At 48.2% G+C, this 143,566-nt stretch overlaps 1 protein-coding gene and 1 long non-coding RNA gene across 2 annotated transcripts; one reads left to right on the forward strand and one right to left on the reverse strand.

Moving 5' to 3' along the window:
* Window positions 1-19,308: 19,308 nt before the first annotated feature.
* On the reverse strand, window positions 19,309-120,107 carry LOC128814898 (uncharacterized). Its single transcript, XR_008439497.1, has 4 exons — window positions 120,018-120,107; window positions 117,022-117,161; window positions 113,437-113,509; window positions 19,309-19,509 (listed from the first exon to the last, which is right to left on the reverse strand). It is a non-coding gene; the product is annotated as an uncharacterized LOC128814898 (long non-coding RNA).
* BOD1 (biorientation of chromosomes in cell division 1) lies at window positions 85,821-91,134 on the forward strand. Its single transcript, XM_053991200.1, has 4 exons — window positions 85,821-86,012; window positions 87,075-87,199; window positions 88,920-89,120; window positions 90,292-91,134. The coding sequence occupies exons 1-3, from the start codon at window positions 85,821-85,823 to the stop codon at window positions 89,116-89,118; spliced, it is 516 nt and encodes a 171-aa protein (XP_053847175.1). The 3' UTR covers window positions 89,119-89,120; window positions 90,292-91,134.
* Window positions 120,108-143,566: the final 23,459 nt, after the last annotated feature.

Genomic DNA, 143,566 nt, shown 5'->3' on the forward strand with positions numbered 1-143,566 from the left:
AAAATCCCAGCCTGTGCATCCCTGGAGCGCTGTCCAAGCCCTCCTGGAGCTCTGGCAGCCTCGGGGCCGTGCCCATTCCCTGGGGAGCCTGGGCAGTGCCAGCACCCTCTGGGGGAAGAACCTTTCCCAAAATCCAACCTGAGCCTGCCCTGGCCCAGCTCCAGCCCCTCCCTGGGCCCTGTCCCTGTCCCAGGAGCAGAGATCTGTGCTGCCCCTGCTCTGCCCCTCGGGAAGAAGTTGCAGATTTGATGAAATTTGGAGGTAAATAAGAAATAGAAGGAAATATCCTGGACTTTGAAAGCACAGATAAGCAGCACGTAGTTTCTGACTCGTACAGATCACTGTATCAGCTCCTGGGCTGCTGCAGGAGTAGAAGGAGTTTGCTGGAAAGAGGAACAAGCCCTCCTCTGTGCTGCCCCTTCCCCCTGTGTTACAATTCACCAAGGCTTGTGATGTTTGGCCAAAGAATGGTGAAACCCAGGAGTGACTCTGGACAACACTTGCTGGTGATCCTGAGTCACTGGCTCATGCTGAAATCAGACCCGCAGTCAGATGTGGGGTGTGCAATGGGGACTTTGCCATCAGGGCTTTATGCCTGAATTTTGCATCACAAATGCTCCTGAAGGCATTAAAATACATTTCAGTGAACGTCCAGTGAGGGGAATCGACCCCTGCAGAGCCAGGCTCAATTTTGAATGGCTTGGCTTTTTTGGCTTGTCACATCTTCCCAGTCTCCAAACCTTTGTATTGTAACGTGGTGTGCCGTAAATATCGGTAATGGAAGGGATTACATCAGCCACCCTCGTGCTGCCAACCTCAATATTAAACTCTGCAGCAGCAAGGAGCCCTGCCCAGAGGACTATGACAACTATTCAGCTCCATTTATATTAGAATACAAAGTACAGAATAAACCCACAGCGTTTCTGGCAACTGATACTACGTGTCAGATAAGAATGGCACAGGGGAGAACAATGCCAGAGCACTGAAGTTCCTTCTTAGATTAAGAGCTGAGGATATTCGATATGTGCCCTTCCAGAATGTGCTGTAGGTCAGGCTTTTTTTTTTTTTTTAATTTTGATTTTTTAAATAGTAAACCCCCACTACCTAAGCAAAAGCAAAATGTAGTTTCCTATTTCTACACCCACTGACTCTATTCAGGGTTGGCTGCAGCAAGGGAGAGAGAGGGATCTGGTTGGATTTTAATGTATTTTCACCTCATTTCAGATACTCAAAAGACACTGGTTTAAATGCTTAAAAATATGTTTGATATTTCCTGGCAGTTTCTCTTCGCTCATTCAGCTGCACATTGACTGTACTGGCCTCAGTGCAATTTCAAGTTTGCTTGAGGTTGTTTGGGCCAAATAAAATCCCATTCTTATGAGCTAAGCCAACATTAATTTCCAGGGAGTTTGACCAGAACTACTGTCCCCCTATCAGACTGTTCATCAGAACTTTTTCTTTTCCAACCCTCATTGAGAATATTCTTGGGAGAGACTGCTCAAAGATTTAGGTAGCAAGTGTGAAATAATTAGACTCAGTGGAACATAGGGTTCTAAAGAGTGGAAGGCATGATTCAGCATTTCATCTTTTCAGTTTTAATGATTTGTTGTTTGTTTTCTGCAGCTCTTCAAGAGAAAAACTGGACTGACTTCTCTGCGTGGGACTTAAGAGATCCTGGAACTGGAAAGATAAAGGAGTTGGCAAGAACTTGCTTTATCCACCATGCTGCTCTCTGACTGCTGCTGGCCCCACAGAGATGGCTTCATTCCATCAGTATTTATTGTGTATAATTTGCAAACAGCTCGTTGAGATGCTCTGAAAGACGCAAAAAAAACCCAGAAAATATAAATGCTCAAAAAATGGCGTTGTCTGCTGTAGGAACATGGAACCAGATCCCCGGGTCCTGTGCCTTTATTTCAGTGAAGGAGCTGGGCTATTGTTTCTATTTAAAATTGGTTGCCATGGTGGTTTCATCCGGGCTTTTGCCCTGATGAAAATTGTTTGCATCAGTGACGCAGCAGTGCTGGCAACCCAATGTTTGCATCTACCTCCAAGAGAGCAGCAGCTGTGGAGCTGGAACCTGGCACGTCACCTGTGCACCCCAAACAGGTTCCTTAAGCACCCAGGGACCCCTGGCTGTCACACCTGAGGGGAAGTGGGAGACCAGCCACCATGCAGGTTGAGGAGCCTGCAGCTCCTGAGGCTGCAGAGACCTCAGACAAAATGGAAATTCTGCAGTGAAAGCCAGGGGGATCTTTCCCCAGGTGTGACCCTGGAGTGCTGTTTGGATATTGCAGCACCACCTGGAATTTCTGGGAAGTTTCAGCTCTCACGTTTTGAAAGTGATGGGAAGCCCTGCCTGACATTCAGATCTGCTGATACAAGAGTCTTTCCCATTTTCTAATGAGCCTCAGTTATTAGCCTCCTTATGTCACAGGCAGCCAGTGATCCCATGAATTAGGTGAATGGCAGCCACCAGGACACTCAGAAATGTTTATGAACAATACAGGTTAAAAAAAGGAACTCTTCATATGCATTTATTTCAGGTGACAGTTCAACTTTGGGCCCAAACTCAAGGGTCCTCCAAAACTTCACTCTGCTTCCCACTTGGTGCTGATTCCACAGGGCACATTCACAGGGACAAACCCAAGACAGTCTGAGATGTCAAAGAGATTTTTAGGCTTAAAGCTTTCTCTTTAATGACAGAAGGTCTTTTGGAATACTAAACCTCCTGCAAGGGACAGAGGGGGTTAATGCTCCTCCCTGCAATGTCTGTCAGCACTATACCATGCACAAACCAGCAGCAGATTTCCTAGCTGGGGCAGTGCTGGCTAAATTGGTTTAGATCTGGAACGTGAGTACCAGTCCCTTCTCTTCACCTTTATTGGGAAATCCTCCTTTCCAGCAGATGTGGTGAGTGGGGGAGGAGGAAGCCCAGAGCAGCTGTGAACAATGAACAAGGACCCAACATTCTCAGCAGGAAGGAGAAGCTGGCAGTGCCAAGAGCACGATGGCAGCTCCGCTGTGCAGAGCAGAGTGCCCGGGGTGCCAGCTCTGTATTCCTTCCTAGCCTGCAAATGGAACAGCCTGGCTGTCTGTCTGTCCAGCACGGAGATTGTATTTCAGCTGATGTGCCTGCAGTGCCCACTCTGCTGAGCTGGAAGTGAATGATCTGCTGAGTAAGAAATTATTAAAGGCCAGCAAGATCCTCGTTGGCTTTTGGTGCTATCGGTGCAAACTTTATTGATAATGGAGCAGCTTTTTCCAGGAACACAATCAGGAGAGAGCAGGCTGTGTTAGCACCTGGCTGCTCCACTCAGCTGTTCCAGGAAGGGAGCTCTCCACAGGGGCAATGCTGTGCTGGTCCTTTATTCCAGAGGCTCGGGATGTCAGAGCTGAGGCACTGCTCTGTGTGATGCATCACCTTCCCCCAACATGCTTGCAGGCTTAAAAGCATCACAGGCTCAAAATTGGGGCTGTTTTAAAGGGATTGGTCTGTCTGCAGCAGCCCAGGGGGATCTCTGGGGGGAGAGCTGAGAGTCTTGCACTGTTCTGTGAACCTGCAGTGCTGACTTTTCCATTGGAAAGAGGAGAGCTGCAGGTTGGAGCTTCACCCCATCACTACGACCAGGATTTGGTAACAGTCAGATCAGAGCACCTGGATACTCCAACCAGGAGCTTAGGATAAAACTGAGACACAGAAAGCTCCCTGTTAAAAGCTGGCACCCCGAGGATGGGAGAAGCCAGGTGACTTTGTGTTCATAACCCTGCTGCAGAAGACATCTTTCTCTTAAACCCTTTAAATCAATACACCACTCTTAAAAAGGCCAGCCTGTAATAAATACAGAAAAAATCAGCATACGAGAGGAAAATATCAGAGGTTGCACTTGGTTAGGCCTCTCCTGGATGTACACTCTGAATGATAAAAGCTGAGAGCTGTGCTCTCCTGGCAGCAGTTTTTGTGGGACAGATTTCATCGCTTACCATGGATCTTGTGGGTTACTCTGAAGGCATAAAGGGGGTAGGAACTGTGCCCTGCAAGGCTCTGCTGCCCTGGCACACTTTGGGCAAGGCCCTGGCCCCTTCTCAAGCTCAGCCTTATCATTAGACTGCAATCAGGAGAGGCAAGAGAGATTTCTGCAGTAAATATTGTATCAGGCAGTCTGGGCTGCTTCAAATGAGAGCAGCTCATAAGGAGCTGCTAAATATAAAATCGTCCTCAGGGCAGCTCCAGTTTAAGCCAGGGCATGTCAGCCCTCAGAGAAGCACAGAATCTCTGGGATGTAAATAAGAGAAAGGCAGGGTGAGGGGGAAAATTAGAAGCTTACAATTGAAATTCTGAAAAATAAATGGAAGGTGTGCCATGCAAAGGGAGAGGAGCAAAAAAAAACCCCAACCATCAGGAACATGAAATGTCCAATATCTGCAGTCCTAGTTTGGAATTTCAAGTGTCCTCTGCCACAGCTTCATGCATTGATGCCTTACACAAATCATCCTACATACCATGGTGGCTTCTCTACCTTAGAGGACCTTCCAGCTCATCCTAACCCCTCTGCTTTCTCCAGATCATTCCTTCCCTTGGGTTTGCACATAACCCACAACATATTGATGTCCCAAAAGCCTCTAACAATAAGCAGAAATGCAATAATTGAATGTTTGAGCAGCAGAACTGAGTTTCCCTGCAGACTAAACTCCACCTCCTAAAAAGGCAGAAGATGTTCCCTGTGGTTTTCCTGTTCTGTGGGTGGCAGATCTGGACCCAGTTTTACACTTGCTATGGGTGAAACGTGGTTTGATGGAGGTGCAAGGGAAGCAGATCCAAAACCTCCCAAGACAGACACAGAATCTGCTGGGGTCAGGTTCCTGCTGGATGTTATTGAACTAGTTCAGATCCAAAACTAGATCTGAACTTTGCTGCTCTGACCTATATCTGAGGGAGATAAAAGCTGCTATCTATATCCTTGGGGCTGTTTCTGAGCTGTAGTGTGTTTCCAGGTTATGTTACCCACAGCTGACTCTGCTGACTTCCTGCATCTGATTCATTCCTCACTTTTATCCACCTTTTCAGAATATAGCTAATTCCAAAACATATGGAAATCAACAATTATCAGTAAATTTAACGAGGTGGCAGCAGGACACGCTGACTGGCAGTTAGTCCTATGAGCCAGACCATGCTGACAGGTTTGCAAATACCTTTGCTAAGCTTCAGTATCAACACAATTCTATATTTTGGAGGCAGATCCTCTCTTGAAGGGCACTTGCATCATCCTCAGGGCTGGTGTCCTGGTGCTTTTTGAACACTCTCTATTCCAAAGGCACGTCTCTGAGATGTTTTCCAAGTTCTCACAATACCTGGGCCAAGTGCACTGCATGTGATTAATTTTCATTCTGACAATAATCTTTTAATCACAGCATTAAAAGCATCAGCTTAAAAGGAAGGGAAAAAAAAAAAAAAAGAAAAAAAACCCAAACATATTCTACAGTACAACACTAGAAAAGAAAAGTAGCCACATCCCAATCTGTTACAGGCCAGCCAAATTTGACCTGTGGTTTTATTATCTCCTGCTGTATCAATTTTGATCTATCAGACCTACTTTTGTACACACATCTTCTAAATGGCTGCTTACCCCTGCAGCAGGTGCCTCTCAGTCTCTTCTCCCTGGCACCCTATGAAGAACAAGCAAGGAAATTAAGCAGGACACATCTGACAAGCTGGAGTGGAGGGCGATTAGGTGAGCTCCTAAACAGGAACTGGGAATTTAATCTGTCTTGGTATCAACTGTACCAAGCCTCTAAACAACTTTTACTACCTTGACCCAATTGACTTGGACACAGTTCACCCAATAAATCTCTGGCAAAGCAATTCAAGTGTCCCCAGGTCATCTGCTGGCACCCAAAAGAACAAACTGAGGGTTTGGGATCCTAATAAATGTTCTTCAGGACAGTAGAGGTGTTACATTTGACCTGCTGGGCCAGCAAAAAACCACTTCTTGTGCAACCTTGACTTAATTCTGGCAGCTTTCCTGAGGCTTCTCCTGCTACTGTAGGCTGTGGGCTGAAATTCATCCAAGGCTCTGTAGCCAAACTCTTGCTCTTTGTGCAAAGTGTGTTGCAACAGTCAAACCCTGCCGAGCCCCAGCAACTGGGCTGGGAATTGCAGCACTGGGTGTTGGGATTGGTGATGGATTGTGCTCCCTGTGCTGAAAACAGGAGCACCAACCTGCAGAGCGTGGAGCAGTTGTTGCTGGGAGGATTCAGAGCTGCTTTCTGAAGTTCTCCTCCAATAATGGGTTGCTTTGTTTGGATTTTTAAGCAATTTTGGGAGCTAAATACAGCTGGATCAGAATCACCATAAAAGGGAATTGGATTTGGTGACCCTCCATCTCCTGAGAGCACTATTTTCTGGGCACAAAACAACTATTTGAATCTGTCTCTGAATGATTCAAGTATGAAAAACAGGGGGTTTGGCACAATTTATTTGCAGTAAAACTGGAGCTATGTCAGTCCAGAATGTATGGAGCACACACACACAATATACACTTCTATCATCATTAAAGCCACGGGTGTATATAAATATATTTACAGAGTATACAAACACACCTGGTTTTGCATTCAGGTGTGTGGTTTAGCTGTCAGAACTCTGAGAGAGAGCCAGGCACAACCTAATCTTTCACAGTCCCTGGTCACCAAAAACATCCCGTCCATTTACACTTTTGAATGTCTCAATCACAACTCAGATTGCTTGTCAACACGTTACCCTAATTTTAAATCTGAGTTCCTCAGAAAGTCCCTTTCTATCCTTCTGGTTGGGCAGTAGAACCTGAGGACATCTCTGTTTCACAGACAGATTAAAAATGGGTGAAAATAGATCCAGCAGATTGGTTTGCTCAGGACCTTTGCTGAAAGGAAGGCACAAACTTCTTTGCTGCAGTCCAAATCTGGGGCTTTTACCCAAACAGTTTCTATACAGTCTCATGGGAGAGAAGGCACTGCCCTTTTCCCCTTAAAACTCATTTGTTTCCTTATTGACAGCTTTTACAACTGAGTTATGAATGTTATGAGCATGATGGCAAAAGGAGGGAAGATTGGATTGACTTTGGAGAAATACATCAATTTTAATAAAGCCAAGACACCCAGTGACAAGAGAGAAATGAGAAAGGCCATAAAAGTATGCACACACACAAGCATTTAAATAATGCCACCAAAAGCAGAGTTATCACTTAAAGCCCATGCTCTGTGACTTTGCACAAAGTCCCTTAGCACTGTGAAGAGAAGTTGACATCTTTCCTAGAGTCCAGCCAGTCTGACAGCCTCTCATTTAAAGTAGATTTTTTAGCCCCATTGCCACAGTAAATCATCAAGATGAATGGAAAATGTGTTTAAACATGGTAAACAGTGATGAATCACCAAATCTGCTGCCTGGCTGAGATGGATCACCCCTCACGTGGGATCTGCTCCTCCTGCCTCTGGCTGAGGTGCTGCTGCTTCTCACTGAGAGTTCAATAAAACCACAGCTTTTCCCGAGTACCTTCAAGAGTAATTTGTATATTTGATTCATGTTTCAGGAGTGGAAAAATCATTAAGCCCATTAAAGGAATAATATTGAAAGGCACAGTGCAGGGAGGGGGAAAACTCAATGGCTGCAGCTGGGCTGGGGAGAGAGGGAGAAACCTGTGGGTTACCCTGCATAAAGCAGCACATTTTTAGTGTGGCTGAAGCATCTGCCTGTGACAGAGCTGCTCTCACTGAGGACAGAGAGAAACGTTCATCAACAGCAACAAAAGACCTTGGAGCATCCCTCCCCAGCCCTTTATTTGCTGAGAGTGTAAGCCATGAATGATGAGAGCGCCGAGGGTTAAAGTGAAAATAAAAAATCACTCTCCAGGAAAACACACGAGGAAAGGGCAGCTAAATCTCTGACAGATGAGAATGCTCTCGGGGTGTCAGCAACAGGAGTTCTGATTTACACTATCTGGAGGGAGAGATAAGGACTCCGCAGCACAGCAGCATCTAATAAATGATGCCTGCAGCACAATAACGAGAGTGAGCTCTTCATTTTATTTATTTATTTCGCAGTTAATTTAGTGTTCCTGAAAGCCAGGGCTTTTTTTATACCTCTGGTCACTGACAGTACAGCCAAGTCTTCCCTCACTCACAGCTCTGTCAAAAGACACTTTATAAATAACTGGAGATGAGGATCTCCCCCTGCCCCCCCCCGACCTGTGGGATCCAGCACTTGAAAAGAAAGATGAGCAGCAGTGGCAGGCACAGCCCAGCCCTGCCCTGCAGGGTCTCACAGCCCTGCCTGGCTCAGCCCTGGCTCCAAAGCAGCGAGCAGCAGGGCCACGTGGCTGTGGTGAGCACCTGATGCACAGAGCCAGCAGCTCCCGTTGTCCATCTGATCTCACTTCCACTTCTGGGGTCTGCTGAAATGAATGCACGGGACAAGACAATCAGATAAAAGTTAAGTTTAGAACAACAGCTCCTTCATTCTCGCCTCACACCCCGCTCAACGGGATAAAAACCTACTGCTAATTTGGGGGACAAGTTAAAAAACCACCCAAACACCTGATTTAGGGTCGTTTCCCCTGCTTTGCAGGAAGGATTGCTGCGTGGCAATGATTTCAGTGCACTTGTACAGAACAAGAGGTGTTGCAAACACCTACTTTGTTTTTGCTGCTGCTTCCATGTTCCTCATTCCCTGTAGTCTGTCCCTGGCTCATTAGTCATGTTGGGGCAATGATAAGGTGGAGAATGATTACATAGTTGGCTCAGACTTTTCCCTTCCCAGTACAGAGTGTGCTTGGATCCCTCCTGGGTGGAGACTGACCTGAATGCCTTCTTTAAGCCATGCACATGCAAGCCTGTAGTGTAATGATTTCCACTTTGGTTATGTACCTGTTCCTGTTCCCATTCCCAGGGCCCTGCTTTCCAAACAGGATGGTCCTGATTCAGGCCCTGTTGTTGGCTTTGCTGATTTGAGTGAAAAAGCTGCAGATCCACGTTGAAACAACTCGGCTTTTCTCAGCTGTCTTTAGAAAAAAAGCTTTATTCTGTGCATTCCTCACCTGTTACTACGTGTAGTGAATTCATGAGTGAGTGTGTTGTGACAGTCCCCTGAGGAAGATTGCCTCTGGGAATAACTTCCTGAGCTCTTCACAAAGTGTTTTTTGACTGCCTTAGGAGATGTTCACTGGGGAGGTTCTGGGTTTGTCTCTCTTTTATTAGGACAGGGGTGGGTTTTACCACCTCAATACAGGGAACTCCTACCCTGAGACAGGCCAGGGCTCACTTCACTGGGTGACAGCACAGGACAACTGTCCTCAGAGGCCAAGAATCCAAGGATGTGCTCAATCCTTCCCCCCCAAACCTTCTCTCCTTGTGTGTTTTTATTTTGCAGAAGGCACTAATGTCCCTTCTTCACCAGTCCGAGCCTCAGCCTCCTCCTTGTCTCAGTCTTTGACTCAGCATTACGCGGAATCTGCGTCATTTCTCCTGCCACGTGTTCCATCTCAGCCTTTCCTCTATTCCCACAGTGCCAGGAGGAGCCCAAACACAAACTGCCTGGTGACTTGCCTGTAGCCAACCCCTCCTTCGTGCCCCAATGCCAGAATTACCTGTTCAAAGCCACCCGGCCGTTCCTCCTGTTGCTCCACAACCTCCCACTGCTGACGCCCTCCCATCCAGGCATTTTGCATGCAGTGCTGATGGAGAAGCAGGTGGAAGATGCAGGGTGAGGAGAGGGGGTTGCAGAGGAAGCTCTGGGCAGTGAAACACAGCTCTGCTGGCAGCAGGGGCTGCCTCAGCCCTGCCGAGGCACCGCTGCTTCTGCCCCGAGCTCTGCACACCCTGCTCTGCCAGTTCCCAGCTCCCACAGCTGTCAAAACACTTCTGCCAGGGAAAGCAGCGCTCTCCCCCACCTGCCTCTGGCCCTGCCCACGTGGCTTTCATGCCTTAGTCCTTGCCTGAAACCTCTCCTGCTGCTTTGCACCTCTGTGTCCTGCCCTGCTGTGCCCCAGCCTGGCAAGCTCTGCCCCACTGGGGTCTGTGTCCACTTCTGACACCTCTGTGTCGTCTGTGGACGTGGCAGTGCCACAGAGAAGCAGCTCCACTTGGCCTGCTGTCCACCAGCTTTGTTTCTTTTCCACGTCAACTTCAGTGCCCCCAGACTCTCACACTGTTGCCCAAACACCAGAGAAGGTCTGAGCCCTGCAGGCTAAGTGGGGAACCCACTTGCTGCTGAGGCATCCATCCATTCCACTGAAATAGATAAAAAATGAGGAACATATTCTAGGCATTAAATCAGCCACCCAAAGTCATCATCAACTTATTCTGCTTTTAAGTCCCTTAGTGATAAAAGGAACCTCGACAAGAGACGCTTCAGAGTTGCTTTGGGATTTAGATTAATCTAATTTGGGGGTTTGGGCACCTACACATCTTAGGCTGAACTGAAAAATCCCAAGCTAAACTGATTTTTTATGTGGGAGAAGATGCTGCTTCCCAAAGCAAAGGGAACTGCTTGCCTTGAAGCCAGAATCCACAAAGTCAAAAAGACTGGAGGGGACTGGAGAAGGAGGGGAGGCACATTCCCAGTGGAAAATGCTATTGATCCTTTGCCCTAACAGCACTAGCCAGTAATGCTGCAACATGAACTAACCTGCCCACCAAAGCAAAGCGCTCAGCAATTTGTAAAAATCCCCTCCAGAATGTAAAGAACAAGACCACAAATGCTATTTAAGGTTTGCAGGTTTCCTTGGGCAATGAAAGAAGCAGAAGCCTGATTAATCTGTGATTTGTTCCCCTGCAGGAGAACAAACACATCCCCTGTGCTCACACACAGCTCGCTGCTGTTGGGTTTGTCAGTGCACAGGGAGAACGTGCAGAGAGAGGGGGAGAGGGAGGAAAACATTTTTCCTACCACGAGGAACATTCCCTCAGCTGAAGGCACAGTTCTCCCATCCTGGGCTCATCCCAGCAGGATGAGCTTGGGGGAGCATCCTGACTTGGATGCATTTTGTGAGAGGAAGGGATCATCTCTGATAAATAAAATAGAAACAAAACCCTGATAAAACTTCTTGTTTTCTTTTTCAGAGCTAGAACTCACTAGTTGTATTCTGAAATGCTGAAAAGGCAATTTCTGCTGGTGCAGAGGAGCCAGTAATAGGATTTGGGATTGTAATGTGCCAGATAGAGACTGAAATGAAACTGGAATTTCTGCCTGCTCCCAGAAAAACCCTCTGGAGAATGATTGGAAACCATTTCCATCTGACAGGCTGGCACTCAGCCTCTGCCCAGCCAGGAGCTCTGGGGCAGCAGCTGAGGAGCACTGGGCAGCACAGGGGGAAAAAAGCTCAGGAAAGTGAGAATTCCTCAGACCTTTAATGGTGTGGCTTGAAATGGGAAGAGACACAATGCTGGACATCTCCTGGCTTCCCAGGGAAGTGGATCAAATCACTAAATATTATTATTATTGTAATAAACAGAGCCCAGTGTGCCTTGGGAATGAAGGAGGCTGCATTGAGCTGTGGTGCATCAGCACTTCCCAACCAAAATGTGGCAAGGATGGATGAGAGGAATGGGTACAGACAGACCAGGCAGGGGAGTTTTCAGATGGCTGACAATTCTGTAAACACAAATGAGTAATTTTGTTTGATATTTTAGAAGTTATAAAGAGGCAGCTTGGCACTGGGCAAAAAAATGTTTCCCACTGGACTTCGTAATAACCAAACTCCAGAGCATTTTTAAATGAAGAGTCAGCCTGAATCAAAACAAGGTTTAAAAAACAAACCAAAGGGAAAATAAAAAGAAAAAAAGATGTGTTTTAAATGTCAATTGAAATGGTCTGGACATTTTTGTGCCTTTTTCAAAATTAAGCCAAAATGGTGTTTTGGAAAATCTTATCCTTCCAAATTTTATTTCCTTGCAGGAAGGAACAACTGGGCTGGAGGCAAAGCATCTTGTCCCACTCCCTGCAAAGATCTCATGGAAACAAGCCTTGCTATCCAGGTGACATGGCAGCTGCCAAAACACTGCCGAGGTTCTCAGTGCCCTGCTGGGCTGAGGAGGATTTTGAGGAAGAATGTGGAAAGGAAGAGGGAAGCCTTGAAAGTACAACCACCCTTCTGGCCTGTCACACATGGGCTGTGAGAAACCTGGGCAAGGGAAGCCTTTTTCTCCCTCCATTTGAAACAACTCCTGCATAAGCAGTGCTTTTGTCTATTATTCAAAACCATTTCACAAGCTATTTACTTTTCACCCACTAATTATTATTATTATTTGATACTCAGGTGTCGGCTGGAATTCATTCCTGCTCTGTAATGTGAGAAATAAAACTGCTGGGGAGTTTTTCCCTCTGTGAAAAACTCCCCAAACAAACAAAGTTTGTTCCTCTGCAAGCCCTTGCCTACGTGAGCTCAGTATTTCCACCTGTGCAAGCACAACGTGGCTGTGTGGGAATGCCTGGAGAAGGCCTTTGAAGAGGGGCAGATCCGACTGGAATTTCAGTTCTAATTAATTGCTGTAGAAAATGTCACTGCTATTATTCAGCCAGCTGTACTCTTATGTCATGTTTGCCTGAAACAAAGTTCTCCCGTGCTCTGTAGTGAATCATAATATTGAAGATGAATACTCAGCAGTGACATTCCCCAGCAGCTGGAGCTTGGGATGAGCTCCACAGGGCTGGATGTGCTTCGGTTTGAGCCTTTCCTGAGCTCCTTCCCTGCTCAGAGGCAGCTCCCACCCCAGCTTGGCAGGGATGAGGCTCTCTGCACCCTCTGTGCTGGGAATTGAGCTGCCCTGGTGGGACCCATGAGTCTGCCAGCTGAGGGAGGTGTTGGTAGGGCTGTAAATCACCTCTGCTTCCTGCTGATCTCCAGAGCTGACAGAGATCAGGCTGCTTCAAGCTGAAGAAGTTGAGCCGAGGTGGGAAGATGTGGCTGTTATGTATGATCAGCTTATGCTGCAATTAATGCTCTTTTTAAATTTTTTTAAAAAATTATTATTATTTTAATATCCCTTTGCAAAGCAGGTTCCTCTCTGCTCTTTCCTTTGAGTTAAACCTTCCACCACTCCCATGGCTGCCAACACCCACTGGTGAGGAGCACTGCAGAGAAATCTAATCAGAGAGATCAACTCATTACCCTGAGAAGTAAACGTGTCTCTCCAACAAAGCAGCAATTTTCTCTGAGTCATTGCAGCATCCCTGAGTGTATCCAAAACAATCAAAAGCTGGCTAAACCAGTCCATTTGTAGCACAGCCATCACCTTCTTTCCTCCTGCAAAGTCCCAAGGAGAAGCCATGCTCTGTTTTCCTTACTCGTGGCCAGAAAACCTTTGATAATTAATAATTCAGAGAAATCCCATACCCTGAGCGTTCCTGTTTCCTCCTCACTACAGGAATTGAGGAGAAGGGCTATTGCAAATGTAGGTGAAGCTGGTGGGAAGAAATGCTGATGTCTGACTCCAGTTCAGGAGGTTGAATGATTTCTTTATTAGAACTATGCTAAAATACATTAATATACTATTTAAAGGAGATACTAAAGCTACAAACCTACTTGTTCTAACTACCATATCTAACTCACAACTCTGACCCTCTCTGAGAGTCCAGCCACAGGTGGGTTGGATTGGATTGGATTGGATTGGATTGGATTGGATTGGATTGGATTGGATTGGGTTGGATTGGGTTGGATTGGGTTGGATTGGATTGGGTTGGATTGGCCACCAGGCTCAAACAATCCTCACCAGAATCCAACCAAGCAATCATCCCAGGGAAACAATTCCCCAAACACATTCCACATGGGAAAAACAAGGAGCAGAAATAGAAATTGTTTTCTCTTTCTTTCCTCTGTGCTGCTCTATGAAAAATCCTGAAAGAGAGAAGGATGTCCCTGCGACAAAGGGACATTTCTAAATCCTGGCCCGAGTGGTGAAGGGCTGGGACTGGTGCAATGCAAGGACTGGGAATGGTGGATGGGGCTGAGCAGCCCGGACTGTGCGTGCCCAGGGAGGAGCAGGAACAGGAGCAGGAACAGGAACAGGAACAGCGTTACCATAGAAATGAGGAGCTGCCTGCACAGACCTCGTTTGTCACAGCAGCATCCCTGCCTCAGCCCGGGCAGCCTCGGGGTGTGCAGGGCTCCAGCTGCTCCCTGCAGCTTCCTGGGGCACCTGGGAGAGCTGGCACTGAGCCCTGGAGGTGGCCCAGGAGGTTTGGGATGAGCAGAAGTGCTGGCTCTGGTGTCACCCAGGAAACAGGGTTTGGAGCTGCTGTCCCTCAGCAAGCTGGGGATGGAGGAGGATGGAAACCAACAGCTGAACACCTGAGCAGAGCAGGGCTGAGAGCTGTAAATTCCTGCCTTGGTAGCACAGAATCACTTGCTGCAGGTGGAGGAGGGGGGGAGATGCCATGAATTGGGATCATGGACGGGTTTGGGTTGGGAGGGACCTTAAAGCCCATCCAGTGCCACCCCCTGCCATGGGCAGGGACACCTGGCACTGTCCCAGATTGCTCCAAGCCCTGTCCAACCTGGCCTTGAAGGTTTTCCAGGGGATTTGCCAGCCTGTGATGCAGCTGGGAACCTCTGCTAGGATGGAATACATCAATAATTCAGCCTCCTTTACTCAACTCAACCAAGCTTTGGGGTGCACCACTGGCCTGGAGGTACAAACCCTTCCCCTTTGTTCCCCAAAAAGTTCCTCACTTGATAGAAGCCCAGCCAGTGTTTCCTCACGGCCCTCCCCAGGGCATGGCTGGGGTTCACACCCCCAGCAATTTTCCTGCAAGCCTTGTGGAATTTGGTATTTTTCATGAAGTCTAAACTTCTGGACTATTCTCATTAACTGAAAGTCTTAGCTTTCATTTTTTTCCCTAGATATCATGACTGCAAAGAGAAGCTTAAAAACATGACCCTTAAGCCTCATAAATCAGAAGTTAAATAATTTTCTTTTTTAAACTCAGCCCAAACATCCCTATTAAAGAAAATTAAAAAAAAAAAAAAGAAAAGAGAGAGAAGCTAAAGTTCATGGCATTTTTTAACCAGAAGGTTTTCATTTTTGCAGGAGAACCTGGGGGCTGCAGAGCTAAGTGTTGGTGTTTCAACATTCAGAATATATATATGTGTCACACACAAAAATAAACATAATGCAATCTACATAACAGATATTTCAGGTCTGACCTTGCAAGGGTTTCTGACAGAAAATTTATTGTCAAGACATGGTCTCCCCTTGGCCTTTGTGAACACTGCCAGCAGAATGGGACATTCTTGGAGAGAGCAGAGGAGCTGAAATCATAAACATCCATTCCACAGCCAGCACAAACAAGCCCATAAATAAATCTACCTGAATGCTAACAGCTTTCAGTCAAGAAAAATTGTAGTTGACCACTGGCCAGCAAAGGGCTGTGGAAAACAGCCCTGTGTGACCCCCCAGCCCCAGATGCCTCTCACACCACATGAGCAGGGACCAGGCTCCAGGACGTGGTTCTGTCCCTCTGGATGCTGCCCCAGTAAATGATCTTCCTTGATCAAGCCTTAATCCAATAAGGAAGACACAATAAGAATGGAAATGTCAATTGTAGTTGAGAAATTTGACCTGCTGGTCATAGAAGCAGCTTAATTTAATTAGAGCTACTCATTGGAGTCAAATGGATGCTGGTTGTAGTGAGACTGCAGGCAGCTGTGTGAGGGGAAGGTGAAGGGGAGGGAAAGAGGGCTCTGACCCAGAGGTGAGGAGCTGCAGGGGCAGGGGCAGGGGCAGGAGCAGGACAGACCCCTCTGTTTGCTGGTCCTGCTTTGGGGCCATGCCCAGCAGCTGCAGGAGCACCCCAAGATCAGGGAGCATTTTCCACAGAGAGCTCTGCTGGCATTGATTGAAGCTCAGGCCAGCAGAGTTTGGGTGGAAAAGCTGCAGCTCAAAGAGGTCATTTGGTCACTGGGGAGCCCTTGGAGCAGAACCCTCCTGACCTGGCACCTCTTTGCCCCAGCTGACACGTGCTGGCTTTGGGGGCAGTGTGGGAGCACAAGCACTCAGAAGTCAAATCCTCTCCTCTCCCAGTGCAAATTAAACTCGAGTTCTCCTGCTTTCAGCTCTGTGTGTAGAGTCTTTGGGGTTGGTTGTGCACATTTCCTGCTGCCTTAAAGGTGTGGTTAACACCCTGTGAAGGGCTTGGAGTGTTTAAGCCCTGACACGGCCCTGGCAGACCAAGTATTTCAGTGTATAAAACCCCAAAACCAGGGGGTGAACTCAAGGCCAAACTGATTTGGTCTTACACAATTGCCTAGAGGTACTAAGGCTTGGTCTCCATGCCAAAACCTTTAGTTTCTCTCAATCACTGAGACTTTTCAAAGTTTTAACTGTTCCTTGGCACGGCGACTCTTGTAACACTCAGTTTTCAAGTGTTTATAAACAGCCCTTCAAAACCACCTGCAATTAAGTAAGCAAGTTTTCACACTTACAGGTCCAGATCTCTGTTTTGCATTTTGATGTGGTCTCAACAAAACAGTCTCAGAAAATGTGAGTGCCAAGGACAAAGCAGAGTTTTGTCTCAGCCTGCTGCTCAGCACTCAGGTCTGCACTCCTGGTTCAGATGCAGCTCCAGAAAGCAGGATGTCCAACTATACATTTAATCAAGGGAGCTGGAGGAAAGCTGCTTTCTGATGCTAAAGGAAAAGGATGGAAAAAAAAAAAGGATAAAAATACTTATTTCAAAGCCAAGAAAATAATGGCAGCAGAGCACGGTAAGCAGTGAAAAACATGCCTGAGAAAGTTATGGGATTCCAAGACGTGGCTTCCACCCAAGAATCCTACAAGCATGGCACATGCAAACCCAGATAAAGACATTTTTAAACAGCCCCTCTAAACAAAAATTAACAGAAGGAGCTGAACTAGAAAATGTTCACATGTATCCCAGAGCAGATGGACTGTAAGTCTCTGAAACAGAAGGTCTCACCCACAGAAGTTTCTACCCTTCCTTGGAGTACGAGCGACAACAAAAGCAGCGTTTGTAGATCTGGATGTGCTCGTGTTCTCTTACCTCTGTGAGGCTGAGAGCCTCAGCACGCAGTGTGGGGGTTTAACCAGCTGGGCTGAGTGCTGCCAGGCCTGTGCCCGTGGCACAGAGTGGCACTTCAGCCTGCCTGGGGCTCGGGTCGAGGTGTTCTGTAGGACCAGTGCCCAAGGGGGGACCCTGCCCTGCCCAGGGTGGGGGACAGAGGGACTCTGCCAGCTGAGCTTAAATCACCCTGGCACATAAAGCTGCAGAGCAGGGGTTTAGATCCAATATTCATTGGTATCTGGAGCAGAAATCACACTTTAAACCATTGAGAGAGAGCTGGACCATTGCTGTGCAGCCCAGTTTGGGGAGGCACAGGCTGGGAGGGAGGCACAGCCACGTTCTGAACACTGTTGCTCAACGATGCTGCTCTGGGGCTCTTTTTGAATGAAAACATGTTTTTTTCATTCTAAAAGGCTCCCAATAACAGGATTCTGTTGACCTGGAGAGCAACCTTGTAAAGTGAAAGCTTACAGGTGATTAAACCAGTGTTATGTATCTTCCTGGGAGGACAGATGGGATGTGAAACATCCAAACTTCTCTGGGAAGCTGCCTGGATTTTTATCTTTCCATATAATTTAATTGCAAGAGATTAGGTAAGATGCAGACCTGTGGTTTGGAAACCCCAAAATCCTGCATGAATTCAGTCGGCTCTGGGCATCTCAACCTTGTAACCAACCAAGTTCTGAGCAGGTGAATGAAACATCAGGGCTGGGGTGTGAGCAGGCAGGACCCTCACTGTGGGTAGGAAAGGCTGGATTCCTGAAGGATGGAGGAGCTGGATTTGGGGATTGCAGGCAGAGCAGGAACTGGCAGATACAGATCTATTGAACTGGTTCTTCCAGCACAGCCTGAGTGCCCGGACAGCTGGCATTTTTGTGTGGAACAGCACATCCCTGAGTGACAAGGAGTGGCTGGATTAAATGCTGCAGCAGGAGCAATCATTTAGGAGCCCATTTAACACATGATGGCTTTCAGGGCTGTAAATACCTACAAAACTTCTGGTCATGGGGCCAGAGAGCCTCGGTGGGGCTGGGCCAGGCACTGCAGCAGCTCTGCTGCCCCAAAAAGGGCTGCAGAGGCACACGAGGCCGAGCACCCCAGAGTCACATCGGGGACCCTCACCCAGGTCACCCCCGTGAGCTCTTTACACCTCAGATCAGCAAAAGGCCCTGGGGGGGAAGGGAAATGCATTTTCCAGTATTCAGGGTACTCCAGAGGAGAAGTGATTGTCAAAAGAAATAATTTTGGTTTGGGTTGGAAGGGACCTTTAAGATCATCCCATCCCACCCCCTGCCATGGCCAGGGACACCTTCCACTGTCCCTGGTGTCTCCAAGGCCATCCAGCCTTGCCTTGGGCACTGCCAGGGATCCAGGGGCAGCCACAGCTGCTCTGGGCACCCTGTGCCAGGGCCTCCCCACCCTCACAGAGAAGAATTTCTTCCCCATATCCAATCCAAACCTGCTCTCTGTCGGTTTGAAGCCATTTCAGAATTGCACAGCTCAGCATGGGCTGGTAGGTTCACCTGGGAGCCTGATCCACCCTGCCTGTCCCTGGGGATGCTGGAGGCACCTTCCCACTGCCTCCCCAGCCCTCAGGGATTCCCAGTGCCATCCACCTCCAGAAATCAGGGATTCACTGCTGGGAGGCTGAGCACAACTGCTCGAGCTCCACACAGCAGGCCTGACTAGAACATGGCAGCAATTCTCCCCTCCAGGGACTTTTAAGCAACTGCCAATAATTTCCCAGGCTCCTGGTGCCAGTAATAAATAAATAAATAAATAAATAAATAAATAAATAAACAAACAAACGGGTGGGGGGGGGGTTGACATGCAAATGGAGAGGACACATCAAACTGCCAAACCAAATTCAGGACACAAATGAAAAAAAGGAGGAAGGAAAAAAAAAAATAAAAAAGGGAGGCACTGAGAAGAGCACAGTCTAGCCAGTAACACTTTCCACTTTCCAGTGTTTCCAGTGCCATCCATAGCTGAGCCCAGAACAGTAATTCCTTGTTTGCAGGCTCCTCTGTTAGAAGCCAAATGTGATTGCAACTGAAGTACATTGATTAACCCAAAATAACTTTCCCTCAATTTGCTGGCTGCTCAGGAGCACTCAGGAGAGTTGCTTTTGTTCTGAACTAGTCACTCAGGAGCTCTGGCTCTGCTCCTTGTGCATCTATTGAAACTGAGTGAACCAGAAAAACACCAGGAACTGCACAAGGACACATAGTACAGTTTAATTAGTTTAGAGAGAGGAATTTATTTTTTTTTTCCAAGCATCACTTGGGCAAATTGTTGTTGTTGTCACCATCCTTTTTTCTTCTTTTTTTTTTTTTTTCCCTCTTTTTCATGGTCTTGTTAAAATAATTTCATGGTTGCAGTTTTTGTTCCTGTGCTTAGCAAAGCAAACTGCAGCAGTCAGAGGCCTGAGGGGGAGGGCTGGGACAGGCTCCCTCTTCCTACAAAAAAAAAAAAAAAGAAAAAAAAAAAAAAAAAGTAGTGCAGCATTTTATCACGCTGCTTGCAAAATGATGCGTTTAAAGGGCAGAATTGTCAATGTCAGATGCGAGGCTGAGGTACCTATTAATAAACAGCCTCTGCATAGGAAATTCTTTGCAGACTTTAATCAGGAATTTTCCATAGTAACGCCGTGTTCCTGCAGTTAGCTCAGTGACAGCGGTTTAAATTCCACCCAGTGGACTTTGCATTCGCCTTTGAAAATAGAAATAATACATGGGAGATCACAGGTGCTTCGTTCTCTGATTAACAAACATTTCATGAGGGCTTTTTGTTCCCCCGCTTTCCTCCCTGTACATATATCTGAGCTGAAAGGGGGAGTTAATTTTAGAATGTCTGAAAGATCTGGAACCAAATCCAGCCTCAAATTCAAGTTCATCCTCAGAGCTGTTCTTATCACAAGAGTTGATTTGAAAGATCCTTCCAAAAACCAGTGGAAATCTCACCAGTCACTCCTGTAAGTCCCACAATATCATGTGCCAAATCTTGCAGGAGTGGCTGTTGTCGTGAGGTTTTGGCCACATCTAGACAAGGAAATAAGCAGCTTCTGCTTTGGGTTTGGAGTGAGAAAATCACATCTCAAGACTTTGCAGAACATGTCCCCCTTTGACCCCAACTCCAGCAGCTGCAGGGTTTTCTCCATCTCCAGTTCAACCCTTCTCCATGGATGGATGGATGGATGGATGGATGGAGGATGGATGATGGATGGAGGATGGATGGATGGATGGATGGAGGATGGATGATGGATGGATGATGGATGGATGGATGATGGATGGATGGATGGATGGATGATGGATGGATGGATGATGGATGGATGGATGGATGGATGGATGGATGGATGGAGGATGGATGATGGATGGATGATGGATGGATGGATGATGGATGGATGGATGGATGGATGATGGATGGATGGATGGATGGATGGATGGATGATGGATGGATGGATGGATGGATGATGGATGGATGGATGGATGGATGATGGATGGATGGATGGATGGATGGATGATGGATGGATGGATGATGGATGGATGATGGATGGATGGATGATGGATGGATGGATGGATGGATGGATGGATGATGGATGGATGGGTGATGGATGATGGGTGGATGGATGGATGGATGGATGGATGGATGGATGGATGGATGGATGATGATGGATGGATGATGGATGGATGATGGATGGATGGATGGATGGATGGATGGATGGATGGATGGATGATGGATGGATGATGGATGGATGGATGGATGGATGGATGGATGGATGGATGATGGATGGATGATGGATGGATGATGGATGGATGGATGGATGATGGATGATGGATGGATGGATGATGGATGATGGATGGATGATGGATAGATGGATGGATGGATGATGGATGGATGGATGGATGATGGATGGATGGATGGATGGATGGATGGATGATGGATGGATGATGGATGGATGATGGATGGATGATGGGTGGGCGATGGTGGATGGATGATGGATGGATGGATGGATGGATGATGGATGGATGGATGATGGATGGATGGATGGATGGATGGATGATGGATGGATGGATGGATGGATGGATGGATGGATGGATGGATGATGGATGGATGGATGATGGATGGATGGATGATGGATGGATGGATGATGGATGGATGATGGATGGATGATGGATGGATGGATGATGGATGGATGGATGGATGGATGATGGATGGATGGATGATGGATGGATGGATGGATGGATGATGGATGGATGATGGATGGATGGATGGATGGATGGATGGATGATGGATGGATGGATGGATGGATGGATGGATGGATGGATGGATGATGGATGATGGATGGATGGATGGATGGATGGATGGATGGATGATGGATGGATGATGGATGGAGAGATAGACAGACAGACACACAGACAGATAATAAATGGATCACCCTCCCTCGGTGCTGCGCTGCAGTCCCAGTTCATCACCCTGCAATTAGCAGCTGAAGCCTCTTCTGATATTACCTGTCAATCCCAATAATTACCTTCCCTGCCACCTACTGCATACTGAGTCCTAAAAATCATCACTCAGTGCCTCAGATCCAGCCCCTAAGTTACCCCCCTTATCCCAAAGGCATTTTGTGTGCTAGACAGGGTCCCTGACTTGTTTCCTGCTGAATTCTGTGTGTTATAAGCTATGCGTGCTGCAGGATAAATAAAAGATTTAATAGCCTGTTACTCCAAGGATAGATGTCTTTCCACTTTACTCTGTTTTTTCAAATTTATAGACCAAAACCAACTGCAGGGGATTTATACTTCAGCCACAATTTGCTTGAGGCTAAAAGAAGACACTAAGGAGATCTCACTGCCTGTTCAGCCCACTCATGTACTTTTCTCTGCATGTTACATCCACTTTTGAAGCACTGCTGAGGAGACGAACCTGGGCTGGTGAACACCTGGCCTGATCCAAACTGCACTCTGTTCTCAGGATTTTGCTGTCTGGCACAGCAAGAAAACCTGGAAAACCAAGCAATGTGGATAGCATGGAACTCTACCCAAAGTGCTGAAAAAAAAAAAGACATCTGTAGGAAATGTTATAATAAATAATCCCAAATCATGTGCCTTATCTCACATGACAGCATCAGTGCATTTCCAAACCAGGCTGGAAATAACAGCTATTGAGGCAGCCTAATGGAAGTGCAATGTGCTTCCCATGGCTTTTATTTCTTTTTTGGGAGCAAGGATTAACGAATTCAGCAGCACACCCAGACCCTGCGTTCAGCAAAACTTCCACGAGCAGCTTAAGGAGTGATTGATGGGTAATTTTCCAGATCTCAACAATAATAAGAACAGCAGCAAACATGAAAGGGTGCAGCAGGATTTTTGTGGAGCAGCGTTGGGCGGCTCAGCGTGCCATTGTGACGATTGTCTCTCATCAATGGAGCCCTTTGGAATCAAATGCAGGTATTTACTCGAAGCCAACACACAGCCCAGTGTTTGTCTAGCTCCCAGTCTGCCTGTGTCAGCTAATGCTGTGTTTGGAAGAGGTTTCTGACTCTGACAAAGAAATGGATAACCAGACATTTCCTCATCGTGCCATCTGAAAATCTGGGAGAGAGTGGCGGCCGTGAATGAGGGGAGAGGCTCTGTGCAATCAGTAAAATGGAGCTGGCCCCTGAATCCCAGCAAATCAACAGAGCTGGGATCCCAGGGCAGGCTCAGGTTTTCAGAGTGTAAAGAAGAGAAGACAGGCTGATGATTTTCAGTGCTTGGCTCTAGCTCTGCTTTCCACTCCTGGCGCCTGTGGGAACGGCTGCAGACGAGGAGGTCAGGACAGAGACCACCTCTTCAAATAACGACTGTGAGACTCTCAAGGCTCTTCTCTTCACAAAGAGGGATGAATGTCTCCTCTCTCCAAGCACACTGACGTGCCCAAGGTCAGATCCTAAGGGACAGAGCCACGGTTACAGAGCCACAGTCCTGAGGAAATGCCTGATCCAGCTTCATGTGACACACTGCACCAGTGCCCCTTGTCCCCTGCCCAGGGAACCAGAGATAAAGCCCAGCCACAGTTCCTGACATCGATTAGCCCGGCATTACCATGTAATGATGGTTATTATTGCCTGGAGCCTGATAGGATCAGGATCTCACTGCACTTGTGAGGCATTTTTGGACTCTGCTACGAGCAGACAATTTGTAAAATTAAAAAAAAAAAAAAAAATCTTTAAAAAATGAGCATCCCTTACACGTCCAAAGTGAAATCAAATTGTGGTGAAAGCCTGCCTCATTCCAACAGTTGTCACTTGATTTTTAAACTCTGCATTAAACCAGCATTTCAGCAAGTTGGGAGTGTGATATGAACCCGGAATCAGAGGCTATGGAATCCTTTGTATTTGTACAGCCTCTGCCAAAAGTGCTTTATTAGCAGGTCACAAAGTCTCATAGGCTGGAATTTCTGCAGTAAATTGTATTCAGGCTGAGCTCACAAATCATTAGCCATGCAATCTTGTTTATCCTGCTAGGACATGGAGTTTGTCCTGTTACAAAATCAAAGCAGCAAGGTTGAATGGTTCCGAGTGAAAAGCCTGATGAGTGAACAAGATTCTCTGAGGAGGGATGAGGGGGCTGGAGAGACAGTCCCTGAGTGCAAACACAGCCAGGAGGCAGCACATGAAGGGTCCTGTGGAGGAGAGATCCCCTGAGCAGCCAGAGATCACACCAGTGTTACTGGGGCCCTGTTGTTTATTCTGGGGAGTTTGCAGCAGCCCCTGGAAGAAGATAAGAGCAGTTTTTATTCTTCCACTAATGCACATGATTAGGACATGCACAAAAAGTTCCCTGGGAAATCACAGCAGGCTCCAGGTGGGTGCAAGCACAGAGAACTGGTTTAAGGGGAGGGTGACTGCATTAGCCAAAGCTCCTTAATGAATATTATTTAAAAGACAAAGAGATATTCTATATTTTCATTTCCATGTGACAAGTCACCAGACTTTGCTCTGCAGGGCTGAGGGGTGACCACAGCGAGCACAACTTGACCTGACCCTGCAGCTCCTGGGGTCTGCCCAGGGCCCTCTGGGGCCGTGGTGCTGCTCAAAGCAGCCCAAGGGCAGGATCCACACAAGGAGGGGTCTTTGGAATCAGGCAAGGCAGATTGAAAGAGCTGAGGACAAAAGGATAAGGTCCCAAAAAAGCTCTTTTCCCTCCTGATGGTCCCTGTGATGGGCAGTGGCCAGACAAAGCTTCTTTAGGTCTGGGTGAAACTTTAAAAAAAAAAAAAAGCTTTAGAGAAGCTTTTGCTCCTCCAAAACAGCTTCTGTCATTTACTGTCAAACACTTCATTGCCAGTTTTTTGGGGAAGTTGAAGGTACCACCTGGAGCACTTAATTCTCCATACCCTGCCCATACCCTCCACTTCACCCTCTGCAGCATGGGGCTGGACTTTGGCCACTGCTTCATTGAGTGCCAAAGTCCAGCCTCTGGGCTTGCTGAGAGCCAGCGTAGCACAAAACAAAACTCCAATAACTGTCAGAACCCAATACTCTTGGAGTGTGTGAGCCAGAGCTGCCCTCTGCCCCAGTCACCTGCTGATGTCCAATAACCTTCTCCAGTTCAAAGCTTTTTTTGTAGCTGCTTTTCCCGTGAGCAGCAACGAGATTCTGGCAGCCCATCAGGCACCACAAATCATCAAATCACCCAATTTGCAAACAATTCAGAGGCTAAAATGTCCTTGGTGCTATTCAGCAAACTCCTCTGCCTATCAGCTGAATCTGGAAAGCATCTTTGGCTCGGGAGAGAGCAATGTGGAGGACCAAAGGTTGATTTGGCACATGGTTTTAGTCACAAAATTAATTTTGCCTTCCAAGACAATGTTTTATAAGCTCAGGCTAACTTTGCAGAACCCAGAAAATCACCAAGGCGACGCTAAATGTCAAGCCTGGCTAAAAGCAACCGAGGCACTGCAGCGCTGCACACGTGAACGGGGCTGTGCCACCTCTGCAGCCTGGCAGCAGGCAAAGCTGTCCCTACTGCTCAGGATTCACACCCAACACACTCTGCCCTCAGCAATAAATAACCAGGAGTGCCATGGTGCTGTCTATGGATTCCCTACAGCTGGCAGAGGGTCAGCAACGGGGCTCAGTTGCAAAGTGTAATCAGAAAACTGTTCCATCTCCTATGAAAACTCAACATTTTTCAGTGTATATTGGCATTCCCAGGGTAAGAAAAGCCTTGTGCTTCTTCCCATTTGATAGAATATTGTTTATGTTACATTGGCATTCCCTTCTCTGAGTGCCTGGGAAAGGCTTTGCATTTATATGAGCTCCTTCAGGAACTTATTTTGTGGTACCCTCCAAGTTCAGTACACAAAATACATGGTCTGATTTTACAGCACTTGCACTAAAATGACAGATTTTATTTATTTTCTAATGGCAGACAGGACCCTTTGGATTCTGTCTGCTTGAGTGGCAAATATAGTGGAAATAAATGAATGCCATGAGCAAGTGTTGTCACGCTTCCCTCATGGGTCCCCAGGTGTATTTTCAGCTTTGCTGTATTGTGTTATATAAATACCCATTGAGGAAGGGGAGTTGCACATCACTTTTGAGGGTCATTACTAAAAATGGATTAGATTTCCCTTTTCATTTTTCCCCTTTCATTTCTCAAACCCGTCTGCCTCTCTGAGGGAGCCTGTGGAGGGGATAACCCTTTGCTGAGGGAAATTACAGTCAGAACCACTTTTAGAGGACTGTCAAAAGTGATCAGGCCTCACTTCTGCTGCTTGATATAATCAGCCCAAGGGCTGGCGTGGAAAGAGACAATCTCTGAATAAACACTTGTGAGGGCAAGGCTGACATTTTAGCCTAGCAGCTCCAAAAAAAAAAAAGTACAACCTCTCTTCTCTGCAGGCTCCTCTGGCAGTGGTGTCACAGCTCACCTGCCTCCCACGTGAGCCCAGCCCTGCACACATCCCATCAATCCTGCCATGAGGATCTGCACCACAGAGCAGGAGCGAGCCCTGAACCCACATAGAATCATATTCTGATACCAGAAAAAAATGAAAAAAAAGTAAAAAACCCAGTATAACAGGCCAGCTGGCATTAGACAGGATGGGAAAGCAGGAGCAATTGCCAGTTCTCTGATGCACTGCAGCACTGAATCGTGGCAGCCACTGCACAACCTGGTTTTCTGCTCCAGAAAGAACAAGCAGCACCAAGCATTGCAGGTAAAGGCACTTTCTAACTACTGTTTTCCAAGGAAATTACTCTCTGAGGTATTTTAAACACAAATACATTGCAAGGACACCCATGGGGAACAGCTCCAGTCAAAGGGAGATGGAGGCAGTGGATTTGCTGCTTCCATCCTGCCCCAGGGAGCAATGGGGGCATCTCAGGCAGCAGAAGGGGCTGGTGCAGAATTGGGGAAGAGGCACCCACGTGTGTCATAAACAGGAGCAATGGGGCCTGGTGAAAGAGCCAAAGGTTTCCATGAAATCCCACAGGGACGATTGGCTCCTGGCTGTGAGACAGGGAGCATCCCCAGATCCCAGAGCTGCTGGAGCTGTGGGCTCCAGCACAGCCAGGGAGGATCAGCCAAGTGATCTGTCACCAGCAGAAGGGCTGCAGCCTCACAGCTGGAGGAATAAACAACGGGGGACTCTTGAAACTCAGAAGTTCCTGGACGCTGGAGATGGGCTGGGATGGACCCTACACCCCAAACCAGGGCTAATTCAGCTTCATGGCTTTGCTCTCACACACAGAGGGGAAGCAGCAGAGCAGCAGCCAGGCTCCAGGTGGGCCCAGGGATGTGTGGTTGGCTCTGCCCACCCAGCACATCCCAATCCTGATCCTGATCCCGATCCTGATCCCGCAGGGCCAGCGCCACGCTGAGCCCCAGCTGCCAAGCCCCGCTGCCAGGGGCTATTCTGGGAGCTGGAACAAAAGAGAGTATCCTCTTGGCACCCAAATAAAGCCCCCTGCAGTTGTTCAGGAAGGTTTTCCAGCTGAGGAAAGGTTATGTTGTCCGTGCACCTGCTGCCGTGTCCCTGAGACATGGAAAGAATTTTTTGGGTGTCACCAGTGAATTCTGTACCTGGCAGAGCCACCACACAGGAATGAAATCCAAAGAAACTGAGTTTCACAGGCTGATCTACACAACAACAGTGCCTGTGCCACCTACCCCAAACCTGCTGCTTCCTGCAGGTTTGTGTGCTTAAAGCAGATTATTGTTAAATTATGGCTAAAATTCAGGACTGTTTGGTGAAGATGAGTGAGGAAAGGGCCTGGGAGCAAACGCTGCAGTGCCTTTGGCATGGTTGTGTGTTGAGTGTGTGTTTCTGGAAAAAAACAGCCAGAAAAGCCACCTCTTTCCTTGCATTTCCACAAATTCCACGTGTTTTGGCAGCTCACCTCTGGCCTGGGAACAGCCAGCCAGGAGAGGAAATATACTGGGCTGTTTTCTGCCCCCTCTGCCTTCAGAGGCTTTTGGGATTTTGGTTTTCAGACTTTTGCCCTGCCCTGCTGAGGTGCAGAAGCATTGTGTGCTGAAAGGTGGGTTCTTAACTGTCTGTTAAGGCAGTTTGTGGCCTTTGTGACAAAGTTAATGCCATGGCTGTTAAGAAGAATAAAGTATTGATTTGTCTGTGTTTTGAAAATGACTTGACACCATGATAGGGTTCTGCCTTAAAGCAAAAATCCTGCCTGCATTTCATCATTCCAGAAAGGGGGGGACAGAGAGATTCCTGCAGAGATTATTGTATTTGTGAGACTGTTTTTTTTTTCCTCTCTGCACATGAACAGCCCATGTGAGACTAAGTACTTTCCATGTGACTAACTCATTCCCATGCTTGCTGTGTAACAGGGCATTTAAAGCATCAACAGGCAAGGTCAGAGCCTGTTTGTTGATGCTAATGTGAGAACAAGCACTGCAGAAGAAATTAGGATTATAAAAGTACATGTGTGTTGCCCCCAAGACTTGTTCCCTCGTGAGGAACAGCTCGGGTTTGCTGGGGACTCTCTTCCCTCTGTCCCTCTGTGTCTCCAGGAGCCCCTCTGGAGCTGGGGGGAAGGAGAAGGATCTGGGGTCAGCTGCTGAGCTGCTGTGGGGTGCAGCCCACATCCTGCTGCCCTGGGCAGCTCTTATCTGTCCTGCCCTGTTAATGCAGCCCAGTATCTCCAGGAAGCAGGGAGATCCTCACTCTGGCACTCAGAATTTACTGGTGTGATCATTTAGATCTGGATTTTGTCAGGTCTTCCCTCTCTCCACCCAGCTCTGTGCTCAGGACAGCAGGAGCTGGGCAGTCCCTTGGTGATAAGGGCAGGGATGAACAGTTAATGTCCTGTCTCCAACCAAGATCTGAACATATCTTCATTTGGGGTTTTTGTTTTTTAAGATTCCTGTGTTCATAATGGTTGAAAAGAGTAGAGGGGGCAGATAAGTGTTTGTATTTCAGATGTATGAATCTTTTGAGGAGGCATTGCATTTTTAACTCAAACTGGGCCCATTTCAGTGCAAAATCTTATTTGACTACTGGAGGAAAAGTGGGAACAACGCCCCAGGGCTGTGTCCACCAGTAATTTTTGCAGGGTAGGAAGAGGTGTCAAAGCCTGGCTCAATCACCAACCCCTCCCACACCTCTCCCAGTGCTGCCTCACAGACCCAAGACAGTCTGGTCCATGCAGGGCTGGTCTCCAGCCTCTCCCTGCCTGCTGTGAGTGGCACCTCCCTGGCTGAGCTCTGTAACTTCAAGTGCTGCTGACAGATCTGAAGGATCAGCCCCAGTTCCCCACAGGGTCAGAGGAGTGAGGGCAGAGCCCAGCGTGGCCAACCTGGCCCCACTCAGTCCCTGGCTTTATGTCTAACACCCACATTTCTGCTACAACACCTTTAAACAAGTTTTTGTTGGGTTCTTTTTTTTTTTTTTTTTGCTTGGTTGGTTGGGTTTCTGTTTTTAATGACTGCTGGAACACCTTTCTGATCCTTTTTTCAACCTCAGAACTGTACAGAAAGTGACAGTGCAGTAACTATTTCAGGGTGTTTATCACTGACACAGCTTTGGGCTGCTGCAACTTGAGCAGCCCTGGGGTGAGGTCCTGACACCTCCAGATTTGGAGGACAAATGTGTGAATGGGCAGACAGCAGGGAGAGAACATTTATTGATCCACCACTGGAAGCATAAAAGGGCTTCTGCAGCATTGCTGCCAGTGCCAGGCTGATTGTGCTGATTAAAACAAAGTAAAAGGAAGAGGAACTGATCAAATATCCCCCAGCAAGAAGTGATGAAAGGCCTCAAAGCCCACATGATGGAGATTGTGGTCTGCAGCATTTCTAATGTTTGATTAATCACTGGCGTAAGCTTGCAATTAACACTAATGAGATGTAGCACCGAAATCCTTGCGAACTGTTCAAATCAACTTTCAGCTTCCTTCTGATCCATGATTTCCACTGCAAGCAAAATCCATTTTCTCTCCAGCTGCTGGTGGTGCACAGTCAGTCACTCCAGAGCACACTCAGGGGTGCCCAGCAGCAGCTGCATTTTGCTGCAGAGGCAGCGACTCCAGCCCTGGATATTGACATCCTAAGAGATGGGAACGGACAGAGACCCAGGCTTCAAAGGCACCAGGGCACCAGCACAGCTTCCAAACACTCCTTGGTTTTGCCAGCCAGTTTGATCACTGGGCTAAAAGGTCAGGAAGTCATTTTCCTCTGACTTTAGAATTCCTCAGCCACTTTCTTCCATCTCAGTGCATCTAAAATCCTGGGAAAGGAGAGCTGGCTCCCTTTAACCCCTTGTATGTTTGGCTCTGTGTAATTCCTACAAAAACACTTTAAACCTGAATGAGCCTCCCCAGCCTCAAATGGCACTGACAAGCCTGGCTGCCATCCCTTTTGCTTTTGTTCTGCTGGAGGATCAGCTCTGGAGCTGTGCAGATCTGTGGGCTCGGTTTATTCACAGAGTGTTGAGAGGGATTTGTCTCTTCTGGCTTGGGAAGTAAAACTCAGAACACTGAGGGGGTAAAGTACAGGAGAGAGAAGGAACTGGATGTGAAATTAAGAAATGCTGTCACCCTTGAACAGAGTGTCTGCAGCGAGGGGAAGGTGAGGTTACTTGGCAAGCAAAGAGCAAAATGAGTGGCAGTTGAAAGGCAATGTTTTGATAGGCACTAATTATTAAACTGTAATTAGCAGAAGGATGCAGTGATCTGTTCGAACCCCAGCTAAGCAAACAGGTAGAGGTTAAAGACAAAAGGAACTGCAGAGGCTGAGGAGGCAGACCACAGTGCCTTTAGGACACCACACTTTGGACCTGTGTCCTGTGATCTGATACCACAGAGGAAAAACACAGATAGGAGGGTTTGGAGAGCCACAGGACAGAGCTGGATCCATGGGAGACACCCAGAGGGACCAGGAGGAGCAGCCAGTGGGCAACTGGGGCTGCAGGACAGGCCTGGGTGGGCATCCAAGAGCTGCTGAGCACAGGGACCCCAAGCTGAGCTGGATGCAGACCCCAGAGGCTTTGGAGGCTGGGATGGGATGCAGGGCTGGGATGAGGTTGGGGTCAGGGGCCTCAGAGATGCTCAGCCCAGAGAGAACTGCAGCAGCAGAACAGCACCTACAGCCCAGGGACCACTGAAAATCAGCAGAAGAAGGTTTAAAACTGTTCCCTGCACTTTAATGGCAGCTTTAGTCATGTTTATCTGTTAGTGAGACACTTGAAAACCTGGGCCTGTTAGGAGCAAACTATTCTTAAAAATATTGTGCTGTTGGAAAGTCTCATTTTCTCTCTGCTACAAAAGTATTCTGAAAACTCACCAAGGGCTGAGAGGGACCTTGAAACTTTTCCTTCTGCCTTGAGGATGTAGCCAGCCTGTCACTGAATCTAAAAATAGCCTTCAGAGTATTGATCAACCTGTCTGAAGGAAGCAACAATGAATTAGAGAGGAAAAATGAAACCAAGCAAAGCCTTAGAGTGTATTTGACAGTAAAATCTGGGTTAGGAGTAGCAGAACATACTTTATTACCAGAGAGTGGCTGTTGCTTTGTAAAGATATTTTTAATTATTCTCAGCCAGCAGCACTGTACCCATAGAAATCCACTCAGCCTGGGAGGAAAATTTTCTTCTAAGAGGGTAATTTATCTCTTCAATTATTTGCTCCTGACTAATTTTTTATTTGTGTCCTTTTCAACTTTCTTAAACACAAGATGATTCTCCAGTCTGTGGCCTGGAAACTCTTGACTATTCATGCAGATTTAAGCATATGAAAATCATGAAGATTACTAAGAAGAGGAAGGATCCCTACCCCCCTTCTCTCTCACTGAGGGAACAGATCCAGCCACACACACAAATACTCCAACAAAAAAAAAATAAAAGAAAAAAAACCACTGCAAAATCCAACTGAGCACTCGGGGAGAAAAACTATGACAGTGCTTAAAAAATAGGAAAAATGAGATCTTATATTAGATCATCAATTCACCTTTTTTTAACCCTGAGAGAGCCAACAAAGGGCAAACCACCCCTCGTAATGTCACAGTTTCATTGGAGATCAAAGCAAACACAAGGCCACATGGAGCATGCAAAAATGCAGCACCAAGCGTGGATACCTCAGCAAACATTGCTGTGTGAGCAGGAGAAATCCACTTACAATGGGCAGATCCCACTGATCCCATCAGCTCTGGCATAACTCTTCCTCCTGTGCCCCAATATCTGCAATAACCCAACAATCAGGGTGTGCAAACAGCACGTGGTGCCTGAGCTCTGCTGGGATGACCTTCCCCTGGTGAGCCATCCCATCTGCCCTCACCAGGGAAGAGAATTGCTAGATTACATTAATGCTCCCATATTAGATTGCAAATCTCAGGGAGAGCTTTTCTCCCGTCCTGTGGCTGCAGGAGGATGGACTGGGAAAAGCCGAGGAGGGAGAGGAAAGGGGTGGATGGCTCCAAAGGCTGTTAAAGGGTAAATAATGTCATCATGGAGGTGCAGAGTCACCTCCTTATCTCAAAACACCTTCACAGGCTTGACTGCGCCAAGGACTCCGACTGGAGCCAGTTGACTGAAAGGTCAACAAGCAAAATGCAGAGTCTGGAGAAAGAAAAAGTTCACAAGGGGGAAACAATTCTGTGAAAGGTCTAAAAACAACCAAAAAAAAAATCTCCCTGAGCCAGGACAGACCTGTGACATGGGAACGTGGCAGTAACTGGAGGTCTTTGAAAGCCAGGCAGGAGCAGAAAGGAGCAAAGCTGCCTGTGCATGGACCCTGGGCACAGCGAGCACAGCCAGGGCACCAACTGCCTTCTCAGACAGCTTTTCTGGGAAAAATGCCTAACCTGGAGACTTCTTAAAAGCCAAACTTCACTTCTTTAGAGAATTTTTCGCCACTTTCTGGCTGCTGCCACAGCAGGTCAGGCTCCCTGGGTAGGTCTGTGAGGAGAAAAAGTGTTGGCAGCACAAGCCCAAGCCTCCCTCCCTCCAAATCTAAATTCAGCCTATCCAGAAAGTTGGGATGCGAGCTCCTGCTCAAGCAAATTGTTTTTTTTGAAATTGCACAAAGTCTGCCACCCCTCTGTGTGAATCCTTATGGGCACAGGGAGGTGTTCCAATATCCTCACTCCCACTCCCTCCCCACCAGCCCTTGCACTGGTGACACGAGACAGACACACCGACTGCCAGTCCTTCCTGAATCCCAAAATATTCCATCCTACCAATTTAGGCTGCCTGTGATCTTGGTGAAGGCTATTCTGGAGAAGCAGCTCGCCTTTCTGGGAAGCACAGCGTGTTTCTGCTGACAGAAATTGGAGCAGATGCTCCGTGGTTTCAGCTCTGAGGATGTTCTTATTTCCTCTCTGCCTGATGGATGCAGTACTTTAAATGTGCCCAGGTACTGAGAGACAAGCAGAGAGGGAAATGGAGCATTTCTGAGCTTGTTCTTTTCCCTTAGAAATTGTCCATGGTTTAATTCTGGAGGACAAGATGTTGGAGGCCCAGCAAATTTCTGAATGCAGCATCTCTAAAAGAACAAAATGCCACGAAGAGAGGGGCCCTGCAGGTGAAACATTTGCTGTGGAGGGATTGACACCATCAATTCCAGTGCAGTTCCAGTGCATTCCAGTGCAGTTCCAGTGAATTCCAGTTCGATTCCAGTGCATTCCAGTGCAGCTCCAGTGCAAGTGTCCTCTACAGTAACTGCAGCAGGAAGGCTACAAAAATGAGCACAGATTTGACACTGAATGGTAATTAATTTACACAAATTGTGCAATTACTTCTTTCCTATTTTTTGAGAACAGATCCTCAGGTGTCCCTTGTTCCAGCAACAAAGAGACCCGAACAGAATTCCAAGGAGTGTTTGTATTGAGGGGGAAACTGAGACAAGAAGACTTCAACTGGCTCTAATCACTGGCAGAAAGATCTCTGGATGTCACTACAGCCAAGATTTACCCTTAGGAGTTTAAAAAGATCTTCCCAAAGTCTTGACAGAGGGAACCAGTGGCCACGAGAAAGGTGCAGCCATAACATCAGCAGTGCCACCTCAGATCATCCAGGAGGAATTTCTGACTTATGGAAGGAATTCTCCCCTGTGAGGGTGGGCAGGCCCTGGCACAGGGTGCCCAGAGCAGCTGTGGCTGCCCCTGGATCCCTGGAATTGCCCACGGCCAGGTTGGCCAGGGCTTGGAGCAGCCTGGGAGAGTGGAAAAGCAGGAACTGGATGATCTTTAAGGTCCCTTCCAACCCAAACCATTCCATGATTCCATGACAACAGAGGGAGAAGGGAATTTGTTTTAAAACACTGATGCCTGCCTCATCTGATGGAACTTGGTGGCAAATTCAGTAAATCCATGTTTTACACTGCAGCTGGAGAGGTTGATCTCTGTCTGCAGGTGGGTGTGAGTTTTGCTCTGTGTGTTTAGGAAAGAGGGGTTAGCCAGCCTTTTTCTAAGTTTTTGTCAGGTTTGTTTTCTTCAAGATGAAGGGGAAAATGCACCTGCCAAAGAAATGAACCTGGGTTGTGAATAAATGAACTCACAGAGGAAGGAAATATTTGTTTAGCTCTTATTCTCATTATGCTACACCTGGCTGCCAGAGCCACTGCAAAATTTCTAACAATCTTACCAGGTTATTTGCATTTAAATCGCTTTTCCTGACATTATGTAAATCCCTCAGCAGAGCTGAAGTTTTCTTTTTCTCTCTCTCTGGGGCTGCACTCAGTGGTGTGCTCAGTCCTACCCCATTCTCCTCTCTCTGCTCCACTGGGTTACAACAGCACCAAATGAAACCTCAGCTCTCCCAGGTTCTGTCTGGAGCTGGCTCAGAGATGATGGTTTGCAGATTTCTGAGACTTCCATGACAGAATCACATTACAAATGAACTTGGGTCTAAAAGAGAACACGTGCTCGGGTCCAATGTTACCACAAGTCAGAGCTGTTCTCCTAAGGCTGTGCTTCCAAAGGGATTATCCAGTGGTATTTTCACTATTTAAGGATTCTGCTGCCTTGGTCTGCAGCAGGAGAGTCCTCTTACCCGTTGGGAGCTGTGGGGATAATTTCTTAATCCAAAAGTTTTCCTTTCCCCCCTCTGTGGGTTTCAGACAGCTGGAAAAGGGGGCTCGGGTTTGCAGCTTCAGCTCCAAAGCCACAACTCTGTCCAAGCTTGTGAAATAACCAACAGCAGAGCAGATACTTGATGCTGAAATTCTGCAAACTTGGGTTTGAATGGTGAATGAAATGAACAGCACAACAGCCACAGGAGCCTGGAAATTGCAAACAGGGACAATGCCAGCTCTGCCTTTCACAGGCTTCAACTCCACACAGGAGGAACTCGAGTAGGAACAACCAGGAAGACACAAGAAAATTGGCTCTGCTCTAATTCTGGACCCGGTTGGAGACTGCTCCAGTCCCTGCCAGAACTCCAGGGCTCTCCTGGTTAAGTTCCTCTGGTGCCTGTGGAGTGACAGGTCAGAGCACGGAGGGGCTGCAGCTCAAAGCCTTTTGAACGTGAGGCACTCACTGCTGACACTGCTCACCTCCTGGGTGAGGGGTTTGCAGCACAGCACCATTTGCCATCTCAGGTTACCCAGAGAATGCCCATGTGTCAGGGAAATTCCCAGCTGGTTGGTGGGATGGGCTGCTTTCCATGGGGAAAGGGGAACAAAGCCCTGGATGGGAGCCAGGCCTCCCAGACTGGAGTTGTCTGCTCTTTGGTGGGCACATGCACCTTAGCTTGGAAAAAAAAATCAATCAGTTAGAACCTCATTTTTACATTCTCTTAATGTTGCCAGAAATGTGAATAGAAATATCTGGACTTTAGCAGCAGACATCCCTTCAGAGGACATCCCCTGGTCTCTGCCAGCCACATCAGCTGAACGTTTTGCAGCCCTCTGGAGCACTGGCAGTGGACTTTTCACCTTGCTCTCTAGGTACTGGATATGCTGCAAGGCTTGGTCTCCCCCCAGCAAACCACTGATGTTTGCCAAGTGCTTGGAGATCATCTGATGAAAGGCTCCACAGAGCCCCAGTCTATTATTTCTCAGTCAGAAAAACACATTTGCTGAGCAGGAAGAACAAAAGAATGAGCTGTGGGCCCCCAGTAAGCATTCAACACAAGTTAATTTGCTCAGCAGCTGTATTTTGCTGAGACAGATTGCATATTTTCATTGTTAGAATAAAAATGTCCACTGGGCTCGTATCCTTCCCATCTCTGCCTGTTACACTCCCAGACTAGTCTAGAGAACAAATTCAATTTCTTTCATAAACAGGAGATCCACTCAAATAATTTTCCCTTTGTCCAGGCAGAAATTAATGGAGCCAGAAGAACACACAAAGAAGCAGAAGACACACAAGGCTGCAGAATCTTCCCCCTCATGGAAAAAAAAAAAAACGTGGAAGTCTAGAAATCTGGCCCCTGGCAGAGCAGGCAGTGTGTGTGAATCATGGCAGCCTGATTCAGAGCAGTAAGGACAATAATCCTGAGCTGCACCAACTAACCTTCAAGCTTAGTCACAGTTTCACACAGCTAATGAGCAGAGGGAGCAATGAATCCTGGATTTATGGCTCCCTGTTCCCATAGATTTTGCCTGGAGACAACAGCAGTGTTTCCTTGCATCTCTAATGACTTATCTTGTCTTGAGGTCTTTTTTTTTTTTTTCCCCTGTCCTTCCCTACACCAATGAGAGTTTGTTTTTGCTTTTTTTATTTTTTAATCATTATTGAATTTTTTAAAAGCCTGCTGGGTAAATTCTTATCATCAGCTCCTACAGTAAAAATACAGAGTAACACCCATGAATCTGCCAAATTCTGCTCCTTGTTGTTTTTCTCCAGATTCTGTTCACACAAAATTATCAGGGCTGGCTGTGCAAGAGAAGATGCTCTGACTCCAAACCCTGCTTCGCTTCCTTTGTAAATTACCCAAAGTGACTCCAGGTTTATTTTTAGCCCAGAGGTGAATCATTCAGGAAAATCTGATAAAATCCACTTAACCACAGTTAAACTCTCAAACCTGAGCAAGTTCTTGCTAACTTTTTATGAAGTTGACACCTGATAATTTGAGCTCACATGATTAAAGGGGGCGCACGTTTATTTTAACTGTCACAAAACGACTTTGGACTTGAAAAGCCTGGAGAATCAGGCCTGTAAATATATCTAGATTTACTTTATGGAGACAAAATGAAGGGAGAATTGGGGGGGGAAATGTCCCAGACATAGAAGTGGGGTTTATTTGGAGGCAGAAACAATGAGAAGGCAATGCCAATGCCCATACGTGAGGCACAGTTCCATCCCTGAGATTAAACATTCCTCATGATCCAGGTAAACCTTCTACCCAGAGGCTGATACAGATACAGACCCCACTTTTGTGATATTTAATGAAAGAAAAAAAGGGGGAAAAACAAGTTCCATGCTGTTGACAGCCAGCATCTGGAGAAGAAAGTTGAGCAAAGGGTGCTCTGCACCCTGGATGTGACCCATGAGACAACTCTGTGCAGCCTCCACCCACGTGTAGCATTTATATATAGCCCAGAATAAACTCTTTTTTATAATCCTGCCACAAGCTGTCAAGCAGGGCAGCCCCAGAGTAGATTTTGCTGCTGCTGTAAAAAAAAAGGAAGAGCGTGTCTCATTTTATTAAAATACTAGAACATATCATAAAAAATTAAAAATAGTGCAGAGTGCTACCTTACATAAAACACTGCCCTGAGCTGCCTCCTCTTCCCAGCATCCCAAATATGCTGAAATCCCAGAGCAAGCCACAGCCCAGCAAAGGGAGCTGAAGCTGCTGCTCCAGACACACAAATTGAGCCCTTCCACTCCAAGTCTACCTGAGAAACTTCAGCAAAATGCCCAATTTTGGTGCAATTTAACAGCACATCCTTCTACCCACAACAGTCTTTCATCCTCCTCAATTCTCAAGCAAGTCTAATTTAATTAACTCTGTTTCCCAAAGACGCTCAAGGGATTTATGTGCCCTACAAAAAAAAAAAAAAAAAAAAAAAAAAAAAAATCAGTGGGACTGGGCTTCACCCCCATCTGTGCTCTTGAAAAGCCTCTTCAAAACTCTCATGTGGGAAAAAGCAAGACCTGCAAATACCTGGGATGCATAAGAGCCCTCTCATGGCATTGCTGAAGCCTTCTTTTCCATATTTCAAAGGCAAAGGTTGGAGTTTTTCTTGCCTGCAGGTTTCTATCCCCAAGGCAGCTGCAGCCCCTTTGTCACCTTCCTATCTTTTCTCTGCCAGCAGCATCATCTCCTTCCCCTGCACTCCAAGTAACCACAAATATTTTGACAGAACTGAGATAAGAAGCAATTACACTTTCAGCTCTGCTGGCACGTCTGAGGGGATGGCAACCCCTTGGTCTGACACAGCAGCACAGTGTGCCTGACTTCAGCTTTGAGTTTTTGTTCCCATTTCTTCTCCACTGACTGATATCTCCACAATCTTCACAGGCACTGGAAGAAAGAAAGAAAGAAGGCACTGGAGAAAAATCTCCTGGCCTGAGCAGAGGATGTGACTGTCCCTGTGCCCCTTGGAGCTGAGCTCTCAAATGGGAATTTCCAAGGTATATTGGCCGTGCAGAGCTGAACCCAGGATCCCATCCCAGTCTGGCACTGGGAAAGGATCATTTCAGCAGGTTGGGGTCTGACTGTGGAACAGAGAAGAGGACCTGGCATCCTGATGGGTGTTGAGATAAACAGAAATTCGCTGTGTGTCCTCACAGCAGTGAAGAGTATCCTTTGGGGTTTTGTTAACAAGAGCATGGCCATCCAAAAGATGGGATTATCCTTCTCTCCTCAGCACTTGGGAGGTGCTTGGGGCATTTTGGGGTTCCTCAGGAGAGGGAAGAGCTTGGCAAGCAGGAGAGAGTGGAGCAGAGGAGCACCGAGGCATCAGGGAACGAGGACACACAGCCACGGGGAGGGACTGAGGGGTTTTAGCACTCATGAGAAACTCTGGAGGTGTTTAATTCAATCTTCCACCACCTAAGTAAAAAACCAGAGCTGTCTCCTCTCAGAGATGCACAGAAAGGAGAGGAGAGGCAACAGCCATGACCTATAGCAAGGAAAATTCAGATGAGATACAGGGTAAAAAAATCACGGGAGTGTTTGCACTGCTCAGAGACCCTGTTCAATCTCCATCTTTGGGGATATTCAAAACTCCACTGGGCAAGGCCCTGAGAAACCTGATCTAACTTTGAAGCTGACCTTGCTTTGAACAGGAGGTTGGACAAGGTGACCTCCAGACGTCCCTTCTAACATAAATTATTCCGTGATTTTCTGGAAAAAGTTCAGATGCAGAATTGATGTCAAAAGAACTTCTCTGAGAGATTCAGCTAAAAAATGCAGCAGCTCCTGGGGGGCTGTGGCAGTTCTGATAAGGTGTCTGGTATCCACAGCTGGATTCTCAGGGGAGCAGCTCGTGGGACTGGATGGCTGCAAAACAAGAGGCTGAGCCCCAGCTCAGCCCTGAATGCTGAATCCTATCACCCAGACTGATCCAACTCAATCCAAACAGTGCTCCCTCAGCTCTTCTCTAATGACAATAGGGTTTTTTTTTTCTTTCAGGAGTCCAGTCTACAGGCTGTCACAACAGCAGTGCTCCCCGCTGTCAAATTCACTTTTTAAAAGCCAGGAAAAACGGAGGGGAGAGATTATGGAGGGATATCTCTGCACAAAAGCAGGACCAGGGCAAATCTGTTCCTGGGGCTGGGAGGGGAGCTCAGGCTTTTAGGAGGGATAAAGAGATCCCAGTTCTTTGGAGAGAGCCGTGGGTTACCTGGAAGGACTGTTTGTCCTTTTCACCTGCCTGGGGACACGCTGGCTCTCGGCTCCTCGGGAGCTCTGCTCCCTTGGCACCAGGACAGCAGCAGATAAGCCAGCACAGGTCACACATTGCCCAAGGTGCCCCTGGCCTCTCCCTGTTCCCTGCCCTCCTTAACTGCCTTTCCTTGAGGCACAGGTCACGGGAGTGCGGCTCTCTGGCAGGTCCCTGCACACAGAGCCACATGTCCCACCCGGCAGGGGACAGCTCAGGTGGCTCCTCATGTGCCACGGGGGCAGCAGAACCACCCCACACCACTCCCCCCTCGTGCAGGAATTCTCCACCTGCCTTTACAGCCTTTTGCTGTAAATACTTTCTGCCTTAACGAGAATTCGCTGCTCCAAAAATAACTGTAATTACCCAAGAAGCAGAGGAGCCTATTTACAAGATTTAAAGGGGAAGAAGAAAGAAAAATCTCTCAGAAGAAAACTTGGGCCTCAGAATACAAAACTGAGATGAAAAGGGGCAGCTCCTTCCTCTGGGAGAAGCTCAGCCCCTCTGGAAGGGCAGGGGCATGGCCTTTCTTGGTACTTTGCCCATGCCAACCATCAGGAATTGCTCAAGTCAGGTGTGGACAAAATATTCCAAGAAAATCAATTACTTCCCAGGAGCAAAGTGTCAGAATGAGGAGGGGGGTGGGTTGGAAATGTGGCAAAACTCACGCCTGTGAAAGTTTATAACTCTTTACTGAATGTAAGGGGGGAAAAGAAAGATATAAGGCATTAAAAAGGCGTGAGTGTGCACAAGAGAGTAGCAGAAAATAATAATTTAAAATAATAAACTTGTTACAACAGCAGCAATGATTGCTGTCTATCCAGGCTCTGAATAATTCAAAAGGTTCCTGCTTCACTTAGGATCTCAGGGAATTTTCAGACCTGCCAGAATTTTCTGCTGGTAAATAATGCATCTCTGGTGTTCAAACACTCACAGTCCCCAATTAATACTATAGATTTAACACTGCTGATTTTGAAATAGGAGGGAATCTGAGGAAGGTAAATTCCTACTGAGGAAGGTAAATTCCTGCTGAGCTGCCTGAGCCTTCAGTCCTTCCCATTTCCACCTTGACCTTTGGGTGCTAAAATTGCTGGTGCCTCTCCCAGTTGCCACTTTCACACAGGCAACAAGGAGTTAATGCAGCTGAATCTTTCAGCATTAACCTACAAAATAATTCACAGTAGGATTCCAAAAAGGGGGGAAACATAAGGCAAAAACAGGTGCAGCAACGTGCAGCTTTCTGAGCTTTGTTCCGGCACTGGGGGTTGTCTGCTGGTGCTGACACAAGTGCCTGGAACACCCCAGGAGCTTTGGGCAGGGGTCACCAGGATTTTGCTGGTTTAGAGAAAATTCCTGGATGCAAATTTGGAATCCAGCTCCTGCTTTACCTGAACTCAAAGCTGAGTGAATTCATGTACAGCACAGCAATTGCAAGAGGGACTTGGAGAAAGCCTCTCCAAACATCCTCCTCCTGTTTTCCTGATAATTTCTATTCTACCCCATGAACACTGAAACAGAAGGACAAGCTGTTCCTCTGATTGATATGGCAATTTTAGGAACTTTCCTCTAGTGGAGATGCAACAACCTCCCTGGAAATAAAACCAAAGAATTGAGAAAGGAGGCAAGAGCCCAGCCTGAAAAAATCATCAGTGACCTGGGAAATGAATTAGTAAAGGCAAGGAGAGGCCTATTTTTATGCAGTATCAGGATTTTTCTGGGATACAGACTGTATTTCAGATGAATTTTCTTCTAAAAACACCTGAACTTTTCATTGCCTGTGTTCACCAGGGGGAGGGTGCACACAGCCTTGTACCAGCAGGACCCTACATTTTGGGAGCAGCCACATGGTTCTCATATCCCAGCTTTTCAAATCATCAGAATTTCAGGATCAGGAGATTCTGGTGCTGAAATTTAAGAGCTGCAGGAGAGCAAACAGCTCCTACCAGAGCTCACCCAGCTCTGCTCTGCTCTCCAGGTGCTGCTTCCCTCCCCAGCCCCTGCTGGGCTCAGGTGCTTGTCCTTGTGGTTGTCATTTTGGTGCTGGTCCCAGGACACCCCAGCATCTCTGATTTCAGGGCAATTGTCCAAACATTTTTAGCCCCAGACTTTTAAAATATTTTATCTTGCTGCTGTGGTTCCTATTGTTCCTAAGCTGTTTTTGTTATTAAATTACAGAGGTTTCCAGTTGGCATCAACCCTCCTTTCCCAATGTGCCCACTGTCAATTGGCTGCTGGGGAGAGAGAGAGAACCAGGGGGAGAGAGAGCAGAGGAGAATTACAAGGTTTCAGATTCCTGTAAACAGAGAAACATTTTTCCACTCATCAGTCTGAGCCCAGTGGAAATAGGGCTTCAGTTTCCTCTAGTTAAAGCTGGGGATCCAGTGGCAGAGCTGTTGACAAGCCTCCTTTTTCTCTGTTTATTCTGCAGCTGAGCAGCAATCCCATGTGCTGGCAGCCACTGCTGCTGCTTCCTTCTCCTTGCACACTCCGTGCCCTCCCTGCAGCCCTGAGCAGGTGTCTCTGCTCGAGGAAAATCCTGCTAAGGCTCCCCTTTTCCTCCACCTCTGGATCTGAAGAAGCAGCCCTGAAGTGCCTTTGGGGACTGAACTCCCCTAACCACAGAGAATCACAGAGAATCCCAGGGTGGGCCAGGCTGGAGGGGCCCACGGAGGGTCACTGGTGCCACCTCCCTGCTCCAGCAGGGCCACCCCCGGGCACAGGGCACTGCAGCGTGTCCAGACTGCTCTGGAATGGGACTCCACAGCCTCTCTGGGCTCTGCTCAGGGCTGGCACTGCCCAGGGCAGCAGTTCTGCCTCCTGGGCAGGGGAATTGCTGGGCTCAGGCCCTGCCCGGGGCTCTGGGGCCATCGCTGGGCCTGGGCAGAGCTGGGCCTGCTCTGAGCTCTGCACACAGGGACGGACAGGGACAGACAGGGGGACACAGGGACAGACAGGGATGGACAGGGACAGACAGGGGGACACAGGGGGACACAGGGACAGACAGGGATGGACAGGGACACACAGGGGGACACAGGGACACACAGGGGGACACAGGGACAGACAGGGACAGACAGAGACACACAGGGGGACACAGGGACAGACAGGGGGACACAGGGACAGACAGGGGGATACAGGGACAGACAGGGGGATACAGGGACACCCTGGGACCCCTAGGGACACCCAGCCCCTCTCACTGGGGCTCCTCTCCAGGCTGAGCAGCCCCAGCTCCCTCAGCCTTTCCTGGGCACCGAGATGCTCCAGGCCCTTGCTCGGCTCCAGGAGCTCCTGTCCCTGCTGTGCTGAGGAGCCAGAGCTGGACACAGCACCCAGAGGTGGGGAGAAGGGCAGGATCACCTCCCTGACCTGCTGGAAATGCTCTTCCTGATGCCTGCAGAATCCCAGCAGCCCTTCCCTCTGCCCGTGACTATCCCCTGGCTGAGCTGTGCCTGCAGCGGGGTCTGGGTGGGGAAGGGTCTTTGTGTTGTGTGGAATGACAGCCCCCAGTGCCCAGGTGGTGACACTCCACCCACTGCTGTGTCACTGAGCTGTGCAGTGCAAACACCCTGCTGTTGTAGCTGGGCCACCATCACCAGGCTCACCCATCCCTTCCCATCAGTCAGTGTCTGTATTTTCCCAGTGTGGCCACACAAACACAGCTCGTTGCAGAAGAATATCCTCTGACTGGCCAGTGCTGATGTCCTCAGTGGTTTCCCAACAAGCACTGAACCAGCTCAACTCAGATCTGCCTGCAAAAGTTGATCAACAGCCCGTGCACGGGCACGAGTTCTCCAAAAACATCGCTGAACACCTCTCCAGGAGGAACTGGGTATGAAAGAACTCTGTAAATGGCTGAAAGAGCAAAAATACAATGTGCAGACATTTGCTTGGACATGTACAGCAATAACATTAACTTAAACCTCCTGCATCTTGCTGCCACTGGGGTTTACAATTCCTGTGTGTGCCATCCATAAATCCTGCCTGAAAGAGCAGAGAGTTCCAGTGCTGCATTTGCAGCTGACACACTTAGCAGGAGGGAGTTCTGTGGTTAAAGCTCCCATCTGGGCATCAGGACTGGGCTCATCCTTGGCTCCCTACGTCACCTGAAGTCACTTTGCTCGGTTCCCTCAGCAGGATGCCACTGATGGTGGCTGAGGTGCAGCCCAGCAAAGGATGGGAGCTCTGGAAGTGGAAATTGTATATAAATATATATTTAGAAGCAGCACAAATGCCTTGCTAGAAGGCCATTCAAGCATGCCAGTCACTTCCTAGAAACCTCTGTTTGTTTGGTGGCTTTGCACTGTGTGTGACAACATTTCCCTGCTGTCGCTGTGGGCACAGATCTCCAGATGCACCCAGGGCAAACAGCAGCCTCTCCAAAAGTATTCCTGGTGCACCTGTCAAAGATTACAATTAATTCATGACTGTTTGATGGCTTATGCTAAATGAGCTTGGCTCCAGGCCAGTTTCCATTGGGCAAGTGTCTCCATCTCAGGAGCACCGTGACATTTGGCATTTATTGTCCTCGTGGCTGGCACTCCTTCCCAGGGCCACGGGTGGAATGTGTCAGGGGAACAGACTGGCTTTTCAGGCCCCAGTCTGCATCGAGGTGGGATGGCACAGAGGAGCCTTTTGTTGTTGCTCACATTTAACTTCTCCCTTAAAGGCAGATGGAAGAGTTTGTGTTTTGTAGCTGTTAACGCAGCACCTCTCACCACTGCAAAATCCTCCCCGTGCTCCGTGTGACAATCCCCAGCCCAGTCTCCTCCTGATGTGAGGTGTTTGTTCACAAAGACTGGCCCATGAGCTCTCAGCAATGCTTAGATTGGCATGATAGGATTCAGTAATTTGCTTTGTTGCCATCCCTTTCCCCCTGTCAGCACATTCACTCGGTCCTGGGTTAAGCCTGGCCCTTGTGTGGGGTGACAGCCTCTGTCCCCTGCTGCACCCCGAGCTGCACAGACAGCAGCATTGCCATTCCCAGCAGTGCAGCATTGTGGAGCACTCCTGAGAGCCATGGCAACGTGGCTGCCTCCAGCCCCTCCTGCCCTCCTGCCCCTGGGTTTTGGGGTGCTGGTGCCACCCCAGTGCCTGTGGCTGTTGGTGCTGAGCTTGGCCAAAGCTGCATTTCCAGAGATTCCAGCCCAAGGAGAACAGGAGCTGGCAGCTGCCAGCCAAGCTGTCCCAGTGCCACCAGGCTGTGCTGCTGTAGGTGGCAGAGGGTGGCCAGCATGTCACTGTCACCCTTTCTCCACCCAGGACACTGAGTGGGTGTGAGAACCTGTCTCACTGGGTGCTGCAGGATGCTTTGGATGGCTGGGGGCCAAAATTTCCCCCAGGATATTTTCCCTCATGTGATACTGCAGGTGTCCTACCTGACCCAAACACATCCCACAGGTTACCTGTGCCCTCAACAGGCTGCAGATGTCTACCAGAGAAGCAGGACAAGGTCGTGTCACTGCTTCATCTCCAGAGACAGTCACACTGAGAGGGTCAGAGCAAGCCCAGACCCACTTATTCCTGCCACATTTGTGCCTTGAATACATCCATGGAGCCCTCCCCAGCCCCTGGGACAGCCTGTGCTTCTCACTGCCATCCCATGAAGGCTCAAGGTTTCCTTCCCTTGGCTCCACCCTGTGACCCAGAACTGGGGAAACGTGCTCTGACCTGGCACTCACAGAGGTTTGGAGGCTGATTCCAGTTCCTGCTCCTGTAGAAATGCAGCCACTGTCTGTCCCAAATCCCTGCAGATGGCACCTGCAGCCAGCCCCCAGCAGGTCCCTGCTGTCCTAAAGGACAAGGACATTCCCTGAAATGCTGGGCAGAGTGGGATGGCCCCTCCAGCACCCACAAACCAAACCTAGGCTCTTCTGCCTGATCCAAACCTGCCTCCTACACCCCAGATTCCTGAATTCAAAACCCATCTAGAGGAATGTGTCAGCACCCAACCAGTGGGAGTGAAATGCCAACTTTTTCAGCAGATTGGAGTTTATTTTTAAGCAGTGTTAAAAAAAAAAAAAAAAAAAAAAAACACGCCATCCAAACCAAAGCAACCTCCCCAAACACACACACACACAAAGGAAATCAGCAGGTAGAGACAACAAGCCCAACACTGCTGGCTCCACAGGCACAATCCCAGCCTGCCTCAGCCACCTAATTGTGAAATTCCTCGAGGAGAAGTGTGGAGGAGATGGCCTGGCAGCTGCTAGGGAAGTGAAGCACCCTTTTTGGGATCTCAGTAAACAGGAAAACAGGGAGAGGAGATGTGGGAAATGTTTTCATTCACTGGGCAGGCAGGAAGGGCAGAGCTGAGGAGTGCACTTGTGGCTATCCAGGTCTCCAGCATCCCTCCTGCTTTGTTCCAAGCTCAGCCCATCCCATCCAAGCTCAGCTCCCCCAAATCTCCCTGTGTTGGAGCTCTGGGGGCACTCAGCACCACACCAGCTCAACCCCAATGTTTTGGGGTCTCTCGCTATTCCCTGCTGTGGGGTGACAATGTGTGGCTCCTCCTCAGTGAGCATTTAACCTGTACCTGCCCCAGGTGTACCTTCTGTGGGTGTGTGAATGCTTCCAGTTCACCTCTGCCAGGATAACCCCAGTGTATTTAAAACATTCTCAGCATTTATAAAGCACAAGATTCCCTAACCGTGAGCCCAAGGCAGTATTCCCTGTATTATCCTCTAAATAGCAATCCATGAATGATGTCAGAGAGACAAAAGCTTCATCACATCACCCAGTCCACCCCTTTATGCTTTCCCTCCTGGTGTTGCCTGTTTTCTTCAGGATACTCAAGACCCACAGAGCTGCAAAACAGGTCACAAATGGAGCTGCTGGAGAGGACAAGGCTGTCCACAACTTCTGAGGTGTTCATCCAGGGAATGGGGATGTTTCCTCAACTGCAGAACTCGGGTATGTGGCGAGGTGAGCTCTGTACAGTCCATGTTGTAACACCATTGCAATAACACAGAATTCAGACGTGCTGTGTGCCTGGGAGGATGGGAGGAGGTTTAAATGAGGAGAAGGACTGGCCCTTTGCACGGGCAGTGTGTGGTAGCCAAGGTTTGTTCTGAAACTCTGGGCTGGAGATGCTGAGGAGGAGCAGCCAAGCCACAGCCCAGAGGCAAACACCTCCAGCAGGAAAGAAGGAATAAATGCACCTGGAAGTGGCAGGATGGAGGCTGAAGAACCACTGGCTGCCTCCTCATCCTCCTGTGACAGATGAGTGATGCCATGGCTGACTCCCACAATGAAAAGGCTAATATCCTGCATATATGTTAGGAGAGGTTTTATAGATTTATAGTTCTGTTTTACCCCCCTGTGTTGTTATCAGGGGTGGCCTGGGTTTGGGACATTTGGGAGAGTGGGATTGTTACCATGGCAACAGCTGGCTGCCAATCAAGATTTAAGGAAGTGATCTCCACCACTGGACAGCAAAGGAGGAGTCGATGGACAGAAGTTTGGGAGGGCTAAAGGGTAAAAAGGTGAAACCTCCATTGTGTTGATGAGCACATGGTGGGAAAAATCCTCTGCTCCCGGCGCTGTAATATTTTCTCTATTCAGTCTTCTTTTGTATTTTTGATAAGGTTTTAATAAACCTTTTAAATGTTTGGAAGTGAGCAGCATTTCTCACACTCCCTTGTGTGCAGAAACCCTCAGAGAGAGCTCGGAGTGGCCACTGGATCATTTCTAGAGGTGAAAAACCCCCGCATGAAGCTCCTGCCTTGTGCTGCTGAGGCACACAGAGAGGCACCAAGGCCACCTCCCAGCGCAGGCAAAGCCAGCTCTGCACTGCATAAATCATGCATGGCCACATCATCTGCTGGGGAGCACAAAGGCAGCATGGCTGATTGTGCCAGGGGCTGCTACCTGTGGGTGGAGGCTGCGGCACACACATGGCTGTGCCTCTCTGACTGAATGTCATCTGTCTTTATCTCCTTCCCTACATCTGCAAGAGGGTGCTGGGACTTTCCATTAAATGGACACCGATGACTTCTGCTTTGTCACCCCAAAAAGGAACCACGGCACAAAAGGGCCCATGCAAGACCCCAGATGAGTAAGCCCCAGATGTCTTCTTACACACAGGCTTGTCAGAGACTATTTCCCACTTGGAAAGCAACTTAGGGAGCTAAAAATGATACCCCTATCTACTGATATTTTGTGACATCTACTACCCAGGCACAGAGCTGCTGTGGGAAAACCAGAACTAGCATTTAGGGGACTCCTGAGGCATTTTGAAATGAAGTTCAAAGAGGGGGTCTGTGTAAGGGCATAGGACAGACCCCATACAGTCTGTCCCTGACACAAATGCCAATACCAGCAATGCAGAAGTTCAATTTGAAAGCTGTAAACCTATTTAAAAGCTGTGGTAAGTGGCAGCAAGGCCCAGTGTTCTCCCCTAAATACCATGCTCCATGTTTAAATATCATGGAGAAAAGTATCTGCGGTTCAACAGCTTCCCCTTGTAGCAGAATTTGTTTTAATGCTTCTCCCTGGCATCATTCACACTCTGCTGACTCTGGTTTCCAGGCTGTGGGTAGTGCTTGTGCTGCACTAAAACAAATGCTCTGTAATGCACAAGGAGTTCTGCTCTCTCCTGGACGTGCATTCACCTGGAAAGTTCATTACAAAGGCAAGTGATGTAGCCGAGATAGCACTCCCAGCTTCAGACCTGAAAGCTCAAAACAATCAGGAGAGTGAAAGGAGCTGTGTTTAGACAAATAACTCAATCTGCTGTCAAATTCCCCAAAGCGCCTCACCCCACCTCACCTCTAGCGTGCTTCAAGGCTGCATTGCTCCTGGAATTTCACAGCACACCCCGAGGGTCCTCAAGGTGGCCAGGACTGAAGGCCCAGCCCAAAACATCCCCTACTCATTCCCTGTTCACATGAAAGTCAGTCCCAGAAGCTGCACCAAGCCACTTCATGCTGAGCTACCTCCCACCTAACCTGATAAATGTCTGCCTCACTTTCAGCCTCGCTGTTCATTTTCAGATTGCTGCGTTCTGCCTGTGCAGCTACTCAGTTATTTTCTCCTCATGCACCTATTCAAAGCACAAGCCAGGAATGCAAAGGTCATCCTCTTCCAAACCTATAGGCAGAGCTATACATCTCTGGTGTCCCTTTGCTGCTCAGTGTTCATTCTCATTACCCTGCCATATAAATCTCTGGAGAGTTTCAGGGGAATTCAGGTATTTGCTGTTCTCAGACATTTCCCAGAGTACCCAATAAGGGGATGGCACATCTCTGATATCAATATATTTCCTGTGAACTTTGAAAGCAGCATAAAAAATGAGCCTAAAATTGGCAGAATGCATTTGATATGCAGGTAGTTGAAAAGTCTTCAGAACTGATGGCTTGGAGTGGTTAAGGAAGCTGACAGACTCCAAGATGGGACTTTTTCTTCCTTTTCTATGAAAATGATGTTGATTGACTGGGCTTGGACTTGGCACAGAGCTGGCACAGAGAGCCCAAATGCCCCACGAGCTCTGTGGTTCACAGGCAATTTTAACATGCTTAAAAATAGAAACCAAGCTCAAGAGCCATTTGATATAAGCCATGACCCCTGAAAAATGAACTGCAGGCTTCCCCAGGGCCCGTGTGCGCCTGGAGGTGGACTCTCAGAAAATGGGCAACCATGAAGCTGGGGAGTTTAATCACCTTTGTGCTTTTGGAACATGTCAAGGGGTTGGAAAAACTGAGATGAGCCAACAGACAGCAATTCCCTGAGGGTTAACTGTGCTCAGCACCAGGAGGGGTGAGGAAGGTCCAAAGGTGTGACCCCACAGCCGTGCTCAGCAGGATCCTGCCCCGCTGTACATGAAGTGAGGACCCTGATAACATCTCCTGGAAGTTCAGGACATTAACATAATGCTTGTTCAAGCTCTGGAAGTGTGGCACAAATCCTGCCAAGCTGCCTGTCTGCCTCTAAAGTCTGATCTGCCGTCTTGTCCATCCTTTATATCCTGCAAGCACCAGCAAATGTAAAGGAAGAAGGGTTTTTTTTTTCCTTTAAAAGACTTTAAAGCAAAGCTTTAAGGAATGAAACAGCTGTTGCAGGAGGCAGACAATGCCCAGCCCTGTTCCTGGGGCAGGTACTCACAGCTGCCTGCACACACAGCCTCAGCTGACTCACTCCAGCTGACCAGAAGCCCCAGTTCCCAGTGCCCAGCGTGTCCTTTGGACATGGTGCCAGCCCAGCTCCCTCCTGCCATCCCAGCCCTCCAGCAGCACGGCCTGGATTTACCATCCTCACCCCCCAGTTCCCTCTGAGGTTTGGGCAGCAGGACAGACTCGTTTGATGACCTGCCTTGGGGCCTGAGCAAATGAGATTCATTAGGATATGCAAAAAGCTGAGAGCAAAGCAGCCCTATCTCTCTGTCTGAGCTCTGCTGATCTGATAAGAGCGAGTTGCTCCAACATGTCTGCAGAGGAAGATCTGAAGCTTTCTTCTTCCCATGCATTCCCAGATAGTCATTGCAACTAAGAGACAAATAGGTCAGAATAAATAACAGCCCCCTCATTTCCCCCAGCACGCCAGTCTGGATGGCTTAAGTCGAGTGTTAATAAGAAACAAGGCTGCTGTAACGAGATGTCCTGATGCACTGCAAAGAATATGGAGCATAATGGCATCTTTCAGACATACTTTTCACTAAAAGCTTGTCATTACCCAGACAGAGGAGACAGCATCTGCATAGAGAAGCTGAGGAAAAGCAGCTTGAATGAAGGGATCCAAAAATGGAATCATCAAGTCCCTGCGTTGTTGTATAAAATAATACAAAAGTGGATTTTGCTGAAGTTCAGCATTTTCATAGCAGCACAATAGGCGAAGTAAAATTACTACACGGAGAGGGAGGGATGTTGGAGGTACAAACCTGTTCTCTTATGGGGATCAAACACAGCCCTGTGGTGATGGAGTAGACCTGTGATAATCCTGATGTGGTTTCTAGATGGAAATTCTGGTTTGCCCCACAGAAACTCAGAGGCAAGGTCTGGGGGAAAAGTGACCCCAGAGCAGGAAAAGCTCCTGGCTTCAGCTGGCAGTGCTTCACCTGAGCCCAGCGAGAGCAGAGCCACTGAAATATTGATTGTGGCTCCTTGGCTTTTGGACAACACATTTGGCCCCTCTGCTGGGGCGTTCGGCAGCGAGCAGGAGCTGTCAGCGAGCAGCTCTTACTGAGAGCTCTCCTAAACCAGGGCAGGGGGAAGAACCAGAGGTGGAAAATCTAAATTTAGCAGGCAGCAGTCGGGCTGTTCGCTCGGGCACGGCTCTGCTCCCACCCAGTGAAGGATTTTCGGTAGCAACCATCACCATGGTATCGCAGAGCCGCTGCTGTGCAGCGATTTTGCCAATCCCTGTGGGTTTACTGGAACACTTGTGACATTTTAGGTGCAGGGAAGGGGCAGGTGGGTGGGAGGGATGTTTCTTAAAGCACCAGCTCCGGGAATCAAGGGAAAGCAACTGCAGCACTTCACATTTTCTCTATAAGAAGCACGTAGTCCTCCTGGTTGCAGAGCTCAGGACACTCAGAGCATTCTTGTCTGAGGGGAGGGAGGTGGTTCTTGCACTGTCCCCCTAATTTTGAGGGGAAGAAGGGCTGAACCACAGGATCTCAACTCCTGGAATTGGCCGTCAAGAGACAGTTTCACTTCCTGCCTCCGACTGTCGCAATGTCCGGGTTGCCAACAGCGAAAGCAAACATTTCTAATGTAATTTCCATGTTGATTTTTCAGCTGTGGCTCTTTTAACACCCTCTCCCCCTGGGCCTGTTCTGTTCTCTGTGCCTTTCCTGCTGCCCGTTCCCTGGCGATGACAAACCGCAAAGCGTTTCCCAAGAGCGAGAAATCCTCACAGGAATCATCTGTTGCAAGTCCTGTCTGACAAAACCGTGTCAGAGCTTTGGGGACTTTCTCTCTATTTTTAATTGAGTGCATCTTTTCCCTGGCATTTCCCCCTGCTGGCTCCTTCCATCCCTGCTAATACAGCAGATCTGGGATGGGAAGCAGTGCTCGTGCCAGGATGGGGAAGAGCTGTTGCTCCCACCTGATTCCCTGCGAGGATTTTTATGTAAAAGGTGCACACGGGGCTCCCTCTCTCCCTTTATTCCTCCCGCGCAATCAGCACTCTTGATTTAGTCCCTTTCTTATCGTGGCCTTGCAGTATCACATCTTGGCTTGGTATTTAGTCTTCCAGAGGCTTGAAAGGGCAGCTTCTCCTTGAGTTTATCAGCTCAGATGGGGGACGCTGCTTGATGGTTTGCCAGGGAGCTTCCGTGCCATGCCTTTTATGTCTCGATCGAGTCAGGGCGTTCTATTTAATTAAAGAGATGGGGATACAAAAGGCTCCTCTTCGATAAAATCTGGGGGGGAGAATGTGCTGCTGCCTCAGAGGCAAGGGGGAATGGATTCCCAAAGCCAGCAGAGCCTGATGAGAGCTGAGGGCAGGGTAGCACGGGGTGGTTTAACAGAAGGGGAGGCAGCCGCTCTGCCAGCAGAAGCCCATGAGCAGAGAGCCATGGAGCACAAAATTAACACACTGGCTCATCAGGAAATGTTAATGTGGGCAAGGTGGGGAATTGCTTCATATGGGCAAACAATCTGTGCAGGAGGGATAAGCGCCATCAAAACCTGGTACAAATCTGGGCACGTTTCTCCAAAATCTGCCCTCTACACTCAGCTTGAGGTTCAAGACAGGAAACGCAAAGCCCTGATGAAGGTGTTAAATCCTTATGGCACAAAAACAACAAAACGTTTGGTTGAAACAGAACAAAATTAAGGAATCCAACGGGGCTTCTCTATAAATGATTAAGGCACTGCTACACAGGTCCCAGGAGAGGAACTTTGCAGCTTGGAGTAAGTGGTTTGGACAAGCTGATTCTCTTCAGAGCAGTCCTAAACACAAATATTAGCTGCTAATGAGCTCACGTCCTCTACAAATGCTAGCTCTGCTTTTGTCTGCCAACCTCTCTTGAAATTTAACTTGTTCTCCCCGACCTCCACCATTCCCCACTGCTCCCCCAATGGAGGCCTGGGACCAGCTCCACCCAGCCACCACCTCCCCTCTTTACCCATCACACAGGGCCTATTTCCCCCTTTGGAATGATGGCAGGGAAGCCAAGATCCACATAACCTGATGCTGAACTTAGTCCCCTTCCATTTACAGTGTGCCTGGGAGGAGCAGAAGGTCCAGTGTTATGGATGTTTGACAGAGAGACTCCGATTTCAGCATCCCAGATGAGCAACTGCTTTATAGCCTGCTCAAAGCCTGTCTGGATAGGGCCACAGGCAAGGTAATGCTCACAGAACTTTTCAGGAAGAAGGCCAGAAGAACATTAAAAAGTAATTGAAAGGCCTGGGGGATCGGGGGAAGAGGAAGACAAGCTCAAAGAAACCAAGGAAAAAACCCGAGGCACAGCAGTGTGTGAGTGCGCTTGTCTGAAAATCCCTAAAAAAGAGTCATGGTGAAGAAAGCGAGGAAAACTGCCTCTGAAAGGATCCTTTGAAATGGTAGCAGTGGCTGGGAAGCAGTAAATGGGAGGCACTGGGAAAAGGAGGGAGTTCAGCTGGAGGATGTGTCTCCAGATCCACCACAGCCTCACCTCCCAAGTCAAAAACCACTTTAAGGAAAGGTGGAATGAATGTTACCAATGCAAAAATAACCCTAAAAATATCAAGAGCACACCTTAGGTAGCACTTATTCTATGAAAGGAATGCTTCCTCTTCACCCAGGGAGACTTCAGAATTACACAGATGGTTCAAACATATCTATAGTATTGGTAGTAATTTAGAAATCTCTCTGGAGGAAAACAAGGTTTTAGCCTTTTTCTTTTCTTTCTTTTAAATGGCAGCGAGCTGAATTTTAAGGTGGAGTGAGTTTATTTCTGTCGTGGCTGACGCAGAGAAAGCTCCATCACCCACAGATAATGGCAGATGGTGAGCCGTGCCCAAATCCATCAGGCACAGGCCTCAAGTGAAGGTTCAGAGCAGGACTGGGGATGTCATTTCTCAATCAAGAGGCAGCCAGGATACAAAAATCCACGTGCTCCAAGCACCTCTGTGAGTGGCAGGGAAGCCTCTGAGCAGCTCAGGGGACAAAAGATGACACGGAGTAAGAAAATGTGCGCTCAGTGACCGACTGAGGGCTGGTTTTATCCCAGCCCCTGCAAACCCACTGGTACGTCATTAAGGTGGATGAACATGGCTCAACAGAGCTGATAATCCCGTGCCCACGGTGCTGTAGCAGAGGGTAAAACGTTTTCTGGAGGTGGTGGAGGGGACTCTGAGGCACCATATGGTCTCCTGCAGCTCTTGCTCGGCGCCCGGGCTCGTGCTCTCATGTGACACCCCATTAGCGAGTCACACGGAGCAGAAAGCAATTTTATGGCCAGATCCTGCTCTTAGAAGCTATGATGACTAAACTAGCTAATCAAATCAGCATAAATTTGCAAACACCGTTTTAGCAGCTGCGGCCGTAAATATCATCAGCAGAACGCGAATAATCGCGAGCACACACGAGGAGTTGAGTAATGGGCTCCCAATGGGCGTCAGAGCCATCAGCCGCTGCCTGGCAACTCGGGGAGGGGGCGAGGGGGCCACGCTGATGAGCCTGGAGCAGCAGATGCAGCTATCACGACAAAGCAGCGAGAGCACACACACCAGAGAAGGGGAAAAAAGCAAAAAAAAAAAAAAAATCATTTACGGAGACAAACGAGCGTGGTGCGTGCCCCGTTCCCGCCCCACATGTGCGTGCTCCATGTGGAGGGATGTGTTTCAGCGTTCCCAAAGTGACTCATTTGGCATTTTCCAGGGACCTGCAAGAGGCTCCCCGCACACACGTTCCCGTTTTGTCAACAAGCCATAAAAATAATCAGCCGAGGTGAAATTCGCTGCGAACACAGACACCGGGGCTAAATTTGTTTTTAATTTGTGCCAGCTCCCGCTAATGGGAGCTGGGCTGCGCGGAGCTCCCGGCACGAACAAAGGGGAGAGGGGAAAAGCTGCTGGGATGAGCAGCCTCCACCTCCCCTCTGGTGAGGAGCAGCAGCTCGTGGTCCCCGAGCAGATGGAGCAGGGCTGGAATGGGCACGGCCGGAGCGGAAGGACTGTCCCATGTCCCTGTGCCAAGGGCCCCCGGGAACAGCGGGATGGAGGCACGGCCAGCTCGGCCCCCAGCACAAGGAAGAGGCTTTTGGGGCTCAGAGAATTTGAATGGACCTCCCTTGCACCTGCCAGCAGGAATTTGGCTCAGCCACATACATATATTTGCAAAAAAAAAAAAAAAGAAAAAAAGCAGGGGGAAAAAAAAGACCAGCAGTGATGTCTTTTTGGTAGGCTGGTAAAAACACTTGGCTGGTATGGACCATATCCTGGCCTGATGGGGATATCCCAGCAGCTCTGAGGAAAACCCAGAGGGCAGGACAAACATTGTGCTGCATAAAGGTAAAGCAAGTTTGCTGGAATCATCAAAATCTCGTGGAGAAAAGGCCCAAAGGTGGGGATGTTTGCACAACAGTCATTACAGCTCACACCAATAAAGCAAATTTCTAGCTGAGCTCTAAAGCCAATCTGCAGCAGTGCAGAAACCAAAGTGAACAAGGAATGAGAGCATTTCCAAGTTTCCAAGGAGCTGGCAGCCCAGCCTGGGCTTCATCGTGCTGTAACCAGGAATGTTGCTTGGAGATTAAAATGTGGAGATACCCCAGGCTGCTGTTTTAAAGGTTCCTTACACCCAAATCATGGTTTGCTGTGATTATCATTATTATTATTGTATTTTGCTTTCAAGCATTTCCAAAAGACTGTGCTGTGCCCAGCACAGGGGCAGCCTTTCTGAGCTCCTAAGTCAGGAGATTTGAAGATCCAGAGTTCCCTGAGTAACTGGCAGATGTGGTGGACCAACACAAATGAACGTGATGGATTACTGTGCTAAGAAAATGGAGCTAAAAGGGGAAAGGAAAAAAGCTCTTCCCTGGCCAAGAAGCAAAAGGGCAAGTGACAGAGCACCTTGACACATCAAAGGAGCACATCAAAGGCAGGGGTGGTGCCACGTGCTGGTTCCTGTGCTCATGGCAGCCTCAGTCCATGCCAGGAAAGCACCGTGTGCACGGAGCATCCCAGTAAATGTGTGGAAACACCCACAATAAGAACAGGAAAAGACCAGAAACAAACTCAGGGGATCGAGCTGCCTCCCATACCAGCACTCAGGTGTGTCCCTCAGCAGCTTTCCCCAGAGAAGGTCTGTGGTTTGCATTTGTTTTTTGTCGTCCTAAAGGGGAGTTTTCCAGCAGTGTCTCTCCACCAAAGCTGTTGGTTACCCACTGACCTGAAACACTCCAAAGCTTTGTGCTCCTGGCACCAGCTGGGAATGAGATGGAGGCAGAACTGCATGTCTGGGTGCAGAAAAGGACTCTGGGCAGTCAGAACCGGGCTCAAGCAGCACAACCAGCAGTGATATTTCTCCAGAACACAGACATAATTTGGAACAAAGGGATGCACTCACCACGTTGAGCTCAATCCCAAAATACACACCGAGGTCTCAGTCCAAGGCAGCACAGCCACCGTGAGCCAGATCCATCATGAATAACCAGTTTCTCCTTAAAAAAACACACCCCAGTGACCAAAGCCAGGGTGGAGAATTACTGTTAGAACCAGTACAAACTGTTGGACGTGACTTAAAGCCTTTTTTTAGGGTCCAGAAAATTCCAGCTCGCTCTTCCCTGTGTTTCACTGCAGCATCAGCCTCTTGTCTGCACTGTGGCTGGGGCCAGGGCCAGGAGGTGCCAGCTACTACAAAAGATTGCTCTCGTGCTGTTCCTGGTTTGATCCAAAACAAAACACGCTGGAAATTTTGGAAGAACATCTGTTCCCATCAAGCATCCAGCCCAAGCCTCCCAGACCTACGAGCTCTGGGTAATTCAGTGGAAAAGCGAGGGAACATCTCAATTCAGAGATGCAGGATTTTTGGCAGCATTTGCTGCTCTTTGCTGTGTACACAGAAAGCCTCTCCTTTGTGCACACAAGCAGCTCAGTTCAGGGCCTTTCAGGGAGAGGAAAAAAGAGCTGCCTTTCCCATACACATTTTTCCCTAAGAGACATAAACATGAAGAATATGTTCACCAATTTTGAGAATGCTCACACTGATTTTAATTGATTGATGGGCTTGTTTGGAGGGGGGAAAAACAGGATTGTTACTTATTTCAGTCCAAAAGAGCATCCAGAGCATCTCCCAGGCCAAGAGCTGCCACAAGGCCTCACGTGACAGGATCCTGCCCAGACTGCGTCGGGTTCACGAGATAACAAACCCTTTCTGTGGCTGCCTGTGCCTTCAGGCAGGGCATGACTTGGAGCAAGCCCACCCACAACAAGCAGCAGGTCTGTGAGGAGCATCCCAGCCACGGGGCCATGTGATACCTCCCCCTTCCAGGGGGTTTGGAAAGCCAAGCATCCTCGAGCTGCACTGGGTTTGGGCTCCTCTCCAGACATCATTCACTCAAATCCCACCCGTTTGATCCCTCCCCTGCCCCAAGACTGCTGTCCAGCTGAAGAGTGCAGGGACAGCTTTTCCTGGGATTCCAGAAGTCCCAAACTGCATAATGAGGTCTGGATATTGCCCCACTGCTGCAGAGACACGGTGCATAAAGCAGTAATTTGTGGTCTTAGCTTAGAGCTGAAATAGCTACGACAAACAAAGCAAGAGAAAATCTGCTGCAGTTCCCACTCTGGTGTGAAAGCACTGAAAAACATAGAGGGAATTTCAGCTGTAGCTGCAGCTCCAGGATGGCTGCAGTTCTGATATTTGCCACACTGTACAGCCAGAATCACAGCCAGGCCCATGCAGGCAGATGGGGAACGAGCAGAGTAAAGCTGCCTCCATCTACCCTGCCCCTGGAGCTGTGTCTGACAAGCAGTTTACAACCAGCACCCAAAGATAAACCTAAATTAGGTGACAGTTTACCTCAAAATGCCATAATCCCACACAGTTTAGGAGGAGGCTGCACCAACCTTCTCCTTCATCTCCACAAGGCCGGAGCTGGGTCACACTGGGACCAAGAGAAGGGGTTGGTGGGTCAGAAACCCCCATTTTCCACACCAAACCTCCTGTGAGGCCCAGCTGGTGGAGCAGGGTGGTCTCCTCTGCTTTCTGCCTGTTGCTGTGACCAGGGAGCACACGATGAGGGGGATTAATTCCAAATAAATCCCACTGGCAGAAAGAGGGGTTCCTGCAACATCCCAATTAGAGAGAGGTGCACACAGCAAAGTCATCTGCTTCACACTCTGTATTTTTTCCCAGCAGCAGGAAAAAGGATTTCCTGTCACCTCCTAAATCATCAGAGCTTCTTGCCTGACTGTTTCAAGCACAGCTTTATTATCCCTTATATCAACTTCTGTGGGCACTGTCCTTTTCTTGTAAGAGAATACCGGAGTTTGAAGTTCCATGTGTTGGGGGTTTTTGGTTGGTTTTTGTTTTCTTCATCCACTCTGGTTTTGTTTCATTTCTTTCCTGGTAGGGGAACCAGTGACATTTCAAAGCAGCGCATTTGCTGTATGGTCACGCAGAAAAAAATGAGGTCCTGTCTCTGCACTTTCCCTCAGAAAACGCCTCCCGAGCTTGCGGCGCCACAAAAAAGAAAATCTGATTTCACAGCAGCACAAAGACACAAATTACTCCAAAGCAAGGCCGTGCAAAATAAAACCTACCATTAAATCCAAGAGGCTGAAATCAGGAGATCCCATCTCTGATTATCCCCACTCCCCAACAGAAGCTTTGCCCAGGCTGGAGCTGCCGGGTCACGTCCATTATTTTCTCACACAAACCATTAACCCAAGCAGGATCACCCATGGGGCATCCTGAGCACAAATGCAAAAGGCTTTGACATGGCATGGTTTTAATGCTCACACACAGCAATGTCTGCTCGCAACAGGGGAAAGTGCCCAGGTATTGCTCTGCGCTGGAAAAGCATCTCAGAGCAGAGGCACAGAGGTTTTGGTGTTTCCTGTCCCACCCCTGCCTGTGCTTGGCACCTCTGAGGCTGAAGGCAGCCCACACTCCCATCTCACAGGCTCCCAAATTTCAGGGCTGGGAGGGTTTCACCACCACTGCTGCTATGGGAGGGTGGATGCAGCGAGGCCAGGGAGTGGGACAGTCGTGCTTCGCTCAGGTTGGAAACAAAAGGAGTAAAACCAAGTTTGAGCACAAGCTCGTCTCCACCCAAAGCAAAGCCATATGCAGCCCGGCTCAGGAATGAGAACTATGCAGCCAGAGGTTTCCTCTAGTTATTGTTTTGGGTTTGGGCTGCAATGGGCAGGGAGGGGAAGAACAAAAACACAGAGGGTGAGGGAAAGGAGCCGAAACCCAGCAGAGCCACGAGAGCCTCAGCCTGAGCTCGAGCCCTGGTTTCGGGGTAAGGCTGGAGGCAGTGGCGCTCTGTGCAGTGATTCCCTGAGCCCCCACTGCTCCTGCTGCCCCCGAGCTCAGCTGCACCTGCACAGCAGCTTGTGACACACCCACGGCTGTGTGACACCTACGGCTGTGTGACACCCACAGCTGTGTGACACCTGTGGTTGTGTGACACCCACAGCTGTGTGACACTCCTATCTGTGTGACATCCATGCCTGTGTGACACCCATGCCTGTGTGACACCTGTGGCTGTGTGACACCCACAGCTGTGTGACACCCCTGGCTGTGTGACACCCCTGGCTGTGTGACACCCCTGTCTGTGTGACATCCATGGCTGTGTGACACCCATGCCTGTGTGACACCCACAGCTGTGTGACACCTGTGGCTGTATGACACCCACAGCTGTGTGACACTCCTATCTGTGTGACATCCATGCCTGTGTGACACCCCTGTCTGACACCCATGCCTGTGTGACATGCATGGCTGTGTGACACCCATGCCTGTGTGACATGCATGGCTGTGTGACACCCACAGCTGTGTGACACCCCTGGTTGTGTGACACCCATGCCTGTGTGACACCTGCATGTGACATCAGATCTGCACTAACACCCATCAGTTTGGCACGTTCACTACGCAGCAGAGCAGACGTGGCAATGTGTAAACAGGAACTGGATTAAAAAGATCAAACTCCAGTAGAATTCTTTTCCCCACAAAGCTATGCTCAGGAAGACCCCAGATTTTCAGCTTTCCATTTCGATACAAAATGTGGTGTGCTGGGGGAGAGGTGCTATAATTTCTCTTTCTCTCTTCTCCAGATTCAGCCAAACATTGTTTCAGCCCCATTTACAGACATTCTCCACTGCCCTGACTCCTTTCCAGACCTGCTGGGAATGCTGGGCTGTGGAGATCCATGGACATTGACCTCTTAACTAATAAGCTTCATGTAATCTGTGCCTAAAATCAGAGGTAAGGGATTGCAGTGTTAGTGCCCAGCATTCCTTTCCAATATTCCCTGAGCACCCAGCAAGCACAGCAGTACCTCACCAGCTCCCTGTGCTCCTGGTCCCAGCTCCTGGCTTTTTTTTGGTGCAGACAGGAGGGATTCAGGGAGCAGTGGTTTTGTAAGTAAGCTGATTTTAGCTCAAACTGCCAAGGAAATGGGTATTTTCACTTTCTCCCTGCTCCTGTCCCTACCTTTTGTCCTTCTGTTGGCATGAGCATCAGCCAAGGCAGGGAACTGATCCAGCTGGAAACTGTCTGCTTGTCTTTTCCCTTTCTGCTGGGTTAGTTTTCAGAAGGATCAGATTCCTAATCTGGCAGATCGCTGAAGAGCTGATTTTGGCACCAGAGAGAACACATGACCCAACAGCAGGGACTGAGATCAGCTGAAACCAAGCCTAAACCCACGCCCACAGAGAACACCCATGGCCCACCCTGTGCCCACCCAGGCAAAGATCCTCTGCCTGCTCAGGAGGCACTTTCCATGTTCCTGTTCTGCTTCCAGAGGGGAACAGGCATTTTTGGGTAATGCTGAGCTGTGACCTCCCCTCTCTACCTGCTCATCCCTTGCCACTGCTCTGAAAAGCCCAGGGCTGCACTCCAGCCTTCCAGTGTATCTTCCTTTAAGCAGCACCATGCCACTAGGCAGGGATTTCTGTGCTCGTGTATTTACCACAGCCATGTGTAAGTTGTGCTTGTGCACACTCTGGGCAGATGCATGCAAGCACAGAGCTAAAAGTCCCCAAAATATTCTGGTTCCCACAGGCTGAAGGAACGGGCTGTGCTGCTGTGAGCCATTGCTACCAAGCACAGAATGTTTCTATGGCTACACCTTGCCTGGATTTCACTGCTGCTTTCAGCAACATATTCACCCTGTCTGTCTGTCTGTCTCTCCCTCACACACACAAACCAAACATCCCTTCTCTCCTCACTCAGCACCCCCCCACTCCACTCCAAATAACACCTCTGCTCATCCTCCCACACACAGCTAAAAATTCAGCGTGGCTGTTTCTTGGGACCCAGCAGAAGAGGGGGCAAAGATCCTGATCCAAGCTGCCCCCAAATGCCAGCAATCCCACAGCAATCTCCTGATCTCCAGCCTCACTTACAGCAAAGCTGCACCTGGACACATTTACTGGAGATCTCTCGGGTTCCTTATGGTGGCACAGAACCAAGAGCAGGCAGACCCCTGAGCTGCTCCCAAAAATCTGGAGAACTGGCCTGCTGAGGGGGAATAAATAAGAAAATCTCTCCCAGGAAGGCTCGAATCAGAAGCCACGTGCAGAGGGGGTCAGCAGTCCCCTGGCCCCACGGTGACTCGTTGAAATGAAGATCTGGGCTGGGTGTTGGGGGAAATGCTAATGGCTGGGAGCAGCTCATGTCAAGCTGAATAAATCCCCTGCTCTCCGTTCTGAAGCACAATGGCACATGAATGACTAAGCAATTCTGATAACAATTCAATAGACAAATGTCAGCTTGCTTTGATTAAACATTACTTGAGCTGTTTCAGGGCAGCTAAAGACACATCAGCCTGTCTGTCTCACCCCGGCCCTCCCAGCCAGGGCAGAGAGACATTTATTTCACAACAACTACAACTGATTTGTTTTTCCAAAGCAATTGGAAGTCCTGTAACATCTGAACTAAGGCTAGATTTATGCAAGCAGAGCTGGGAAAATAAGAAAAAACAAAATAGCCTCTCTCTGTTTTAAGACCTGAGTTTCACTTCTTCCTTTCTCCATCAGTTATCCCTTAGCACAGGAATAACATGGTCCAGTTTGGAGATACAGGTGGAACAGAGCCATGAATTACCACATTTCCACATATATTCCTGAGTATTTGCAGTACTGAAATAAAACTGCTCTAGCATGGGGTTAGTCCAGAAAAACAGTTCAAGTTTAGGAATGTGGCTGAAACATGCACCAACGCTTTCACATGCTGCAGCTCTAACCCATTTTTAATTATTTCTATCTGTGCTGTAGGTCAGCCCTTCACAAAACAACAACCCCTCCTTTCATTTTTGCAGAGCACATTTAGGTGAGCAGCTTTTGCCCTTGTGGAGCTTGTACCTTGCCAAGCCCCCAAAGCCAGGTCTGAGTGCTGGGAGGAGCAACCTCACCCTCAGAGCCGGGCTGCTCCCCTTGTCTCCAGTCAGTTGTGAAATGAGCTGCTCAGCACTGCATCCGTAATGGGCACTGCAGTGCAGATGGCAAAAGCACAGTCACAACTCTGCTCTGCCTCTGCCAAGAGCCCTGGGTGATGCAGCAGAGCAGCTCGGAGAAGTGAGGAGGGGAAGAGAGGCTGCTCCTCCCGAGGCATTTTCACCTTCCTGTCCACACAAGAGGCTCTTTGGTGTAGTGATAACACGGAACGATGGCCAGAAGGTCCTGAGTGAAATCCTCTGCACTGCAGGCTGTGGGATTGAGGATTCCACCTTGTGGGATTGAGGATTCCACCCTGTGGGATTGAGGATTCCACCCTGTGGGGTTGAGGATTCCACCCTGGGATCAGTGCTAGGCTGTGTTTCAGTGATGCTCATTGCCTTGGAGCTGGGGGAACTCAAGAATCTCCCCACCCCTCTGCTGCACAGAGTCACTAAGAAGGAAAATAGACCCTTGCAAACATCCTCAGCCACCACCAGTGCCAGGGGCCTCATTATTGCCCTTGACCTCAGTCTAGAACAGTGAGTGATAATGTTATTTCTCTAATTTCACTCTCAACTGAGCCCCTTGGCTGCTTTCCTTTCTCCTGGGCTGGGAACGAGCCTGTGGAAGCAATCTGCCCTTGTGCAGGGTAAGTCTGTGAACTTGGGCTATTCCTTGAGTTGTGACAATTGGCAGATGCTGCATCCTGCAGGCAGAGGCCTCAGAGGAGACAACCACGCCAAGAACATACAAAAATTCACAGGGACAACGACCACACGTTTGTACATGGGTGTGGGCACACACAGAGCAGATAACTAAAAGTCAGGAGAGTGCTGCTTGCCCCTGGCTGCAAAGGGCAATTCTCAGCTGATCTTTGCAGCTCCCATTCGAGAGCACAAAGCCACTTGCAAAATCACCAGGTTGGCCCTTGCAGCTTTGCTGTTTTCAGTATTCTTTGAGAGTTCCCTCTGATTTGCTTTATTAGAGAAACCTACTCAAAGGGATTTGTGTGCATGCTCAGCTTGATTTGTGAACTCCAACAGGAGGGGCAGCCAGTAAAATTAATGAGGTTCTGGGCAAATGATTGCCCATGCAGACCCACAGACATAAAGCATTAACTGACTGTCTAATTAACAAAGGCCACGTGCCCGATTAAGCATGCAAACGCTGCTGCTGCTGCACACACATTGACACACATTAATGTCTCAGCAAGGATACATTTGCAAGTGTCTGCTTGGCACGATGATGGAGCACGCAGCCTGCTTCCATAAACACTTGTCAGGATGCAGGATATACGTCCACGAAATGATCTGCTGCCCATTTTCTGTAACGAGCACAAATTCCTTCTGGGAAGCAGCACAGCAGGTCCCCAGGCCCATGCAGGCACTGCCAAAAAGCCACATTCTAGAAGGGGGCAAAGCAAGGACAAAGTGGCCTTGGGAGAAAAGTTTGAGCTGCTTTCCAGTGGTTTTGTCATGCAAGTGAAGGGTGATTTCATGTTACAGTGTCTGTGCTGGGTGATAAGGGGTCAGGGGCACATGGCCCTGTTCCTCACCCTGCTGTGTCCTTATCACACAACACCTTCTAAGTCCTCATCTCCTCCCTGATTAAAGCTCAGGGTTTGTTTTTTTTTAAATTAATCACCACATTTTTTTTTTTTTTAAGAGAGAAAAACAGTCTAAAACATGCAACAGAGGAGGCAGAAACAACAATGTCCAGGAGGGGGTTACAGTACAGGACACCTGTTCTCCATCAGCTCACATAACTCATTTAGTGCTGCCAGATCACATCATTCTGGGGCATGGATATGAGCTGGGGAGGCCAGGAAGGCAAAATTCTGGAAAGCTCCTGGCAATTTCTGGTGCCAGAGGAGAAATTTTTGCAACCAGTTCTTGTCATGGAGCAGGGTCAGACCAGCAGCCAACCCACAAAGGGAATTCCTGGCAATGCCACAGAGGCCAGGAGTGCAGGGGAGCTGTGGAGGATCCTGCTCTGTGATGGGACTGAACTTCTCCTCACCTCAGAGTCCTCTGAATGCCCAGCCCCTGTCCTGTCCCCTCTCTGCTCCCCTGCAGCAGGAATTGCACACACAGACCCCTGAGCCTTGGCACTTGCTGAGGGCTGCTGGGGTCACGGGGCTGAAGCTCAGGGTGTCCCTCAAGCCCAGGCTCAGCCCCACTGCCCCTAAATTCTCAGAAATCCCCATTTCTCCAAGGATGCAGGGAGGCCAAGGGGGCTGTTAGAATAACTGGTTATGCCTGTGATGTGTTTCCTTGCTGCTGGAAGGTTTCCAAAGGCATTTCAGGTGCTGATGAGACCTTCCAGCACATCCATTTAGAGTCTGCAGTTTCCCTTCCTTCCTGCATTATTTACCACACAATCCCAAGCTGCTTAAAAGACTGTTTCAAGCTATTTTCTGAATCATCCTTCCCTCCCTTCGCTGCTTCATGTAATAATCTCTCCAAAATCTATTTTGGGAGTGGCATTTTGCAGCAGAGGCTTGTTTTGTTTGCTTTTTTTCCCCCCAACTGTTCTGCTGCAGATGCAGAAAGTTGGTTCTTTATTGGGAAGTTGCTGGCAAGGACAGATCCTGAGTCCTGAGGCTTTGCCTCGCTCCACTGTCCTCTCTGGAATGGGGACGTGGAGGCTCAGAATGACAAGAGCAAGGCTATGCCCATTAATTTGCTCCTGCAGAGCAGTTCCTGGTCATCAGAGCTGCAGGCAAGGGCTTTTTGCAGAGTTGTGTGAGGATGGCAGCTCATATTGATTTCTCAGAGCAAGGTCCCCGATAAAGGTTTGGATTCCTGAATTATTCTGGTGTTGTTCAGAGCATCTCAGCAGCCTGGTGAAAAGGAGGGTGGACATTGCCAGGAGCTGGGTTACAGAACAAAAATAACACAAGAGGGGGTATATTTTGAGCTGGATGAACTGGAAAAACTGGAAACTTTTTTTTTTTTTTCAGAAACAACCAGAAATCTTGAAAAATACCTCAGAACTTATCCTGGAACCAAAGACACATTTTGCATCAGAGAGGCTACACTTAATTTGCTCCCTCAACTCGGTTTCTCAGCCACCCAACATTCATACTTGGATTAATATTTGCAATTCAGCTGCCCTGCTCTTACCCTGAGAGCATCTGACTGGGAAGTGACTGCACTTCCACACCACAGGTTCAAAGCCAGAGTGCTGCGCTTGCTTCAGCAGTTTTTGGCAAAGTTCAGTGCAGTTCTCAGCTTTGAAGAGTAATTGCCTAACTACAGCAGTGACTCTGGTCTCCAAAGGCCAAGAGGAGAGAGGGAGAAAGGAGGGAGGTGGGAGGACAGCTGAGAATTGCACATTTCTGATGTGGGATGCAGCTCTTTCTTTTTGGAGTCCTATTTCTGGAAAACTGGACAGCTAAAACAAGAAAGCAATTCTAAAATGAAAGCTCACACTAGAAAGCACACACACCATGGCAGGCAAGAGCTGGGGGACCTGTGTAATCACAGCTATAATGATTCTATAATTTCACATCCAAACATAATTAGTCGAGGTACGTTCTTTGACAGCTAGAGATTTGCAAAATTAGGGTCAAGTAGGTTCATCTTTTTAATTGTTCTCATTTCCCCCCTCTGTGTTGTTTCTTGTCGCTTTACAGGCTCCTCCCTGGGCTATGGGGAATTTTGAAGGAATTTTGAATGAGTTAGAGATGGGACTTCTGAGTTTTTAGATGATGTGATTTATTTTTCTTATCTTCTACATAGGCAGGGAGGCTGAGTTCAGCTCACATCTTTACTGCATGGTTCAGAAGGTCACAAGACCCCTAGTTACAAGACATTTTAAGGATTTATTGACTAATAAAACTCTGCTAACAAGGATATTTACGTTTCTGATCTAATCTTTAAATATTTTGTCTTATGGATTCATGTTACAGTGTAAGCTTTCTTAGTTAATTATGTTGTGACACACAAACCTACAGCTCTGCATTCTAAACTCCTTGTTTACCTTTGTAACTACTTTTATTTTTTTCTATATCTAAAACTCCAAACTTTCTTCTTCTTGACTTAAAGTCTTTCTGCTTTAAACTATAAATCCACATTCTTGCTTCTAACACCTAAGTTTGGAAGCTTTTTCTAAGACTTCAAATCAAATCTTGTGTTTAACTCTAAACTTTGGCTTCCAGGCTCAAAGTTCTGAGAATTCCCTGTATTTCAGATTCCAGCAGTGGGCCCAATGCATCCCTGGGGTAACCCCTATTGGTTTTTTGAGGTTGGGATTGAAGGTACTTGAGATGGTATTCTATTTTTGGATTTATTAGCGAAATAGTCTTACAACTGTGAGTTTGGTAGTTTTTTATTAGTAAGGTATAAAATGGTTAACTAACTCTTGTTATAAGGTCTTTTAAAACTAAATTATCTAATTAAGAAACGATACCTAGATTATTTTCCCTTTTAACTCAATAACTGATCTCTTGAAGTTTGTAATGTGGATTTTTTTGTCTAATTATAAAACATTACTTAAACTTACAAAGAAGAAGGAAGAAGAAGGTCTTTTAAATTTTTATCTTGTTTTATATTTATTTCTATATTGTAAAACCTTAAACTTTAAGTTTTCTACTTTGTGATATTACACACTTTTAACTAACTACATACCAGTAATCCCAGTGCTATCAATCAATTCTTAACGTTTTCTCCACAGCCTCAGGTCAAATGCAGTGTTTTCTTGTGGGTCTGTGCCTTTCAGCACAGAAAGTCTAAAATTCTCAGCATCTAGGATTCCAACAAACCTTTTTTAAAAGTCCCCCCTAAAGCTGGTCCTTTGTACCCTGGGTGCAGCATGGCAGCAAACAGCTCTGCCTGCCTGGCCCATCACACACTGGCACAGAAGGACTGTGTGTGCAGCTTGCCAGCCCTAAGAACCCAATTCCCTTGGGGAAAAAAAAAAAATAAATCCAGCTGTAGGCTGCTCTCTGCTTCGTACCTTATTGCTGTCAGCAGCAGCAGAGAGAAGGAAGCAGCCTAATTCCAGCAGGATTGGTGCCCGCAGTTTCGGGTGGCAGCAGGGTGTGCCAGGGGCTGTTGGGAGGTGCACCCAGATTCCATCCTCTGGTTGGATCCCACCAAGCCAAACCAGCCAGGATGGGAAATTTGCAGTGTTCAGGCATCCCGTAAACTGGTCTCTCTCGAAGGTGATGCTCCCTTGGTTTGGGCAAATCAGACATTGAGATGCATTTGCTCACTCTGTATTTAATGACGACTCTCATTTATCTATATCACCCACAGCCTATCAATACTTCCTGTGATTGCCCAAAAACATTCACCACTGATATTTAGGGGAGAAATTCTTCCCTCTGAGGGCACAGGGTGCCCAGAGCAGCTGTGGCTGCCCCTGGATCCCTGGCAGTGCCCAAGGCCAGGTTGGACAGGGCTTGGAGCAGCCTGGGACAGTGGAAGGTGTCCCTGCCCATGGCAGGAGGGAACCAGATGATCTTTAAAGGTCCCTTCCATCCCAAACCATTCCATGATTATTTATCCCTGGGAAAAACAGAGCCCAGCTCTGTTAACAAACAAATTCCCAGGCAGGAGTCACAGCCCAGGTTGGGGCCAGTGGAGCTCAATTTCCTGGCCAGGAGAACAGTTCCAGCTTTGCATGGAAACAGCCAAGGAGAGCAAAGCCAAGAGGCTCAAAACAGCAGAAAAAAAAACCCCAAAGCTGTGTCTGGCCAGCAGTGTTTGTACACCCAGGCACTCAAACACAACAGCTGGGGATTCATGTGGGCATCAGTGGGCTGCACACACACCCAGGTACAAATTCTCTGTGCCCTCCACCACACACAAGCCCTGCACTGATTTCATAACTGTGCCCTGTGCTTGGGGCAGGGAGGTGGCACCAGTGACACGCTCTGCTCCCTTCCAACCTGGCCCATCCTGGAGTTCTCTCACAGGGGCTCCTCATTCCCAAACCCACAGGACCTGGTCCCTGATCCCAGAGGCTCAGTCCCAGCAGCCCTGGGAGCCCAGGCCAGCAGTGCCAGGCTGTTTCCCAGGCTGCTCAGGGAGATCATTACTGCTCCACTAACCCAAGGGAGGAGCCACCCACTGACGTCCCATTTTAGAGGATAGCACTGTAAACTCCATTAAAATGGAATCTAGGATGCCAGGGGACAAGCTGAAAAGACAGTTTTCATCCTGCCAGCAAAAGCAACAGAGCCTGGGGTGAAAAAAATTGTTAAAAAGTCACATTCTAGCACCTGCAGCTCCAGTGAGGACACCTGAAGTCTGCACATGAGGCTGCTCCAAGGGGGGGCAAATCCAAGAGTTTGCATCTCATCATCCAGCTGGGAATCACCAGCCAGGGCTGGGTGAGGGCTGGGATTCCCAATGGAGGGACAGTTTGGCAGCATCAGCACTCGGGCTGGCCTTTATCCCTCACAGATGTTGCTGTGCTGAGGATGAGGAGGTGTTTCTTTTGCAGGATGATGGTGTCTTGGCCTGTGGCACTCAGCCAAGCAGCCCAAGGTCAGCTCTTCACACACTGTAGGGCTTCTCTGGCATCTGTCCTGAGCAGCTTTCTTGGTTGCAGCCCTGGTGGGGAAGGAGGGAGGTGGGAAAGGAGAAGAATCCTCCAAGCCTGCAATGGCCAGGCTCTGCACAGCCCAAGGCAGTGACACTGGAGCTCCTCAGAGCTCACGTGCTCAGATGGCAGCTGTGGATCAGACACTTTAGGTGCAATTAAAGAGAAAATATCATCTTATTTTTCTCACTCATCCTCTTGCCATAACACCATTTATCTCCACTGATCCCACTTCAGGTGCAACTAGACCGGGGTGGGTGCGCTGAAGTGCACTGAGCAAAGCCTGGGGAAAGAATCTCTGAGATATTCTCCTCTCCATGTGTGCTACAAAACCAGAAAATATTTCCTTGGTAAGGGCCAAACCTTTGTCACTTGTCTCTGTGTCAGTGTAGAGTAACTGTGCTGAAGTTAATCATATTAATTTCTAGAACTTTCAACTCACTATTTGAAAACTTTCTAAGTATCCAGAATTAACAGCTCTGGTGATCTCCAGTGGCACGGATGAAATCAGAACCTGGCTTAATTTTATGCAGAGACCAAAGGAGGATCAAAAAACGCTTGGCACTTCTCTACCTTCATGGAAGAGCTCTGTTGTTCCTAGGTTTGGGGACATTTTAGAGGGATATCGCATCAAGTGACAGCTTTCCATTTGTACTGCACTTTTACACACACTCAGTATTCCCAAACCAGCACACATGGAGCTCCTGAATGAATGCAGAGGTTCCTGTTTGCTCATTTTAAACTCTGCATTAAGCAGCATTCCCCAATATCTGCAACTCTACCAATTATTGATAAAATCAGCTCTCAGACTCCAAGTTTCTGTCTCAGCCTGCGATGACCTGATACAGGATCACTGAGGAGACAGACCTAGAAATCTTCACCCCAAGAGCCAAATTCTCTGCATTTTAACAATGGGAAGTATAAATACTGCAGGAAGTACTGGAAAAAAACAGCACCTTGTTACTCCAGAAAGGCAAAAACACTTTAAAATGCAAATTAGCTTTATGTACTTTTGAACTGGAATATATCCTCACCTTCAAATCCACCCTCCCTCCCTCCTCCCCGAGCTTCAGCGGGGATTAATAGTCCTGTATGCCAAGAGAGTTCAAACACTATTTTTAATCACATCTTACAACCACACTGTCCCAAATGCTTTGCATGACAAAGCAACCGAGGGAGCGAAATGAGAGAGAACCGCGACGCGCAGAGGAATTCGTGCCTCGGATCCAAAGCCCTCTCAGGAAAGAGGGATCTCAAAAGGCAGCGAGGAAATGGGGCTGGAGCAGAGCTGGACAAGGTGGAGAGGAAGAAGGGAATGTTTGCTGGGATGGGTTGAGCTGCAGGAGCTCAGGCTGGGGCAGAGGGAGGGCACTCAAGGACACTGCAGAGCTCGCTCGGGGCTGGCGCTGAACTTTCTGTTCCCGCTGCCTGTTTTGGAGAGTGTCCTGGGGATGCCTCCCCTTGGGAATTTGCCTGCTGGAGGAGGTTCCAAAGCTGCCCACTGCAGGGTGACAGTGGCACATAGGCATGCTGTGACACCACAGCTTTATATGGCACTGCCGGGGCAAAGCGCTGGGATTTGCAGGGTTTACAGCTCCAGGGACCCTCGGTGGCCCACTGGAGAACCCACTCAGCACATCTGAAATGTTTCCAGGTCTGTTCCGTGTGTTGCTCAATTCTGCTCCACTCTGCTAACTCCCTTTTGAATCTGGATAAAGCTCAGCCAAAAAAAGAAGCCTCATATGCTTCACCCAGATCTGTTCAGGGATCCCAGAGGTCATTGCAAAAGTGAGCAAATGTGGACACACTCCCTTTCAAGGCAGCACGTACAGTCAGTGTGTCACACCTGGGAAACTTCCCCTCCTCCAGCACTCGACGTGGCATGGACAGGCTGGAGCAGGGAGGAGGTGGAAGCACAAGTTTGGGTGACCCTGTGGTCCTGCAGGCTTCCCCAGGCACTGAACCTGGGCTGCAGTCTGGGACAGACTTAGAAATGTGCACTGAGGGTCCACGAGGCCCAGCCACAGGTGAGTAACAGAAATACAGATGGTTTGCCTCCCATCAAACCCAGTCAATCAGATTTAGAACACTTTAACCCTGACAGTCCCTAACACCAAGCCTCTGGCAGGGGAGTCAGCACCCAGGTGTTTGTCACCTTTGCTGCGGCAGCACAGGGAAAGTTTCTGGTTTTCAGCCTCAGTGCTCCCCTCCAAGAGCTCTGCCTTTTTCATCATGTCCCAAATTCCATGTGAACCTCAGAGGGATGGATCCAGCTCAGCACTTCCTGCAGCTCTTTTCTGTGTGCTGGGGCCTGGCCTCCGTGCAGGAGGGATTTTTTTGCTGTGTTCATTTTCCAGAAAGGAGCTAAGAGCAATCAGACTGCTCCTTGGAAAAGGGGAGGGGGTGTCTCTGCAGTCAGCCAGCAGTGACCCAGGCTGGGGAGGATGGAAAGGAGGACAATGACACTTCTGTGCTCCTTGTCACCTGACCAGAAACAAACTGGCATTAACCTCACCCCTACGTGGGACACACACAAATGCCAGGACACAGAAATGGTGAGGGCTGTTTACAGTGGAAATGTCAGAGCATCTCAGCCCTGCTGGATACACAAAGGGCTGCTGCTCCCACCCCAGCACAATCCCAACCCTGCAGAGGGGGGTCTGACCCTTCTCCCCCTGCACCACGTGTGGTCCATCAGCAAACCCTGCTCCTCAGCCTCATTAAACTTTCCTAAATTAATAAATCTGCCTCTAAGTAAAGGCCACTGAGAAGGTTTTGGGCTGAGGGAGAAGGATTTTGAGAGCCCTGTGCTCAGAGAAGCAACCTGTGCTGGATCCTAACTAGAACATTTCCTGGGCACCCTCACAGTAATTATTACATAAGAAACACTTTCATGTGAGATTAAGTTCCTGCATCCTTTGTACTCCACAGACAAAGTACAAGGCAGGCAAGGAAACAGAGGAGCTTTAGAATTGCCTCATGTTCACACACACGACTGCTATTGCTGCTCAGCTCTTAACCTGCACAAAACCTGAAGTCAGAATTCCCCACACACCCAGTTCTTCCATGAACTTCTCCATGCAAGGAATGCAGGGTTGGGCACCACCACCAGGCCAGTGTCCTCCCCTGCTCTCTGCTTGCTGGGGACCCCTGGAAAGGCTCAGACTGAAACCTGGGGCTGTACTGAAGCAGATCCTGTTGCTCATGAAAACAGGCTGCACACACAGCTTTGTTTTTGTAGGGTTGCTAGGGAGCACTGTTACTATTATTGATTTTTGTAAGGCCTCTGAACCACTTATCAAAACAAGTTATTCCACACGCACCACAAGGAACGAAGCCTGGTTCCCTACAGCTCTGTGCCCTCCATCCCTGAACTTTAATTCCCAGTGCAATGGCCTCTCCCTGTCCCAAAAGCCAGGATCTCCCTCCCACATCTCCCTTGTGCTTGGCACAGCAAGAGGGAGCAGAAGCAAGGGCTGGGTCACCACTCCAGACTTGTTTATTGGCTGGCTGGCTGGGAGCTACAAACAGTGGCTGATTTCTAAATTTGGCCTATTTCACTCTCACTGGGGGATTAATACTGGATTTGCTCTGCTATCCAGTCACCAATTTGTATAAAATTTGTAAGAACTCGTTCTCTCTGAGATTTGATGAATTTAGCTGGAAATTGGCCAAAAGCTTTTTCTGGGAGGAAAAAGAGGCAGTGGATGGGCAGGAAGTCAAGCTGCACAGTAGTGAAATCAGGTTGGAAGCACAGACAGGAAGGAGCTGCCTCAATTTTGCAACCAAATACACAGGGAAAAACCCAAAACACCTCATTAAGTCCCAGATACTCAGTATCACATTTGTACTGCCTCTGATAATGGTTCTTCTGACGCAGACTATGTACTGAGCACACCTTGGGTCTGGCAAGTGTGGCTCTCAGAACACTGATGGGATGAATATTCACACAGCAATTTTCATTACATAGATACCATTAAAATACAGGGTCCAGAGTGCAAAAGCAAATGGGAAAGGCCTGAGAAACCCAAGCCTTGGAGCTGGCCACTTGCTAATGGCAGCTTTTCTACCAGACAGCAGAGATAAGTAGCCTTCACTTTCAGAGTTCTTCTGTTAAAGGACCTTTTTTGGGAAAATTTCTCATGGTTTCTAACAAACATTGAGCTGCACCAGCCTTAGCAACACAGGGAGAGTGTAGGTGTGAGGCACCTGTGAGCACACGGCAACTGTGTCTTGGTGTGTGTGTGTCTGTGTGTCCTGACAAGGATTTCTGCACAGGCACAGGGCTGCTCAGGATCTGCTCCTCTGGGCACCTCTGCAACACAGCGTGTGAGTAAATGTGGAAGGCAGCACTCCCAGGAGGAAGCAGGGCTGTGTAAACACACGTCACATCTCGCACGCTGCAGAGGTGGGCAGGGACCTCTGGACATCATTTGTTCAAGCAAGGCCACCCAGAACCAGGTGTCCAAAGCCATGTCCAGGCATCTCCAAGGATGCAGAGTCTTCAAACTCTTTGGGTAACTTCTTCCAGTGCTTTACAATGCTCTGACAGATCCTTTTGTGGTTTATTGGGAGTCCATTCCTTCTTTTCCTGCCACTGTGCACCACAGCAAAGAGCCTGGCTCTGTCTTCTTCACAGTCTCCCTTCAGTTATTGGCACAAAGCAGAATGCAATAGAATCATTTTGGTTGGAAAAGCTCTGCCAGGCCATCGAGTCCAACCTGATCCCCACCTTGTCCCCAGCCCAGAGCACCGAGTGCCACCTCCAGCCCTTCCTGGGACACTCCAGGGATGGGGATCCAAACCTCCCTGGGCATTTCCAGTGCCTGAGCACCCTTTCCATGGGGAAATTCCTGCTGCTGTCCACCCTGAGCCTGCCCTGGCCCAGCCTGAGGCCGTTCCCTCTCCTCCTGTCCCTGTTCCCTGGAGCACAGCCCGACCCCCCCGGCTGTCCCCTCCTGTCAGGAGTTGTGCAGAGCCACAAGGGCCCCCCTGAGCCTCCTTTTCTCCAGGCTGAGCCCCTTTCCAGCTCTCTCAATGATGAGATCCCCTCTGAGCCTCCTTTTTCCACACTGAACAATCTGAGCTCAGCTTCTCCTCGCAGGAGAGATGCTCCAGTCCTTCAATCATCTTGGTGACCCCTCACTGCACTCCCTCCAGTAGCTCCACATCTCCCTGGTCCTGGGGAGCCCAGGACTGAACACAATACTCCAGACATGCTTAGGAGCACAATCCAGAGTTCCTAAGAACTGTCAAAGGGGACAGCACCACCAGCAGAGTGATAGGAATTAGGTTTTGTGAATGCATTTGAAGTCTGGAGACTCCCTTCTCCTTGCCTTCCTGCTCTAATGTGACTCTGGGATGAACAACCTCAGGTGAGCAGGAAATTGGTGACAAGGAAAAGGAACCAGGACCTGGAAATGCCCTGACCCTACAGAATGATGCAGGGCCGTGCATCATTCCCAGGCTCTCCAGGCAGGACTGAGGCAAGCAAGGACAAAGCAACAGCTCCTAGATCAGAATCTCAAAGAGGTCTTCAAACATTACTACTCATCAACAATGAGAAGAGTTTCATCTCGTGTGAACAGCTCACTCCCCAGAGTCCCACCACATTCAGCAGGACTCTGTTTATACTGAAGAAGGTTTTTATTGACTCTTTTCTCTCAAGTAATTGATAAGATCCTCCTGCTGCCCCACTTTGATCAGCCTCTACCCCAGTTGTGCCCAAGGTCTGGTCTAGTTCCAGCCCATCTCATTATCTCGAGCACCAGGAGCAGGTGGTGTTTACAGGACTTGGATTTCTGCACAAAGAACACAAATCTGGAGGCCACACTGGAAAACAAAACTCATTCAGGACAAACACAGCTGGATTTCTTTATACATCCCTTAGCTGTATTCCTATCCCATTTATTGTTCGTTCTGCTTTCCCTTTCTTTCTCTCCTTTCTTGTTGTCTTTTCCCCTCTGAAGGATGGGGTCAGCTTCCATTGAACTCAGGGAGGAAACTTCCACAACTTTGGAACCTTTCAAGCCTTCTGCCCTCTTCTCCCTGGGCAGAAAAATCACCTCAGTGAGTGTCTAAGTATGGGGAGATCATTAAACCAGAGAACAAAATAAAGACCATGAGAGATTCTAGGCCCATCCCCCTGATCGAGTTCAGACTTTTTTTCCCCAAGGCTAAAAAAGTGAGGATTATGTTATGCCAGGATGGATTCAGGGAGTTGTGGAGAGTCAGACAATCCCCCCTGAGCCCCCTTTTCTCCAGGCTGAGCCCCTTTCCCAGCTCCCTCAGCTGCTCCTCATAGCCCTGGCTCCTAATTCAGAGTTCATTCCTAATTTCATTTCATTCCTAATTCAGAGTTCATTCCTAATTTCAGTGGTTGAAGCTCCCCCTTTCACAGACACTCATAGTTTGTGAATCCCTCCTGTCAAGGCTCCAGCTGTGGCAGACCTCAGAAATGCCAAGAGGGAAGGGACTATTTTTGTAGTGTTTCAGGTGCCTAACCTTGAGAGAAAAATTCATTTATTGTAGAAGGCAAACAAATTCACAGCCACACAACGTATGTTTGAAATGAAAGGGCTTTAGCAGTGATGCAGCAGAGGTCCCAGCACACCCCATCCAGACCCAAACCCTGAACTTAAACCCAGTCCTGCTTCCCAGTTGCTGCCAGGATCTGCCAGGCTTTCCATTCAGCCATGCCCAGCTTGAAGCTAAGCTGCAATGGAACAAAATGGACTACAAGGTTGTCAGACTTATTTTTCACTCCTCACATTAACTAATTAGCTTTCTTCCTCATTAACGTCCCTTCAAGCATATCAATTACCCAGCTCTGATGGCAGGGACGCTCCAATAGCCCTGAGTGCAATCAGATGAGCTGGAATTCAGCAGAGCAGACCTACAGGGTGCAGGCTTGGGTTACCCGTGTGTCAGCAAAAGGACAATTATTCTCCTGACCTCCCTCTTGCAACAGGAGCTGGGGGCGGGCCGGGAGAGGGCGGAGGAAATGCCAGCAAAACAGCACAATAAGCATCTCCCAGGGAGCTGCAAGGGAAAACCAGGGCTGGGACACAAGGCCAGAGAAATATCCAAGTGTTGGTCTAAAATTAGGACGGCCTAAAACTTGGCCTTGATCTTTTCTATCTATATACATATATCTAATACATGTGTGTATATATAGCTATATTTTAATATAGATATAGATATATAATATATAATATATAATTATATATTATATATTATATATTACATATTCTATATTCTATATTCTATATTCTATATTCTATATTGTATATTGTATATTGTATATTATATTATTATAATATATTATTATATTATATTATATTATATTATATTATATTATATTATATTATATTATATTATATTATATACATATATGTTATATATGTATTATATATGTTATGTATTATAGTATATAATTATATATTATATATAATACATAATATAATAATATATAATATATATAACATATATTATATAATATATAACATAAATATAATGTATAGTATACATACATACATATGTATTTTAATATATAATACTGTAATACATATTATATATTTTATATTTATATAGATAAAATATTTTTCCTATATATTATATATAATACATGTGTGTGTATATATATATATAAAATCTGGTTTGTTTCTGTCTGATGGGAGTGGCTTTGCAATTCGTGTCTTGGTTGGAAGAATTCCACCTCTCCCCTGTAGGAAAATGGTGAAGAAAAGGGATGTGCCCTGCTCTCAGGAGCTCGTGGCCCAGCACTCACCCACACCAGACATGTTCATCCCAGCAGGTTTCCCTAGGAAAATTTCAGATCCAGAAATTTTGTTTCAGAATTTTGTTTTTCCAAACCCCTCTGTCACAGCAACACCTCATTTATGCCCTGCTGCTTTACCTGCTCCTTGGCATTGCCCTGCACCTGAGCTGGCCCCTCCCCATCTGCCAGAGGCTGTCACAGCCCCCAAATGCCAACAGCTCCACGGGCACCAACAAACCCAGGAGCAGCAGTGGGTGCTCACCCCTGTCACAGCCCCCAAATCCCAACGGCTCCACGGGCACCAACAAAGCCAGGAGCAGCCATGGGTGCTCACCCCAAACTGCCACAGCTCCCAAATGCCAGCAGCTCCATGGGCACCAACAAACCCAGGAGCAGCAATGGGTGCTCACCCCAAACTGTCACAGCCCCCAAATCCCAATGGTTCCACGGGCACCAACAAACCCAGGAGCAGCAGTGGGTGCTCACCCCTGTCACAGCCCCCAAATCCCAACAGCTCCATGGGCACCAACAAACCCAGGAGCAGCAGTGGGTGCTCACCCCTGTCACAGCCCCCAAATGCCAATGGTTCTGTGGGCACCACAAAACCCAGGAGCAGCAGTGACACCCAATCTGCTCACCCCAAACTGTCACAGCCCCCAAATGCCAATGGTTCTGTGGGCACCAATAAACCCAGGAGCAGCAGTGACACCCAATCTGCTCACCCCAAAGCCCCACGTTCAGCTGGCTACGGGGATGAGGCTGCACTGCTCGCTGCAGCTGAATACTTAAAAGCACCCAGACAATAAGAATGCATTAAACTTTTATCTCCAGTGCTCCAGCTACAATAAGCAATCAAAGAAATTGCCACTCTCCCAGGGCTGCCGATTGCCTAAAGGAAACCAACTTTTGTCTGGGTGTGGGGATGTGTGTGTGTGTGTGTGTGTGTGTGGAAAGATGGATAAAAGGATCTCAAATACCAGCTGCAGTGTTTGGCTACTTTGCATTAGGCAAATGATGAGCACTGAGCACAGCACAAAGCTCAGGCAAAGGCAGTTTTATGCATTCACACACAGGGAAGAAGAAATATGACATTTTTCACTCCAAAGATTCCACAATCAAGCCCAGTTTTTGGGCTTTTTTGGTTTTTTTCTGCTCAAATATGAGCTTTATAGGAGATAACTACCAGCCTAAAATTCCTTCCAGAGCCACACTGCAAATAAACCCCTTTGCACAAGGATGTTTTTCCCATTATCCAAATTTTGGGGGCCTGGATGTCACTACAGGCAGGTGCAGCTCACCTTTCCATGAGTGGCAGCAATAGCAGGATTATCAAATCACATTATAATTTCTAAAACTACAACAAACTGATTTAAAAGCTCTCATAAGAATTACATGTGTTCCTTTTCACTTTACTCTCTGGCCAATTAATGATGTAGAAATTTTATTTCTCATGAAATATCCACAAACTGGGCACTTTCCTCATGAAATATGCATGAATTATAGAATTGCTTAAGCTCCTGAGAAAATAAACCACTTTAATCTGAGAAAATTCTCCATTTTATAATATCATAATGCTTTCTTTTTCTTTTTTGACTCAGAACCAGCATGGTTTCAGAAAAGGTGGTGCTTGCCATGAACCAGCCTTTTCATGTGAAGGGGAAAACTGTTAAAAATAAAAATAGATTTTAAAAAATCAAAAACAAAACACCCCATGAGCTGATATAGATAATTTCAAAACAATTCTTTGCTTTTCAAACATTGTCTTCTTGTTTATTTTCCCACAATCCTTTAATGGGCAAAAATCCCTGGTAAGAAATCATAGTATTGAAAAAACTTTGTTTTCAATCCACTTTGTTTCTTGGTTTCCCGTTTCTCTGTGGATGTTTTCCCTGTCCTGCAGATAAAACCGTCTGAGCTGGAACAAGGTATTCACTCCAGGAACTATAACACAGATTTTCTCCATTTAATTTTAATACAGCTCTAGGAAAAAAACTAGAATTCCCCCATGTGCACGATTGTCTCACTTACAACAGCACCTCTCAGCAAAGGATCTGCATGAGCTTTACCAAGGAGAAGTGTTATGATTTACGGTCTGTTAAAAATACACTTTGCAGCATATTAAAAATAACCTTTTTGAGAAGTCCTTGATGTTCAAAGCGTGGTTGGATGGAGCTCTGAGCAGCCTGGGACAGTGGGAGGTGTCCCTGCCCATGGCATGGGGTGGGACTGGATGAGCTTTAAGGTCCCTTCCAGCCCAAACCATTCCATGTGAAATAACTTTTATGCCTTTAGAGCCTTAAACATTTCCAGCTCTGCTGGTATCTGCCCCAGTTTGGGATTTCTGCAGCAGCTTGGCCTGTTTCACACACCTTCCCTTCGCATTCTTTCATGGTCTTCCACTTCCAGAAAGATATCAAACTAATGTCCTCTCACCCCACCCCCAGAATATCAAGGGGATGTTTTAAAATCAGAGGCAGAGAAACATTTCCCTGTGCAAATGGAACAGCCGTGTGAAAAAGGAGAGTGTCTCCTTCTCAGGGTGGGAAGGGATGAGGAGGGAAGGACAAACAAGGCTCAGGAAGGAGATTTCAGGAAGAAATGTGCTTTTTTTCCCTGAGAATAAGCAGCATCTTCCTGAGAGCCATCATTTTGATTCACTGTTTCACGTGTAAATAATTTACCAGGCTAAAAGGTCAAGAGTTGCAGGTCCTTAGAGAAGGGGAGAAAAGTGCAAGCTGTAAATAAGGGACGAGTAACTTATGTGGAGCATAAAACACGTTATAGGCACCATGTGGATCCACAAATGCACAAAGAGGGAAACCCCAGCTCCACAACCACCACACAGAGGCAGAAATAACCTCTACCCCACACTGCATCTCCTTGAACTTCACTTGAGAGCAGGATGCACATTGAGCACAGTCTTTTGGGATAGAAATTACACTTTTAAATTAGCTCCACGACGCCCAGATGAGCTGCTGATGGATGCATGAAACAGAGGGGCGAAAGAAATTAATTTCCAGCCTCCTTGTTTTCGTCTTTTCATCCTCTGATGTCAGGGTAATTGCTCCTGGATGTGACAGTGCAGTCCTTGCCTCTCTCCAGAAGGTGAGGGAACAGCTGCTTTCCTTCCTGACACCAGTGGATTTCCAATCAGCTGTCAGGCACCATTAGATCCCTGAATGCTTCCAGCGTGTCACGCTTTCCTCACACTCACCAACTCCAAATGTGGGGCTGCACTCCCCAGTTTGAGGCGGAAAAGGTCAAATCTGCACAGATTCAAAGCTGCATCAAATCCCAGGGAAGGAATGCTGGAGAGACCAGCAGTACAAACAAGCAAAGGGCCACTAAGGAGCACGGGGTGTTATCCTGACACGGATATTCGGGTGGAAAGATCAGGAATAAGCAGCACTTTGTCCCACACACGCTGCTCCTCACTGTGGTTTTTACAGCAGTGCTGCCCTCAATAGTGAAATCTGTGCTATGGAAAATTTCTCGGGCTCAGGCAAGAAATGTAAATAGTGGGCTTGAAGAAAGAGGATTTCATGCAGCAGTTTGCACAGATAGCTCAGGTTTTTGGGTTCACTCCCATCTCTGACACTGCATTCCAGAGCAATCACAAGCTGTTCGTTTCCCTGTATTTCCCTGCCTAGAGGGGCAGTTATTGAAGTCATCAGCTCCACTGGCATTTTTCATAAACATTTATAAAACATGTGAAAACTTCAAATGCCAGGCAACTCTTCCAAGGGATTATATTACACAGATACACTCCAAGGATTCATTTGATGATCTAGTTTGGAAAGTTACCCCTTCTGCATATATGGCAAGAATGTTTATATTATTTTTGCCACATGATTTCAGCCTTTCATAATAATGGAAACAATGATATAAGAATGAACAACTGACATTTCTGTTTGAGGACACAGCATGCATCTCCTCTGAAAGGCTCTGCAGCAGCTTTACAAATACATTTTCCTTTGGTATTTGCAGATACTTTGAGCTCCAAATTGTTTCAGCTACAAGACAGAACCCACCAAAAAAAAAAAAAATAGAGAATAAAACACCATCCTGTGGAGGTGGGCATGTTGAACACAAATTCTGTTTACTTACATCTCTGTTATAACACCAGCCACTTCAATATAATGCATATGCATGCACACACTCACATATATATATATATATATTTACATATAAAATAAACCAAAGTATAAATTTCAATGCAGTGTTTCAGAAATAGAGTGATTCAGAAAGCGTGTGGTATATACAGCATATGCTCCATGGATAATATGTTGCCCAGCACAAATGGCAAACATGCAGGGAATAGACATTTTCTTCCAGGGCTCTGGAGCCTCCGAAGGGTTGGCAGGCTGGGAGCGTGCTGCACATTCTTTGGGAGAGAATTATGGGCTGGGGAACATTCCTGCAGCTTCCCAACTCTTTCAATAATTTGCCACCTGCACAGCCAAGCTGTTTGTTGTGTAAATCTCCAGGATCTCCAAACTCTGGCGCTGACCCTGATCCACACAGAGCCCCAGGGAACATGGCTTTAACTCCTCCAAAGGCTGGGGCAAAGATTAAACACGACTTTGGGGCTGCTGGCACCAAAAGGACCAAACCCAACACACATTTCCTCTGTTTCAGCAGCTCCTGCCCTCTTCTTACCAGCACAGTGCACAGGACCAGGAATGTGATCCTGAGCTCAGTCCAAACAGGCTCCCCAGGAGATGGGCACGGCCCTGAGGCTGCCAGAGCTCCAGGAGAGTTTGGAAAATGCTCTCAGGGTGGGATTGTTGGGGTGTCTGTGCAGGGCCAGGAGTTCCACTGGCTGTTCCCTATGGGTCCCTTCCAACTCAGGATATTCTGTGTGAATATTCCACCTGAGCTTCTGCAGAACAACACAACTCTACAAAAAGTAGGCAAACGTGGCCCAAAGCCAGCAGGCACAGCTGGGATGCTGCTAAAGGACAGGAGCAAATTTAGCTGCACTGCCACCCTGCTGGATTCACCTTGGTTTGGATCAGCTCGTTCCAAACCTCACATTTTTCCAGTTCCTATGCATAGAGGCAGCAGGGCAGGATCTGGGTTGCAAACACACCCAGGAAAAAGCTCCCCTGCCAAGGAGAGCAAAGCAGATTTGGGTCTCTGCTGCTGGAGCTGCCAGCACAGGGAGGAAGGGAAGCAGCTTCCACAGCTCCTGCCTGGGAGCAGCTGGAGTTTGCCTCTGCAAGGGTGACCATGGTAATTCCATCTGCATTCCAGCAGTGCCTGGCCACAGCCACCTATCCCAGGTTTCTCACCACCTGTCCCAGGTTTCTCACCACATATCTCAGGGTCCTCACCACCTATCCCAGGTCTCTCATGTTAATCATTAACAGGGCCAGAGCTGGGAGAAATTAGACTCAATAACTGGCTTCTCATTTTGTGGCAGAGGTTGCCAGGGCAAGGAAGAGCAAACTGCCAACCATGTCTCCTCTGAACAGTTTGTCTTTTAACGGGGTTGTGGAAAACCTCAAGAGAGGGAAAAAATTTCCTCCTCTTCCCAGCCACAGCCACCACCCCACTGCAAATCCCAGGATCACTGAGGCTGATAAAGCCCTCCCAGCTCATCCAGTCCCAGCTGTGCCCCATCCCCACCTTGTCCCCAGCCCAGAGCACTGAGTGCCACATCCTTGGACACCTCCAGGGATGGGGACTCCAGATCTCCCTGGGCAGCCCCTTCCAATGCCTGACCACCCTTTCCAGGGAGAAATCCTCATGATGATGATGAATCCAGCCTTGGCTGGATCCCAACAAGAAACAGCACAGGGTTCACGGGATACTCTGGAATGTTGGCTTTTCCTTCCTCTCCAGCAGCTGCCCTTCTCCTGGGCATCAGAGATGGGCAGGGTCATGCCAGGGTTGCCAGGCCAAACACAGAGGGGGAAACCTGGTCCCCACTGCTGAGGAAGGAACAAACTCCATCTCCACAGAGGATGAGCACAGAACACGCCCTGCAGCAGGAATTGATTTACACAAACCCAATGAAAATGAGAAGCTGAGGGAACAAGGTCTCAAATGAGAGAGAGCACAGGCAGGACTCCACTGCTGCGTATTCCACATGGGAATTCACACCCTGCCAGCTCCACACCCCTTCCAGGACCTTCTGGCTCATGCAGCATCACAATGTGAGCTTTCAGAGAGAGCTTTAAGGAGCAGAAATGAGCCCCCATGAAAACAGATTTCATTCCCACCACTTTTTGGGAACAACTTGGTTTTGCCAGCCAGTTGCAACAGCCATGAACTCTTTGCAGGCAGCTGTAGCAGAGATGGCTTTTCCCCTATGATATCAGAATTCCCATGGAAAGAGGTGCTGGTTTACAGCTCTTGTGATTGTGGTGACAGGAGGGCAGTGAAGAAGGGGGGCTGAGAACGGAGGAAATGTGCATGGCAGTGATGACAAACGCTGACAAAGAAAGGACTGACCTCTGGCTCTGATCATCTGTGACAGAAAGTGTGACTGGAATTCAGGTTTTTCACAAATTGAAATTACAATTAAATACCCACATTTCCCTGATCGGCCAAAGGAATGGGGGGACTGTAAGGAAAATAAGATTAGAAATCATTGATTGCCATCTTGATCCAAGAACTTTCTACACCAATTTTTTCCCTATTTATTTCACCTGAAATAATCTTTCTCCTTAAGCTTTACAAGTTTGCTTCCCCTCAGCCTGAGCATTTATCCTGCCATGAGAACTCCAACACAACAGCAAACAGGTAAAAATTCTCCCTTCCTGAGTCTTCTACTGACCTGAACTATGGAAACTGCCTGAAGCTTTCCTCGAGGCCACAGATATTGGGAGAGTTCACAGATCTCATAAATTTTGTACTCGGGATGTGATTCAAGGAGAGGTTCACAGTTCTCCTCCCTGGGGGCCTGGCTGCTTTATCTACGACACCACAGTTTAGTGCTCTCACTGTGTGCTGTGATGTCGGGCAAAAACACACAGATAAAACAGATTAAATGCTCTGTTCTTCTCTTCCCCCCCCCCACTACAGATCTCAAAACTATTAAACACTGCTTGACCTCCACCCCACAGCTTGTAAGAGAACCCGTGAACCCTCATTATCTCATAACTACCTGCTTTGCCCCCTCTGTTCTGCCTTGGAACATCAATTGTGCCACCGTGAGAAAGAGGTCAGTGCATCCACCCACAGGAAAAGGCAGAGACCTCGCACAGGGACTTGGAGCAGTGCTCTGCTCCTGCAGCAGGACCAGCACCGGCAGCAAGGCAGCCCCAGACCAGCCGGGAGCATCCTGGGACAGCTCCAGACCAGCCGGGAGCATCCTGGGACAGCTCCAGACCAGCCGGGAGCATCCCGGGGCTGTCCCAGATCAGAAGAAGCATCCCGGGGCACTTCCAGACCAGCCGGGAGCATCCCGGGGCTGTCCCAGACCAGCCGGGAGCATCCTGGGACAGCTCCAGACCAGCCGGGAGCATCCCGGGGCTGTTCCGGACCAGCCGGGAGCATCCCAGGTACTGCACTGAGGATTTTCCCCTCCTGCATCACGGATGCTCACAGTCTCTTCCAGTAATTTGTTAATTGGGAGGGATCTTTGCTCGGGGCAGTCCCCAGTAAAGCCTGGGCTGGATTCTGTGCTGCTGAACAGTTTCTCCTTTGAGGTCGCTGCCTCTCAGCCCTTCCGCTGGAAGGAGCCAGCCCAGGACAGCAGGAAAATCCCGCAAAATGAATAAATACCCGCCTCCTCCATCGCTCCCTGGCTGCTGCGAGGGTCCCAAGAGAGGAGCCACCCCTCTGCCTTCGCTGCTGGCTCCATAGCGAGGCTACAATCCATTAATTATGTCCCTGCCAGGGGTGACACGGAGAAGCGGTCGGGATGGGGACCGGGATGGGGACCGGGTGCCACCTGCCGGGACGGCCGCGCTGCTTCCCCCGCTCCGAACCGGCCCCGCGGCCACGGCTCTGCTCCCGTCCCTGTCCCCGAGCAGCGACCGCCCCTGGGACCGGTGACAGCTCCCAGGGAAGGGCTGGGCAGGCTCAGGTTGGATTTTGGGAAAGGTTCTTCCCCCAGAGGGTGCTGGCACTGCCTAGGCTCCCCAGGGAATGGGCACGGCCCCGAGGCTGCCAGAGCTCCAGGAGGGTTTGAACACCACTCCAGGGATGCCAGGGTGGGATTGTTGGGGATCTGTGCAGGGACAGGAGCTGGGCTGGATGATCCTGTGGGTCCCTTCCAGCTCGGGATATTCAGTGATTCCCCTGCCCACGGGAGAAAACAAGGCCATGTGCCCTAAAAACTACCCAGAGCGGAGGTGCAGGGTCCTGGCAGATGTGTTTTATCAAACACGTTCCTATGCTGGCTCTAAGCAGTCTCTGCAGTGTCCCGTCACTGCTGTCACACGCGTGACATCAGCACGAGGGTCAAAAAACCATCGAGTAACACCCACACATCCCTGTGGGTCCCACCGGGGCAGGGCACTGCCACCATCGCACCGGAGCCACGCCGGGCGAGTGGCACCCGGCGTGGGGACAAAGGGCTGCCGGCAGCCGATGCATTCCAGGGACACTCGGAGTGCCGGGACGAGCCGTGGCTGTTCCAGCACTGAGCGGTGACAGGGACCGGGCACAGGGACGGGTTCTGCTGCAGCAGGAGCTCGCGTGTGTCCCCAGAGCACGGCTGTCACAGGAGGTGACACGCTGCCATTTGTCCCTCTTGTCTCCTCAAAGCTTCCCTGTGAGGGTGGGCAGGCCCTGGCACAGGGTGCCCAGGGAAGCTGTGGCTGCCCCTGGATCCCTGGCAGTGCCCAAGGCCAGGCTGGATGGGCTTGGAGCCACCTGGGATTATGGAAGTTGTCCCTGCCCATGGCTGGGGGTGGCACTGGATGATCTCCAGAGGTCCCTCAACTATTCTGGGATTCTGTGATTACATTCCTGCACTGCTTGTCCTCCTGAATGATGGGAATATCTTACTGGGATGGGGATATCCTAATTATCGCGTACAGCATCACTCGGAAGGAAGCAAACCCAGCGTGTGGGATCTGCGCCCAGCAGCTCGCGGGTGCAATCGGTGTCAGCGATGGTCTCGGCACACACAGCCCCAGCTGGGGGCAGTCGGGACTCAGGATCCCGACGGAAATACTGAACGATCCCACACAAATTGTTTTGGTTTGTTGTTTTTTTTTTTTTTCGCAATTTACATAATCTCTGCGCTCACTACACAGGAGAACACGCAAGTCGCAACCTCGCTGTTATCATGGGAGGGGGATCCCTGAGCATCCAGCTGCACGCCTGGAGCATGCTAAGGAACAGTCTGCGCGGCTGAACCCGTTCCGGGGGGACACGGGGAGCCCTGTGACCTCCCTGGCCGGGCGATCCCAGCACCGCCATCCCCGCACAGCCGCCGGTGGGTGCGGGGAGGGTCCCCACAGTCCCGCGAACTACAACTCCCAAGACGCACCGCGGCAGCAACGCGCCCGCCTTTCTGCTGCCGCGCCGGGCCGCGCCGCGCTTCCCGCTGGGATTTGTAGTTCTCAGGATCAACTCAGCATATAGCATCCCCGCTGAGGAGAACTCGCCTCCCCGTGATGCAGCGCGGCGCGGTGACACCATCGGCGCGCGCCGGCGCGGAGGCCGCGGGCGATGTCGGAGAGCGGCGGCGGGGCCGCGGCGGGCGCGGGCGGCGGCGCGGGGGCCGCGGGGCCCGGGCCCACCGACCCCGGCTCGCTGCCGCCCGGGGACCCGCAGCTCATCGCCATCATCGTGGAGCAGCTCAAGAGCCGCGGCCTCTTCGACGGCTTCCGCCGCGACTGCCTGGCCGACGTGGATACCAAGGTAGCGGGGCCGGGCGGCGAGCCCAGGCCCTCCCCGCTCCCCGGCGCGTTCCGCAGCGCTGGGGCTGCTCCCGGGAGATCCCTGCAGATCCACACCCCGGGCGGAGAACAGGCTCAGCCTTGCATTTCTCAGCCCGGGCTTTCCTGGGAAAACACCTTCCCCTAAGAACAGTGCTGCTCCCAGCCTGTATTTCAAAAATTCGCGTATTCTCAAACGTCCCTATAGTCTCAAACCGAACCTTCAACCTTTGTTTCTTGAGTAGATGATCTCAGACTGTTGCTTGACGTCCATTTTTTCTCAGCCACAACGAGCTCCTCATCATCTGTTGCCAGTATTGAATTGGGCTGTCAGCGTTGAGTTGGATTGTTCTCAGTGACTCTCAAAATTCAACGCTTTTTCTTGAATTTTGCTTTCCCAAAGCTTTTATGTTTCCAGCAGGAGCCCTGTCCTGGGATGTGCCGTCCTCACCCAGGGCTGACAGATCAAACTCTGAAATATCCCTGTTTCCCTCTTGTCCTTCCCTTGCATGCAGGGTGTGCATGGTCCTGAGCATTTATATGGATTTGTTAGTTAAGCTCCTGTTCAGTGGGATTACATTTCCTCTGATAAAACTCAAATAACTATAATTATCTCCAAAATTACAATTTTATATTTTTATTCTTCTCTTCTCTGCTTGTGCCACAGAAGCAAATAATTCAAGTTTTTCTTTAGTGACAGTGTTGCTCAGCCAGTTTCCTAGGAGTTCTGGGGTGAAGGCTTTCCAGACAACGAGAACTCTGCTTAAACAACCTCTGTCTGCACAGTTTGGATTTCACTACCATTTCAGCCCCAATCTATCCAGCTGTTTGAATTATTACAACACTGAGCGTTCTGTGCAATTTCCAGTTGTGTTCTCGGGGAAAACAGGATTATCTTTGTTCAGAGAGTGAGAGGAGGGAAACAGACAACAGAGCAGTCTGTGTGTGACAATAGCTGCAGTGTGCAGGGCTCTGGCAGGGGGTTGTTTGGAGCTGTTTGAGCTGCTGGACTGGATTTATTTTTGTTGTTTTTTTTTTTTTTTAGCCAGCCTATCAGAACCTGAGGCAGAAAGTTGACAACTTTGTCTCGACCCACCTGGACAAGCAGGAATGGAACCCAGCCATGAACAAGAACCAGCTCCGGAACGGGCTGAGGCAGAGTGTGATCCAGTGAGTGAGCAGCAGCTGCACAGTCAGTGATATTTCATAAGCCAGAAGCCACCTAAGGCAAGGCAGAGCTGGCAGAATTCAGTTTTTCACACCACTTCCCTTTGTCCTCCCTGAGTTTCATTGTGAGAGTCGGTGCAGTCTGAACTCTCCCCAAAATGCACATTATTGCTCTGCCTGAAATGGGTGGGTTTGAGTGGGAAAATATTTCTGTTTGCTGCAATAACGCTGTGCCTGTGCACTGACCTGGGTGACCTTGATCTTAACTTTCAGGGAACAGAAGATCCTCTAAAGATTCTTTACGGAAAGAGTCCTGAGGATGCCAGAGGTGTTTGTGTGTAGATTCCAACCCTTGTCACAGCAATCTCTGCAGCAGGACCTGTCCAGCTGTTTCAGACCCTGCACTGGGGACCACCAGGGGATCAGAGGGATGGAGCAGCTCTGCTGGGAGAGCTGGGAGTGTTCACCTGCAGAGGAGAAGCTTTGGGGTGACACAACTGTGGCCTCCTCCTGAAGGAGCCAACACGATGGGGAGAGAATTTTTACAAGGGCCTGGAGGGACAGGACACAGGGAATGGCTTCAATTGAGAGGGCAGGGTTGCAGTAGATATCAGGAATAAATCCTTCCCTGTGAGGGTGGGCAGGCCCTGGCACAGGGTGCCCAGAGCAGCTGTGGCTGCCCCTGGATCCCTGGCAGTGCCCAAGGCCAGGCTGGATGGGTTTGGAGTCACCTGGGACAGTGGGAGGTGTCCGTGCCATGGCAGGGGGTGGCACTGGATGGGCTTTAAGGTCCCTTCCAGCCCAAACCATTGTGTGGCTCTGACATTGCTTCCCAGAGCTGCTGATTTTAACCACGGAGAGGAGGATGAGGTATTGCACAAAATGTTGTAAAGGACAGCCCTGGTCCTGGGGAGTCTGAACAGTCCCTGCCACTCCTGGAGGGGCAGGGCTGAGCCCTGGGGATGTCCTGCTGTGTGTCCTGCCCACCCAGGCTGCTGTTACCTGGAGGTGGCACAAGGTTGGTGGCCCTGTCTCTGCATCCTTCACAGCCTCATTATCCTGAGGCTCCTCTCCCAGTGCCATGAATATCTCCATTTCCTGCCCCTGCTCTCTTGCAGACATGACTTAACCCTCCCAGACAGCCTGTGCCCCACCATCCAGGGACCTGACACAGCCCCTGAAGTCACCAGGCACTTCAGTTCCTGCTGCTCAGCCCGGAGCCTCTGCTGTGTGCTCACTGTCTTGTTTTTATAATCCATTCCCATCTGTCTAGACTGTTACAAGGAGCAAGTGACAGTCCTGTTCTGAGGGGGCAGGGCTCTTCTCCCTCCACTCAGCCAAAAAAAAAAAAAGCCTTTGCTCTCACCTGCCCTCCTCCTCAGAATAGCTTATTTCTCTTCTTGTGCCAAAACGTGTTTGTGCCAAAATGTGTTTGTTTGCTTTCATGTTGACCTGGTTTCCACAGGAGCTCTATTAAAAGTGGCTCTTGGCCAAGGTGTCATTTAAGTACCTGGGAGAGCAGATGTGAGTTGTTAATTCTGTAGGGAGCAGGGAGAGAAATAGGTGAGTGAAACAAGTCCCTGTTAAGGATCTCCTGAGTAGGCTGCAGTTCTCACCATGTTAATGCTAATTGCAGTTGACAGGAGGGCTCTGGAGAGTTTCTGGAGGAGATTGGGGAGAAGTTTTTCAGAGGAGCTGAATGACTTCTTTGTCTTTGTTCAAGGTCAGGAATGCTGGAAGCTGGAGTGGACAGAATTATTTCTCAGGTGGTGGATCCAAAACTAAACCACATCTTCAGGCCTCAGATAGAGAGAGCGATTCATGAATTTTTGGCTGCACAAAAGAAAGAGGAAAATGTGCCAGCTCCTCCTCCAGAGCCTGAGAATAAGGATCCTCCTGCTCCATCTCAGGATGCTGCCTAAAGGTCTGGTATCTCTGCCCCTACTGCTGACATTCCTTGTGCCTCATCTCTGTATTTGTACAGTGTGAGATAGAGGAGGGCTTGGCAGGGGGGACACTTTGATCAGCAGCCTGTTGTCATTGTCACACAGCCCTCTGCCACTCCAGTGGCTGCTAAAAATAACTGGGACTAAGACATGGGGATGATGTAAATCAGCTATCAAGGAACACTGTGCACTCTGCCAGAGCTGGGTTTGGATCAGCCCAAAAGGCCTTTTATTCCAGTAAAGCATAGCCTAAATAAAAAAAGAAAAAGCATATCCAGCAGCATTTACATGGAAGTGGCTGCATTGCCTTCAGAACTGTATCAAATGGATTAAAAATATATATCATGTACTGAAACACAGTGGGAATAGAGTGGTGACAGGTTATTGTGGCTTAGCATTGAAAGTTTTAGGTATCTCTGCTTCAGAACAAACCCTGGAGTGTTGAATTGTCACTAACCAAAATAGTCCTGCTGGAGTAAGGGCAACATCTCTGGGAGTGAAAAACTGTTCACTCAAAAAACTGATTTAAATAGAGCAACCTGGATCTTCCAGCTGCAAGAACTGAGGGTGCCCTTGTGGCAAACAAGTTCATTCTGGCTTTTGTGATTAAAATAACTCCAGGGGCCTCAGGGGGCCATAACTGCTCCTCTGTCTTAGCACAAGGTGTGTCCATCTTTGCTAAAGTTGCAAAGGTTCATTTGGATATTGAGGAACCACTGCCTTGGTGGGAAATTTCAATCTGCAGCTTTGCTGGGGCACTTAAAACCATGCTGCATGAAAGGAAGTTAATTGTCAGTTGTTCCATCTGCCAGGGATTTCTGAGAGCAAAAATGCTCCTTATAATCTACAGCTGATTTATTTAGGAGGAATAAGAAACTACAGTGGCTGTTTTAATGCTTGGAATTACAGAGCAACCAGCATGGGGGTTTAGCTTAATAGTAGAAGTTTAAGTGGCTGTAGTATCATTCTGAGTTATTTGCTTGTCACTTGCAGGTTTAATGCCTTGAATTTTTGCATTTGGTTTAAAAGTCCATTACAACCCACAGCAAAATGCAGTTGTTCATATATCCTAATCTATCCTAATGCACTGACTTGTGAAGGTGCTTTTACATCCTCTAAAATCTCTTTTTTTTTTTTCTTTCCTTGCAGGGAGATCCTGCTGCTGAGCAGCTGCAACATGCCCTGTTAGACTGGCAATGGATTCCTTGTTCCCTTTGGTGCAGGATTGCTGTGTGCCAAAGATGATTAACCTTTATTAGGCCTGTGGGAAATAGGCACTGAAATGGGGAAATTCAGGTGCCCCTGGAGTTCTGCCTGTGGAGGGACAGCCCAAGTGTGGAGAGATTTTTGCTGTGAACTGCAGTGTGTATTCATTAGTCATGCCTTTGGGCAAGGGGGTGGGAAGGAAAAAAGGGAGTTGGCTGCTGTCTGGAGGGACTGGGGAAGAGGGTTGAGGTGCTACAAGGAGCACAAAGAAAGGAAGGAGGGTTTGGGGGTGGGGTATTTTTTGGAGACCAAGTAGAGCTGTCAGATTTGCTTTGATGGAAGCCAGAGGAGGGGGAGCCTCGTGTGCCTCTGCTGGGTTACAGGGAGCAGCAGGTGCCAGGACAGGTGGAAATCACTGCACTGCCTGCTTTGGGAAAGGCATTTCCTGTTCAAAACTGGAGCTAAAGCTTCAGGATCCACTATCCAGATAAATTCCCTTGAACACAGGAACACGTTTACAGTTGGCTATGCCTATAGCTGATGTCACTCCTATTTCCCAGGGAACTCTGGGGAGCAAAGGGCACACCAGAGTAGGGGAATCAGGTGGAAAATTGTCTTTTTCTGCTTGGAAGACTTTTCTTTCTCAGGTGCCTGGTGGAAACTGTCCTATGCTTTCAGCTTGAATGCATGCAGTGTCCTCTGGATGACAGTCAAATGGAGAATGTGATAACCTGTTCTGCCAGCAAATGTCCACACCTTTTTTGCAATAAAACACCTCAAAAAGCATCTCTGGGGCTTGGCTTCTTCAGCAATTTTTCTTAAGGAGAAACTATTTAAAGAAATGCAGGAGTCCTGATGGCTGGAACCCTAAGGAAAGTGTGACCTTACACATTTTATGGGTTAATCCAGGTTTAACAACCTGGGCTTGTTTCTTATCATGAAATAAGATGATTTTAGTACCACAGAAGATGTCTCAAAAAATGTAAAATATTGTGAGGATTGTGTAAAGGGTTCTCTCCTGGATGTTGGTTTAGGGGTTAAAGACTGCTCAAAATGTGTAATAAATGTTTTCCCTTCAGGGCAGCTCTTGACAGAAAAGAACCCTTTACCTCCTGGTAGGGTTCTCAGCCACTTCTTTGGAACTGAAACATTTATTGAGGGGGAAAAAAATTGTTTAAGAGTTTAGAAAGAGCAAATGAAAAGAATTCTGACTGTGCTTAGGCACATTCTGGATGACAATAGCAGCAGTCAGGGAGCAGGGACACGAGCTCAGTTTTTTGTAGCAAGTCAAGCTGGATTTACTGCAGTAAGGAGGGAACCTGAACCTGCATTTCCTACCTGACAGCTGCTTGAAGAGATGAGTGAAGGAGAATAGACTCAAGCCAGGGTAGTTTTTAAAAGGCTTTCCCATTGTTGTCTCTGTGTTAACCCTGAGCTCTGACACTGCTGTGCCTTTGGTGGGGCCCAGCCTGTGCACGGCTCCTGTGGCTGTGGGAACCTTCAGATCACAACAGAAGCACCTGAAGAGTTGGGGCAGCCAGTTTGGGATCACAGGCTTTAATGTTGGGGTTCTGAAGTCCTTGCTTTGCATCAGAGCCTTGGAAGCACCCCTGGCACAATGAGACAGTGACAAAAGCCACCAAGTCCTTATGATGAAGGACTTGTGCAGTGCAGTGCCCTTTGATGAAGTCTTGCCAATCACACAGCCAGAATCAGGATTCCAGCCTTAAAACCTCAGTGATGAAATAGAAATCTTCACACCAGAACAAAAGAACAAAGCTGTAGCCACTGTAGAAGTGGAGTTGTCCCTGCAGCTGGGGAATGAGTCAGGTTTTGCTGTGCTGGGTGTGTTAAACACAGCCCGAGGAATATGGGGAGGCAGAGAGGTCCAAGACATTCAAGGAATCAAGAAGCTCACATTAAACTGAGATGTTTGCATAAGCAGAACTTCCCTGTGGCATTCACATTCTCTGGACAGAAAGACACGATTCTGTCAGGAGAAGCACAGAGAGAAGAAGAGAAAACAATCTTTATCTCTGCTCCTTTGTTTTCTCCATGTGGAATGTGGTGTGGAGATTGTTCACCTGAAGGAATTGCTGGATTCGATTCTGGTGAAGGTTGTTTAAACTCAATAACCAATTAGATCCAGCTGTGTCTGGATGTCTCTGCCCTTCTTCCATCAAACCCTGCAGCCATACAGCAGTTCTGACCTCTCTGTTCCTCTGACAGTGTCCCAAATGCTGTTGTGTTAGAAAACCTGAACAGCAGAATTCCATTGCCTTTCCCCGTTATTCCTGAAAAACTTACATGTAATGCATAGCAAACACACAAAGCAATCCATTTTTACAAACATATTTTAGGCCGAGATAAACTTAATTCCAAGTACTGAACAGGTGTTAAATGGTGAATAATGTGTTTATAATATATTTGTGAAGTAAAACTGATACTCGCTTTAAATTAATAGGCATTTTCTGATTTTTAACTTCTTATTCAAATCTTACATAAAGGGATGACTCCTGAGGCACTTGCTATGTAACTGTTCTTCCATAACTCCAGAGATGCTTTTCAGTGAAACCTGGAGCAGGTTACCAACAGAGCCAGGCAGAAACCACTGCTGCTGATCACCTTATCAAGGTCACAGTTCCACCTGAGTGGATTTTGGATTCCTCAGACAAAGAAATTTTTTGAGTGGGTCACACTGACTCAAGCAGATTTCCCCAGAAGGAGCAGAACCAAACTGCCATTACCTGTGTCATCTTTAAGGTCCCTTCCAGCCCTTCCAGAATTCCATAATTATGTATTTGCCCAGTTCTGGGTTCAAACTCAGAACCGGAGCGGTTTAACTCTTTCACAGATATTTTGTGGTTTATGCTGCAGTGAAGAACGTATTTTAGCAGTTTCCCTGAAGAGAGCTCGGTTTAGCTGTGAGCTCTGGGGTCTCTGCACATCCCCGGGTGCAGGAATTCCTGCTCCTTCCCTCCCTTCCCAAGCGCAGCTGTTCGGAATTCGGCCGTAAGAGGGAGATAAACTCTCGCTTCATGTCTCAATTCCTCCCTGCAAATCCCGAGCAGATCCAGGATTCTTTGGCTGCCTCCTGAGTGAATCAGCCCAGCAAGGTGTGGAGACAGCTTTCCCAAAGTGTTTCCATGAGCTCTGACTGTGCCTGTCCAATGCAAATCACACAGCAGACACTGACATTTCTCAAGAGGTTTAGCAATAGGAACAAACATCAGGATTAGGGGAGAGACACAAACAGCCCCAGTGATCAGGGACAAAACCCCAGCTTTAGGATGTGAAACTGTAAATCCTGGCCTGCCCAAATCTGTAATTCACAGGTGTGAACGAGGCTGAGGCCCCAGCTGGTTGTGCCATGAGATTGTATCAGAACCATTGCTGCAGTTCTTGCATTTTTATGATTCAGGTGCTGAGCCCACAACAGAGCAGAGCTGTGGGCTCAGCCTCAGGAACATGACTGGGCAGTGACCAGCCCAGTCTAGACACCACCCGAGCCTTGCACAGAGAAATGTGCTACCTCAGCCTTCAGTGGGAGCTGCCTCCAGCCATCCCCTGCAGCACCGGGACAAACCAGGCCAAAGCAAAATGCAACAAGTCCAGCCCACCTGAGCGGGGTGAAGGACCCCATGTGTCACCAATTCCATCTCCCTGACTCACAGCATTCAGTGCCTTTTGCACTGTGTCTTTATAACAGATCCCTGCTCACACAAACAAAAAAAAACAAAAAAAATAGGGAGGGAAATAATCCCCAAAGCACTTCAGGTGTTGGCCCTACAAAGAATTCACATGAGAACAGATGGCTGCAATTTGCTGAATTGGGGCTTTTGGGAATTCCAAGCAACCTTATACATTAAATATACCCATTTTGGAAGGGATTTCTAAAAGAAATAGAAAACCATTGCCATGAGTTTCACATTTCAACTCTGAAAAAGGGAGATGAATCAATCACAATTCTGAGAACACTGACAAAAATTTACATTTTCTACAAGGGGGCAGCACAACCGCAGCAAAAAAAGAAAACCCGGTGGGAACTCTTCCCCCACAGCCCTCCCTGTGAGACACCAGGACATCAAACACGCCCCTCTCTGCCAGCATTCACCTCCACCAGCTCCTCCTGCCAACATTTAGCCCTTCCTCCAGGTGCTTCTGCCCAACTTCTGCCATTCCAGAAAAACCAGGACTGCTCTGACCAAGAAAAAGAGCCTCAGGTATCACCAACACCGGCCTGAGCTCCACACCTTCACTCCTGGCTTCTCCAACCATGCAAAACCTTGCAAAAAGCATCTCACTAACACAAATCTTTTCAAGGAACACCAGATAAAGTCCAGTTGAGCCTTACCTTGCTCTGGAGGGCTCTGGCACACTCTGTGCTACCCCTGGGGCTCAGCCCAGCTGCAGGGGCTCAGGGGAGCCGCTGATTTCACCTCACCAAGGAACACCTGAGCCCTTGCCTTCCCTCCCAGCCCAACCCCAATCACCTCCCAGGGAAAAAAAAAAAAAAAAAAAAGCTGCTTCGCCTGCAAAAAGGGATAACTGATTATTTCTGACCCCACCAGAATCTCTGCTTCCTACAGGAGAGCCTGAACACGGCCATAATCTCAAAAACCCATCCTTCCCAAAATGCTTTGGCAAAGTGGGATCTGGGAGCTGCCGGCCCCACAGGTGACACCTGACAGTTCCCCCAGGCTGACACTGCTCCCAAAGCATCCCACCCGCTTCCTCCAGGGATGTCATGGAGATTCCAGGGGTGGGGGGTGTCCAGCAGCGTTATTTTGGGAACAAACTCCCTTTTTTTACCCAGCGCCGGTTCCGCGGGTACCGGGAGGGCACCGGGGCGGGTACCGGGATGTGGCTCCATCCTCAGCAGATTGACACGAGCCTTCCCAGCCCCCGTGGCTGCCGGGGAGCCCCGGGGGTCCGCAGGGCAGGGCAGGGGGTTGCTGCGGCAACAGCACGGCCCGGTCAGCCCATCCCGAGCCCCCCCAGCCCCCGCCGCCACTGCCGACGTGCGGGGCCGCAGGAGCGGCTCCGGCAGCGCCGGGCTCTGCGAGGGGCAGGGACACAGGAGGGAAGGAGTTGCGTCAAAAAGGACGACCCCAGGCAGTTTTTGAGATATGAGACTTCTGCGTTTTGGGGGGTTTTTGAGACAGAAAATCAGAGTTTTTCGATCAGACGCAAATCCCGTCCCCGAGCGATGCGGTTTTGTTGTTGGGCATCGCTCTCGCTGTGAGGAAAATGAGGGGCTGAAATGGGGCTGCTCACCCCAAAACACAGCTCACCCACAGGCTGCAGCGCTCTTTGGGTGGGATGTAAAATGGTTGTCTGGTTATGAGATTCACTGGATATCAAAAGAAGTTTTCTGTGCTTTAGGAAAACAACCTCCTTCACACAAAAGAAAAAAGTGAAGTTTGGTGGGTAAACTTCACCGTGGTCCCTGTCAATTAAGCCATTTGTTATAGTTTTTGTATCGAGGCAGGGCTTGCTCTCAGGGTTTCATGGGTGTGCACTTTTTTCCCAAAGAGGGAGCTGCCTGGGAGCTGCCCTCTTTCCCAAAGAGGGAGTTACAGTGGGAATTTGGGCATGGAAAACCAAGGAAGCATGTGAAGGAAGTTCTGCCACGTGTGGCTTGATGGCAGGGTGGTAGGGTATCCTTAGGTGCAAGTCTGCACCACCACAGGGAGCTCTGGAAGCCTGTATGGAAAAGGATAAAGAAGCAACTGATTTTTTTTGGTCAGTGCTGCAGACAGGAGAAATTCAGGGAAGCAGCTGTTTGGGTGTGGTTTAGATGAAATATTAGGTTCCTCTGCACTTTGTCCATCCCCACTGAACAGACACCTGAGAGAAGCGCTCGCTGTCCCAAAGTCAGGGAAATCTTCCAAGCTCATAATAAAGAAATGTGTTCCTGGGGCATTTCCTGACCAGGATTATTCCAGGTCTAAGGACAAATCTGGTTTCTGCTTTGATTTTCTGTCATCTCACCATTTGTGAGATGATTTGCTGCCCTGACCACTGGTCCTACCAGATCAGATCAAGAGATTCCATCTGTCCTTCTCAAGCTCAGCTCCTTCTGCTGTTGCCTAAAAGAAAAACCTCTCCCAGCAGAAGAGTTTTACTCTGGAGGCTTCAGGATCTCTGAGAAGCAGTAGGAGAGATGACAGAGCTGCCTTTGAATCGAGCTGTGATGAATAATTTGTAATTTTGGTAGATGTAATATGTATGACATCCCTTACCTCTGTGAGAGCTTTCGACTTCTCTGCAAAGAGTGAAATCAAAGGGAAAATAAAGGAACTGAGCTGCAGGCAGAGCTCAGACACCAGCCTGCAGGACACAGAGGCACTGGGAGGTACTGGGAGGTGATCCATGCAGAACAATCCCAGCCAAACCAGCAGTTCAGAATTCTGCAGGCATCAACCGAGGGCAGTTGCAATGTGAGAGCCCATCCAAGAGAAATAAAGGCATGGAAATAATGTTCTTGGGGACTGGAAAAGGGCTCCAAAAGAAACGAGTTTATGAGATACTGGCTCATAATAGGAATTAAATTGCCCTCAGTGAAAAGAAGCTGATGCACAGCAAAGAATTGGTTGGAATCTTTAGGGCTTTAATCAGAAATTTAAAAAAACTGGAGAGCCTTTAGGGTGTTTCAGCAGAGGGCAGAGAGTCTGACTGGGCACAGATATTCTAATCAAGGTTCTTCAGGAAAAGGTTTGATGAGTATGAGGAGGAAGAGACAAAAAATGAGATTTAAACTGCAAATGCAGCAGCAGCACTGGATACTCAGGATATTCCACTGTGATTCTAAGGTTCCCTCTGCTCACATCCAGCACTTCCCACTCTGCAGAAAGACACCTATTAACACTGCTCACACTGCATCATCCTGAAGATCTGGATTTGATTCACACAAAAAAATCAGAGGGCAAGCCCAAATGGCAGTAAAGTTCCAGAAGGTCTTAAAAGTTCTAGGAATTCTGAGCCTTTTATTAGGTGAACCAGCAAATCTGCCGGGAAAAAAATTGCTTTGGGATTTGCTGTCCAGTCTTACTTTTCCACACTGCTTTGAGCTCTGAAGGTGTTAAAGGGTTCAGCCTGCACTGCAGGCAGGGGATGCATCTGTGGAACATTCCCTGCCACTTCTGCAGGATCTGGGAGTCCTTCCCATCAGCCACGCGCTCTCGTTCCCAGCACAAGATGGTAATGAGCACTAAAGAAGAACAAAAATCCAACTAATGGGACTTTCAACAACCAGAAATAAAATGATGACAGGGATTCTGACAGCTCAGTGCTTGGTAACACCTTCACCTCTCCCAGATGTCAGAGGATAAGCTATTTTTACTGAAAAGAGACGTAGAAACGGGAGCTTATTTGGACACCTGCAGCAGAAACTGATTTGAAGTTATTTGAGCTTTGAAAATGGGGTTTGGAGGCGACTCACTGGGCTTTGTTTTTCTGGAAAGGAGCCCAGACCACCTGAGATTCTTGGTGCAGGATCAGTCTCTCCACTCTAATGCCTGTCAGTCATATTTAAATATGTGCAATATTTAACTTTTCCACTCTCTGGAAGTGATATATAGGTTTAATGTTAGGCTTTGCCAGTGGACAAGATGAAAGTGGTGCTTCCTCCTTTTGAGCATATCAAGGCTCTCTCTCTCTCTTTTTTTATTTTTTTCAATTTTTTTCCCCAAGCTTTTTTTTTTTCCTTGTTCCTTTTAGAGCAGAGAAAAACACAACATAATTCCCCTGTCCCACTCCCACCCCAGCCAAGTTCCATCTCCCACCACCACTGGCAGTGGGTTTATCCCTCCCTCAGCCCCATCATTCCCACTCCAGGCCCTCTGCTCTCCCCGTGCTGAGCTCACCAAGCCCATCCAGGCAGGAGCTCCATGTGCCAGGAGCACTTGATCCATTGAAATATTAAATTTCATGCTGCAGCCTCCAGTTATGTGACCCAGAATGTCTGACCTGATGTCAGAGGGGCCTGGGGCTCTGCAGATATTTCCCCAGGGCACCCTGCCCTCTTTCCACCAAAGGAATCCGATCCAGCCACAGGAAAGAGTAGGAATTTTCAGCTGTCCCTGGAAGACAGTCTGTGCCACATGACTCTGATGTAAGGTGCTTCTCACCCACTCCCTTTCTCCTCTTTGCCTCCCTAGGTACTAATCCTTCACTGATTTCTACAAATAGCCAGATAAGGAAGATGCATTTTCCCTTTTCCAGCTTTTAGAGACAACACCCCACGTGTGCTGCACACTTGCAAGGTGCTGAACAGCTCTGTCACCCCCAGAAATCCAGGCTGGCCAAAGGCATTTTGCAGAATTTCACCGCCTTTGTGGGATTTGCTTCAGCCTTCACGGAAATCCTGACCCCTCTGGCATCCCTGAGCATCCACCCCACAAAGAACTGCTCGTGAAAGAGGGAGAGAATTCCTGACACCAAAACTCACAGGAGCTGGGAGCTGATCCCTCCTCCCCTGTCTGTTATCCTTGTGTTTTCCAAATGGCTACAAAAGGTGAAGTCCAGAGCTCCACCAGCACCAGGAGAGGCAGGAAAATGCCTTTCAAGTTTATTTTCTTGCCATCACCTGTTTTCAAGCAAGGGGTGATTTTTAAAGACCAGAGGGTCTTGAAAATGAAGTGTCTGGGTATAGAATTATTGCTGCTATTATTTAAAGAGCAGCATAGTAAAAAGATTTAATTTTTTATGCTTTAACAACTCAGTGGTGGAAAAAACCCTCTCAGAGTTTTTGCAGATGCTGAAATAGGCCTGGCTTGTGCAAAACGTCACCTCTGGATGGGCTTTTGCCCCAAAATGACACAGATGTCACAGCTGCCTGCTGTCTCCACTGTCTCCACATCTCCAAGTAGCTCCTACTGGGCTGTGGATGCAGATATTCCAAACACTCACATGCTGCTGATGGAAAAGTGATTTTTTTTTTTTGCCTTTTGACAGTGTGGGTGTGAATGTCAGCCAGCAATTGTTTCACCTGGCTCATCCTTTGTCCACACAGGATCCAGAAACTGCTTCATCAGGCCAGAAGTGAACAGAAGGGAAGCACAGAGTCACCCCTGGGGATGGAGTCAGCATCTCCTCTGTTCCTATCCCAGCTCCAGCTGGGACCCCATGCTTCATTTGGGGTAACACTTGTAGATTCCCTACATCACCACCCCAACTAAGGAAAAGCAGCAATAATCTACCCACCTCCACCTCTCCAAATTGAGAACTTCGTGAGAATTAGGGTTAGAAGGATGTCCTGAAGGCTAAATCCAACCCAATTTGGTGAGAATTAAGGTTAGAAGGATGTCCTGAAGACTAAATCCAGCCCAACTTTGTGAGAATTAAGGTTAGAAGGATGTCCTGAAGATTAAATCCAGCCCAATTTGGTGAGAATTAAGGTAAGAAGGATGTCCTGAAGATTAAATCCAGCCCAATTTTATGAGAATTAAGGTTAGAAGGATGTCCCGAAGACTAAACCCAGCTCCAACAGTCACCCCAAACCCATCATGGTTGCTTAAAACTGAGTGGCACAATGGAGATAAGGAGAGCCACGGAGTCATTTGCAAAGTCCAGACAATGAGCTCGTCAATCAGAGCTGCTTCCAAGGCAGACATCTAAATAAATGCTAATGAAGCCACTGCTGTGACACCCCCACCAAGGGGGGCTGCAGCACTTAGGGGTAAGAACAGCCCCCGGAACAGACTGTCCGTTAAAAAAACAAAACACAACCCTGAAAAGCCCCCGGAGAAAGCAACAGTTTGTGCATTTCAGGGCTCTGAGAAACACTGTACCTTGGAGCCAGGCTTTTGTCCGAGGGAAGGCTTTTCCCTTTCAGCCCTGCCCCGCTCAGTGCCCGCTTTATCATCGCTGCTTTCTGCTTGCCACTACCCAGATGCTGCAAGAATGGGCAGGCTGTGGCTCCAGCTGAAGGCTCCTGACATCAAAAGGCTCCCGTTGACTTCAACGGACACTTAACCAGCCCTCCATAAATCACTGAAGTCACTGATTAAACAGGCAGCCCCTCCTGAATGGAGCAGGGGCTCGCAGAACGCCCCTGGGATTTGCCTGCTCTGCTCCCTGCAGCGCTGCATGCTCGGGGGCACGTCCACCTCTGCTCCATCTCATCTCCTCCGTGCTCAGGGCACTGCCAAAGAAGGGCACAACTCCTCTCAGTGTGGCCCTTCTTGGGGTGCTACATCCTCTTTGCTGTGTTTTCTGCGAGTTATGCATCCCCACAGCAAGGCCAAGCAGCTGATTCCCAGATCCTGCGCCTGATCCTCTCTCCTGCACTGGAGGGAGGTTTGCCAGCCACAGCCATGGGTTTAACATCTGATTTTCCTTCCAGCCCCACTGGGCTGCACAAAGGAAGCCACCACAGCAGAAAACTTCTGTACAAGGAGGCTGAATCCTTCCCTCAGCTGTACACAAGCAGCTTTTTGACCTAAGGATTCAGGTGATAAAACCAGGAGGGAGAATTTGGTTTGACAGCCTCCAAACCTTTCCCTTTCCCACTCAGTGCTGTTTGTTCTGCTGGGCAATCAAGGCAAACAAAATGGAAGTGTGCAGCGTTGAGGCCTCCTCAGTTATCCTCAGATTTGGGAATAGTGAATTTCCTGGTGACTGTGTCACTCAGCTGTTCACAGGGGGTGCCCATGGATTCTCTCCTCTCCTTCCAAGGCTGCAGCTCTCTGGTGTGCAGGAAACACAGCTTGGGGACTTCCCTTGCAACTTTCCTGGCGTTTTCCACGGCGGGTGAAAAGTGGGCCCAGCTTCCATGCGAGCTGCAGATAACACAGTCCCACAAAACCACGGCTCATCCCTCGTTCCAGGAGCCCTGCAGAACATCAGGGGGAGAACCCAAGCTCTTCTTTCCCCATGCCAGGGGAGAGGGGCCACGCTGGGATGATCTGGTGGAAGAGAGACCTCCTGGGCAGGGTGTCCCAGGTGGAGCCGAGCTGGGCCACCCTGCCCTGGCTCCCAACACACACAAGGTGCTGTGCCATCAGGTACAGATTTCTGTACCTTTGGGGATTTTTAAACCACATTGCAAACAAGCCAGGGGTGTTTTACAGCTTGCTGGCAGTGCCACATTCCGCAGACATCAGGGGCAGCCCTGGAGGGTTCTGTTTTTACAAGCATTTCCCAACCCAGTGCCAGGAACGCACAAGAAATGCTCACATTTGGGATCTGGGGGTGTTTGTCCCATTCCACAGCTGGCCCAGAAATGTCCCCAGCACTGCAGGCAGCCCCTGGGGATGAGCTCTGTGGGGAAGGGCTGGTGTCTGTCCTCACTGGGGGTTTTATGGTCGTTTCAGGGCACTGGCAGAGCATCTGTTGTCAGACCTGCTCCTCCCTCACTTGAGAAGTTATTTGCCTCATCAAGGGCCAGTTTGCTTGTTTAGAAAAGGAGATTATAATATTTATTTCCCAGCAGAGATGCAAAGCCTCGTCAATCGTTACTTAAGCAACTGAGGGCTTTTATTTGGATGAGGCTAAATAGGTGTAAAATTATAGGGGGGATTAGAGACAGATTAAGGGGTGCCTGTTAGTCAGAAATGACTCCTGGTGGGCTGGGAATATTTCCAAGAGGCTAAACATAACTTGCAGCAGCAGCACAGAGCAAGCATCTTGTGCTACCCTGTGCTTAGAGCCAGCAACTCCTTGAAAACCTTCTCCTGCCCTGCTGGCCACACCTGATGACAGCTTTAGTGACCACACTCAGCTGTCGCTGGAAGTGAGAGCTCACTTTGGCACTTTGGCTGAAGGGTTTCACTCAGAGGCAAGTGGAGGTGAGAGTCAGAGCCTGCTCTCTGTCAGGTCTGGCACCACCCTGAACCGGCACTTTCAGCAGCCTCCCTGCCCACGGGTCCTTATCTCGGATCCACCCCCTGCACTCCTCACAGTGTTGGGTTCTTTTAAAGCAAAGTTATCGTCCTGGAAAAATGGTGTCACATCCCTTCTGTGTGTGCTGTCACAGCAGAGGGGCTGCAGCCCCTTCAAGGGGCTGTTTATCAATAGCACTTTATCAGTGTTATCAATAACAGGTTATCAATAGAGCTTTATCAGTGTTAGCAATAACAGGTTATCAATAGCACTGTATCAGTGTTATCAATAACAGGTTATCAATAGCACTTTATCAGTGTTATCAATAACAGGTTATCAATAGCACTGTATCAGTGTTATCAATAACAGGTTATCAATAACAGTTTATCAGTGTTATCAATAACAGGTTATCAATAGCACTGTATCAGTGTTATCAATAACAGGTTATCAATAACAGTTTATCAGTGTTATCAATAACAGGTTATCAATAGCACTGTATCAGTGTTATCAATAACAGGCTATCAATAACGCTTTATCAGTGTTATCAGTAACAGGTTGTCAATAGCGCTTTATCAGTGTTATCAATAACAGTTTATCAATAACAGTTTATCAGTGTTATCAATAACAGGTTATCAGTAATAGTTTATCAACAGTGCTTTATCAGTGTTATCAATAACAGGTTATCAATAACACTTTATCAGTATAACTTTATCAGCATTATCAATAACAGTTTATTAATAGCACTTTATCAGCATTATCAATAATAATTTATTAATAGCACTTTTTCAGTGTTATCAATAATGATTTATCAATAGCACTTTATCAGCATTATCAATAACTGTTTATTAATATCACTTTTTCAGCATTATCAAGAATAATTTATTAATAGCACTTTTTCAGTGTTATCAATAACGATTTATCAATAGCATTTTATCAGCATTATCAATGACAGTTTATCAATAACCCTCTTTCATCCCTTCACTCATCTCAGTGCCCTCTGCTCCATTAGGAGGAGGAAATGCCACCTTTTACCCACCACAAAGCCCCTTGTGTGCCCCACACGTCCTGAGGGTGGCAACAAATCAGAAAGTGCAAAGACAAAGTTTGTGAACACTACCAAGGAATGATATTTCTTTAAAAAAAAAAAACAAAAAATCAGCATTTTATTTCCCTCCCCTCAACTTGCTTGAAAATTGTGCAACACACAACTATTCCAGCCCATATAACACACAAGCTGCAGTTTCAAATTGCAGCACTGCATTACCTCTGGACTGGATGCTAAAAAGGAGGAGGGATTGCTGATTTTTTTTTTTTTTTTTTTTTTTAAGAATAGGGGCAAATGTGATACTTTCAAATATTTCTGAGGTCCTGGGATTTCTGGTTGCGTAACAAGCAAAAACTTCTCTTGAGTCATTATCCCCTCCCCTTGTTAAGTTCTCATTTGTTTTCACACATATGACATATCAGCTTCCTACAGCAGTGGGTTGGAAGATCCTACCTGCTTTAAAATCCTTTATAATGCTGCTTCTCCTTCCCTCAAATAATTTTTTTTTATTTAAAAAAAAAAACCTTTCAGGTAATCACTCAGCCCACAGATCTGAAGAGAATCGCTGTCTCCTGACAATGACATATTGCCTGTATTTTAGGAAATCTAAAAAAAAAATAAAAATCAGGGAGTATATTTATTGAACTGATCTGTACCTGGAATCCTCTCGATACTGCAAAAGCACACGGGGCCTGTGTGGAACAGAAACCTCATAACACAAAGTGAGATTCTCAATAAATGGCAATTTTTTTTTTCCAGTTTCTAGAAGAAACTGAATTGTGCCACTCAAAGTGTCACACCCAAAGCTTCTCCATGTAGCTGTTTGCCTTTGGGATGAGGTTCAGGACTAGGGTGGGTGAAACTTCAGCTCTTCCTTCTCCATAGCTCACTTCCACAGAGGGAAGCAAAAAGCAGAGAGATCCCAAAGGCACAAGAGCCTGAGCAGCAGCACCTGGGAATATCTGCCCTCCTCCTCCCCTCATCCCTGCTGTTCTTGAATAAAAATATAACAGGGGGGCTTCTTGGTCAGTCTTAGAGAGAAACAGGTCAGCCCTTGGATTTCAGGATGGAGAGAATGGCCACAATCCCACACAAAGGTTTGTGATCCCTGTGGATCTCCTGCTCCTCCTCGCCTCAGTGCTCAGCACTGCACACTCCCTGTCCTTGGTGGGTGTCACTGCCTGGCATTTCAGTCGTAATCAGCCGTGCCTTTTTCACTCTTAACACCTGAAATACAACCCTGGAGTCACCATTTCTGTCCAGAATGAGGGAGGTGGGGTGAGAGCGATGGGATGCACGTGAGGATGGAGCCCACCTTCCTCACGCCCTCCAGGAGAGCTCTGCTCCCCAGGCCATCTCCCTGGCCAGGAGCTGGGTGCTGCCCCAAGGCTCTCCCTTTCTGAGGCTTCCAGCAGCCTGGTGTGAGTGTCCATCCCACCCGAGCCCAGGGAAAGCCAAGCACTTCCCTGCTCTGTTACACCACCACCTCCAGCAGGGAGGCAAAGCTCCCTCCTGCAGGTGGCCACTGGACGGGCTCAGGAGCCCTTTCAGCTCCCAGCTTTGCCCCCTGAGGCCCTGCTCATCCCCAGGGCAGCTCCTGACAAGGGTTTATCCAGGACAACAGGGAGTTTGTGCCAACAGAAACCGAGCCCAGCTCGCAAAGGACGGGTCCCCCTTGTCTGTAACACAAGCCCAGAGCAGCCAGGGATGTTTTCTCTGTAACCAGATCCTCTGAGTGGAGCAGAAGGGGACTCTGTTGGGAACCAGCCTTGCCTCCCTCCAGCTTCCTGCTCTCCCTTTCCAACGTAAGGGATTCCTGCTCACCCTAAAGGAGAACAGCCCTGTTCTCAGTGCCAGCCACTCCCACTGCTTTCAAGGCCTAGAAACAAGAGCTAGATTTCAAAATCTAGAAACATCAGCCATTCCTTCTCTTCCTTCTCCATAGCTCACTTTCAGCTCCCTAGGGGCTCCCCTGATTTTATCCAGAAAAAAACCCCATGAGTTTAAATGAGAGCTCACAGCCAAAACCTGTAATTTTTTACATAGAGGAGCAGGCACTAATTGAAAACTCTCCTGGTTGTTGCACAGGTCAATTCTCCTCCAGAAACCAAATAATCAGGCCATGTTCCTCATTAAATAACCCACAGTATGAACACCAATATATCCTGTTAGCTTGGTGCTGGCTAAAGGATGCTGCAGCCCCCTTTTCTCAGCTTGGAAATAGCCTCTGGCTGTGATTGCAGATTTAAAGAGAAGCCTTAGAAGTGGTGATTTTGACACAGGGCTGAGAGGCCACTGCAGAAATGGATGGGAAAACAAAAGAAGATTGGGAAAGAGATGAGTTTTAAGGTCTCTTCCAACCTGAACCATCCAGTGATTTCGAAGTGGCAGGAGGGGAGCCCCCAGAGCCCTGGGGGGTGTCTGCAGCACCTGCTGCTCCCTCTCTGCCGTGGTGACACAGAGCAGCACATCCCATTGTCTGCTGGGACCACAGGAAGGTTCATCCCCCCACTCAGCACATCCCAGGCTGCTTCTCCCGCTCCATGCTGGCCTTGGAAGCTGCCAGTAAAACAGGAAACCCGTGCTGAAAAACAAACCAGTGCCACCCAGCAAGAGAAAATGAACAATTTCCCCAAGGAGCTGGCTCGGAGGGGAGCTGCCTTTGTGTGGATAATGGGGAGGAGCAAATGGCAAACCACAGTTCATCCCCTCACATCCATCCCAGGATGGACCCAGCATTTCCACTGGCTCACATCGACCCCCTTGGGCACTTGGCAGGAATTAAGAGGCAACTGCAGCAGCCCTGAGCCCTTTGGAAAGCAGAGCTGGATCACTATGTACCAAGGGAAGTGTGCCACCCATTGCCAGCTAATCCTGCTCCAAGAGCCCTACAAGGAAGAACCCCTACGGAGTAATGAGAAACTTAAACCAAACATGAGGCTCTTTTCTCAAAGGGCCATTTATCCTCAGAGGGGAAGCAGGAAAACACACATGGCACCACTCAAAGCTGCGTGCTGCCTGCTTGGTACTGCGAGTTCTATTTTCACATTTTTATAATTATCACATAATGCATAATGTGACACAAACCAAGAGACGTCAGCTCTGTGCAGAGCCAGACTGAGCACAGGCAGGCACTGCATGGTCCCCACAGGGCAGCCAAACCCTGTGCTGCTCCTCCTGACCCCATCCCAGGAACACCAGCCCCGTCCCTGTGCCCCAGGGCACCCCCTGGAGCAGCACAGCCCAGTGCAAAGCTGCTCCTGCCCTCACTGTCTGCCCAGGAGAAACCCCTCACGCTGCAATCCAGGGGGTTTGAACGAGGTGTCAGAGCCTGCAGTGGGTCTCAGCCTCTCCTGGACATTCCCCAGCCTGCAGAGTCAGCTTTTCAAGCCAGGCAGGTGTGCTCTGAGCTGAGAAAGTCCAAACACAGCCCCCAGGTGCCCTGCGGGGTCTGGCCAGCACCATGTCCTCAGGGCACGTGGTCATCCTGGCAGGACACCCACACCCTGCTGGTGCCTGTGCCCAGCCTTGTGAAATCCCCAAAATTCTTCCTGGAGACATGGGATAAGTGAAACTTGTCACCATTCAGGGCTTCAAGCTGCCCAGGGCACCCTCTGGCTCTGTGCTCCCCATTCAGGATCTTCTGTTCTCCAGTCTCTGCCAGCTCTGGCACTGCCCTTGGCACCCCCTTTGCTCTGTGCAGCACAGGCCAGCAGCTCCCTCTGTGATCAGCGGCTGCCCTGGGATGGGGCACAAAAGGATGGCTGCCTAAAGGATGCTCCAGCCCCCTTTTCTTATCTTGGAAATGGCAGATTTAAAGAGAAGCCTTAGAAGTGGTGATTTTGACACAGGGGGTGAGAGGTCACTGCAGAAATGGATGGGAAAATAAAAGAAGATTGGGAATGAGATGGGTTTTAAAGTCTCTTCCAACCCAAAGAGGTTGGAAGTCCCATGGGACTGGGACACTGTAACTCCTGGGAGATTTGCTCTGGGCTCCTGAGGATGGAGGCTCCAGCTCCATGGAGCACCTGGTCTGGTCCTTCCCAGGCTGATGAGGGATCCCTGCCTTGGCTCCAGCACCCTGGCACGGGCACATTCCTGTCACCAGGGCCACTCACACACACACAGAGCTGTGTTTTTCCTTATTAAAGGTCTCACATAAACTTTTCATCCTCACACTCAATCCCAGGGATGCCATCCCTGCCATCAGGACCAGCTGGCTGAACCTCACTGTGGAAAAGCAGAGCCTGCAGCAAGGTACACTCGAGTTTAGCCATGGCTGGCACAAGGCAGCAGCTTTGAGAGATTTCTGCAGCAGGTCCTGCTGAGAAGAACAGAAATTATCCCGAGGAGAGCTTCCTCCCGTATGGAAATTCCTTCATTTCCACAGAACTGAAAGGGTTTTTCCTCCCTCCCCACCCTGACCTACGAGCCACAGACAACTGCACAGTGCTGTGGAGCAAGGATGACCAAGAGGGAGGAATAAAGCATCTTTTTTTCCCTCCTTTAGGAAAGTATTGTCCAAGTAACCAGCTGGACTGAGCGGGGGGCTCTTCCAGAGGAACTGGCATGCTCTGCTGTTCCTAGACTAAATAGATTGCTGGGCTTCTCCAGCCAATGCTGCTTTACAGAGGAGCTGTACAAAGTAAATATCTTCCTTCCAAGGCCAGACCCCTCCTGGTGCCAGCTCTCAGCTCGGAGCAGATGTCCCTGCTTGGGCTGCAGAGCCCCCGAGGAGCAGGGCCAGGTGTCCCCAGCTGTGCTGGGCAGCCCCTCGGGCAGCTGGAGGGGACTGGGGGTGTCAGACAGAGAAAATTCCTCGCCAAGGAGATGGGAATACAACCACCACTCCATCAGGGGTGTCTCAGTCACTTGGTGAAGCCAAGGAGTTGCTGTGTAACCTCGGGGAAGTGGCTTAAGTTCTTAAGAGGCAGAGTTGAGCAGCACAGCGGGTCTGTGCTGAAGAAATCTGTTCTGGGAAAGGAGTGTCCTTTGTCAGGCAGAGAGAGAAAATGTGATTTATTATTAGAGATGTGTTAGGGAAAGAAATGGGATTCAGCAGTGCTAAGGTTGCTTCTAAGCCTGGCACAGGAAAAAGCTCAAGGTTGAGTAAGGAGCCTCCTCCTGAGACCAGCTCAGCCGGGCAGAGCATGTGTGAGATGATGAAGCTGCACTCAGAACTCCTCTGCCAGCTCCTCCAGCACAGTGGAGAGCTGGGCACTGGCCAGAGGTGCAGCACAAGCACCAAGCACCAGCCCCTCACCTCAGGGCACCCAGGATTCCACGTGATGCCAAGTGGGGAGTGAATCGTAGAGAAATCTGTCTTGACTGGGATAACACAGGAGGCCAGTTCATCCACGGGACACGTACAAAGTGGGAAAGCCAGCAGTCTGTGCACTCCTTTCCTGCTTTCAACAAACTTGCAGCGTCAGGCAAAATTGGAGCTTTAACCCGGCAGCAATGAAATCTCCTTTCACAAAAAAACCTCTGCCTGCATCTGGTGGCTGAGAACACTGCCAAGGCTTTAACCCTCTGCTGTTAACAGAGAGAGATATTGATGAGCGTCCCTCTGGCGAGGGAAACCAAATGGTGCTTTTAACCTCAGTGGATTCTTTGCAGCTTTTCAATTCCTGAGCGGGGCTGTAGCTCCAGACTGGGGTGTAATTGAGATGCATTATCCTCTGCCTCTGAAACTTTCCCAGGCACACATGTGCACACACACAGACTGTGCATTCAGCTATAAATACATTCCGTACCTGCACAGGCATTAAGCTGCTGCTCAGGGGCTGTCTGGACATTTCCCTGCCAGCTCTGCAGTCACAGCCCTCAGCACTGCCAGTCCAACGTGACAAATGGAGCAAACACAGCGAGCCAGCTGGAAACCTGACCACGGCCACCAAAAGCAGGAGAGGGTCTTTTAAGGACCAGTCCTCCAGAAAGGCAAGGGTTTGGGGAGTTTTCATCCTAAAAGGGATGGTGGATCTCTTTAACTCTCCTACAAACAACGGCAGCAACTTGCTGATGAGCCAGCCACCCTCCTCTTCATCCTGAACCAGCCACCATCTGTGCCCAGCATGGCAGAAAATTCCCCTCCAAAATCTTCCAACCTCCTCTGTTACATTAACCTTGACAAAAGGCCAAATTCCAGCAGAAGAGCTGGGCCAGCATTCCCTGGGGTGGAGGAAATGTGTCCTTGAAGGGTTTCAGTGGCATAAGGACCTGGAGCTGCACCACTGACCTGAGCACACCTTAGCTCTGAAGGGCTGGGATGCTCTCCAGACACTACTGACCAAGTGTAGGTTTGAAAGCACAAAACTCACAAAAAAATGGGCATTCCCTGCAAGCAGAGTTTGCTTACAGACCAGAGACTACAATGGAAACCTTTTAACAAAATATTTAATAACAGCTTCAGTCCTTCTTTTAGCCTGGGAGTGTAAATGGGTTGCATTATAGTGAGAGGCACCTTTCTAGAGACCTGCAAGCTAAGAAAAATCATATCCTCCTCTTACAAAACACGAGATGTGCCAAGGGTTATTTTCATCTCAGAAGACATGATCCATCAGTGAATCCTAAAGCACTTCATGAGAGCTAAACCCCTCCACCAACAGCATCCACCTCTGTCCAGCTGCAGCAGGGAGAATTAATACACAGAAAAGGAAAATGAGGCACAAAATCTTATTATAGGTGTCTGGAAGCATAATCCCATGACCAAACCAATGTGGCAACCTGATCAGATGCAATTAGCAGGATAAATTTTGTCCTTTCCTGGAAAAAAAGGGGGGAAACTCATTCTGAAGGGGACCAAAGGTTTCTGGGCATGGAAATAAACAGTCTAAAACTTACCATTAACAAAACCTCACAAATCTAAACAGAAAAGCTGATCAAAAGATTGTAGAAACGAACCGACAAATAAAGAGGATTTTTTTTCCAGCTTTGTACCACAATGTCCAAAATGTTAATGCAAATTTTTAAATGTTTATTTGAAGCATTCTTCAGAGGTCCTCAAAATTTTGCTGTCCATCAGTTTGAGGCCCATCATTTTCTTTCTTTTGCATTGTCCTCCCACACACCCCCTCGCTGAATGAATTGCTGGGGTTGCTTTGCCTCTGGCACACAATGAAGTCTCACAGAGCCAAATGTCTCCAGAAGTGTGTGCCCAGCTCAGTTTGAAGGTGTTTTATCTGGACATTCAGCCCCCAGCCCACTCACCCTTCAAAGAGGAGAGAAACTGAAGGCTGAACTGGCTAATTCAGAGAGGAAATAGCTCGTTCTGCAGCAGCCAGTGAAGTGACCACTTTGATTACCTTGATGTAAAACAATGGGATCTGGCCCAGTCGTTATTTTTCCACCAAGCATTTCACAGAAGCCAAGGAAAGCAGAATTATATCAACTTGAGAGCACTCTCAGGTCACCAGGCACCTTCCCCTTCCAGGTCCTCCAATACTGGGCAGCTACAGGCGCCTCCTGTGCATGTGCTGTGCTGGCCTGACTTCAGAGAGCTGCACCAGTGAAGGGAGAAACATTTCTTCCGTAGGAAATACCAGGGGAACAAAAAAAGAAGTTGAAAATTTGCAAATTTTCAGTATTCAAGGGCTTTACTTAGCCCTTGACTCAGTTTTGCCCAAACAGTGCACCTGCTGCCTATGTGTTTTCAAGCCACAGAGACAGAATTTTCCAAAGTGTAACTTCAGGGAAGTCAGGATGCTGTTTTCCTCCCTAAATTTCCACCAGGTTCTCTACTCTGACCTGAGAAGTTCAGGCTGCCACAGCTAGTCTCGATTTCACTGCAGTGGCTCTCCAAGAACTCAGGTCTGTGTGTTCCAAAAACACAAACCTGCCCCACAGTTGATTTCCCTTGACCTTGAGCACACAACTGTGGGACACAGCTGAGCAATTCAGACCATGTACCACAGAGGGCAATAATCCTTCTAGCCATTCATTAGGTGCATTTGTTACTGGAAATGATGTTAAAGTGATTCAAGTGGATGAAATAACAAAAGAAAACCTCTGGAATCAAGAGGCACTTGCCCAACCCTCACTTTCTGCAGATGCCCTGCAGTCTGGCAGAGGTCAGCACTGTGGTGAAATGCCCCTTCCCAGAGAAAAAGCCAAATGTCATCACCAGATCCTGGAAGGAGTGGGAGAAAGGACAGTCTGGCTTGAACTAAACCTTGGAAACCTGAGAAGATTGCACGGGATTAGCCAGTGGGTAACACAAAACCCCAAAGCCACAATTACCAGCCCAGCAGCAGCCACGCTGCCCAAGCTGCTCTCAGCCATCCCAGCACTGCATTTGTGGGAAAAGCCAAGAGGAGAGGGCCTGATCCCTCCTGCCCTAAGGCAGCTCCTGTCTGGGAAAGGAATCCAGGTTCTCAGTGCTGGCATGGCTTGGGAAAAGTGTCGGGAATGCCGTGGGGTGGGCAGCGGAGCGAGGCGGGAGAGGGTCTGACACGGATACAGCTAAAAAGTCTCAGTGAGGGGAAGGGAAGCACCCCACATCTGGGCTTATTTCTGAATATTAAAGACCCTTTTAGGCATGTGAGATATTAGGGATCACGCTCTCTTGATGCACAAGAGATGCTTTGAAATGGTTACAGCCTTTTTATTCCCAGAAACTCCCTGTGAGCTGCCTTTTCTTCTCTCTGGGCAGGAGTTTACACCAAGGTTTTATTTGGCTTCAGGGCAAGCATGATGCTTTGCAGGAAAGCACTGTCAGACAGACCCCTCTCCTAGACAAGTAATTAGGAGAACAAATAGCTCCTTCTTAACCCACAGGGGAGGCTGCCAAGCCCCTCTCTCTGCTATTCTCGGCTTCCTGGCTCAGAAAGGGTTACGTGCAATCTAAAAGAGTGGCTTGTCCTCCTCGGGCTGCCGGGGAAACTGTGCAGATGGCAGCTGGCAGCAGAGCTGGGCTGGGGACACTCCCTGCAGGGGGAACAGCAGGAACCCTCTGCCCTGCCGGAGGGGACCGGGCAAGGGCAGGCTGGGGCTGGGTTTGGAAGTGTCAGGTGCTCCCCAAAAAGCCAAACCAGGCAGTTCCTGCCCTGAAGACCCTGCAGGATAAGTGCAAAGGTGGTGCTGCAGGCAAAGATAAATGTGCAGACCTAGTTTTGAGGATGAATGTCTGGACTGCTGTGAGGTAGAGGGCAATTATGATGGCAGACCTGGGTGCAGTGGTGGGAGCACGGGGAAGTCCTGGCAGCAGGAGCTGCAGCTCTCCAGGGCTCTGTGGTGCTCTGTCTGCCTCTGAGTGCAACTAATTTCCAGCTGTGATGTCAAAATTGTAGTTTTGACTACGTGCAACATTTTAGATTTGCTGTGAAATCTCTGTATTTTCCACTTTGTTTCCTGAATCCACATGGAACATCCCTAATGCTTTCGTTTTAACTGCAGTTCTACTCCTGCCTCTGTCAAACAAGCATTACTTTTATCTCACCTGAGAATAGGCAGTGTAAGTCACAATTCAGTGAATTTGTAAAGGTTCAGTGCTAAAACACATAAATACATTTATAAATCCACAGAAGGACAGCCAAAACCTGCACACAAGATCTCTTATCCTTAATTTAAAACCGAATCAAGCTTCACAGAGCAGGAGATTTTTTAAAAAGTGTCAAGCACTAATTAGGAGTGGTGTCAATGAAGTGAAGAGCAGTTCTTAAGAAATAATGTGCAATTTGCAGTCAGTGCAACTCTCAAAACTTGGCTGCTCACATTTATTGGCCAGCGAGGGCAAGAAGGTGCTGCTGTTCAAAGAAGATATCCTAGATGCAGCAGGAAAGAGAATAAATCCCAGAGCAGCCGTTCATTAAAGCACTTTAAAGTTTTCCCCAGAGCTGTGTGACTCCTCAGAGATCAACTGATCACGTGTTCTCAGAGATATCTGATGAATTCTCTGTTTTTGGGTGCTCCCCTTTCTAACTCTGCTACCTAGAATGCCCTTTTTACCCCCTCCAGGAAAACCTGGAGGCAGAAAGCTGGACAATGAGAGGGAAAGGGTGAAAAAAGAGGGTTCATTCCAGGGGAGCTTCCTGCAGTTCAGCTGCTCCTCACAAAGCACCTCAGCTGACAGGACATTGTCTGTGCCCCGGAGCTTTCCTCACAGGAGCCCCAGCAAGGACTCACAGCAGCTCTTTCCCCCAAAAAAAGCCAGCAGCTTCACAGGTTTGAGACCTGGTACACGTGCAGGAGGCTCTGCTGGGGGTCCCAGTCTGCCTTACCTACAGGGAAAATCAAATTTTTCTCTTCCCATGACATCTGAAGCTTCTCCTGGAGTGTCCCTGTCCAAGTCATCTGTGCAGAACAAGTAGAAAAGATGTGAGCAGGGACAGGATCACCTTTAAATTAAAGGGGTGGCAGATATAGAACAGGACAAATAGTGGAGGGAAGTGAGGGACAGCAGTGGCATCCTGTGTTATCCTTGATCAGGGTATGCCTTATGGTCCTCTTGGTCAGGACAGAACTCATATCCAGCCTTGGATATGAGTCAAAAAAAAAAAACCAGTGTCAAAAAAACAGGAAACAAAGCTCTTGGCATTTTCTTAATGAGCTGGAAATGCCCAGGCCTTGTTCCTAGAAAAAAAGGGGAGATCTCTTCTCTTTCTCTGTGTGAGAGTGGGGGGAAAAACCCTTCAACCTTTCGAGATGCAGTTTGCAAATTCCCTCTTTCTGACAAGCTCTGGATGAGAAAATGTTACCAATAATCTCTCTGTGTTGTCCAGAAGGAAATGAAGAAGTGGGAGGGCAGAACAAATCCTTGTGTTGAGATCATGGAAAGGCTTTGGCTGTGCCTGGAGCCCAACAAACACCCCTGCTCCCCGATTTCTGCCTGGTGAGACCATCCCTGGGCAGGGCAGCAGGGTGGATCCAGGAGGATCACTGCCATACACCCCATCTCCACCACTCTTGCATGAGAGGCTCAAGAACACATTCCACTGGTGCAATCCAAAAGAAATTGCCCTCCCTGGGATCCTCCATCGGTGCTTTTATGGTGTTGGGGTGAGAAGTGCCTATTTATCCTCTCTCATTCCTTGTTCAAAAGCAGAGCCCCTGTCAGAGCTGAGGAGAGCTGCAGCACAGAGGAGACATTATTCTCAGCTTTGGATTAAGATCAGTATTTTAATGAAAGCACTTATTAGCCCCAGCTGGGGCTCAATTTTCCAGTGAGAGGAGAAAAAAAAAAAAATATTGCCCTGACCATTCTTCTCTGGGGATTGCACTGAGACATCTGAGAGTATCAATTACTGATCATAATTCTCTATTGGAAACCAACAGCTGGGGGAAAGCCTCTGGCTGGAAATGCCTGGATTGCTTTACATTTGAAACTACAGTTCCTGGCTGATTGGTGTCCATTCTTTTCCCACTCTGGGATGCAGACAGCTCTCAGTGGGCTGCAGGAGCCCTGCCCTTGCCACCCTCTCACACCCATGTCCCCTCAGCAGAGGTGCACTGGAAGTAGGATGTGCAGGGAAATTTTGGGGCCTGGGTGGTGTGGAGGGGTTGTCACTGTTGTCCCCTGCTCCTGGGAACATTTTTCAGCCAGAAGAGCTCAAAGGTCTCCCCCTTTCTCCTGCACTTATGGGGTGGAGGAATGACCACAGGGACACAAGGTTATTCCTGGGGAACACAGATCCTCACGTTCTCTTGGAATGTTTGCACTCTCTGGTGGCTTATCACCCAGACCCCATCAGAACAGGCTTAGGAGGGTCTGGGATTTAATGCAGGGATAAAAGGAAGGTGAATAAGCAATGCTGGAGGGGGGCAGTGGCACTCAGGGGTCTCCATGAACACAGAGAGCTTTTCTCTGGACACACAGAGGAAAACAGCCCCCGAGCTGGAAGCTTGCAGTGGGAAGTAAAAGTTAATTCCATCCCAAACCTTTTACAATAGCTGGTGCAGAAATGGATGGAATCAGAGCCGGAGGAAGCTGCTCTTTCAAAGTCAAACCTCATGAAACGCACACGAGTTTCATCAGGAGGGGCAGAGCCCTGCCTGGGGCAGCAAGAAGGCAACAAGGGCCAAGTGACCACGGCAGCAGCTGGGATGTGCGGGGTGTGGGGCTGAGGCAGAGCCACCAGGGCCACCGGCCTCTCCCCTGTGGCTCCTAAGGGTGGAGGAGGTGGCAGCACTTCCCTGCTGCCCCCAGGGATGGAGCAAAGGGTGGAGGGAGAGACACCCACAGATGTGTGCCAGCAGTCTCCGGGAGAGTTTAAAGCTGTCTTCACGTGAACAGCTGCACTGGCCCGTAATGGATGGGCACTCCCAAAGGCAGAGTTCCCAAAGAACAGGCTCTGTGTGTGTGTACCACATGCCTTTAGGGGCTGGGGGCTGTGTCAGGGACAGGGAGACAGGAGGGAAGCCCACTCCTGCAGTGGACAGGTTGAAGGCTTCACATTCTTTCAGCTGTAGTGGCTGGAGTTGTTTTTTCTCCACTTGAAAAGTCAGATCTAGGTGGGTTTTATCAGACTATCAAATCAACAAAATGTTCTGCCTGGGAACCTGTTTTCTAAATGCCATGGAAAGAAAGCCCAGCTAGCCTGGGACCAAGTAGCTCAGGAATTTCACAAGACAGCAAAGGAAATCCCAGGCATGTTGGCCTTGAGAACTGTGCTCCTGCCTGAGGTTTGATTAACTTTTTTATTCCCCTCCTCATCCCCACAACCAGCTCATCCCAGCTGAGCTGGCAGCCTGATTCCCTGCAGGGAACAGAAGGGAATCTGCATGAAAACCAAACCTTGGATGACTTTCCCACCTTTTAAAAGAGGAAAAAAAAAAAAAAAAAATCCTCCCTGCTGGCCCTAGACTGTGATAACCCAGGGCTGAGGAGGCACCTGTTCAGCCCCAAAGCTCAGCCAGTCTGACACGATCCATTCCAGCTCCCAAAAACCCTCCAGCCAAGGGACACAGCGCCCGCAGCTGCTCCCAGCCAAAGGCAGATGCTAATCCTCATCTCCTGGAAACAGGCAGTGAGCACCTGAAAAGAAACCCAGTCCCAGCATCACACAGACCAGCCATTCAGCTCAGGCCAGTCCCATTAGATTTGGTTGACAAAAGAATCCAACGTGCACATTTATAATTTGCCAGGGAAAAAAAAAAAAAAAAAAAAAAAAAAAAAAGGGAAAGGGGAAAAAAAAAAAAAAAAAAAAAAAAAAAAAAAGGAAGCCAAGCTTTCTCCTTCTGAATGGAGAGTTTCTGTGGCCCAGCCTCCCTCCTCGTCAGCAGACAGGGTGGAATTCCCAGGCTACGGGGGAGATCTCCTGGGGCTGATCATGTTCTTAAAGGCATGTTCCCAATCAAGAAGGCTGGGATGAGGCATAACAATTGCATAGGCTTCCTGAGAACTGGCTGAATAGCCCTCCAGACTGATTTAACCTAGTTTTTCATTCTGCTTTCACATCAAAAAAATGAAGGTCTGTATATGTCTTGATATCCAGCAAACCAGGAAATGGAGGCGTATGGTATATCTCACCCTCCCCTGCCTGCTGCTCTCCAGGGCACGCTGCCAAGGCATTGTGTCAGCAAAGCTCTGCTGATTAACGCTGGGGAGAAAGAGAAACCAGTGGCCTGTTAAAGGTCTGAGAGTCAGGAGCCATCTAATCCCGGGCTGGCACGGGCTTTGTGTCCTTGAAATTGGTGGGGAATAATTAGTGTCATTACCAGCCTACATCACACCTCTGTTGGGCTGCGAAGACAAACGAGGGTGGAAGGTTTTGTAGGCTCAGGGCCATGGCTGGTTATAATTCTCATTAACACAAGAATACTGGGACATGTGTGTGTTACTGGGCAGGTGCCAGGCTTGTCCTTACCTTTGGAGCCTCTGGAGCATCTTGAGGCAGTCCCAAAATCCAGAGGTGCATGCTGGCATTTCCCTTTCCAGCTGTGGACCTTCTGGAAGAGATGCCAAGGGGTTCAGGGAGAGACTCCAGCCCCTGTGCCTGCCCATGTGCTGCCCAGATGGGAGAGACAGGGGTTATCAGTTCCTGCAGCAGGGATCCACACTGCCACGGGCAACTAAAACCAGAGAGGAACCCACGGCTCCATCCCAGGGGTAAATCCCAGGGAGCACCCACAGATGAACAGTGCCAGTGTGGCCACAAAGCCACACAGAGGGAGGTGCAGACTGCCCAGGCTGGCTGCTTGGCAGGAACATTGGGGTTTTCTGTTCCTTGAGAGTGGGGTCAGCCTTTCCTGCAGGGACAGCCATCAGTCCCTGCTGTGGCATCAGCACAGCCCATGCTGGTGTCAGAGGGGAGCTGGTGGCTGAAAAGTTATCTTTAGACCCTGCTACCCAGTGAGAATGAAATCACAACCAGCCTTCTTCATTACAAGTGCTTTTAACCCTGTAACAAGGCACTCTACAGACCCAGGCACTGTTTTATGCTGGATGTAGCCAGTTTAGACTTGCAAGCCCAGCTTTAAAGATGCAGCTCTGTAACAGTGCAGTACAAAGTCACCTCTGAGGTCTGTGAGAACAGACACCTTGCAAATGTATCCCCAAACCCTGCACAGCACCATCAGTCCAGCACTTTTGGGAGGTTGCCTCCCATCACTGAGCTGGCTCAGCGTGGCAGAACCTCTCTGTGACAGCTGGGCAAACCACGTTGGAGGCCACGTTTGTTACACAACAGGGCATTTGCAAAGCCTTAAAAAAAAAGAAAAAAGAAAAAAGAAAAAAAAAAGCAGCAGATGAATTAAATTAAGGGACTTAGTGGCATGAATATGAATTGCTGCTCTGAGCCATCCTGGTGAATACTAAACTCAGATTCTGGATAGAGGCACACCTTGTCTGGCTCAAGCTGCCATGAGACCCCTGGACTTCCCTCAGCTCCTTTAGATCCAAGGTAGGAGGGAGCAATATTCCATTAAAACACGTGGGACCAATCCCCAGGTTTCCTGCTCACTCTGGGCTCAGTCCTTACTCCCACTCTGTGGCAGAGGCAGCTTTATTTGAGCTCTCAGCCCCAGCCCACACTGGCTGGTCCAGAGGCCACTGTCCCCAGGCAAGAAACCAGCACCAAGCCAGAACTTCCCTTAATTTTCTGCCATCGCTCTCTGCTCTTTGCTGCATCCCACGACAGGACAGGGCAAAGGAAGACAAACCTGGCAGTCCCCTGAGCAGACGTGGGTGAGCACAGAAACCCTGCAGGCCACGTTTTTTGGCAGATCCTGGCCTATCTAAACAAACAGGCAACGTGACCTGAGCTCCCATAAATTTCCTGAAAATCTTTAATGACTCTAAAAGCTTAATAAAGCGTTGCACAGCAGAGGCAGCAGCCAGTAATTACGGGTTTGGAATCTGTGGGGTTGCAAGCTGAGGTCCAGCTCAGAGATTGCAAATGCAGGCAGGAATAACAGCTCTTTCAGAGCACAGCACATGTCTTTTACCACCATATACTCTGATTTTTGAGCTGCTGTGCCCCTAGCCAAGCATGCTGTCAGCAGGAGCTTTAATCAAACGGCAAAATACATTAAATATAGAGGCAAATCCTTAGGGATGGAGTTGCAAAGCATTGTGAAAGTGTCAACTGACTGCTGGGAGACCATGATTTAGCAAAAAATTATAAAGGGGCAGCTACAGGCTGTAAAAGCCTGACTTGTACTGGAATTGGGATGTGCAGGAAAGCTTTGGGACCTCCCATCTCGTGCGAGGGTTGTCACTGCTGTGTCCTGCTCGCAGTATCCACACACAGAGACCTCAACAGCACGTCTGCAGGTGGATACTCAGCAGCTGCAGCAGGTTTAAAAGAGGGGAAGCAGAGAGAGGGGCCACAGCTCCCAGGGACACCCCTCAGCTCAAGGGGAGCCACTGTCCCAGCCTGGTTATGCAGACCCCAGCTCTGGGGAAGACACTCCCCCAGGAGCACACAGCATCACACGCTGCTTGGAAAGGCTGCCAGTCCCAAATTACTCATCACATCGCTCTGACTGCCTTTAAAATGTTTTTCATCAGCACTTTGGTCATTTTTTCACTTTTATACGTGGTGCTGTTTGCAGAGCCCCTCTTTAAGGCCATCTGACAGGTTTCAAAAGTAAGCGAGCCTGTTAGTTTTTCCCTTTGCCTGTCATTACACAAGAGTAGTGCTTGAGATCCAAGTTTCTATTAAAAAAGAGGACTAAATTAAGCTCTTGCATGAGGTCTCTAGAGATGCATCAGTCAGTGCTTTCTTACACATGTCTTTTAGAGAGCAGGGAAGTTTGTGTACCAACACAACCACGGCTGTTCAACTGTCAAAGCCCCTAGAGCTACATCAATCCACAAAAAGAGCAACCAAACGCCTTTGGAACTTCTGCAGTGAGGCTGGAGAGAGGAATTTGATGTTTAATGCTTTAATCATAGAGTTGGAGGCCTCCACTGCTCCGTGGTGCTGACGGCTGCAGGAGAGCTCACACCGCGTACGCGTGAAGAGCTAAAGTTTAGATAAAGGGAACTTCAAGGAAAAAGAACTGGAAGGCACAGTGAGCCCTGTAATTCCAAACATCGTGTTAGACTGCTCCTGGCAAGTGTCCCTTTTCACAGATCATTGCAGGATTTTTCAGTTGTTTCTACAAATTTAGAAAGAAAATATCTCGCACGCCCGCTGCGATCGGGAACGCGCCAAAGCAAGGAAAGAGCACATTGTTAATGTTTCCAGAGATCTTTCCATCCCATTGAACCATTCCATTGGTTCAGTCTGTACAACAAGAAAGCAACTGGCTCAGATTACTTATCTCATAAAAAAAAACCAAACCAAACCAAAACAAAACAAACAAACAAACAAAAAAACAAACCACAAAAACAAACACAAACAAACAAACAAAAAACCTCTGGATTTTGCAGTGTTGCATCCCTCCATTTCCAGAGCCAGCCCTGGGATGTGGTGAATAATGCAACCCTCAGTCCTGCTTTGGCAAAACAGATGAAGTCCTGACTTGTTCTTCTCTTGCTGGTGTTTTTGGAAAATGCAGGAAGGAAAAAGCTGTCAGACAGAAATAGTCTGTGTGTCACTTCAAGCCAATCACTGGGGACCTGGACTCAGAGCCCACTGAAGTCAGTGGAAAGATTCCTCCCGACCTCCCCGGGGTTTGGCTCAGCCCCACACCAATGTGCTCCTTGCAGGTGTAGGTTTACATGTTCCTTTTCAAACGGCCTGAACAAAGACTGCCCTCAAGAACCACCTTAACCACAGCTGCATTTGTCTCTAGCAGGGAGCTTCCAGCCTGCCTTCAGCAATGTTCCTGGTGTGGGGCCAAATCTCCCAGCCAGCACATCCCTCTGTCTTCTTCTGCAGCCCTGCCCCTTTTGTAGGGCCACATTTCCAAGTGTCCAGTCACACAGAGCTGGCCCTGGCTCTCCCCTGTGTTTTTTCCCTCCATGGCTCACACCACTGCCACCCCAGCACCTGCAGAACCCCCCAAGGTTCCCTGGGAACTGCAGAGTTAACTTCCCACTTTAACATTCCCCTTGGAGAGGGCTCTGCTCTCTGCTGCTGGCTGGCAGGACTGGGCAGGGGCAGAGCAGTACGTGGTGACATTCATATAAATTTCTCTTTATAGATATATATTAATAGCAGCACTTCTTTCATTTTATCCTTTTAGATAATCCTGAGCAAACTCTCTTCTGAATATATCACTTCATATTCCAGAATACTGAATGAGGAACTCAGTTCCAACTTCAGGTAAAAAATTCAATTTTTTTTTTCACTTCTTAGCTTATTTTAGCTAACTCCAGTAAAGGCTCCATCAGGTAACACAGAGATCACTGACAACCCAGAATTAAGATCCCCTCCTGAGTTTGGTGCAGGAGGAAGAGGTTGCTGCACTACCAGCAGCCCTGTAAACCAAACAGAAAGTGAAATCAAGGTGCACCTTGCCTAAATAAGCCACTTATGTGCTTGGGTGTCCCCTTCTACCCCCAAATGGTCCTTGAACACTCAGAGTCCTTCAAGTCACCGAAGGGACAATTACACACTGCACTGAGCACAAAAACCAAACTCACACCATGCAGTGCTGAACTCCGAGGGTTAAAGAACACCCCTGGGAGCAGCAGCAGTGACAAATAAGCACCAAGAACGTTCCTTCACCTTTCTGATTGCTCATTAGGGCTTGGCACAGCTCCAGGTGTGCACCAGCACTGCCTTCTCCCCTGCTATTGGTGTGTGTGCAATGCAAACAGGGCCTGGGGTGGGCATCCCACCTGCAGAAGGTGACCTGGGGCTCTTCACGAGCTGGGAGCGAATATGGAATGTGCCAGGGATGACCTGTGCAAGAATTTATTCATTTTGCCAGAATTGAGGTGGCGTCCATCTGTAACTCTTGGGCACAGGATGAGGGATCAGGAGAGACTGGCTCTCTGCCTGGCTCTGCTGCTCTCTCCTGCTCTGATACTGTGCCACCTTTCAGCTCCGGGCCTTTTCCGGTGCCTCAGTTTCCCCATCTGCAGGTCTGGACATCAAAGCTGCTGTGTGTAATTTTTAAAGAAAGCACCAAGCCAAAAAAGGGATAGAGGGAATGGAAAGGCAAATCCTTCCAATATTAGTCAGCCCTTACCCTGGCTGAGTAAGCAGCACAGAGAGGAGGAAGGAAAAGGAACCAGGAAGGCTGGAAGTGCTGGGTTTCAGACAATTCCACCGTGGCAACGACGTCCCTTTAACACAGGGAACAGTTCAAATCAGCAGCCCTAAGCCTGGCCCTGCTGGGCTTTGCTCCCTGCCAGCAGTGCTCAGCGTGCTGCTTTGTGTCTCGGGGAGAACGTGGAATTGCTGCCGTTCATTCTTTACAGACGTGCAGATATCTGAACCTGCTCAGCCACCAGGCTGAGCTGCCCCCACAGCCAAGGGAGGTTCACAAGAGGCTTAGGAAGACTATCCTGAGAGATGAGGGTTGGGTTTCTGCTGTTCAGTTCATGCCATTTGCCCCTGGAAAACACCTGCTGGTTTCTCCCCTTGCACTCACAGGGAAGCAAAAGACAATTTCATGCTACTCCTTATCTGCCTCCTCTGCCTCCTCCAGTCAGTTCCCACCAGCGGTTCCCTATCAGGTGTCACATCTGGGAGGGATGGAAAGCTGACAGGCAGAGAGATGCCTGCCCAGGCATCTCAGATTAACCATTTCCATGCTTTTCCCTGTGCAAGCCCTGCTCACAGGGTCAGTGGTAGGTAAATAACTGGAGACTGGGGAAGTTCTCCCCAGCCCGGGACAGCGTCAGTTGACACGACCCCAGCCCTGCCAAAACTAACACCAAACACGTGTTGACTTCAACACTCCTGCAAAATTATAACAGCACAATGCTGTGACATTCCCCAGGGTGACTCCCTTCAGAACTGAGCCAGTGGGAAGACGAAATGTCCATCCCTAGAGGTGGAGTGTGGAGAAGGGAGCAGGGGAGCAGCAGAGCCCAGACTGCAGTGAGAGGAGCTGAGTCAAGGTGAGTGTTTCACTTTCACTCTGAAGGATTAAAGTCTTCAGAGGACAGACTGACAATCTTCCAGCGCTGCTCCATCAGCCCATTTTCTGGGAAAAGCAGGTGAGATCACTAAGGACAGGTAATTTCCCACTGAAGACTGAACCATCTGATGGCAAAGCAACCCAGATTCCTGGCAGGGACCAGTCATACTTCTACAAATCACTATGGTTAAAAACTCTGGTAATAAAAACCACAAGCTTGGGGCACCCCCACGTTTCTGTGCATTTATCTGACACTTGTCAATTGAGATTCCTCTTTTACCTAAATAAACAGAAGCAGAGGGACTTTCAGGGGATCTCTGAAAACAATGGGGACTTGGAAATTTTAAAAATTCCCAGTTCCTGGGCTAATGCCCCAATGACTATTCCCTTTCTGAAACACAAGGCAGCTAAGACACTGCTAAATTTGCAATAGTGAGGGGAAGAAGATAACAGGATTTACAGGTTTAGGTTTAACAGGGTTGAAGGTTAACAGGATTTTAAGCTCAGGACTTAAAATAATACAGCAAAAATGAAAATCCACAGTTACAAAGAACTCTGTGTATCATTCATTGCTTTCTCCCTGCCTCTGCACAGGCTGTAAATCAACCCAGATCAGGAGATGTCACCAGCCAGTGCTGTCCCCTCCAGCCCAGAGCACTGGGCTGGCAGACAGGATACACAGGGGGTTTATTTTCAGGGCCCTGACACTGAGCTGTTATGTGACACCTGGAAGGTCACAGCACATTTCTGCTGCTTCTCCCACCAGCTGCTGGGTTAGGTTATGATTATTTCTATTATTTCTACCCCTGCTGCTATAGGCACTACCAAGGAGCTCCCTGCAGATACCAGGATCTCACAGTGCAAATCACAGCGTGCACAAATTCTGTCAAAAAACTCTTCTCCCAGGAGAAATTTATACCCTAAAGGAAGGAAAGCAGGTGGAAACAGGCAGAAGTGCTGGCATGGGGGCACCAGGGCAGCCCCTCACCCCGGGGGCTGAAAGCACTGATCTCTTTTGGGGTTACTAATCATCACCAACACGCAGCTCATGTGCACAAAGCTCCTGGGTTGCACACAGGGGATTCAAACACAGGCAAGCAGATCCTGAGTGCCCAGAAGAAAACCCTCAATCCACGCCTTGAGTCTCCCCTAACAACTGCGCTTTCGCCGATTTGAGCCGCGCTCCGAGGATGGCTGGAACAAGTATTTGACACAAAGTGATGCCAGGGAGCACTTTTGCTTGCTTTTGTTCTTCCATGGATGCAGAATCCTGCCTAAAATAATCTCCAGCTAGGAATACTGGGCTGCCATGGCTGCATGGCCTGGATTTCTCTTGCAGCACCCTGAATTTCACACACGGGATGAGCTCCTGGGTGTGCTGGAATTGATGATAGGTTTTCTTGCACTTCTATCCTTGTTAGTTCTACATCACAGAGAGTGTGGAACTCAGGCACTGCCAGCCCAAGAAAATTAAGATGTGACATGGTTTTTCAAGGACATATGCTCGGGGCATGTGTTTTTTCCCCCCAGCTCTATCAATGCAAATCCCAAATGGAGCTATCAACAAAGATAAAGGGAACAATCCTGACCCAGTTTAAAGTTGTGTGGGTTTTGTTTTTTTTTCTTTCATTCTTTTACTTCTCAAGGCGAGAGACAGAACAGAGGCCACAAGCAGAGCTGCCAAAACACATATGCATGTTGGATGCTTTTGTCTAAAGACACTATGAAGTGCTAAAATATTAAATATGTCAAGCAGAAAGGTTTTCTCTGGTCTTCAGAGCTCTGCAAAATGGCAATAAAAATGTAAAAGAAGAATGCTGAATAATCAAATGTGGTTTCTTTTTTTAAATGTAAATAGTAAAGGCTGAGTCCTGGATACTTCATGTTAAGAGCAGAGACAGCTCAAGGATTTTCAGCCCCGTTTCTTCCCCTGTGCTGGAGGGATCATTTTTAGGGATAAGGGACTTGTAGGGTCCCACTAGCAAAGATCCTGAATTGTGAGCATCAGGACCAAACATCCTGTGCCAGAGGGGGTTTGCACCATCCAATCCAGGCCCTGAAATTCAGAGTAAGCTTGGCTTTGCAGTCCCCCTGCCCAGCTCAGAGTTGTTCAGAGCCAGACTTTAGACTCGGGGCTGTTTTCCAGTCCTAACAATCTGCTCAGATCCTGACTTCTCCAGCAGGACTGCCAGTAAGGAGAGGTGCAGAGAGAAGGATATTTGGAAAAGCAAACACTCTCCTCAGGTGAACTCAGCGGTGACCCCCAAATGTGACCCCAAAGCTGAGCAAACAGCCCCTGAGTGACCATGACAATCTCTGCTCAGGGCTTCGAGGACAAGCTGGGACATAAAGTCCACTCTCCCTCCCCAAACCTGCTGTGCTGCTCACCACCCCTGCTGTTATTTCAGACCACGCTTCCCCCTCCATCTCACAGCACCAGGGATGGAGCACTCTGAGACACCAAAGGCTGGGGCTGCAGCAGAGCCCCTCAGTTGTGTGGGTGGAACTCGGGTTGTTGTTGTTGTTATTGTTATTATTTTTGTCTGCAAGTAAATACCAAGCAATTATGGTGTTCTGAAGTGACCTTCTGGAGCATGTGCTCGAGCCCATGGAGCCCAGCCAAAGCTACTATTGTGGATTTCATGCCAAGGCTTGGGAGAACCCTGGCTCCCTCCCATTGTTTTCTTTGGCCGGGCTCTGTGGATTCTCAGCCTGGCAAGAAAGCCCCGTTTTAAAAGTACTGGCAAGCCCCGTGCAGTTTGTCACAGCACGGCCCATGATTTAGGACCTCGATTTAGGCTCAACACTGGGCTCTTTTGTTCCGCGGCGCTGGGACATCGCTCGCGACTCCGCGCGACTTCGTACGCGCCGCTCGGCTCCGGGGTGCCAGCGAGGGCTTTCCCCCCTGAATGTTCCACCCAGACTGGGAATGGCAGAGGGGAATTGAAGCAGCTTTATCCATCAACCTTGCAGGCTTAGGCGGGTGCAAATGAGGCTTTCTCACACAATGGGTGCTTCCATGATAAAACAGAATTGCTGCATACCTGGGTAAAGCCAGAGCTGGAGGAGAAGGATTTGCACTTTTCTCCTTTTTTTTTTTTTTTTTTTTTTTTAATAGAAACTCATTTTTATTTATGATTCGACCTCAGAAATAGAGGTGAAATTTGAAGGGATTAAAAAAAAAAAAAAAAAAAAAACAAAACCACCTCTCTGGCTCCACAAATCCTTCTTACAGGTCCCTCAGGCTTTGCTAGGACGTAGTTATAAGCAAAAAAATGACTCTGCAAAAAAACAGCCCTTTGGTAAAAACCAGCTCTTGCGCAATTTGTATATTTTGGAAGCCATATTTGACCATTTTACTGGCTAAGGATACCCAAAACCAGACTCTGAGATCCAAATCCTCTGTGCATGGGGAGGAGGGGGAAGAGGGCAAGCTGAATATTTAAAATCAAACCACTGAAGGCAAAAAGTCTTCTTTTAGAAATAGAGTCAAATAGCTCAAAATCTCTGTACCTTTGTGGCTGGCACCGCTGAAACTCAGCAGAAAAATGCAGCCCTCTCTGCTGCTCATTGATTGGAATTAATAAAGCAGCCAGCCCTGAAATAACTGCCACCCTTTTCACTGTCAAACTAATAGAGAATAATTGCATACAATTAGTAAATCATGGGTAAAAATGTAAATGAGGCAGCAAACCAGCTAATGAATGGCCATATAATGGATCATATCACCAGTGACTGAGCTGGCAAACAGCAGCAGAGATGAAGCTTAGACCGGGGTCAGCTCCCACTAATACTGAGCCTAGAAAATCAAGGATGTGGTTGGTGATCCTCCTTGGCCCCTGCAGCCAGTACAGATTCCTGTGGGGTGCACAGAGACAAGGAAATGTTTCCTTTCCTCCATTTATAGCCCACTGTGCCACCTTTGCTACATAAGGCACTTGCAGCCTTCTCAGAGGAGAGATTTGTTGGTTGTTTTACGGTCTCTGTGTGACTGCAGAGAGGACTCAGAGTCTGGGCTAGGAGATGCAAAGTGGTGCCACTCTAACACATCTGCCTGCATTAAAGTCTTTCAATTCCAGCTCTTTCTTTAACACCTTGAAAGTGTTAAGTGAAAAATACCAGAGGAACTGCCTGTATTTCTGTATTGATAAAAGAGGGGGAAAAGGAGAAATGTCACAAGAGACAAGCATGACATGACCCACTCTGGAGCCTTATGGCATCAACAGTTGGGGATGTCCCCTCTGCCCTGTATCTCACCCCAACAGGTTTCTCTGGGCTTCTGGCTGATGAGTTTGACCCAGCAGAGAGATGGTTTTCTCCTTTTATGCACCTTGTCTCGGGAAGCGTGGAAATCATCCTTGCTTTGTGGTGTAATGTTGGAAGTGTTCTGCTCATACCTAACCATGGTCATAATTCCATCTTGATCCTGTCTCTGGCACTTATCCAGAGCACTTCCAACTGAACCACATCAGTAAAAGCCAATCCTGATCAAGACATGGCAAACCAGATCCTCGAACAGCTTGGAAAGGCCTCTTGTTACATTGGTGGGTATTTCTCAATGTCAGAACATCCCTGAGCATTGCAAGGTCCAAAAAAACCACAGGATAAACCAGAGCCTGGAGATGGAAGTGGCTCAACAGTGGCTTAACACACTCATGGACACAGCTTAGGCCATGAGGAGCTGCTGTGGTTTCTCACCAGGCTCAAACCCTCGCATGGTTTTTCTGCAAACACACCTTGAGGTTCCCCCGTGACCAACTGGAAGTTGATAAAACACCCATGGATTAACAAGGGAAAGGGTCAACTCCCAGGCACCCCAGCCCCGTGTCACAGCTCACTGGTGCAAATCCCAGTTAAGCTAAAGAAAACGAAAACCTGTGTTCACACAAGCCCACTCTGATTTCTGTGTACACTTCAGGGCCCTGCCATTTCTGCTCCCAAGTTCACACCCAAACAGGAAAGGGACAATCTTGTGCTTCAGGTGTGACTGAAATCTCACTCAACTCCCCATGCTCATGAGAATTCAAGGCTGGATCTCACTGAACAGCTGACCTGACTTCAATCCTGCCACATGAGGCCAAACCCTAACAGAAACCACCTGTGGTATTTCAATAACATTAAATCCAAGCTGAATTCAGCCTTGTACCTGACTCGCATCCAGCATCAATTTCCTTGGCCCACTTCAAGTCTCTTGCTGTCAACACTCCAGGGCTGAGAGTCATGGAAGAATGAGCTGCATTCTGTTAAACCTCATGGCCAGTGCTGCCAGCTGAAGTGTTATCCCTGCTCCCCATGCTGAGGATGGGGTATGAAACAGAACAGTTTGTTTTCCAAATCTGATGCAAGGCTCCAGTTATTCAACTTGCAGTTCTGACTGCGAGAGGGTTTAGCCAGCTCTGACAACATATGGATGTGGTCCACGGTCCTGGCTGTTTCCTATAGGATCTGGAAGGCTCTGAGGCATGACTCTGTCTTTCTGCTGCACTTGGAATTTGCTGTGATGAGCAGGAGGAGGAATTCCTGGAAAGGCCAGGGCCTCTCCAAGGATGATGGTCCCAGATGCTCCCTCTGCACACACCAGCCTGTGAGTGCAATATTCCAAGGTTTGTGTGTTCAGCCAGCACCTGGCTGGCTGCAAACTTACCTCTGCTAGTGACAGAGTAGGAAAACTCCTGTACTGTTATCTCTTTTGGCCTTATTTATAGAACTCTTGTAAATGCCTCAGCTGCTCTGTGCTGAACAGCAGCAGACCTTGTGCCACATGAGCGTGTCCCACACAGCACAGACCTGCCCGAGGGGAAGATGTGTGGGGATGTTTTAACCACAGCATAGAGCTGCAGCCCCACCAGGCCTTACTGATCATGGAATTTCAGCAGCAAACATTTTAACAGCCTACTGATTCCCTGTTTAAATACATCCTCTTTACAGCCCAGTCTTCCCCAAGTCCTGCAAAGCTGGCAGATTTCTTGAGGTAAAGTGACATCAAAGATGTCCTGGCATCTCCAGACTTTGGTTCTCCATCAGCACCAGGTCCTGCCACCATCATGAGGTGACCAAAAATGAGGATTTGGCTGTATGGTGTGGGTTCACCTCACCCATTTAGGTTTACAAACAAGCAGAAATGCAAACAACATTAGCCAGAATTGTTTATGATATGAGCAGTGACCTGGCATCTGCCACTCCATCACCTATTTCTGTCACAAGAGGTTTCCTTGTCTCTATTTGCCACCAGCACAGAGGAATTTGCTTCACTGATTTGTACAAATGTGCCAAATAAAGTAAATGTAGTTATGCTCACGTGTCAATATGAGGGAGGGCCACCAGGGGTTCTGAGGACAGCAACTCCATCCTTGCACAGGAAATATCCACTGAAATCAAGATAATAAGAGCAAGAAGATGAATAGAAAATCAAAGGAGAACATACTGCATTTTCCCCTCAAGGGCCAGATACCACGACCATTAAATCAATGTCAAAATTTCCACTGTATTTAGAAAACAATTTAAATATCTCTGGACAAAATACATTCTGTACAAAATGTCATTTGTGTCGAAAGAATGTTTGGACAAGGAACCAGTGACTGTTATTACTGGCAATATCAGAGAAACAAGGCCCCAGCTGTCCTTTCCTAGAAGGGTTAAACTTCTCCTATTATGAAACAAGAAATCAATCTCTGTAAGGAAAAATTTTCCAGCCAATGCCCATCCAAAACTCCAGGTCAGCAGCAAATACATCCAAATACACAATAAGGTCATAGGAAGAAATTCAGAGAACAGCCCTCTTTGTCTAGAATATTAAGTACTGGAACAAATAACAGCAACATCCTCATGAGTTGTTCACATTTTTCCCAGCACAGCTCTTCCATGCTGAGGGTTGCTTTCTTTTTCCTATCACTCTGTGTGGATTTTTCTCTCTCGTCATTTGTCTCCCCTGAATTCCAAGTAAAGCAAGGACTGTGTCTTCTCCTGGAGTCACCTATGAGACTGCAGGTCCCTGGAGCTGGCCCAACTAGAAGCCTTTTTTTGTGTATTTGTTGGTTTGGGGTCTCTTCTAAATGAATATAACACTTCAATTACCCTTCCCTCATTCCTCATCTTGCTATCCTACCTTTTCCCACCAGGTCCCATCTCCTCTGCTGTTCCTCAGTCCTTTCCTTCTCAGAACATTTCTCACCCCAAGATTTTTCAGCAGTGACTGCTACAATTTCCTACCCAGCCCTTCTCTTTATGCTGTGTAATAATTTCTCACAAATAGTGTCTTTAGGCTGGGACCTTGCAGATGGGGCAAAATCCTGCAAGACTTGTTTTTACAATAATAATTTTAGGTGGAGGGGTCCCAAGAGCTTCACAGGTTTTTAACAGATGTTTTATATATTGCATAGCAAGATAAAGGGGGGAAAATGGAACTCTAAAAGTTTGTATGCACAGAATTTCTTAATTGATCTTCTCTGATCCTGCTTGAAGTGGCATAAATATAAAGGAGAGTCAGAACCTATTGAGCCAAGGTCTGTTTTCCCAGTCCCCACATTATACAAGATGTGAGCTCTAAAGAATTCCTTCTGTTCTCTCTCCTCTTAGTTTCCACTTTTTGGACAACTTTTCAACCAAAAGATCAAGCACTATCTGCTTTCAAAGTGCCCCTAATGAGGTAATTACTGGGAGCATAAAATACACACATTTATTGTAACTGAAGCCACCGCAGGCTGGGGCCAGGCAGTGCTCAGAGTTCACTCCACTGGCAGCTCAGAGATGTCCTGCCCCGTTCAAATCTTTTTTCTGTAAAGGAGTAAGACATCTCCAGTGTCCATCATGCTGCAGTTACCCTGCTGACCCCTTCTTGAACAAACTTTGCAAACCACGAGCGCCCACATCTGAGCAGAGACCGAGATTAAACACAGTTGTTTGCAGAAGTTTTTCCTGCAGAAGTGCTCAAAGTTCTTTTCCAAAAAGCCTCCCTCCCATCCCACAGACATCCTGTGCTGGGTCAGGAGCTCACCACCGGCCGTGGCTCAACCCATGCCAGGGACAGGAGGAACTTTTTGTTCCTCCAGCAGCTCCTGGGAGCCAGACCTCCCATTGCTCCCCAGAGCCACGGCTCCAACCTGCCATTCCTGGGGTCAATCCTCTAAATCTCCCCACGCCCTTCATTCTGGGTCTTGGCTGAGGGAGATTATCCAGAAAAGTGCTCTCCTAAGAGCTGCCCAGCTCCTGTGCATGAGGCTGGGGGTCTCTGCCACTGACTGGGAGTAGAACTGGGCAAAATCCTTCAGGGGAAGGAAAATAAAACCAGCAGCAGCAGGGTGGCTGGATGTAAATTCCTTCCAGTGCCTGCAGGAACTACAGGAAAGATGGAGAGAGACAATTTATAAGAGCCTAAAGTGAGAGGACAAGGCTCCAAGCTGAAAATAAGTAGATTTAGATTGGATATTAGAAGAAATTGTTCCCTGGGAGGGTGGGCAGGCCCTGGCACAGGGTGCCCAGAGCAGCTGTGGCTGCCCCTGGATCCCTGGCAGTGCCCAAGGCCAGGTTGGACAGGGCTGGGAGCAGCCTGGGACAGAGGAAGGTTCCCTGCACATAGGGTAGGACAAGATGATCTTTAAGGTCCCTTCCCACCCAGGCCGTTCCATGATTCTGTATTAATTCTAGAAAATTGTTTCCATTGAAAAAGACACATCCCAAAGTGGGGAAAAGGAAAAAAAAAAGGAAAAAAAAACAAAACAAAAATCAAACCAAACCAAACAAAAAAAACCCATAACCAAACATGTCAGCTAAACATCTTTTTTTAAACTTGATTTCAGTCCCAAGTTAGTTTGGATTTTTTTATCCTGCCTGCTTAATTTAAAATGAAGACCTTTCTTCTGAATTTCCACTAAGCAAAGCTGAAAAATTTATCAGAAGCCCAAGTCTGGTTGTGAATTATCAGATATTCTTGCATGAAAGACTTGTGCAATTATTTCGACATTTTATTTTCACCTAGAATTTCAGTTCCCAAAGGAAGGGAAAGTTGAGATTTCCAGTTCATTCATGTCCCCAGGAACCAACCCAAAGCTGTGGAAGCGAGTGTCCTTAAATGATTTCTTGCTATTCTACAGTCACAATTAGCTCAGATCCCAACGTCGACTTTGCTTGGGCTCAGCTTCAAGACTAACATTAAACTCTACTGCTGCATAATCCTGTGGCTGATACCTTAGTCATAATGTGAGCTAATAGGTCAACCTTGGCTTTTGGTAAGTCATAAAATGGAAAAAAAACTCTCAGTTATAAGAGCTTTAGAATTCTTACTAGACAGCACGCAGTAATTCTTGTTCCTGAGTCATCCTGCAAAAGCTTTTTATAATATCTTTCATTTGCTCTCCCAGCAAGTGATTACACTCCTGTGCTCTTCCCCAGCCGTGCAAAGAAGATATTTGAGGCTCGGTGTGCCAGGAGGGATGGATGTGCTGCAGGGAGCACTCCCACGGGCAGCACGTGCCAGGACTGCAAATCCTGGAGGAGAATCTGCAGCGAGCCCAGGGCAGGAAATGCCACCACGTTCACTGGGGTGCAGGCAGGGATTCTGCTGACCTTGTCGGGTAAATGCACCACTGACATCAGGGATGGGGCTCAAAGAGCACTCCCAGAACCTCTGTGCTCGCAGCCCAGGCTGCCAGGGGCAAACAGAACCAGCTCCTGCCCAAAGGACAGGACCCTTCAAAGCCACCTCACTCACAGGAGCACCCAGAGTGTGCCAGGCTGTTCTCTCCAAGTTCCTCTTGGAAATGGGACTCAATCCCTAACCAGGAGTACTTCCCTTCCCAGGGTATCTGGCTGCTACTAAAAGAAGCAACTGGGTGTAGATCTTTAGAGATAGGAGCAGAAGGCTGACCTTTCCTTGAGTCATTTTTTATCCCTTTTTGGTATGGATTGAAAAGGTTGAATATTTTTAAAGGTAATATAAAATGACCCAGCAGAAAGCCAGGCACTCACATAGCAGGAAGACTGGTGGAAGACATCCTGTGGTTTTGGAAGCCATCAGCTCGACGCTGCTCCTTCAGCTTTTCCCTGGTGATCACTCTGGAAAAAAGGCTGGGAGATTCCCTGCTCCACCTGGGGCACATCCCACAACAAATCTGGCAAACACCTGCCCCAGGGAGGACAATCAATCAGTGTCTTGCAGAGAGGGAAGGTTGGAAGATCCGGCGTTGCACATTTTGAGCACTGTCCAAATTCCAGACGTGTCCTTGCTCCCTGTTTTCCTGCTGGTCCTGAGCACTCCCTGCACTGGGGGTTCACAGGGTAATTGCCATCCTCCTTACCAGTAACTCAGTCTGTGGGGCACAGAGGGAGCTGCTAACTGAACCAGATTCACCATTATTCAGTATTTCCTGTTCTCTCACTTAAAAACAAACAAACAAACAAACAAACAAACAAAACTCAAAACCCTTCAGTCATTTTATCATGGAGCACCAACGATGACCAGCAAATTTGCAACAACTCCAGGGCTGAAATCTGTTTGTATCAACCATCTGTCATTAATAACAGCTCCACAACACTCAGAGGGAAAACATGTACAATTCACCTTCCTCTTTTGGCACCTGGGTAACACAACTTGCTTTTTAGAACCACTCGACATCCAGCACTTTTCATGGCAGTCAGCATGGGCAGGAGACAAAGAACATGGTTTGGACAGGTAAGAAAAATCAAGAGTGATCTTTGCTGCATCTGCCTTCACCAAGCTGGATTGATTTTCTTTCTCACATCCACACCAGAGGAAAGGCAGAGCCAGCAGCAAGGGAACAGCATCCTAAAAAAAAAAAATATAAAATCCCTCCCGATTACTCTGTCGTATTTCTGGAGGCAAAGGTGGATGCAGAGACAAGGTGTGCATAAAACCTCCTCATTTCCCCGCAGCTGGGGTTCATTATCAGCTTCCTATATCTGGATTGCTCTAAACTTTCCATTTAACAGATATATTTCTAGTAACCACTTCTAAACTAATAACATTTAAATGCAGGATATGGGCAGCCTGCAGCTATGGCTGCTGTGGAAGCAGATCTTGCAGGCCTGACTCATTGCAATAATGGCTTCACTATCAGCTTCTTAATTATGATGGAAATTACTGGAGCAAATTACCATAAAGGTTTAGGAACATTCAGTCCATTCTGGCCCTTCCAGGTCTGTTGCAATACATATTTGCTTTTTCTTCATAAACGTTAAAATGCCTGCCTTTTTTTTTTTTTTTTTAATCTGTCTTCTCCTTCTCTTGGGAACATAGGAAAAAAAAAAAAAAACTTCTTTTCACTGTGGCAAGGTCCCAAGAAAACAGGTGGCTTCATGCATAAACAATAATAATTGGGAAAGAGGTGATAGAAATTCCAGCCTGCTCACTTCCAAGTCCAGCACACAAGTTCTCCACAGTTTATGAGGTTGTGTCGGGCAGAAAGGGGTTGACTCCACCAAATCCCAGCTCAAAATCCTTACCAGGTCTAGAACACACTTTTGGACCTTTCTCCATTCCAATTTGAGAGCAAATTTCTCCACAAATCCACGGTCACGCACTCACTTGGAGGGAAAAAATGAGAATAACACTGGCTGAAGAAACCAATTTTTTGCACCAATGCAGCCATTACAGCCTGAGCAAGGGGTGCAAAGCTTTACAGGGATTTATTTGTTTGCAAATCACAACTTCTGGGAAAGATAAGAGCCTGCACAAAACCCAACAATTCCCTGGGAAAGAGCTGCAGTGCTATCAGTTCAACTGAATACCTCTGCTCCTGCAAAGGAAGTTTTAAAGGAGCCTGAGTGCTGAAAAATTACCATTTCTCTGCTTTCAGAGAACTACCTTTACAAGCCTAATCAGAACAAACTCGAGGCAGGAGTCTCTTTTCAGTAGGGAATACCTTCATGTTGGATTAACCAGGATTTACTCAGTGTGCTGAAGTTCTGTCTGCTGGTGTTGGCTTTGTACAAGTCCCAGTGAGCTCCACTGGAATTAATGCCCTGATAGGGTCACGCCAGGGGAGATAAACCACATTCCCACTGGCACTTAGTGGTTCTTAATGGCAGATTTGAATTTACATCTTCAGGCTGAGGCAAGGAGGGGCTTTAGGAGCAGCAGCTCCTCACGTGAACTCGTGTGGTGTGATTTTTTTGTCCCGCAGGCAAGCACTTCCCCCTGTGCTCTCATCCCGGGTTGGGAACGCGGTGTTCCTTGCCATGCTCCCACCAGGAGGACACGAGGGGCTGGCCCCGAGGGTGATAATGAAAATGCCTCCGTAATGAACCCATCTGCCGATGTCCTCGTTGGCCTGGCTCGCCTGCCAAGAAGCTCAGCAGGGGTCCCCCAGTCTTCAAAGACAACATATGCACAAAACCTACGGATTCCACTTTCCCTGCCATTTCCACCCCACTCCTCTGCTGCTCATGTTTTAAATACTTTCCCTGAAAATACTTCTGTGCAGGAGCGGCTGCTGAGCCCATCTCCGACCTCGCTGCCGCGCAGCCCGGAGGCCTGACCTTTCCAGGGGAGGAGTGTCCCAAAGGAAGCCAAGCAGGTCCCACACTTCCAAACCACCACAAGGCAATGGATATCACCATCCTGGTGATGTGTACATTACCTCTGGCCTGGGGCTGAGTGGCAGGGAAGAATCCATGTCCTGTCTTGGGCTGGACATCACCCAGCACAGCAATAACTGGCCCAGGCCATCAGCTTGACCCCAGGGTGGCTACAGCTGAAAAGTCAGTGGTGTGGCAGCCCCAAGCCCTCCAGGCTGTGCCCTTTTCAGTCCACCAGCACAGGAGAATCTCAGGGCATCAGCTGGCTCAGCCATCTCCTGCAGGAAATGCTCCTGGCTCCCAGAGCCTGGAAGTGAGGCACCAGCACCTTCATCCCCACCCAAACTGTGCAGCACAGATCCGTCCGTGTGCCCAGGTGGGCAAGGAGACCAATGGTCTGCATCAAAAACAGCGTGGCCAGCAGGACCTGGGCAGAGATTGTCCCTCTCTGTTTGTCACCTTCAAGGTGAGGCCCCTTGAAGGCTGTGTCCAGTTCTGGGCTCTGCACAGCAAGGTGGACACTGGGGGCTGTGTCCAGAGAAGGGGCTGGAGCACCAGGAGAGGCTGAGGGAGCTGGAAAGGGGCTCAGCCCGGAGAAAAGGAGGCTCAGGGGGGCCCTTCTGGCTCTGCACAGGTCCTGCCAGGAGGGAACAGCTGGGTGGGCATCCAGGATGAGAGGGAACGGCCTCAGGCTGGGCCAGGGCAGGCTCAGGGTGGACAGCAGCAGGAATTTCCCCATGGAAAGGGTGCTCAGGCCCTGGAACTGCCCAGGGAGGTTTGGATCCCCATCCCTGGAGTGTCCCAGAAAGGGCTGGAGGTGGCACTCGGTGCTCTGGGCTGGGGACAAGGTGGGGATGGGGCACAGGTGGGATTCGGTGGTCTTGGATGTCTTTTCCAACCCCAATGATCCTGGGATTCCATCACCCCTCGTAGAGAAACCATTGGCTCTCTGCCACCTCCTGACAGACACAACCACAACTGGCGACCAAGAGAACAAAGTCTGGGAGGGATGGGAGCCACCACAGCCCGTGCCAGGGGACAGACACCGACCCCAGCCTGCTGCTGGAGGCTTTTAAGGATGTGACCAGCAAATAAAACTAATGGGACACGCAGCACCTTCGGCCCCACTGGCCCAGAGGTCTCCCAAAGCTCAAAAGTGCCCTCCTCTGGCTGATTCCGACAGACTCCTCCGTGATTGCAGGCATTACACTTTCTGTGGGAAGAAAAGATTAAAAATCAGCCGCAAACAATCACTGAAAACCCAATTATTCTGCAGGAAGAAATTTTTCAAAATGGTTGGAGATGGGCCGGCTGCACCATGAGTCCCATCCCAGTCCCATCCCCAGCTCACACCTGCAGGGAACAGCTTCCCTGGGATGGATCCTCAGCCAGGGATTGTGGTTCAGGTCCGGTTGTGGTTCTGAAACCTCGTGTTTTATGGCTCTCCACGTAGGTCTTGGGGAAAAAAAAAAAAAAAAAAAAAAAAAAGCCCTCGGCATTCAGAAGCGAGCTCTGAATTGCAGAACACGATTTTCTGGCTCACAGATTTCCATACTGCTAAGTCATCTTTGGACTTCTGTCTCCAAGCAGTTGCCTGACATATCCCAGATGACTATTTTAGGAAAAGGCAAATCATGCCCTAGAAATGCCTGTTTGCTCTGTGCTGACTGTAAAGGCAGTCTAGACGAGCACAGATGGAGATCTCTGTATTTGGGCAGGTGAATCACACCCCCACAGACTCAGGGTTTCAAAATTTCACCCTTCATCCAAGCTCAAAAGTTGCTTTACTGGCTAAAGTTGTTCATGATGGAAACTATCCATGGATCTCTTGGGAATCACTGACTTATCTCTCTCACTGCATTATTCCACTGAGGTATGTCAGAGCATTTTTGCTTTTTTTTTTTTTTTCCCATTTCATTTTAGTAGCATGGGGAAGTTCTCTACTTTCCTTAGAAGATAACTCCATAAGACCAGGAAATCTTGGATTTATTCTCTTTTTCATCTTCCCTTATGGAATATCTTGGGTGTTTCCTAGAGATTATGTGTTTGCATTTAAAGGTATTTGATGTACAATCAACATTTATGCTTAAGTACCTTATAAACTTTTTTAAATTAAATGAATACATTTTAAAAATAAATCAGTCTGGAATCTCATTACTCAGTTCAGTCTTCTTGTGCCCTATTTTTCAACTGAGCCTCAAGATTAGCTGCTGTCAGTAAGAAGCCAACAGAACTACAATTTATAAGCCACTCTCCATCTATTTAAGAATGTTGACAATTGCTTAAGAAAAATGAAACTGTTTTGTCAGTCAATGAAATTATAAGTACAAGCAAACTTTAGACATCTCTCAACAGGATTTTTTCATGTCATTAACCTGATCTGCATGACACTTGGACAAAAGCATCACTAATTGCTTTTGCCCTTCAGAACTGAGCCAATTCAAGGCAATTCCCAGGAGGCTGCTGCGGAAAGTTGTGAAATTCCTGGGGCAGGGGTTCATTTGGGAAGCCCTGGAAAGCTCTTATGGTGTTTCTAGAATGCTCTTATGACTTGAAAGGACACCCTGTAGGGGCACCACCACCTTTTTTAGGGTGTCTTTTTGCCAGCAGGAGTTAGGGCTGACTTTCCCAACTCCTCTGTATTTAACCACGTGTGCCCCATCAGACAATTTGGGATTTAAGGTCCCCTCCAGTTTGACACCAGCACTCCTATCACCATTAACCCAGCTAAAAAGCCCTCCCAGATTTTTTTTTTTTCCCCTGATAATCCTCCTCTCCACGTGGCAGGGAGTAGCCCTGGCTCTGCTTGGCAGCCCTGGCATGATGTGCAAACCACCCAAGACGTTTGCTTCCCTTCCCAGCAGTCAGGACAGGGTATATTTGAGCTTCTTGGAACACGCCAGGCTTTGGGGTTTCTTGCATGTAGTGCTAAGTGAGCTTCCCCTCTTTGATTTGTGCACCAAGCCATGGGTGACAGAAATACTCTTCATTTTTCACTGACGTGGGCAGCTCCTCTCTCAGATGTAATTGCAGGAGTCTGCCTGGCCGGTCAGACAGGCCACTTTGTTCCCTCCACAGCCCTGCCCACACCCATCCTCCCGAGTCTGGCACTTGGCTTGGCCTTTTCTAAACAGCCTGCTAAGGATTTATTACATCTAGGCCCTCCATAAAAAAAAATAATTAAATATAAATATATACATAAATATAGATTGATATTGATATAGACAGCTTAGATGTAGATGTAGATTTAGGATTATAAAAATCAACTGCCTGGCTTTGTTTTTTCCCCACTTTGGTGATATTAGACCTGCATCACCCACTCTCCTGTCCCTGACTGTCTGAAGCTGTCTGGGTGTAACTGATGCTGCAGCTTGGCCTGGAGGCTCTGCTGCCCCTGGCTACTGCAGAGCAGAATAAAAGCCAATGGTAGTCCAGAAACTTCAAATTTTCTTGCCTTATCATTAACACTGGGAGCTTTATGTTATTATTATTATTATTATTATTATTATTATTATTATTATTAAACGTTTTTAACACAGCGCCATCAAAAAGCCAAGAGTGAGGCTCTCTGGACACTAAACATCCACAAGGAGATAAGAGTCACTGCCTAGCTTGGAGTTTTTCATATAAAATTTTTTTTAAAAGAGACAAACAGGGCAGGCAAAGAGTGTTCTGGGTCTAATTCTGAGATTATGTGAACTAATTGTGAACTCTTCTCCCTGTAAGTCTCTTGAACAGCTGCAATGGGAGACATCTCTGTCTGTACTTCTGATGGCCTGCAAAGGGCAATAATAATTAAAGCACATTTTAAATAGAAGATAAAAGTATATTCCTCAGAATTTCTACCAAGAAATAGGGTGGTTTGGCTTGGCAAAATGGGGGAAAAAAAAAGAATATTATGTCAATATCACAAGATCTGCCTTTCTCTAAATATATAAAATCTCTGATTTTTTACAGCTTAACATATAACCATCCTCTTTCAAATTCTGCTTGCAATAGTTTCTCAAAATCAGGACTCAGCTTCTTCTATTCCAGTCATTTTTCACTGCAGCCAAGCCTACAAAAAGACTTTAACACTTGACAAGTTCAGAATTACTTTAATCAGAGAACTTTAGAGAGCTGTGCAAACGTTTATTAACACTTGCAACAGCTCCCCAGGTCTGTTGTAGGGGGTTCTCATTTTATCCCCAGCATACAGACAGGGTAACTAAGGTAACAGCAGGCAAAAAGGGTTTGACTTCCCACTTCCAAGCTGGAGTGTGTTAACTTTTAGGTAATTATTCTTCTACTGAGAACAGTTTAAAGCTCTAACGTACAAATATTGACTATTTGTGCCTGAGTGCTGCTCTCAAAGCCCTCCCTCAGAGGTGGCTGCATCAGGCTGGTGGAAGAGGTTTTACAGCCACTTCTGTGAGCCAGAGAGAAGTTTGGTAAGAGGATCCATCTTCACCCCTGAAAGAATTTCCTACCAAGCTCATTGACATAGAAACCAAGAAAGAAAAAGGATAAATAAGAGAAACCTGCAACAGTCTATTCCAATGAGCACTTTGTTTGTCTCTCGTGACCAATGAGTAAACTTCTGAGCTTTATAAGAATGTATAAAAAGCATGCATGGTAGAATAAAAGCAGTTTGGAGCCTCCTGAAAGTGGAGTGTTGCTTTGGATTGTGACTGTCTCGATGTGACAGGCAGGAATTGTGCTCCCTCTGCAAAGTCTGCCCGGGGGTTTTGGCTGCAGGCCGTGGCAATCCAGGCTGGAAGCATCAGCTCAGAGCCTGGAGGGGAGCAGAGCTTTGCTTTGGGGTCCCAGCACTGAAATCCCTTCAATGAGCAGGGCACAGAGCTGGCACCAGGGTCGCTGTCACCTCTCCGCTGTCCCCAAACACCCACAGAGGGGCAGCCCCACCCCAGGGTCAGCCCCTGCCCCCTCTGCCACGTTTCTCATAATGAGCTGCAAAAAAACCTGATTGTGCACCTTTTCAGGCTGGGAAAACATCCTGAACCACTGCCTGCCTTCCACCCCATCACTAACCTCTGTAAACTGCTGTTCCCCCTTTTCCTTTTTCTCTTTGTTTTTTTTTCATTACTCTCTAATACCATTCTGATCAACTGTTTCTGGCAAAGACAGAATAAGAGAAGGAAAATCCTGCATCCTGCCCCACACAGCTAATCCATATGATTCTTCAGCTTCCTAGAAATTAATCTGAAACACCTTAAATCATCTCATAATTTGCAATATTCAGGCTGCTTGGTATCAAAATTCACACCAGAACCCAAGAAAAAGAAAAATAACCAAACTATTTTCCATTTCCAGTCCTCTGACCCATCCAGGTCTCTTGAACAACAGCTCACGAAGTAACAGCTTCAGATTTTGCCAGTACCTACCAGGGTAGATCAAGCTAGAGCACTTGAAGCTATTAAAATGGTTCTATATATTTCTGTGAACACATGTATTATAAAGTCAAAATGATGAAGTGCCTGGTAGAGATAGATTTTGAAAACAGTCAAGAACTGTTTGTTCCCAGCCCTGGAGGAGTTAGGGATCCCTGAGATGAACCATAGCTGCCAAATGATTCTGGTGCTCGGGAGAGCTTTTAATCTTCATCTCCTTCAAGACTCAGACAGAGATGAAAGTCCATTCTGATTATCAGCAAAACCTTCAAAGCTGAAGGTGATGCAACTCATGTGCTGTTTAAAACATAAAAAAATAAAAACCACCAGGCAGCTGGCAAAACAACTGCAGAAAGGGAGAACCAGCTGTGGGTTTGTGTGTGGACAGGCCAGCTCCTCCACTGCTCAGGGAGAGCAGTTAAGACAAACTGAAAGCCTGACTCTGTAAGTGTGGTGGGCTTTTTATTTGGTTGGAATATTGCAGTTGTTGGTCAGGGAGTTTTTTGTTTGGGTTTTTTGGGGGATGGTGTTGTGGGAGGTTTTTTTTTCTTTTCTTTGTGGTTGTTGTTTGTTTTAAAGATGAATATAAAGCTGTCCAGGGTTACTTTTTCCTACTCCTCTTCCACCCCAGATCTGCTCCCATAAAGATGAACAGATTTCCATCAAATCAGAGAATGGTTTGGGTTGGAAGGAACCTTAAAGATTCCCAAATTCCACCCTCTTGCCATGGGCAGGGACACCTTCCACTATCCCAGGTGGCTCCAAGCCCTGTCCAGCCTGGCCTGGGACACTTCCAGGGATGGAAAAAGCAAAGGAGCATCTCTGTTTGAATACATCCATCAGTGCAGCACCACTGGTGGCAGCTGTGATGTAAAACTGCAGAACAATCCCACTGCAAGCAAATAACAAATACACCTAAGCCATAAATCCAGCCCAGTTCTCAGTTTTGATTAGGCAGGACTCATGTGATTAGAAGTCAGCCTTAAAATAAAACCCCTCACCAAGCCAAGCAGCTTTCCAAATGTCAGCTTACCTCCTTTTGGGTCTTGCAGGAAATGTTTCTTAATGGCCAACCCTCAATCTTCTGTATCATGACACGTGAGCAGGGTTTGTTCCTGAGTGGATAAAGGAATGTGGCAATTTTGAGTGATTGGCACAAAAAAAAATAAAAATAAAAACCTGAGTTTGACCAGCAGGCCTGGCAGACAGGGGGCACTCAGAAATTAAAAAGGGAACAGAGCTCCTGAGGGTCTTATGGCTCTTTGTTGGTTTTTGGGGGGTTTTGCAGTGAGCAAGGAACAGGTGTTCAGCTATTTCATAGCCAGGAGCATCATTCCAGCCAGAGATGCCTCTCCAGCACCAAGGGTTTTCCAGGAACACATTTGCACTCATTAGCAGTTTTTGCCACAATGGAACAAGTCAGCACAAGCTTGGGGTGCTGGCACAAATATAGACTTGGTTTCTGTCCAGGAAAGCACAGTAAGTTGGTTTGAATGAGGGAAAGGGAGCTATAGCAGAACAAAGCATCCTCTAGGTACCGTCAGCTAACCATGAAAAAAAAAAAAAGTAGAGGAAAGGGGAAAAAAAGTAATTGTGTGTTGACTTGTGTGTCCAGATCTCATCATTAAAGACACTTTGCCAGGCCTAATGCTCACACTCACACTCAGACTTGCCTCTTCAAGCACTGGGACTGTGGATATACCCCAGGTACCTCTCCAGAAAATGCACCAAATCAGCTTTTTGCACAGATCTCCTCATGCGCTCAGACTCGGAGCCCTTGTGCTTGGAAACAATCCTCAGCTGTGCACCGCACACTGCTTCAGTCTCTGGGCCTGTGTTTTCACAGATTTTGACATTTATTCAATAACACCATACTTTGTACTGAGCCAGCAGCTCACTTTTCCAGGGGAAAAAAATCCATTTTCAATGCATGTCCAAAGGCATTGCCTTCTACCACTCCTCAGACACAGCACACTGCTTTAACCAGGCTCTAACTAATTTTGTTTAGGCATTAACTCATTACATCTGCAAATCTGGTCTCTGACAGTAATTGCTCTCTGACAGCCACTGTCTGGCCCCTCAGCTCTGCATCTCCTCAGCAGCAGCCTCACGGGAGAGGCTCTGGTCCTGATGGGCATCAAACCCAAACCTGTCTGTCCTTCTGTCCACATCTGCCAGCCAGAAGCCAGGCCAGGAGCTACAGCACAGAGTGAAACATCAAAAACAGCCAGACTTTCTGGAGCAATTCTCTAAGAAGGGGTTGCAAAGCCCTGTGTTTTGGATAAATGACTACAGGAGTTACTGGTCAAGAGCATTAACTCCACATTACTCCCATTTTCCATCTGCCTCCCACCTCTGAGCTTCACCTTGGTGATGCAAACAACAGATCTATCTTTCACCTCCCTCAGCCTTTGGGGAGATAGCTTGCTCTTCCCCCTTCCTTAGGAATCCCAAATCCTGACAGCAGGAAATGGCAGGTTTATCCCAAAAGATTGTGTGTCCAGGAAAGTACCTTGTCTGCAGCCTCACTGCTGTCGTGAGGGCAAATCTAAAGGTCTCATGCAGCCTCTGTCAGGAGCCAAGGAAGGGTGTGGAGAAGTGTTTGTGCTCTGAACCACAGTTTTGGTGACACAGGACAGCCCCAGCTGCAAACCATGGAGGCAGGAAGGGAACATCTCCCTCGGGAACTCAGCAGCTTCCTGCAAAGAGCTGTGATGAGGGAAAAGCAGTGACACATCCATGGGTTAGGAAAAACAGCAGGATCCTGCCTGAAAATGCCACATGGGTAAGACACAAAGGTGTAAGTCAGCTCCAATTTGTTCAAAAGATTTCAACACACTGACTTTGTCCCAGCAGGCTTTATGCCAGGGCAAACACCACCTGCCTGCACCATTCTAACTTCTGCCAGGTCAAGTGCTCTCCATCCTCCTGCTACGGCATAAATCTGAAATAAGGTGGCAGAACAGAGAGTCACAGGATGGCTGAGGTTGGGAAAGACCTCCAAGAT

The sequence above is a fragment of the Vidua macroura genome, chromosome 15 (assembly GCF_024509145.1).
Source record: "Vidua macroura isolate BioBank_ID:100142 chromosome 15, ASM2450914v1, whole genome shotgun sequence".
Lineage (NCBI taxonomy): Eukaryota > Metazoa > Chordata > Aves > Passeriformes > Viduidae > Vidua > Vidua macroura.

Coding starts and splice junctions, on each gene's coding strand:
- BOD1 (XM_053991200.1), top strand. CDS start 85,821: ATGTCGGAGAGCGGCGGCGGGGCCGCGGCGGGCGCGGGCGGCGGCGCG. Junction 86,013..87,074: donor TGGCCGACGTGGATACCAAG/GTAGCGGGGCCG, acceptor TTTTTTTTTTAG/CCAGCCTATCAGAACCTGAG. Junction 87,200..88,919: donor CTGAGGCAGAGTGTGATCCA/GTGAGTGAGCAG, acceptor TCTTTGTTCAAG/GTCAGGAATGCTGGAAGCTG.